The 144,179-nt window shown below is 33.0% G+C and overlaps 2 protein-coding genes across 2 annotated transcripts; one reads left to right on the forward strand and one right to left on the reverse strand.

The window, feature by feature from the left end:
• Positions 1-60,328: 60,328 nt before the first annotated feature.
• On the reverse strand, positions 60,329-112,975 carry hbn (aristaless related homeobox homeobrain). The gene is made up of 4 exons (XM_089646557.1): positions 112,843-112,975; positions 87,956-88,239; positions 74,428-74,515; positions 60,329-60,843 (listed from the first exon to the last, which is right to left on the reverse strand). Exons 1-4 carry the CDS (start codon positions 112,973-112,975, stop codon positions 60,329-60,331), a joined length of 1,020 nt encoding a protein of 339 aa, XP_089502683.1.
• Positions 74,892-75,476, forward strand: LOC149412161 (putative ATP synthase subunit f, mitochondrial). Its single transcript, XM_089646558.1, has 2 exons — positions 74,892-75,176; positions 75,329-75,476. The coding sequence occupies exons 1-2, from the start codon at positions 74,984-74,986 to the stop codon at positions 75,472-75,474; spliced, it is 339 nt and encodes a 112-aa protein (XP_089502684.1). The 5' UTR covers positions 74,892-74,983; the 3' UTR covers positions 75,475-75,476.
• Positions 112,976-144,179: the final 31,204 nt, after the last annotated feature.

The following is a 144,179-nucleotide window of genomic DNA, read 5'->3' on the forward strand; positions in this document are numbered from 1 at the left end:
TAAAAAATCAATATGTACGGTTTCACTCGAATTTCATCACTCTCTTACACAAAATTCAAACAAAAATTGTGGTAACTAGTCCTACCTCCCGATCCAGAGTTTTCACCGTGTTAGAATCTAACCAATCGGCCATATAACAGATAGTTTTTGAAGTGAAACTTCTTTACGCGCGTTATGCAATTTCGAGGACCGGAGTAAAACCAACTCATGACCGTCAACAAAAACCGTGATCATTTCGCTATAGGAGCCTAGCCAATATTATATACCTAGTTTAAGTCACTCTCCAAACTCAGCTTCGCGGTCTAGAGGCAAAGCGTCCGATTGTCGTCGTGAAAAACCGAGGTTCGATCCCCGCTTTAACTAATTTTTTTTTTCTTTTTGTGATTTTTTTAATAATATTTTTTTTTAAAGTGATAAAATGCTCTCGTGCTGCGACTTTTCGTTTTGTGATTTTTTTTAATACGAAGAAAAGTGATAAAATTAATGCTCTCGTGCTGCGACTTTTAGATATTTTGACTATGATATTTTGGTCGAATACGTAATAACCGCGGTCTAGAGGAAGAGCGTTCGACACTCGTTATGCAGGACCCGGGTTCGAATCCCATATTTTTATAACTTTTAATTTTTTTTATCAACGATTTGTAATAATGTAGTAAAAAATTACATAAATTTACCTTTACTTTACTTTACGGTACCTATATGATATTTTGGTCGAAATATAGCTTACAAATCGAGCCGGTAGAGTCGCTCGGTATTTTGATTAATTATTTTTATTTATCAACGATTTGTAATAATGTAGTAAAAAATTAAATAAATTTGTTAATTTACCTTTACTTTAATTTACGGTACCTATATGATATTTTGGTCGAAATATAGCTTACAAATCGAGCCGGTATAGTCGCTCGGTATTTTTATTAATTATTTTTATTTTGAATCATTAAAATTATTAATCAAGGCCGATAACGCCGCGTCGCGCGAAATATCTCTCCTCGCGGTCTAGAGGCAGAGCGTTCGACACTCGTTATGCAGGACCCGGGTCCGAATCCCATATTTTTATAACTTTTATTTTTTTTATCACATGCTACTTATAAATATGTCAATAGACAGAAAAAAAGAGAATGAAATGAAAAGAGAGAGAAGAATACTAAAAGTTTCACTTCCGTCGTGCGTAGGCTTGCCACACACTGTATTTTTTTATAAATGGAGAGCCAACTGGCCAGTTTCTGCAGAATACTAAATAATTGATTTTATATATATATATCAAATTAAATAAAATATGTAATACATACTCGTATATGTTTTTAATAAAAATATAAAGTTGTAACAATAATCTGCATTGTCTAGTGGTTGGAAGAACCTTAAATGGACATTAAAAAACCTTCACTAAATCGAATGCAGATAATGCTTAACTACATAAAGAAAAAATATGTTTACTAATGATTCTTACGATAGCTAAATGGCCACCTTAGTAAGGTTAATTTAAACTTACATTGACCTGGCATTAACTTTTTTTTATTAAAAGGGAAAGTATCTAGTGTTTGTAAATAGTATTATTTCAGGTTTAGGTCAATTAAATAATATTGCTGTTTTTGTTCTGTATTCACGATTAAAATATATCCCAGCTAGGAGGACTCCTGTCCTGGTAGGACCGATACACCAGGGGAAACTGATTTTGAAGGACTTGAAACATGGTCTCTGAGGATGGGAAGGAGGTTATAGATTAATCGGTCGATATACCTCGGCTTCTTGCTTACAGTTTTTTTTTGGTTTTTGCTTCCCGTTGCTTTTTCTTTCTTGTTTCCAGCTTTCCATTATTGTATGCTTTACGCTTCTAGTTCAAACATCAAATTGATTGAACTTATTATATCAAAAACGATGGGAGGAGAAATTAATAAAGAAAGTTTAGAAGCAATTTTGTGACATTGATTTTTAATTTTTTTTTGGTACAATATTTGACATTTCATAGTACAATCCAGTAATGTTGGCCTTGCTGGGTAGCTTACTCGTGCTGAGGCCTTTATTTTATAATACAAATAAATATATACATTTAAAGAAAATATATTTATAATGTCGGTGAAGAAAAAAAAAATGAGATTAAGATAAATTTAAACTAATAATAAAAGTAAAATAAAATCAGACACAATTAAAATCGATTTATTTTTATTATATGCATAAGAATAATTTACATATATTCGGAAATAATCGCTCAATTCTCAAAAATATTTTTTACTTAATCCAAGATTAAGCCCAAAACCTTCAAATACACAAGCCTTAATCGCAATGCCATAACAACATTCTTCCGATTCTGTGATTTTTTCAATTTAAAAAATTAATTATGATTATTTATTTAATAATGTGTACAGTCTCGTATCTTTCCGACCATGCCTCTAAAACTGAGCGCCCGATGTGCCAGATATAAGTCGTTGGTACGCTGAGAGTTTAACCTCTCCTAATTTGGGCATTTCTTTAAATAGCAAAACAGAAAGACTGATCTAAAAAGCAGCTTTCGTAAATATTAATTCATAATAATAATTTGGATAATCTATACTGCGCCGTTTTATGTGTAAAATAACTTCAAGAGCGCTGTACAAATATATAATATACTTTTACAATGATCTATTAACTATATTTGGAAATAATGTACAGTAACGTACTTACCTGTTCTGCATTTTTTTAAATCTGAATAGATGTATGGTAAGAATATATAATATTAGCCAATGCAGATATTAAAAGCATTGCTTAGGTTAAAAGATGATTTTAAATTTTGAAAAAACACTATGTCAATTTCAGAATGCTTTACGAATTGTGATCAGTGTTTATCTTTGATTCGGTAACTTGCAAATTTGATCCCCCCCAGACAATTTAAATATCATGATTTGATGTGATGCATCACTTCGAGTCTGCTCTTCGTGATGCCGATTGTTGATTTATATATATATTATAATCCAGCAGACCAATTATATTATATTAATTAATATACTTAGATATATTGTATATTAACTAATATACTCTCGCTGTTATATTATCTATGTCTTCCTTGGGCTTTTACCATTCAAACCTCTCTGGCATTATTAAGAATGAACTTTGATTTTTTTCATAGACATCGGTCGAGTAGTTTGTGAGTCTATGAGGCATACACAAATTACACAAAAAGTGCCTTTTATTAATGTCGAAAATCGGAGATTATAACTAGTAAGGAATATAGTTAAATAAATTAATTTCAGAACATCAGCTTCAAAAATACTTGTTTTTGCCAACTGTAGATCGTAGAATCGTTGATTTTTAACTTACTACGCATTTTGGTAAATACCAACAACAAATGGAACAATTGTTTCAATTCAAATTTGTTTGGAGGAACTTAGTTTTCTTCTTTATTCTATGTTATTTTATATTATATATATACGAGTACAATCTTTTCATGATGATAAGCCTGTAAATTGTCTGCGCATGCGCCCAGTTGCATCCCTCGGCCAATGACATGCTCCTTATAGGGAAGGGCCTATTACACACAAGCACCTGTGACGTCACACTCTTACCAGTACAGGATTAGGAACTCCTATCGTCAAATAGTCAAAAGTTATCTTTGTGTTTTTAGAAAAATATAATTAATTTTTGTGGAATAAATGGGACAGCTTTCAAAAACATGCGTCGGTTTATGTAAACACACCAAGAGTAAAAAGCAGAGATTTTCTTAAGTTCAGTATGTACTTTTCAATCTAACCATTTTTTTTTGTTTTTTTGGTATAATCCACCTCACTAGGCTGAGCCTGTTCCGAGGTGGCGGGAGTTTTTTCTTATTTTAGATAATGCGAATTTACTTATTATTAATAGAATCAAAGATATAAATAAAAAGATATATCGAAATGATAAATAAATTAAATTAAACAGGTATTTTTCCATGTTCCTCTTCCCCATCTCTTTCTTACTACCTTCAGACCCACAACATACCTCGATTGGGGATGTCATCAGTTGGGACTCTTGTGCGGTAATCACAAAAAATGTGTAATTGATATAGATTACACATCTGCCCTGGTGATGGACACAATAATGCTGTCCGAAACGTTGGCTAAAGAAGGAGTTAGCGCAACACAACATAACACCCCAAAAACAAATAACAAAAAAGTTTAAGGATTGCAAATAAAAATAAGTTTTGTTCAATATGAAAATCAAAATGTAGTGCAATGAAATAATTTTCAATGAATTATTCAAAAGAGTAGAATATTCCTATTTACATATAGATTTGTTAATATTATCAACTATTAAAAGAAAACATGCAAACGAAAAGATCATTATGATTATTGTCAATTATTTTATAAGCAATAATTATTAGCCTGAAACACTCATCCACATTGAAAAATCTCCTGATAAAAGATACATGACGCCAACGGGACGCCCTTTGTGGTATGCATAAAAAATCTTGTCTTAAACATTAGTTTACCAAAAAAATAATAATTATGATTATTGTCGTTTTCTATCGTATACAAAGGTATCCCCAAATTCTCAGTTTCGTTAATACTATTTACAAAAAAAAAACAGGTCCCAAAATTTTTAGTTTAATATTTTTGGGGAATCCCAATGCGCCCCACCCGCTCAGCATTTCGTCTTCATATAAGGTCTGGCCGCGTGCTGTTCGGGCGTCGCCGAGCAAGGCGTCGCGACGCTACCAGCCCAGTGGCCAGCCCAGAGCCCAGACGCTGCCCACTGCCACTGCCACTGCCCATATACCGCGATCTTGTTAGCAGCATGAACAGCGGTAGTCGGCGTCGGGTATTTCTGGCAGAGCTTTCATTACCGACTCGACGCCCGAACGGGCCTGACGCCGATATCCACCAAGTGGATTCCATTAGTTATCATATAAACATTTAAGGTGTTGTTTTCTTTTGCTGGGTTTATCCCTGGCACTTAAAGCTACAATCACTAAATCATAAAATCATCGTAAATACAGTAATAATTGTGCAATCGGAATCCTACATTCAATGTTTACTTGTAAACATTTAAGGTGTTGCTTGTTTTCTTAGAGATGTTAATGATAATATATGTGGAATGACGTGTACCAAAACTAGCATCTGCAAATCATAATTGTGCGATTTGATTCCTCTCTTCAAAATGCATAAGGTGTTATATTCTTTTGGTGGGTTGAGCCCTGCCACTCAAAGCTATCAGGCAACTTAATACCTTCGTAATTATAGAAATAATTGTGCAACTTGAATCCAACATTCAATATGCACTTGTAAACATGTAAGACGTCACTTGTTTTCTTATAGATGTTAATTGTTCTAGAGACGAAATGGCGTGTACCAAACTTCATAATGGACATATAAACATTTTAGTTGTGGTTTTCCTTTGCTGGATTTAATCCTGGCGTTTTAAGCAACAGTTAATCATTATCTCGTCGCAAATACAATAATACTTGTGCAATTTGAATCCCACACGTAAGTTGTTGGTGCTTTTCTTCTTTATGTTTATACCATAGTATATGTTTATAAAATAAACATATACTATGGTATAAATATAAAACTATAGCACACACGAAGATGTGAGCTAACTTAAGATTAATAAATAAATAAAAATAAAATAGTGGTGGAATGTTGGGTACAAAGCCAAAATAAAAATTTTAAAAAAACATTTGTTGTTGTGCGATTTGTGTAAATGCTAGAATGCTACAATCATAATCTAGTCATAATGGTTGTATACATCGTAAAATTTGAATAAACTAATCAAATTCAATATCTAAAAGGTATTGCCTAGTTTCAACATTTTTGGAGTCAGTCAGCAAAACATTTTCTCTTAGTAGTTATAGTAAATTTCAATAGTAATATATATTTATATCAAAGGCTGAATAAGAAAATACAGAAATGGAGAAATATTTGTAAGCACCATAAAAGTTTGATGTTGATATTAGCGTGTTTTCTTCTGCTGGATTTGTTTTAGCATTAAAACACTTGATAAGGCTTGTATCAAAGCTACAACCAAAAAGTCAGAGTCTTGTATTAATAATGATTTTGAGACTTAAATTGTTCAAAATTTACAACTCGTAAACATTTATCAAGCTGTTGCTTATTTTTCTCAACATGTAAACGTTCAAAGTGTTGCTTAAATTCTTCTATTTGGTTAATCGTAGCAATAGATGCCGTGTGTCATAGCTTGAAAAATATAATTATCATCTCGTAGTAAAGACAGTCATTGAGCAAATTGATTAATTTAATCCAAAATTCAAATTTAATGTGTAAACATTTAAGGAGTTGCTTGTTTTCTGCTGGCGAGTTGTTTATCTGTGGTGGTAGGTAGTAGAAATTGATGGAGTGCATCAAAACAGAAACAGATTATCATAAACACTTACAAAACATTACATATAGTAATATAATCATTGTGCAATGTGATTCCAATGTTCAAAATTAACAGCGTTATTAACAAAAGAAACACCAAACACATTTGATAAACCTGTGTTGATTCCAATGATCATACATTGTTATTATTGGTTATCGTGACAATGGCGATAGATTTCGTATGGCAAATATGGAAAAACATACCAAGGTTAGAATCAGATATTTTCGTTTGCTTAGTACAGAAAAAATGATAGTGCTGTTTGATTTAACCATTGTTTTATTTTAATTAACTAAATATCAAGGCGCCAACATGCATATGTATAAAAGTATATGTTTTAGGCGAATTTGTTTACATGGGTCAAAATAAAGTTGTCGGTAAGACGTTGTATATTCCTAGATTTTTATGTGTATTGAAGTAATGCCATTCACTCGTTCATCTTAACAGCTGCTAGTATAGGATATTTTATTATGAGAAACGTTTTAAACGCTGTGTTTAGATTTGTATTAAATGTGTATAATGTACAAGTTGTAAATGTAAGATATCACATCAAACAATGTTAAAGTATAATATACGTATATTTTTTTTATTAAAATATTTGGTGACATTTCAGTAAAACCAATCGAAAGATAATGTTATAGTCAAGTCCTCACTTTTTGTTGGTTTGTGTTATTCTTAGTTAATATAGCTTATCTTCGTTTGTCATATAAGTTTCTAACTAATCGTTACTCCATTTCCTCGCTGGGATAGGTAGAGAGAATGAAACACTAAACATCTTTATCTTGCGGTACCTATTCCTCGCTTAATTAACATTCATACATACTCTTCTGTAATTCCGACTCTTGAAATATGGTCTAGCGAAGAATTTGTCATGATTTTCTGGGCTTTCTCCGACTTATTCTCAAATTGACTTTACAACTTCAAGCAATCTAAGATTACGACCATCAATGAATTTTATTTTTTTCGTGTCCATTTGTCATCCTTAGTAAACAACGTGCTCTATTTAAATCTCTTGCCAAAAACACCAGTAGGATCAACAAATTATTCATCGATCTATTAAAGGAGTTGAGAAGATAGAATTGTTTTGGCAAGTCTATTCGAAGCTCTACTTGTAAACATTGATTTATTTTGGATGTGAGTCGTGTATCTAAATCAGTATGGCGTATCTTAACGTTTTTGGCTTTTATGTTATACCACACAAGAGTTCTACGTCCCCGGAGCTAGTGGAACAACGACACCTCATTTTGAGAATGTTTGTGAGGTTGAAAAAACTTGGAAGGTGAAGAAAAAAGATAGAGGAAGGTTGGATGTATTCGTGCAATTTCTTTATGGCGTCATGAAATTAGCAAAACTTATCTTCATCAAAAAAGTGTCTTGAAAAACACAAATAAAATTTATTTTTCGTAATAACTTTATTGAGTAAAACCTCAACCCTTATCTTTCCGGGACACCGCTCTACTAAAAGTCTCATCTAGGACTAGAACCCGGGACCCTTGTCTTTCCGGGATACCGCTCTACCACTGAGCTAATGGGACCCTATCCCCCTCGGTCACTTTTAACTGTATCATACTTCGAACAAGAGTCCTGGGTTCGAGTCCTAGATGTGACCGTATCCTTTTCTGATTTTTCTGTTTCAGATTTTCGTTTAGAAATCGCTAATATTGTCTTTAATAAACAAATAAAATTATCATGTTCACATTAAAATGTTGCTAATATATAAAATTGTTTAGAATGTGTTTTTACTAAAACACGAAAAAATATTTTTTGTGTATTGTTTAACCTGAATACTTAGATATGGAAGCTAGCAACCAAATAAAATCCGGCTCTAATGAGAACTTAGTGATTGGCCGGCGACCAAAAATTCGTTATTAATTTATTTACTTAGTACAAAAGACATTTCGAGTGGTTCTTGCCAAGCGTTCGGCAACATACATTTTCTGTTTGAATAGTGAAAACGTTATTTCAATAATAACGCTAAGTGACAGTAATAAAATTCGCAGATTTTTTTTTATATACTGCTTCATAATAGTTCCAACAATCCAGAGCCAGTGGGACTATGACATCTATTATTTTGTAAATATTTTGAAGTTTTTCTTTTATGTATTCAGTAATAATATTATTCAATTTATGAAAAAAAAACAGTTTTTTTATAAACAATATCAATTACAGAGTTTAATCATTTATGTTAACTAAATTCATAAAATTAGGTTTCAATGCTTTTGATTTTTTAATGTTTTTTTTTTTCTATAGAAGCTGGTGCTTGTGTTTATAAGAGTTGTGAGCATCAATATGAAGAATATTTAGTGTTTGTAGTTATGATTTAAGGAAATATGAATATTAAAAATATGTACGTTAAAAAAAAGGTTTATAATTGATTAAGAAGATAGTTTCATCATTTTGGTATTTTTACATTGAACTTCTCTTAAATCGCTTGTAGTGGGTGTTTATCGTTTTCGATTGTTATGATATTTTCGGGTAGGCTGTTGTAGTATTTTTTCCATAGATATATGTAATGATGTTGAGCAAAAAAAGTGTTACATTTTTGTGTTTGACGAGTATGATTTTCAGTTAAAAAGCTATGATTTTCTTTTATTATATTTTTTTCGGACAAGATCATAAAACTTCAATATTTGAAATTTTTCAAAAATTAGGTGTATTGGATAATCTCTTGTTTTTTTCAATATTATTTTGATAATTAGACATTGTACAACTTCAACAGGGAGTAGATTTGTTTTGTATGCAGCTCCCCAGCTGACTACAGAGTATTGGAGATTTGATTGTACTTTAGCGTGGTAGACTGATGTTAGATTTTCCAATGAGAAAAAATTTAAAATTTTCAAAAATGTATAAATTAATTTTCCTATTTTTTTGACTTTAAGGTTGATTTTGAAATAAATGAGTTACGCTGTGTAATTTTTACTATGCGCGATAGGTGTTTCGCCTTCTGAAGGCATTAAAAAACATGTATGTAGAAGTTTTATTATATAATGAGGCAAATTAAGTTCTTTAAAAAACAATGGTAAAACATTTAAATAGTTGTGCCTGAACTTCGCAAATAAATATAGCACATTTTTCGAGACGTTTTTTCTTGTATTACTCAAAACAGGCCGCAGGCAAGCGGTATTTTAAACCTTATGGCCATCTACATAAGGAGTGTTTATGTTAGCGGCCTGATTCCAAATGTGACACGACGTGGTGCACCGCCTTAATTATGTTTGATTTGTAATCAATTAGGATACGAAAAAATATATTAAAATATACTTTTATTCACAAAAACTGAACTCAATAGACTGCATTTGTAACCAATACAAATTATTACAGTTCAATTTTAAATTTCCCCACATTCAAAACACCTTTGGATAAATAGGGGATAAGTATATTTTATTATTGAAGTGGAAGGGAGTGTGGGCTAATGTCATGCAGTTGATTTGTCAATTATTCGACATAATGTCGTGGGTAAGGATATTTTACAGTGGTTTGTCCGTGAAATTGAACCGTTTGGTTACCCTAGCGGATAAACTCGTTTGGAGGGTGACCAGGACGAAAATAATATTTTCGTAGAGTCTAAATCAATTTTGTATTCTAAATGCAAACAGTTTGTGCAAAAGTTAGCGCTAAAAACGCAGTACATACATTGTGTGACGTCCATACGATAGCAAATTGCACAGTTTGTGCAAAAGTCACAATCATGTAAAGTCACCGTCTTAAGTAAGTTTGCCCAAAGTAAGGTTTGTGCAAGCCGTTTGCGCGGTATACCGTTTTGCCATCGTATTGTACATGTTTACTTGTGCAAATAAGCTTTAGCGTTAGACTGAGATTTGTAGCGTAAAAAACAAAGGAATCATTTTGTCTATATTTAGTAATTACTCTGGTGCCTTTATAGGTAGGTACATCGTATCTATGAAGCAGATATGATTTTCAAAATGTGAGCTAATGTATCTTGAAATTTGTACAGCTTTTCGAGTGTTATCAGAATCAAATCTTATTTTCATCACAAGCTACACAACGTGACTAAGAATATTAATCAAACTATAAAAATGCGAGACAATCTATTATTCCTCCATATTGTTAGATAATTATTTAATAAAAAAATAAGAAATTGATCGTTGATCTATATTAGAATAATTTTGAATGTTGTCGATAGTTTCTGATTCTTTAAATAGTACCTATGTTGATAGCCTAGCATAAAAGGGAAGAATCGAATGGCTATTATTATTATAAAGTAATTTACTGTCGGAACGCTGAAAAGCTTGAAAAACCGGGTTCAAGGCCGGCTTTACCACATCAATGTTGAACCGACGTATAAGAATCATTAGTAAGACGATTAAACTATGACAGAATAATATCGACTTACTTGGTAAGTCTTGCGTCTGGGTGAAATTACTTTGAAGAAAAAGCACAAACTTCATCGAATGAATTAGGTATGAAAAAATTACCTTTGCTTTTTGTATCAATAATAATAAGAAGATTTTACGTATAATTTGACAAGAGTTTTATTAAAATAGCAATATTTTACATCAGTAAGTTTTCTCCGTGTGTCTGTAATAAACTTAACAATTTCAGTGTATTCATTTAATTTCTATTTCAACGCCTGGTCACCCCAAATCAAACATCTCAACATCTTATCCGTAAAATTAGATAACACCTGGAGGATCTGAGTGGGTTTTCTGCAAAAAATACATGTTTTTGTAATTCGAAGACATTTTATCTCGTTCCTTTCTATTAAGCAATAGTTTTTAAAAGGGAGACAGGAAGGTGTGTTGAGACAGATCAATTGAGCAGTTAAGTGCTACGGTCTTGTTACCTGCACCGGAAATGTGTGCTAATTTACATCGAAAAAATTGTGATGAATTTTTAAGGTTAGAATTTTTGAGTAAAGAAAGACGAGGCGAATGCAAGTAATTTCATTATAAAATCACTAAGTTCCTTACTCAGAGTAAATTTTTATTTTAATACAGAATTTAAACCAGTAGTTGTGTGAACAAAATACCTCGCGTCCAAACCAGTGTGTTCCGTGTTTTCTTTTATTTTAATCAAAACCAAAATCACAAGATTTGTATTTCATTATAAACTATATATTTTAAGTAACATTTTTTGTTTTAATTTCCATTAAGAAATCATACTATTTGTTCAAGAAACGTTTCGATCCCAATGACAATAAGGTATTTTCCCTTTTTTTATTCTGGAAAACAATTACGATAGTGAAAGTATTTTTATTTTTTTATATTGTCGGCGAATATTTTTTTTATAACGGATTAAAATGTGCCGTTTTTGATTTGCCGCCAAAACGACATATTCGTTTTCATTCGTGAATTCCGCGACGTTGGTGGCAGAGTGAACCGTTTCTGAATGTGCGGTTTTATAGTTTTATTAATGTCAATAATTATGAATGAAAATATAAAAACTACATATTTTAACTACAATGATTACATAGAGAAAAATATACTTTGAATCTTCCACACATATTTAAAGGCATTAATAGTTTCTGAAAATATCCCATTATTTTTTTAAACCTACTTCAGGCAAGTAATATAGTGGATGCAGCAGGTTTAGAAAACGGAAACGGAAAGCAAAAACAAATTTACAGACAGACGAAATGCAAAACTGTTGAGATTAAACAGGATTTTGCTGTATAATAATAATAATAATTGGATAATTTGTAGAGCGCCGTTTTTGTGAAAAATCACCTCAAGGGCGCTGTACAATTTATTTCCTAGGATCTACATTTGTTATTTAGAAAAGATACCAAAACATACTTACCTGGCAAGTCACTTCCGACAAACACACTTATATTAAAAAGTTTATTCTTATAAAAGATAAAACTGCACGCAGAGGACACTATATCGAAAAACACTGGTCATCGCATGACCTTAAGTCTGCTATAGTTTTTATTTTAATTTAACTGTCTTAAAAAGCCTACAAATTGTTAGTTGTTATCATTTTTATTTATTTTATTTTATTTTTAGTATTTTTTTACATTTTGTTAATTTAAATTGCCGTCGACTGTGAAAGTGGAGGTTCCTGAAATTATGGATACGACTGTCTGAAAAGGTGCGTTTTAAGTTTAGACCTAAATTCTGTCGAGTCTGCGATCATTCTCAAATCATGTGGCAGTCCATTCCAGGCTTTAGGTCCTGACACGGCGAAAGCACGCTCACCGAACTTAGTATCTGGTGTGCGCTTTGGTTCCTTCAACCTTCCGATAGCTGATGACGTTGCTGACCTAAGGGTTGACTGTCGGGAATTGGAATCTTCTGGAATACACAATTCTGATAAGTAAGCCGGAGCCATTCCGTTAAGTGACTTAAATACCATCCAGCATACCGTATACCAATTGCTTTTTATTTCCCTACAGAAGTAATATATAATCAGTAATGTAAGTAAGTCTACAGTCATGGTGTTTGAAAGAGAGAGTGCGAAAACAGTGCGCAATATAGTTGTGAATGAGGAATACTTGGAGCAAATGAATGAGTTTGTGTATTTAAGAAGTATGTTCTAGAGAGATGGGAAGACTGACAAGAGATATTGAAAAAAGGGTAAATGCAGGTAACTCCATTAATGGTGGACTTAACGCGGTTGGCGCTCGCAAAAAATGTACAAAGAAGCGAAGCTAGCAGTCCTCAAAGCAGTGCTATGAAATGTAATGTATTGGAAAAGGAAAAACGAAAGTAGACTGAATACTGTGAAAATGAGATACCTGAGGCGTATGAGTGGTAAAACATATACGATCGTGTGAGAAATGAGATTCGCAAAAAATGCATGGCTGATGTAAGCGTAATGAGCAAGATAAAGAAAGATACGCTTAGATGGTTTGGGCATGTACAGGGAATGAACAAAGAAAGGAATGTAAGAAGAACATAAATATGACATGAATGTGAATGGTAGAAAAAGTCGGGTACGTACGAGGAATACATGACACGATCGAGTGAACCCAATAATTTAGTCGGGCCATATAAGATGTCAGAACAACAGAAAAGAATATACTAGACGATGTATTAATGTGAATGAGGCAAGTGATGTGTGCCAGACCGAGTTTTATGGCTATCTGTCCTCTCTGCCTATGCCTTTTTTTTTTTTTTTTATGTGACACCTCACAAGAGTGTCCCTGCCTGTGCAGTGCACAGACAGGGGAACTATGTCACCACCCGGTTGGGCGGCGTTGTGAGGCGGAGTAAGGTAGGGGCTGTAGGAAGGGATTTGTTAATGCGGGCCTTGAAGAGGCTCGGATTATAGGAGGAAGGAAAAACAGATGCCGGTAGCTCGTTCCACTTACGAGCCGACTTACACAAAAACGAGTCGTAAAAACGGCCCGTTCTCATGAAGCCAACGTCAACCTGAACGGGTGTTCAGTTCGTGTCCGTCGAGTTTCGCGCACGTGCACCGGTGCATCAGGAATCAATGCTGCTAGCTCCTTGGAGCAGGCTCCATTGAAATACCTGTAGAACAGACACAGCATGCCTACATTGCGTCTATGCATCAGAGAAGGCAATCGGTCTGTTAACAACGGATTGTCAATCAGACGGATCGCTCTCCTTTGCACAGACTCAAGCAGGTTTATCAAGTATTTTGGGGCACCAGCCCAAAGGTGGCTCCCAAATTCAATAGTTGGGCGGACTTGAGACTTGTACAGGGTCAGCAGCTGGTCACTGTTCCTGCGGAGAAACGACGTGATAGCTAGTTAGTTAGTTAGAAGTTCACCAATATCATATATTATAAAGTGATTGAAAAGGCCTTTTCTTGTTCAGCGTGTGTAATGCAAAGCATTCCGTAACTTTTTCAATTTTTTTCCTTCATTCTCCCTATTGCCTCGCAATATTCACCAAATAATTATACCAATACCAATTAAATGCCCTTGACGTGTTATTTCACAAAAAACGGCCTTATAAAAATGATAACCTATCATACCCAAGTTCTGAAACATAAAATGAATGATTCTTAGAAATGTGTCCTACTACTGTCGATAAAAACTATTAGAAAAATAGTTATTTACTTATGCATAAAATACACATTAGCTTCGTTCATTTGAGCACTTGTAAAAATTGTCAAATTAAGTCAAAATACAGGGATGCATTTATTACCTGAAAGATCTGCAATACAATGCATTCTCGCCACATTAGTCAATAAGCAATTTCACCATGCAGATTGCATTTTTTTGCAGTTTTAAGTAGGTAGTCTAGACCTTTCTAATACTTTGTGCCTCTATTTGCTGTTCAAAGAGACCGCCCATTGCTTCATTCAAAATATATTTTGTGGTTTTAAACTCGGCTAACTGCAACTACAGGGCTTTAGGATGAAACTCAACAATTCAACAAACGAAAAATAAATTTTAATTTAAAGGTGAGCTTAAAGTAATGTTTTATCTCATTAAAGCAAACAAATATGTAATCAAATAACATACATGAAAAAGAAACCTGTAAAAAAATGCGTACTTCATTTATTTTAAGCGGTCTTTTTGTCAAAACTAACAGCAAAAAAAATTACATTTGGATTATAGAATAAGTCAGAGTTCCTGGGAACAAGTGGCAATTAATCAATAAATCGATTAACAAAATTACATTTTAATTCGTTTTTAAGTACATTTGTAAAGTGGTATTACATAATAAGTAAGCGGTGTATAAACTATACCAGCATCATAGACATATGAATATTAGTAGACCTGCCCTAAGTGATTAAAAGCGTATTATCCCCACTCCCCATACCGGTTCCATTGAGCCGGCTGGGCTCGCATATGGCCTCAAGTGAAATTTGAAAACGTGACGTCATCATTCTTGTGCGAACTATGGTCGAGGCATCATCGGTTCATTTTACGAAATAACACGGCAAAATGTTGACTTGTACTATGAAAACTTGTAAAAATAGATTTCAAAAAGAGAATAAACCCAATTGTCGTATTACATTCCATATATAAGCATTATTTTACTTTATTTTAAGCATATTCACATCGTATAATATAGATCAGTTTTAGAAACATATACTATCACATCGAGAAACGTCTGGACGCGAAACACAAAGCTGGTTGGTTGCTGGGAAGTAAATTATGAACATTTATAAAAGTGTCTTAACTAAATACTTAAACGAAATATTCGACTCTGAAAATGCAACCGAATTTTTTTGCCGAATTTGGACTTCGCAAATTTGTTCATAACGTGGCGAGTAATTTGCGCTCCCATGTAAAAATGTCTATTCATTCTAAAGCAGATTTTACTTTTAAGAAGTAAATGCTGATATTATAATGCGAGATGCCTATTTACTGTCAGATTGATTTATTGACGAATCACAGTCAGCCTTACTCCCTTCGTTCTTCAACAGTTGATTTTACCCCTCGCCATTATCTTCTCGTCTATTAATTCCTATGTCTGTGAACAGCATCAATAGAGCTTGCCTTTTAAAGGCAGCTTCACCTTCAGCTAAATATGTCGATATCCGAATTAATTCTGTTCAACAGCAAGACTGCTCTCCCCACCGGCATGACCATTGGCAAGTTGGTCCTGCAGGCCGGGAGATAAAACAGTCTATGCTGTCGGTGACGGAGATAACCATCAGGAACATAGAGACTAATACTCTCCATGATAGTCGGATTTTCAAACCATCCACGTATCAGTTTATAAAATGCGGATTCCGGTTGTCTGTGTACGGGTGGGTAATTTCAAATTGTATTCTTGAGTAATGCCTAAAATTATTCAAGCCGTGAACTTTTCATTTTCAAAATTTGAAATTATACGTATAAATTATACTAGACAAGCGATAAAGTTTGTACATATATGTAATCCCTTTTTTATGTTTGGTAGATGCTTAGATAAATTAAGAGAGTGAGGATACGTTACTTAGACAACGCTCGTGGTTTCACTGAACTAGGTCCAGTGGACATAGTCTAGCGGGTCTTTGAATGGAAATCCGTTTTATAAACGGTGCTACGTTTTTTGTACGATTAGTATGAATATAACGTATGAAAGAAAGGGAATGATCCTGCGGCAAATATTTATTGAAAAAATACTTTTAGCTTCACAAATCCTACTATTATAATATCCCGTGATTTTTCAAGGGTCTGCTGTGGTTAATATGTACAGGAATTAAATTATTTGATCGTGTGAGGAATGTGGAGATCCGCAAAGAGTGCAAGGCTGATGTAAGCGTAATGAGTAAGATTAAGAAAGGGACGCTTAGATGGTTTGGGCATGTAGAGCGAATGAGCGAAGATAGGAGTGTAAGGAGGATATATGATGCAAATGTGAATGGTAGCAAAAGTTGGGGACGCCCGAGGAAGACATGGCACGATCAAGTGAATCAGATACTCGAGTCGGGTCATGTCAAGAGTCAGAATAATAGAAGAGTATGTATGAGACGATGTATGAATGTGAATGAGGCAAGGAGTGTGTGCCAAGACCGAGTTGTTTGGCGGTCCGTCCTCTCTGCCTACCCCTGCGGGGAAACGGCGTGATGGTTAGTTAGTTAGTTAGTTAATTAAATTATTAATGTGAATAAAGCAAGGAGTAGGTGCTTACCTACACGGAGAAATGTGAGTATTATAATAATCTAATATCTTCAAATAATCGGGAATCTATTTTGAGAAACTATCAATGTAAGTAACTATTCTATACGGGAAAAAATAGTATTGCTTATTTAAAACTCTTCAAATTATTGGTAATCCGGTTGAGAACGGGATTGCTGACCATTTCCTGAGAAACTTTTAGTATAGTACTAATACGTATGTTTGCATGCACGTGCATTTGACTTTATTATATATATAGACGAAATGCGAAAATATTAAGATTTTCGTGAACACGTGTTCGACATTGTCATTTACTAAAAGTTTAACAGGTATCCTGTTTATTCCTCAAGGCCTGCAAGTTAATATTTTTTTAATAATATAGCAATAATTAGTTGCTTATAATAATTTGTTATCCTTTGTGCTATGCATAAAAAACCTTGTCATATAAATATTAGTTTATCATTAAAAAAATAATAATATTTGACAAGTCAAAATATTTCACCAACAAATGTAGATATAATATGTCTCGACGCCATCTAGTGAGAAATTTAGCACTAACAAAGCCTTTCCTACAAAATAAAGTTGGTCCTTTACATGTGAAAAAAATATGATAAGCACTATTTGTTGATTGAAGTACTAGTACATATTGAATTATTTGGCGAGTTGGGAATCAGAAAGTCCGGGTTCAATTCTCTTCAGCGGCATTTATTTTTACTCGGGAGATATGTTGATATTGTATGGATATTTAATATATAACCAATACTAATTTTTCTCCGTGCACGCCAATGAATAAATGAACACACTTCTAAATCTTTTTCATATTTTAAACCCAAATTTATGTTAATATAAATAAATAATGTAACTATTTTTTTTTACAACATTGTAAGATGTTTTCTTGTATTCTTGTAGTTTCCCTTGTAATCTTAAGACTCGAATTACAAGTCGGAAACGTGACGCCAGAACCTTCAAGAATAAAGAAAGTATGTAATACCATTCATTTTTTTATTGTTGTGATCCGCCCACAAACGTATATTATTTATGTGTGCTATTTTCATTAAATAAGGCGTATTATTTAGTCGTGGCATCAAATGGCAGATGTTTACACTGAGGTTTCAATAAAATAATTGTTTTCTATTATTTTGTTAACAAACTGAAAACTCATTGGCGTAGATAAAGGTCCTTATGAATAAGATGAAATTAATAATAATGCACATTTTTACATCAGATATTATATAATTTTTACAATTTGGGCAAATGAATGCATTAAGTAAAAATAATTGTTTTCGAGACCTTTTCAAGACATCTTCATGTCGAGAGTCAGAATAATAGAAGATTATGTATGAGACGATGAATGAATGTGAATAAGGCAAGAAGTGTGTGCCAATACCTAGTTATTTGGCGGTCCGTCCTCTTTCCATGGTTAGTTAGTTAGAGACCTCTAATATTATGCATCATAAAATTGTATAAACTTTAGTGAGATTATGGTAAAATCACCGACATAATTCTGATACAAGTGTATTTGTTCTTATTTCGCTTATTGGCTACTTAGCTTAATTTCATAGATTTTTTACTGACTCCATTTACAGAATTAAGGTTGATCTATACCGGCACTTTCTTGAATCCTTCAAATTAAATGAGAATTGGTAATATAGTTTTAGTGATTTGTCTTATATTTAGTATTGTTCTAGTTTCTATATTATTTTATGTCACCATTACATATCTTAATATTATTGTTTCATATTCAGTTTATCAGGTTTTCATACTTTAAAAACTTTGTGTATAATTTTCGGTAGCTCACTAGGTATATTCTGTTCTTAAAATCCATGTAAAAGCCGGCTGAGCATAAAACCAAATAAGATAAAATATTTGTTTTTGTTAAGTACCACATAAAAGGCTTGTTTAAAGAAGAAATAGATGTTTTTAGAGTGCCTCTGTGTAGAAAAGGTCGGTCCTTTTGATAGATTACAATCTTAACAAACGAATTGCAATCTTTTGAGCATAGGCGTCAGTGGGAATTCTTTCATTGTTCTACCGGTATATCAATGGAATATGTTCCAAGGAACTAGCGTCATTGATCCCATCGGCACCGGTGCACAGTCTGGAAAGACGCCGAACGCGCTCGACATTTATACAAAATATACATTTGTCACACTCGTGTAAAACTCGTTCTTAAGTTCTTAAAGCTTGGTTGTGGAATAATTTTCCAGCCTCTTTGTTTCCTCCCTCATTCCGCTTCTTCAAGACCCAGGTTCACCCCTTCCTTTAATTAATTAATTAATTTATTGGACAATTTGTGTAGCGCCACTTTTGTGAGATATCACCTCAGGGGCGCATTACATTTGATGCAGGTATTAAAAAAATAAAGTGAAATTAAGTTAAATAAAATGAAGTACACGAACAGGTGACACGAAGATAGAAGATGGAGACTCTGCAGTAAGAATCCTAGATGGAGAAGAAACTGGACCAGCTGCTGCAGCGAGAGAGTCCAGTGCGTCCACCAACAGTGTCAGCACGAGGTTCGTCATCCGTCCAGGTATGTTTCTGCTGCTAATAGAGCGCTGACACAATGTCCTCTCATGGATTCCAGACCTTGGCACACCGCTGTGATGTTCAACGTAGATAGAAGATGGAGACTCTACAGTAAGAATCCTAGATGGTGAAGAAACTGGACCAGCTGCTGCAGCGAGAGAGCTCACCGCGTCCATCAACAGTGCCAGCACGAGGTTCGTCATCCGTCCAGGTATGTGCCTGCTGCTAATAAAGCGCTGACACAATATCCACACATAGATATCAGACCTTCGCACACCGCTGTGACGTTCGAGGAAGATAGAGGATGGAGACTCTGCAGCAAGAATCCTAGGTGGTGAACAAACTGGACCAGCTGCTGCAGCAAGAGAGTCCAGTGCGTCCTCAAAAATAACTTTCACAAAGCATCTCCAAGATGACATAGGCCAGGAGGGAAAACATTTTCTTCGGGATTGCCTCCTGTATATTGTGATGAAAAAAAGATTGCTGTTATTATTTTAACACGCACTCTGCACAGCCACATTGGATTTTTTTCTTTCTTTTTTATTTTAAAATCGCTTACTTACCAGTGGCGTGCATTGCTGTATGAGAAAAGGTAGGCTTTTGTAATTTAATTTATATTGTGTAATATTTAATATTTTGGATATTTTTTTGCTATCTTCTGTTGATCAGATGAGATTTTTAAAAAATAGATAAAAATTTTTTGCTGAATGTGTGAATTTAACCCACCTACGTATTTTTTTAAACCCACGAATTTCATCGTCATAAAAATAGCCAATATGTATAAAGGAAGGTAAAGCTTTTCACCCTTTATTGACTGCACACATGGGTGGGTAATATTATATCGACAGCCCCTCCTCCAAATGCAGCAATCTTGAATAGCACATTAAAAAAATAGTTGTTCTGTGTAGGCCTCGCATCGAAAAAGGTATTTTTGTAATTTTCCCGCATTTAAAAATTAAACTGAAATTCCCTCTGAAACCAGAAAAATTGTAAGTAGGTACTTAAGGGTAAACGTAACGCAAGTTATAATCTAATATATAGAAGGCGCATTAATTTAATTGTTTTATGAAAATTTACTTTGTGCAAGTTTTACTTTAAAATAGTAAGACGAATTGTTGGTTTACACCCGTACATAGGTACGTAACATGAATATTAACAAATAGTTATGAACATATAAAATCTCAATTCTTTCAAGAAAGAAAATACAAATACAATATTCTATCGGTGATTCGATCCAAGAGTATCTTCCCAAGAATAGCTTATTGTATCATGCAGATAAATTATTTTTTTGATCGTGCCCATTGGCTACGGCGCGGCAGGTTAAAACGGCAACCATTTTTAACCGGAACCGGAACGTGACAAACTATTTTACAGAAATACGAAATTCAAAATACTTGAGTAGTCTGTGTTAAGACTGTAACACTACACTACTGTAACTAAGAAAACACCACAAACTCCATGCTACCAACATATATATTCCATTGTCAAAAAAATAACAATTCTTGCACTTTTATGAATGAACCAACAATATTATAATTATTATTTCAAATAATATACAGTGTACCTTATTAAACTTCAATTTGTCAATGAAAAAAAACATAATGCAGACCACATGCGGAGCTAATTGTCCGTGTACACAAATACACCCTTCTCTTTCTAATGCATATGTTGGAAGCTTTACTGCGGGAAAGAGATAGAACGGATTTTATTACCATTCTTGAAATTGAAAGGTGCAAGATTTCAACAGCATCTGAATGGATTGTACTGAAGTGCGGTGCATTTTGATTTTATATAGAAAGGGGTAGTTATAATTGGTACAGTCCATTATATTTTTTGCAATGTAAATTTTGTTTTCATTTCCATTTTGATCTATTATGACGGTGATTTATTTTATTTTATTTATTAATTAACGGACCTCGTCCAATATATAACAAAGCGATACGAGATTTAGGACAATGTACAATGCAAGAGTAAAGGATGGTATATAAAAGCAGAGACAAACAGGGAAAACATAAGAAAATAGAAATGAAATAGAAGTGTCGAGAGAAGTCAAGACTTTGCTAAAACTAAAGTGATACAAAATATCCTCAATTGCATAGTGAGCGACAAAAAACATTCTGACTTATACCAAAAAAATCAAGGTCTTGACGTGATTTGAGTTGACCATTCTACATATTCTGGACAATGGTGAATTATAAGCATAATGAGTGTTGATTGAGGAAGAACAGTTCTTTATTTCTGAGATTACGAGAAGGTATATTGAATGAGATGAGTTCTAGTTATGTAGGTGAGTCAATCAAATTGTTGATAATTTTAAAGAAACAAATGAGATCAGATTTTTTCCGACGGTCTTCTAAAGGAGAAAGGTTAAGAATTTGTTCAATTTCACAATACGAGTAATTGCCTCTTTCTAATCCTGGCCTCCTGGCAATCCCTTTTATGAACCGATGTTGAACGGACTCAATATGACGAATATCGATATATGGCGATGCAGCACAGACAGTCTATTACATAGATTCAATTATGCGCTTTATCGTAGCGATAATATAATAGGTACGTAACAAATTATAATACGATATCAAAATATATTATAATATAATGATAACATAATATGATATCATAATATCTAACATCTCTCAACTCTATGAGTTAATTATGTTTGAGTTTAGACTGTTCAGAGTTAAAGATAGGTATTTACTCTCAGTATCATCCTGATGAGACATGTCCAATCAAAATTAAAAACGTTATTTGAAATAACTTCAGCTATGTTTGGTGACCAGAACAAAATTGCAAGGTGCTTACAAAACTTATCATTTCCCTAACCAAATACATATATCAGTTGTAAATAAAAAAAGGAGATGTTTTTTAAATGCGGTGATGAAAATGAAGCCATAGTATATGTAATATTTGGTGGAGGTTTGATAAGGTGTGATTTTCTTCAGGTTAGGTTAGGTTAGTAGCTGTGTGGACAAAGATAGGTTTCTCGTCGTTTCTCATCGAAGGTTAAATATTCTGCTATTTAAATCCTAAGGAGCAACCTTTTTCAGCATGTTATTAAAATAAGAGAAAGGTTTTTCGTAACCCGGGAATATTAACTTTGTCATTCTATTAAAGAAAGACATTTTTCCTGCCATCGGCAATTTCATATCACAATATTGTTTTTTTCTACTTTTGATTGAAATTCGTGTATAATACACCTTTAGAAGGCTCTTGAATACGAATCCGGAGGTCGCACGTTAAAATATTGGTGTGCGTAAGTAAAATTTATTTGATTAATTTGTTTTGTTCAATAATGAAATCAAAAAATAATTTATATTTGACTCTCAAAATCATCGTAGTGAAAGATCAGCAATTCATAATTCATACATAGCTTTAAATGTCATTAGCTGTGTTTGGTGACCAAATCTGAATAGCCAGGTACTTCCAACGTTCCTCTTCGCCTTCTCTTTTCCACTACATTTAGCCTCACAGCTCCAGACGGATGGAAACTGTTAGGACTCGTGTGCGTATTAAATTTTATTAATTTGCAGTTTCTAAAATTTAATATATGTGCGAATTTTTTTTACGGAAAAACCGCCAGTTACCTACCCCTGCAACCAATCCGCATAATTGAGCATCTCAACGCAGCCATGAAGAAGTGAACCGCAAAGGAAACCAAACTCTATTGTGCTTCACACACTCGCCCATAGATGGTTCTGTAATGCGATACCACAATATTGCCATTATATTCACATTCCACTGCATTCATTTGCCCAAATTGTAACAGCTTTTTGTAAGGGTGTTCCCACCTTCTCTAATAATACCGTTTAAGAGGAGGTTTTGTATGGCGAGTTGATTGTTTGAATTTATTGGTAGGATATATGATTTGTTGAGGCTAAAAGTGGAACGGATGTACGCTTTTTTCACACAATCGATAGGCGTAAATACAATATGTCCTTTCGAAATAATTAATATTTATATTTGATATTAATTACATTTTTGGAAACTAAAAGTAACCGGTAATGAAATTCAATTTTCTATTTTAAACTCCATTGTATTAAAATTTATTGAATCAGTTTTATTAAAAAATTCCATTTTTCATATTTTTTAATGTGTAATAATTGGGTGAAAACCAATAACGTAAGGTATATCTTAAATAAATATTAAGTTAATCTATAAAACCGAGATAGTTATGCCTGTTGGTAATAAACAAATCACTGGAAATTCAAGAGTGGAATACCACATAGCAACACAGAAGGGAAAAAATCATACAATTTTTATAAAATTATTGTATACCATCCCCGTGAACTTCCATCCCCTCCTCCAAATGGTGTGTATATAAGCCATAAACTAAGGAATAATTGTACCAGTCTTAGGACGGCTAATAAGCTGAAACCTATAAAAGTTTCAAAAAAAATCACTGTGTTTCTTTAAATACAAATTAGGCATTTGCCGAGAGATTTTTCTCTATTTCAAACGAGTCATATTTTATTAAATATTTTTAAAATTTTAGTCAATCTGCTCTCTCTCTAACGTTCGTATTTACATTATCTTCCTTTCATAAAATCGTCTTCTTATTTTTGAACGATTATTATGGAGCCTTAATAGTACCTTAAAATCAATTATAAAATGTTTATAAATAATTTCTCATCATATTTTTGTAAACCGTTGTCACATGTTTATTCATACAGTTATGAATAACCATTTGAAACGCCGACAATAAAGTCGGGTTGTTATTATGTGTATTTGTTATTATGTGTTTTTGTTATTATGTGTTGTGTTGAGACTTCCGTCTCCAGAAATCCAGCAAATGAATAACCATTATAACATATTATTATTTGTTATCCTAACAATAAAACACGTACGACGTTTGATGTTCGTTACAGCGGTCAAGTTTTTCAAAGGTCGTTACGTTCACAACCAAGAAAAGTTTGATAATAAATGTTGATATTTATTAAAAGGTTACATCAAAATTATCACTTAGTAATGCCAATACTAAAAGAATTAAAATACCTACCTAGGTTATAATATTAATAAATTTGACATATTTAACAGGAAACTTGGCATGTGTTAATATTCTTGCTTTTTATTTATTTCTTGAATTACCTAACTTTCTCTTTCACACAGTTTTTATTTTGATTAAGCATCTAATAAACAATCAATTTTATGCACATGTATATTTCATAAATACAATAAAAACTACTTTCCGCTCAATCGTATCACAACAAAGGGTTAAGAAGGCGTCCCCGACTTCTGCTACCATTCACATTTGCATCGTATATTCTCCTTACACTCCTTTCTTCGCTCATTCGCTCTACATGCCCAAACCATCTAAGCGTCCCTTTCTTGATCTTACTCATTACGCTTACATCAGCCTTGCACTCTTTGCGGATATCCACATTCCTCACACGATCATACATTGTTTTACCACACATACGCCTCAGGGATCTCATTTCAACAGCATTCAATCTACTTTCATCCTTTCTTTGCCAGTTCCATGCCTCACTTCCATACATCAGGGTAGGTACCAGTACTCCATTGTGGACTGCTAACTTCGCTTCTTTGGACATTTTTTTGCTAGCGCCAACTGCGTTCAGTCCTCCATCAATGGAGTTACCTGCATTTACTCTTCTTTCAATATCTCTGTCAGCCTTCCCATCTCTCGTAAACATGCTTCCTAAATACACAAATTCATCCACCTGCTCCAAGTATTCCTCATTCACAGCTATATTGCACACTGTTTTCGTACTTTCTCTTTCAAACACCATTACTTTAGACTTACTTACATTCATCATGAACTCATTCTTCACGCATACTTCGTTCATCCTAGACACGAGAGACTGCAGATCATCCATACTATTAGCAATCAAACATCATCCATACTATTAGCAATCAATTAAACAATTAAATATAAAAAATACGATAGGAACAGAATTAATCAACGCAATACAAAAAAGAGATAAAAAGGTTTTGATACCTGTCTCAATTAAATAGTAAAAATTAAAATTAATAGAAAAAACGTAAGGTATAAGGTATAAGGAAAGTTTTTTTATATTTTTGATTTAAATTTTAGTATGGCATAAATGAAAATGTCAAAGTGTCGGAACATGTATTCATAGAAATTCTGATGTGGTCACATTTAATCATTATGTTTATCAGGAAAAGCGCAGCTGCATGAACAAGTGTGCCGATATATTCTGAATGGACTAATATTTTACTAGGAAATGGCTTGTCATCACGTTTTTAACAATATTTTAAGAAATCAGCCGTACCCATTTTTCTCCGTGAAATTATTTTCGCTTTGACGCGGGACGGAGAGGCTTAGAAAATGTCGAAAAGTCGAAAAACTCTATAAATGTTTTAACAGTTCGATGTAATCATGCTAATGGTGAGTTATAGTAAATGAGGTTGTCACAGTGGAAACAATGGTGGAGTTAAATTTATGTTGATACTAACGACTGTTTAAACGGTTGTAGCATCCTTAAGTTTTTTTTAAATATAGATACATGTTTTTCAGACGATTCGCTTTCCTATTCCTGTATTGAGCTGCCAAAAACAGTGTTTTGAAAAGGCTACCTTATGGCTGTACTAAAAATTAATTTAAAAAACTTTTCTTCGCTTACACGGATAACTTCAATTGAAAATCTAGCCTCGAGGCTTAAAGACTCGCGTGTTCTCATAATATGTCTGAATTGATTCTATCATCGAAATGATATCTTTTGAATTATTTTGGTATTAAGTTTTTCACATTACAGACGGAGCACAGAGAAACATGTCATTAAAAATAATGACTCCAAACGATAAGGTAGCGCGCAGACGGGAGATTTGAGGCAACTATTTCGACTAAGTATTAGTAGAAGGAATGGAGAACAAGAAGATTTCAAAAACGAACAATGGTTTGACGGGTGCAAATTCAAGGCTTATTTCTTCATTCTCACAGGCACAAATGCAGAGCTTGGGTTCGAATTTGAAAACCGTTTTCATTTTAAAACATTTTAGAATCGGACTAAGAATCATGGTCAAGAACAAAATCTGCATGATATAGCATTTAACTATATTAAGGAATCTTTTACCAAACAAATAATAAGTTGACAGTATCTATACAGACTTTCTAAAAGCTTCAAAGTTTCCCATAAGTTATTGCTCAGTAAACTGTATGCATTGGGACTAAGAGGCAAGTTGTTTAATTGGTTCTCGAGTGACTTGTTCGACAGAATCTCATTCGTCAAAATTAAATATTCCAAATCAAACTTATTTTATGCAACTTGTGGTCTACCGCAAGGAAGCCATCTTGGCCCCATTCTATTCCTTATATTCATAAATTACAAGCACAAATTACAGCACAAATTTTTACAATTTATTAACTTCAAACTTCACATACCAACAACAGAACTTGAATAGAACTTTCACAATTCTTGAAAATTTGTTGAATTGTTCAAATTCTGTGAATAAAGAATAAAGCTGCGTATTTAAACACTATTCTTTTAAATGACGTTTTATCACAAAGTTATTAATTTCAAAATAATTTTAAAATATTAGACACAGTTGTTTCGTAAAAATTATATTATAACATTGTCATCAAATGGCTATTCGGTGCCATTCCGTTATTTTTTTTATATTTAAAACGTTGATTCAAGGTGCATTTCAGCTTTAAATTAATTTGTAATAAGCTGACAAGCTTAACAATATAATAGCTGTCCTCTTCTCCTTAGAACAAAAAAAAATTTGCTCTGAATGGCCATTTGATGACTTTGTCATCCGTGAATTTCTGTGAAACAATAAGTAAGTAAAATTCAAATAAATAACAGAATTATTATATACTACGCTAAATTAATATTTCTATTGGTAACAATTCTGTTAAATTAATTATCAGATATATTACTTTTGGTTCAAGTTTAAAAGATTTAGGCGCCAGCTTTAAAATACGATAGAGACATCTGTGAAATGTCGGATCAAGTATTACGGGTCACTACGAGCATGTTGTGTAGCTTTTTTCTTGGCAAGCGCTTTCGAGCAGTGTCTCTCAAACTCTTAAATATACTAAGTGCAATCAATTAAAAAAATATATATAATTGGGGTACTATGCCGTGTTGCGCTACCTCTTTCTTTAGCCAACGCTTTACATTTTAATGCCGTCCAAAACTTCGGCTAAAGAAGTAGGTAGCGCAACACGGCATAATACCCCTAAAATAAACTGCTTTTGTACTTTTGCCAGTGAAAATCTCAAATCATATCTGAATTAAAAATTTGATTAAAAAAACTCACAATAGTCAGTTATATCATCATATTTGATGAAAAATATTTCCGCTACTTCCTACTATTCGTTGAGTAGAAATTACATAACAGTAAAAACATTTTCCACTGTTCGGAATATTACGTAAATTATAATTACAGATCTCTTTTAATAAACTTTTTTGTATTAATAATAATGTTTGGATTATTTGTGTAGCTCCGTTTCAGCTAGGATACAAGTGAAACTACCTAGCTGACCAAATGTATAAAATCCATTTTAAAAAAAGGTTTTATTTAATGATATTTATTTTTTATTTAAGTACATAAAACAGGCATGCTGCCCAAAAATTTAAATACGTAATAATAAAAAATAGTGACAAAATGAATAAGCTAAAAATGCAGAAGTAAATAACAAATAAGAATGGGTAAAAGGTAAATACAAATATGTTCATAAACGATTTGTTATTGTCACATCTGTACTGGTGAGACACTGATTAGGTAGGTACAATGTTGCTTCTCTTTAAATAAAGGGCTTCATCACAATATCAGCTTAATATGATTAAAGGTAATACGATATATTGAAACAACTTATTTAATTATATTAGGGTTCAACACGGCCTTTGTGGACGAGTGGTAAGGCTCTCGAATAACAAGCCGAAGATCACGACATCTCATCCAGGCATACGCAAGTAAAATTTTATTTTATTAATTGTTATTTCACAATTTATTCCTTAAAAAATAGTAAACTTTCGGCACGTTCCAGAGTGGAAGATACTCTCCGTATCGCCTTGGTATAAGAGTACTATTCTAAATTTGATTTGCTTGAAATGGCTTTAGCCGTGTTTGGTGACCAATTTTGACTAGCCCGGTACTCATTGTAAACGAGTATGGAACTTATTTATTCTGTTTTCTAAACTACACAATTTTATTATTATAGAAAAGAAAAAAATCTTAATTACATAGTTTTTCAAGTTTAAAAATATTAGTCACATTGTTTTAATATTATTTATTGTTCAAATATAACTGACGTCTTTCGTGGGCAATGATCACCGCATTAGGGTTAACTTAAAACTAAATTATATATATAGACTTAAAGATTTAATGGGAGAAGGAATGGGGGGGGGGATTTGAAATGGGAACAAATTTAATTATAATTTAATATATTTTAAATACACAGAATATTTTGTAATTCTTCATCAAAGTAATAAATTAAATAAAAAATGACATTCTAAGCAATAAAGAAATGTTGCGATTTGGATTTTTTATAATTTGTTCTGGTAAATGAACTGTTATTTTAATTTATTGTTTATCTCAAATTGAATATTACAAATACGGCTGCATACATGTTTCTTTTAATATAAATGATAACTATTTGCTTCACAGTTTGACAGTCTCCGGCAGAGTCAAAAAAAGATCGCGTTGGCCTTACGGCGTTTTGTTAACCATTTGCTATCCTCAGCTACTGTCACACGCATGTTTCTCAAACAGTCTTCGGATGTAGAGTCCGTGGCGATAATAGACTCTAGACAAACAGGCTTGTGTTACACTAACCTTCAAATAATTCGCGAAAATAGTTTTATTGTAAGCTCAATTATGTGAAATACTTTTTTACTGATTTTTTTTTACCAGATTAATAGATATTTAAAAAAATAACCGAGGCAAAACTTTGTTGTACTGAATTAAGTTGGAGGAGATCCGGAAAGAATGCAAGGCTAATGTTATTTTAGTAACGAACAAGGTTAAGAAATGGACTTTTAAATGGTTGGAATACGTAAATCTGAAGAGTGTTAGGAAAATAAATGGGTTTTCAATTATTTCCATATTGAAATATTACCATACTGTAGAAATATTTTTTTAAATTTACTCTCTGTATGAATATTATATGTAAAAAAAACTCGTTCAGGGAACGTCAATTAAAAAAAATATTGAAAAATTTTCTAATAACATGGCAATTATGTTCAGAAGAATAATTAAATAAACACTGACTATGAAAACAATACACAATGTAACATTCTTCTGCAATACATACACAAACAACTATCAGACACACTCACTAATCAATATGATGCATGATCTGGGCAACGATTTTGAGGGTACTACTGATATATTTACTGACTCCATTTATATAATTAAGAGTAATCTATACCTTCACTTTGTTGAATCCTACAAATTTTAGTAGTTTTAGTGATTTCTGTTGTAAGTAGTATTGTTCTAGTTATTTTATGTTACTGTTACATGTTTTACTAATATTGTTTCATATTTAGTTTATTATTTTAACGTTATTTCATGTTATAAAATTTTTGTGTATAATTTTCGATAGCTCAGTAAGTATTGTTCGTATAATCCATTTAAAAGACCAACTGGGCGTAAAACCAAATAAAATAAAATTATGTTATATTGAATCATTGAACAAGATAATACCAGCAACTATCGGTGATAATATGAAATAGATAAAGACACAGAAAACATAAAGGTAACGCTCGCAACTAGGACTCGAACCCAGATTATCTTGTTCTACCGGGACTGGCGTCTCTTCCAATTGAACTATACCACCACATTTCATTACGTCATTTCTACAATCTCACACTTCAATTTTTGTTCTGAGACAGTCAACTCTTAGATCAACAACATCATCAGCTGTAGGCAGACTGATGGAACCTAAGCGCAAGCCAAATACTAAGTTTGGTGATCGCAGCTTTCGGAGCATCTGGGCCGAAGGCTTGGAATAAAGATCCATAACAAGTCCAACAGAATTCAGATCTAAACTAAAAACTTACCTTTTGGTTAAATTTACCATTCCTGAGAGAAAGTCCAATTATACCCAATTTTCAAATTATGTCCTAAATCCTGTATCTAAATTTCGCTAATAAACAATTGGTTAATGTTAATTAAGTGTTAATCTTAAGTGACCTAAGAGGTAAGTAAAGTACTGTATATTACCTCCATATATAGATAATTGTAGAAGTGTATTATATAATTGTACAGCGCCTTTGAGCTGATTTTGCACAAAAACGGCGCTGTACAAATCATCCAATTATTATTATTATTACAAGCCTCAGACACAACTGACTGCTATGAATAATGTTACAATTTCTGTTAATAATTATATTGAAAATTCAACTATTCAAAGGCTACATACACTTGGCAATAAGTACAGTTCAATCGATGTTATCTGCCACCACTCAGAGTCCAAACTAAAATTCAATCTATTAAAATATCCGTGAAAGATCTACAAATCATTTTCGTGTACTCGTTTTATTTTTATATTCTCAATTTGGGAGAAGGGTCACCCCAAGAGGTTCGCTACGTTTGGTGATTCAGCAGGGGTGCCCGGGTTCATCGGGTGATGTGTTTTTATGATGCGCCTGCCCAGCAGCTGTATCGAGAGAGACTCAAAAGAGTCTCATCACAGCATCCCATAATATCATATATACATACTTATCTACAGCATTGTAGTGTTGTGTGGAAAATAAGATTGACAATACGTAGAATTTAAATAAGTTGAGTTGTTTAGTATTTTTTCAAGAATTGAAAAATGAATTATAATCACGCTCTCAGACAGGTACAAATATAAATAAAATTCTCTCTAGCACAAGATCATAACAATTGTAAAAAATAATTCTAAACTGCCATAAAAATTCATGACTATAAGCGGTGTACCTCATTACCACCGCATTAGTACCACATTTAGTTCCAATACTATTATTACTGTATATTATTAAAACATTAATATCTTTACTGTATTTGATAATAATGTTGAAGTGTTGCTTTTCGCCTACGATCTAAAGCTCTTAAAATATATAAAAAACTATATATGTTTGTTTTCACATTCAAATACATTGGTGCAAACTTAACAAACTTTATCTAAATATTAGCAAATGCCATAAAAATATGTAAATAAACAAATTATTAATTATTATTTCCTTCGTTTTCATGTTTGGCAATCTAAGTACAGGGTTTTCCAATAAGAGGTTTTATTTTGAATATTCCGCTATTTCAGTAGATGTTACATTTGAAGCTGTCATTTTTTTACATTTGACAAGTAGAAACTACGCCATTAATAAAAATGAAACAATACACGCTTCAACAACGCACTGAAATTATTGAAATTCACTTGAGTGAATCAAATGCAAATCATTTTGAGTGATGAGGCCCATTTCCACCTCGGTGGCTTCGTCTACAAGCGAAATTGTCGCATCTGGGGCTCGGTAAACTCAAGAGTTATTGTTGAAAAGCCTCTCTATCTTCAACGTGTGACTGTTTGGTGCGGTTTATGGTCCGGCGGAGTCATTCGACCTTACTTTTTGAAAATGAGTCTGGAGCAACAGTTACGGTAAATGGATTGCGCTATCGAGAGATGATTAATGATTTTTTATGGCCGGAATTGGATGGTATTGATCTGAACAACGTTTATTTTCAACAAAACGGCGCTACGTGCCACACAAGCAACGAAACCATTAATATTTTACGATTGAATATAAAAATATCACCTCTTATTGGAAAACCCTGTAGTAGGTACCTACCTTTAAGCCATTACCTCTTCCCACCTTTTAAAATTTTAATTTAAAGTAGGTACCTATTTACAATAAGCTGCAATTATTGTTCGCTGTACCGAGAATGATTTAAAATAATTTGTTTGTCAATTAAAAGTAATGAAGTATGCTTCTATAAATGATTTCTTATTCACTAAACACATTCACTTAATCAAATATCCCGACTTATTCTTATCGAAAAACCATTTCTCCCATAAAATTGACCATCGATACGGATAATAATATTTTCCAAAAATATCCGCACGATTCGCCAAACTCTAAAAAGGCGAACAATGGGAGTGAACTGAAGCGTTAATTCAGCCCTCGCGTTGGAGAGGGACAGCGAAATGCAAGTTCATCCGAGCGCGAATGCAACGACAATATAAAAGGGACTAGTTCACGTACTGCGATTCTCACGGGAATCAACGAGTTTAATGAAACAGATGAATTAGTACAATATGAGACATTATTGTTAAGAAATTAAGTCTTCATTTAAAGGTTAACCAGTTTTAGATCAAAAGGTTGGCTTGCCAATTACATCGCTTTGTATTCATGTGCAGAATATATGGCGCACGAAAATTTATTTTAAATGATTTAATCAATGATATTCTATATTGAATTGGGCGAAGTTTTGAAAAAAAATTGTAATACCAACATTTCTCAATGAACACAAATTTTCTTTAAGCAATTTTTTTTAGCTATCGCAAACATGTTTTTTTTAATATGTAAAAACTCTTAGCTTATTTTACTGAGGTTACATTAAGATTTTATTTCAATTGTATGATAGATTAATGTTCTGTAGTTAGAATGTTAGAGAGAGCGCGCTAATAATGAACTTGAATTGATTATACTTAAATAATGTATTGAAAAAACAATGCGATTAACAGGTGTTAGCAAAATATTTAATACAGCTTGACTTTTTTTAAAAAATTGCAAACTCTAGCAAAAATATCTCAAGTAGCAATTAAAAAATCGATGTGAATTTTTCCATAATTAAGACACGTAAAAAAATTTAAATAACAGAACCAGTTTTGTTAATATACCGATATATAATTGTGTTATAATATATCGGTGCTTATTAGGAATGCGGGGTCTTAAGAATCGAAAGGTCGATTGAAATGGGTTTAGTCGTTTTTGATGATCCTAACCTAACCCAACCTTTCTCTTCCCCAACTCCTTTCCCTCCACACTCCCTAAAGACTAAAAAAATTACCCCCTACACGCAGAGCACTTACTGATAAAAATATTGCAAATTTATTAAGAATCTCTTAAAATTATTCGTAATCCGGTTAAGACCGGGATTGCAGGACCTTAACAAACGAATTGATTTGTTTCTTGTTAAACTTTTAGTAAGATATAAATGTATTATTGCGATGTATGAACACGTATTTCGACATATTACGAATGTACTAAAAGCTTAACAGGAAACGGTCTGTAATCCCGTTTTTAACTGTAGTACGTACTCTGTGTAATTAACCGGCACTTAATTAATTTACAGTTTGTGTGTTATTCACATAAAATTTATTTAATAATTTGACATTCCAACTACACATACAGACTTCGTGGTCGATATAATATTGTAATTTTCTCACCCTTGTCAATTAAATTTTGCAGAATAGTTTGTCTATAATAAACAAATCGATCAGAAAGAGGGTGGATTGAGGATATTACCAATCAGGTATAAACCTGCTATTGGTTGATAAGTCCAATTGATCTGACATGTGACATATTTAGGAACTTGTATGTTATATTATTTAGTGCGCCTAACATAGATTTATGAGCATCTTCTAATAAATAGCGTGAGAAATTGTAGTGAATCTATTTACCGGATTTAAATAATTTGATAATAACTCCATGACAAATAATAACTTGAACTCTGTTTCAAAATCGTTTCCGACTTGACTTTCATTTTTAAAATTGTTAATGGAATTATAGACAGTCCTGATTTATTGAGCTTAATCACCTTCAACATACCAACTAGAATTACTCGATCGAAAATTATTGTTTATTGCAATCTCATTAAGATACTTGTACCTAGATTATATGCAGTTAGCAATACTTTCTTAGAAATAATAGACGTGTTTCACTGCACGTAATATGGTTACAAGAAGATAAAAATAATATACCTCAATAATTTTAACAATTAAGGACAACATATATTATTCCTCTGCATTGAATTTCTTTATATAATGAATAATAATAATAATATTGGACAATTTTTATAACGCCGCTTTTGTGAGATATTCATTTATATTAAATGTTTGTAAAAGCCCATATGGTGAAGGTATAATATATAAATAAATAATGACAGATTAAATTTACTGTCATTTATTTAAATTTTAGACAAATTAATCATCCATTAATGCTCTATGCCACTCTCTATTGGAATATGGAATAATAGGATGGGGCTCAGCATCATCAAACCATCTTAAACAACTAAAGAAAACTCAAAATTGGATCATAAAGACCATATTAAAGCTCCCCGTAAGGACGCCAACTACTTATATTTTTAATCTGTTTGATGTTCCAAGTTTACAAAAAATCTATTCTAAAAATATTCTAGTTCATCACCTAAAAAATAAACCAGAGGCAAACCCCTCTCACGATCATAAAACCAGAGCCAAGCAAACAGACATACTAAATATTCCTAAATGTAATTCTACCATTGGACAGAGAAGCTCTGATTTTTTAGCAATAAAATTATATAATAAACTCCCTCTCAACATCAAACAAAGGAAAACGAAAAATAACTACATTAAGGACATCAAATCTTGGCTTAAGGAAATATCGAAAGAAGAACTAGCTAATATATTAAAAATATCATCTTAGTCGCTGAAAACGTATTCTAACATAATATATGGTCCCCCTTAGCACAGGATCTCCTAGTGAGGAGGACTTCAATGATCTGATGAATTTAATTTTTTATATATATTTTTTTTCATGTGCCATACAAAAATGTACCTAATTATTTTAAAAAGAAAGTAAATAAAAAAATAAAAAATTAATAGTAGATTTCCATTTAATTTTTGGCTTCGGGTTTCATGAGAACTCAACACAGTGACAAATAATACATTTTTGAAACGTGTTATAAATTCATTAAAAGTTATGAAAAAAGCCCTAAAACCTAACCTATTTAATATAGGTTTTTTTTGGTTAGATATGATGTGAAATTTTCATGGCCAAAAGTCAACGTTTTGTACAGTGTTACAGTGTCCATCTTTAGGGCAGCTATGTATTATAACGTCTTGCGCTACCGCACTTCCTTATAATAGATGTTCCTCAGATATGATTTGAGATTTTCACGCCCAAAGTTTTTTAGTTATTTCATCACTTTTCATGACTTTATATCACTTTCCATGACTTTATTTCTCTTTCCATGACTTTATATCACTTTCCATGACTTAATATCACTTTTCAGAAATGTGTTGATTTGTCGCTGTGTTGAGATGTCCGGTTACTACCTCAAGTAAGTCTATAAAGATTAGAATTTGATATACCTAAGATTTTTTTTCTGGATTTGTTCCAACCATAGACTAAATACAACTAGACTAGGTGTAACCAGTGAAAAATAACACCAACTCAATTTTGTTTTGGTTCACGTGCACATTTATGAAAAGGCGCACGCATTGTGTCGCAATGCGAAATGGGCACTGTGCATTGCGTTTTACCTTTTGTTGGTCTAGAGTTAAGCTATTTTGCTTGTCAGCTATGCTGGGCAAGTTCATTTTTTCAATCACAAAAATAACCCAGTTCCAAATATTTTAGATTGTACCTATCACGGACTTTATTTTAGAAAATGTAATCAGCTATCTGAATACAAAAATATATCAGTACCTTACAGATCGATTGAGGGCAGCGTATTAACAAATGTGAAAAATTCAACGAGATTAGATTTATTTCCGGCAAATTTGTGACGTCACATGCATAACACACCTCCAAGTGATTCGACCAATAGGGTGATTCAAGTTAATTATTATCACGTGGTGAACATACGAAAATCACGCAACCAACGCGTGATACTTATGGATGTATTAGTCGTCTAGCGTTGACACGCATTGAGAGGCGCGACAACTCATGTGTATGTGTGATTTATTTGGTCCGTGCATTTTGCTAATCAGGGTTGTATTAAGTCGTCATTGCCTTTCGGGCTTCGCCTTTTCGATTTTTTGCAGAAGAATTGATAGAAATAAAATTGCGTCATTTAATAACTTCATTTATTTTTTGTGTATTTTCGCTTAGGTTTCCACATAAACCGGAAAAAAATGGAGAAATGGTTAGAAGCAATCCGCATTCAATTATGTGACAATAACTGGGTACCATCAGCAGGAAACCGCGTTTGCTCTAATAATTTTCACGCCAAACATATTTATTCAACTGCAAGCGGCTTCCGACGTGTAGACTGAAAAGCTTTGCCTGTTATTCCGGTAATTATTTGGTTTGATTTTCGTGTGAAAACTTAAGCAAGTTTATTATGTATTGATTGGTTTTAATTTTTAAGATTTTTTTTAAAACAGGTTTTAATTGATAATGTCGTTGTTTATTGGACAGTTGCTGTCCACCATGGCCACAGGTCCTGCGAAAAGAGATACTGTCATTGTTTCTTCTCGAACAGGACTGGTTCTGGATCCTGCTGAAACTTCTTCTGTAATCGACAAGCCGGTTGTTCCTCTACCAGAATTGCAACAACCGATGTGCGTGAATGCCGTAAATAACACGTAAAATTCTATTTAACGGGCGTAAATAAATAAATAAGTATGTATTGTAATCATGTAACCTCCACCCCCTCCCCCCTTACCACTCTCCCATACGATCCCTAAAGCTCTGTCCTCATCATTGCTGCTTATTCATTTGCGAACCGGGAAAGGAACGAAGCAATCTTATATTTCTTAATAAGTCGTGGTTCAGCTCGCTTGTGAACACGCAACATTACTCTCTCTTTATGTTAATCTTACATTATGTTTAATGAAAAGTCGTTTAGTACTTAGGTTAGTTTTCAATAATGCTATCTTGAAGAAGGTTGATAAACTAGTTGACACAATGTCTCAATTCTAACAAAGTGGTTGAAGACAAAATAACTTTTAATTGAATGATAGTAGTATGATTATTTAATGTTACATAGTGTTGTTCTAGTCTCTATAATTTTTATGTTACTGTTAAACGTTTTACTAATATTATTTTATATTCATCAGCTTTAATTATTTTGTATAATTTTCGATAGCTTACTAGATATATTCTGTATTAAAATGCATGCAAAAGCCCGACTGGGAATAAAACCAAAGAAAATAAAATGATGTCAAGTCACAAAGTGATTGCTTTCTTCAATATTTATATACCATTCTATATAAATACTATGGTAAATTAAAAAAAAAACTATGCACAGTAATAAAAATATAAACGTTTTTGGTTCTATAGGACCTGTATAAAATTCAAAAACACAAATAAAATAAATTAAAATCATTTTGTGTTTTTTATCAATTCTTTTCCTGATTCAGCCCTTATTCAGCACATAAAATTTGCTGTAAGTGTTAGTTTCTTTTTGGTTTTATGTCAATATTACAACACCTCTGACAACAAATTCTCCGTGCTTTCGCTTACGAGTTTGAACGGTTGTACAAAGAGTTTAAACAGAGTTGGGTTGTTAAGTTCATCTCCATATTTGTGACGTACGCGCTATGTGGGGTCATTTTTAAAATGAATTTAATATAGACAGGGCCAATCTAGTATAATACATCAATGGTTCCAACATATTTGTATATTAGTAAAGTTCGGAGTCAACACACTTCTTATATTGCCATTGAATATAACTAGTGCTTTGCCTCTAGGCCAAATTGAATACACCTACAAGAAATGTATGAAGTAAACTTATAAACAAAACAATTCATTATACAAAAGTGTTAAAATACACTGTTATTTATTTATTATTAAGTTGTTAGATGTTATAAGAGTGATACGTTTTTTGTACGAACATAGTATTTTGTAGGAAAATACCCATTAGGTAAAAAAAAATGTAAGGTTTCGGGTGCAAAGGTACTTAGGATAATGATGTTTGCCATCAAACTGACCACGAGGTAATAAGTTATGTAAACGTCAGAGGGAGGATAAGCCTAAAAGGCTTTCGCCATTGTTCCGGCATCGACCAGCTCAGTTGAATGCCAGGATTAAAAGTTTTGCAGAGTGTTTAGCAAAAAAAAGTTGAAATTTTTTAATCTGATAAGGTTAAGAAAGTTAGTTACGTCATTATCATCACCATCGTCATCATTAGTAATTTTGTCGTTGAATAGTTCTGATCGTCTCCAGGAAACGTATCCACTCTGGATAGCATTTCTCCAGTTCCTTGTAACTTTCCTCTCAACTTTTCTTCGTCCTGCAGACGAATGATTGTGAATACACGAGTATTATTTTGTTTTACTGGCGGGCCACGAAAGCTAGGTGGCTTGCTAAAACGATGTGGTCACACAGTGGCAGCCGTGGCCTCGCAGGCTTAGCTCGGCCGGCAAAACTCTAGCAACCCACGCGTGTGAATCTGACATCACACACCCACGCAGTTGTGCGTAACACGTGGCTAACGAACAAAACTAAAGCCACGCGTGAAACGTACAGCTCTCTGTGGCCCAGGTTGCATAAATGGCGATAGTATCTAACTTGTTAGGCCTTTATCCCACAGGGATACGCAAGTATCAGATTCTGATGATGTGTATCCACGTCGCAAAAAACAACTTGTCGTGCACAGTCTGAATACATCGCCATTGAAATCACGAGAAATCACTCGTTGTTAAACTCTCGAATCATCAAGACTGGGTTCCACAACCTGAACACTTACTCACAACGTCACAAACAAACAGTTGCTGTAGCTATCATACGACCGACTGCTAGTCGAGCGTCTTATCAACTGGGCTAAAGAACACCTCTAATAATAATATTATAATAGACCCGATATAGTTTTACATGACAAAATTTAAAAAAAAAACTTATATCATTGATGTAGCTATTCCAAATTCCTGGAATATTCAAAAATCTATTCAAAATAAGAAAATACACAGATTGAGGAAATTAGATAAAAAGAAATTTGGCATTCTCAGACTATAAAAATATTACCATTTGTTATTTCGGCTACTGGTATTATACCTAGCTCTCTCATTAAAAATTTAGGCGTATTAGATCTATCAAAAAAATTATTTATATCTAAAAATGCAAATATCATTCATTTTAAATACATGTTAGATAACGAAAGATTTTTGTTGAGGGATCAGTAGGATTTACAGGTCCTGTTAGAAGTTCTACCGAGCCGAACCCTCTGATATGAAAATATCTGGAGTCGGTGAATTATTTTCCCATTTGATCTTTGGTGAGTTGACGTGTTGTTGTTGTATTGTTTTGTATTTATTTTACTTATATAATGCACTTGCATAATGTTGATTGACTAGATGATCATTTGTGGAAAAGTGTGTGGAAGGGTTTAGTTTTTCCTAGGGGAAAGACTTGACAATAACTTGAACTTGTAACTTGACTTGTAAAGTAACTACAAATGACTTATCTTTAATTTTTTTCTTATTAATAATCGCCACGTGTCGTAAGCAAACACGAGTCCAAGTGGAGAAGTATTGGGTCTCGAGATCGAACCCCAAACTGAGCAATTATCAATCTAGTTATATAAGCCACTCGACCACCGCGCAAGCCAAATCGCCACTTCACAACGACCGAATGAATTTCTCTAATTGATTGGGACAATGGATTCCCGATTTAACACTTTGAGGAACTGAAACAGAAAAAAATTATTGCACGGAGAAATATTACTAATTTTTAAAATTGCTTATATATTAAGAATCTCTACAAATTTATCGTAATCCGGTTAAAAATGGGTTTGCAGGCCCTTAATGAATGAATTGAGAGGTTTTCTAATGAACTTTTAGTAAAATACGAACTTATTATCACGATGTCGGAACGCACGTTCATAAAAATCATAATACGTTCGCATTTCGTAATTGTATATTATCAATAACACGTTATCGGAACACGTGTTCCGATATGTTAGGAATTTTTCAATCTTATTTTTAACCGGATAACCAATAATTTGAAGGGATTTTTTTATAATTTACCCATTTTTCTGTCTGTGGGTAAAAGACTAGAAAACACTATTTTCGGTTGTGAGTCTGTCTGCGTACCTCTGGTTTAGTTAATTCAAATTGTCTTTAAATTTAAATTTCATTTTCGAAATTGGAACTATTTGCGAGAAGTTTGAATTCAGAAAAGCGATATTAGAGGTAATAAAAACATGCTTGAAAACAAACCGTCCTAATAAATATCAAGAAAGTTTTTGTACATTGCCCTGTAATTACTTTCATGATACCTTTTACACATGTGTATAGCACAATTATTGAACACCTTTGTAGAACAGAATTGTCCATGCATGATAACTTGTATTGTATCTGCTTATATCGTTCAAACTCAATTTATTGTGTTATGTACTATGCACTTATTATTGTACTCCTGAACAACTAACATATAACAATGTGCATGTGAACGCCTTCGAGACGAGAATAGATGAAATATATATATTTTTATTTTCGAAAGTATCCATAATACCGTTCGTATTAGATGTGTTTAAACATTTAGTTTGTAGATTTTTATGTTATGTGTTATTGTACCATTTTATTCATTGATAATTGTTGGGTAATTTTTCACACAAGTGATGAAATGATTGCTCTAAAAGTATGCTTTTATAATATTTATTTATATCAATATGAACAGACTTAGCCTCGATCCTGAATGAGTTAAAAGCCAAATCCCCCCGATAAAGCTTTTTGAATCGTTTCTTCAAAGGAAACTCCTCGCCTATTAGCGGTGCACAATTCATTGTCAATTGGGTATCGGATCACGGCTTTAATTCGCATTTCTTTTTTACACCCACTTAAAAGCTCATTTCTCGTGGAAATTGGCGTAATGGAAAAAAGTCATTAAAGTTTCAAAAAATAAAATTCAATCGTCTGGAGACAGTAAGACTTGGCATCTCCAATTGGAGTATGTTGGCTGGCTATTCAGATCTGGTCACCAAACACAGCCAAAGCCATATCAAGCAACGTTTCAATTCCGAATGTCTTACATCAGGGAGATTCTGAGAATAACGTTAAAAAATAAACTATATATTATTTTACATTAGTAATTTGTGAAATAACATAAAAATAATCAAATAAAATTTACTTGCGCATGCCGGGATTTGAACCCGCGGCTTCTAGCTTGCTAGTCGAGAGCTTTACTCTCGACCGCGTGGCCCGAGTGGTAGATTATGAATGAAGTTAAGAAAGTGGATATCAAAAATATATTTAATTGGTGACATTCCGTATGCATGGTAGAACACAGATATTGTACTTATTAAAATTAGTGGTCAGTTTTAAAGACATATTGTATTTGAATTTCACGTTTGTTTTCGGAAGTGATTGAATGCAAATCTCGGAAACGGAAATTAACCCAGTTCCCGAAATCAGATCGAGTTGAAACTCGACAGATATACTCATTTTCGATGACATCAACTGTTGGTGGCAATCTTGTACACACACGCGGAGATATCCGCATTTCTCTGAACTCGGATGACATGGCAGCAGTTAAAATACGAAATAAATCACGGTCCTACCCGATCGGCATTTGGCGAGGTAGGTAGAGTTTTCAACTCCAGTTCCTGGAAAGGAACGGTTTACTTTTAAGACAAACCAAAAAATAAATACATTTTTACGGGTCGATTTTTAAGCATTTATAATGGACAGAGAAAGGAGTGTCAAGAGAATGAAGTATCTACTTGAATAAGTTTGTTTTTTATTATTACACCTGTCCTAATACATTTCACTATTTTCTGACGTTCTACTCATTTTCATTACGCGTTATAACGAAGGTTACAGCATTATTATGGGGTTTCGTAAAAATGGGGTGACTATGCGATATTGAGATCTGTAGAGGTCTATTGTTCTCGCTTTGTTGTTCGGTGTTGGCGAAAGGGCTTTCTAATACGTTCCGCAGTCTTTTCCGGGGCGGTGACCATGAAGTTTATAAAAATGGTACTGATAACTATTTATTTATTTATTTAATATTTATATACATATACGCCTAAAAAGGCTTTTACATAGAAGTGATATATTATGCAGTGTACATAGGAGAATATGTATTATACAGGAGATATTGACAGTAAATAGATGAAACCCATTTTAAAGAAGGTACAAAATACACACTTGTAAAATTGTGATTGCAAGTATAATGAGAAAATATTAAAAAATATGAAGCAATATTAGTAAAACGTAAGAGTAACATAAAGTAGAAACTACAACAACACTACATATAAGACAAATCATTAAAACTAATTTACTTTCAATTTGACAAGGTGAAAGAAACATATGTACATACCATAGTTAACTTTATCTCTAATTATGATTGGTATTTTGCAGTCCATTGTACGTCATATTATTCATAAAAACCTTTTTAAACCACGCCGATTTTATCTTAATGGGGATCAATAGACTGGAACTTTTAAATATGAAACATTTTAGTTTATTTTTGTAACTTACTGTGACATCATCAGAGCAAAATATATATTTTTTGAGGGATGTATTTTTTCTTGATTTCCAGTTGATTTTTCTACTGTGGCATACCTAGCGCTTACATTTTAATCGAACATACAAAATAAAAAAAATTAACAGCCCTAACTGACGAATGCACACTGATTTTTATATGCTTTTAGTTGAATAAACAAAGTAAGTCACTTGAGAACAAAATTCCGTCTAAATTTATCACTACTTAAGTACATTAAAAATTACGGGTTATAAATCATGTACGGATCATAACACCCTGTATATACTCGGTGTCCCAAAACGTAAAGCAAACGGAAAACTGGTGAACTTGGTAAGCTTGAAACTCTATGAATATCACATTTGCAGTTGATTTCATGACAAAACTTTTCTTTCACTTTCGAGAAAATCGAGTACGAAGTTTTTATTTTTTAAATCAAATAAAAAAGGTCGCTGTAGGGTTAATTTGAGCAATTTCATGTATTTTTATAAGCGTCAAATCGCAGACCAGGCTCCAAAATTTTATTTAACCCATTTATTTGCCGAAAAAATTGTAAAGTTTAAAAAAAATCGAAATAAGTTATACCTATATGTGATATAGTTTTTAGGCCAGTTTCCCGCTTGTACTACATTTTTTCGGACGCCATAAATATGTTAATGTTTATATTACAATTTAATGGTAAAATAAATAAAATTAAGTTCAATACTTTTTTTATAGAATATTTTATAGTCACTCGATGACTAGTTTACTGGACACCTACGCCAGTGAAATCGACTGTTAAATGCTGGTTTCCTCTCGGGGGTACCTTGGAGAAGGATTTGCAATGAAACACAACTTTGCGAATTTCGTCGGACAACTGACTGGTTGGGCCAGTTGTTTGCGTATATATTGGGTTCGAATTCAACAATTTCTATACGTGTTAATGTGGAGCAATTATTCTTATCTAAACAGAAATATTATATAAGGCGTCATAGCGTCGAGAATTAATTACTAAGGTCCCACAGTTTTGTCGTGCAAGTGATTCATCTTTGAACAGGCGATATGACACGTGTGCGTTGATTTAAAATCTTATCATCGTGCCAGATTAGCCTAAAAGGAGTCGGCATCGTAAAATGTGTGATATAAGACAAGTATTAATTTTCTTGATTATTTAATAATTATTTAGGTACATCCATCTGCTGTGTGGTACAACTAGGTGAAATTCAAGAAGCTGTTCCGGGCTGCAGCTTAAATAATGGTTGCCCCGATGATAGTAAACCACCAATAAAAGAGATCGATATTTTATTTTTATCCCTCATTTTTATTCTAATTGTGGTCCCCCTATTACAAAACTTAAAATTGAGCGCAGTACGAATGTGAAGGATTATTTGATTTTCAACTTACGCCCTTAATGGAGGGGAGATAATGTTCAATTTGCTAAACGCTTCCACTTAAAGTCACCCCATTTCAAAAGGTAAGGGGACCGGGCCACTCGGTACAGAAAATTAAATGGGAAATTATATTTCAAGACCTGCACAAATACTGGAATCAAATAAAGAAGTTATTAATCTCGGATTATTGGATGTTGAGATTGGTATTGAGGCATTCATGTTGTAATCTTGATGTGGTGTGCGATTGAATGTTGGAAGATTAATGATTTTGGAAATAAATAGGTACCAGCTTAACTAGCGTGTGAAGGATCATATTGTGTGGTTGAATTTTGTCAGATTTTTCTTTTGGGGTTGAAATAGGTTTCATCGATTGTCGTCTTTGGTTTGGACCAAGAATCAGAGGTCAATCACAGAAAGGATGGGATAACTGTTTGTTGAGAACGGCAGGCTTTGTTTAAATCGACCATATCTGAAGAAAATTGAGTCCTATGTTCAAAGAAGAAAATAAAGTTCAAATGTTTGTTCATTTTTTACAAAACTATTTTTTTGTGTTCCTTTCGTTTTATGGTGTCTAGAAACTGGTTGCACAAGCGGGAAATTGGTGAATGTACATAATATTTTATGTCGATTTTGTGTCAAAATCTATATAAAGTAAATATATATATACATGATTTGAGCTTCAGTTTTCAGGTAAATCGATTTTGAAAAATTTGTAGGATAATTTTGTAAAAGTCTTCAGCTAGAGACTTAATATCAGCTGTTAAATGTATTTTAAGAGCTTCGAAGCGTAGAAGGGGCTCATAAAAAAAATTAACTCTGTAGTTGCCGAAAACTAAAGAAAAGGGTGTTCAAAAAATGTAAAGATCGAAGAAAATAAGTTTTTTGTGTTCTCTACGTGATGTAAATTCACCGATTTCCGGCATTTACTACAAGTTTCCGAACACCGTGTATAAACCATGTTGGCTTTGCAAGTAGATTTATCTGTTACCTAATCTAAAAGACACAAAAAATTATATTTGGACCTTTTTTGTCATTACAAATTTGTATTCTAATTTTTATAGAAAATAATTTCCAAAGTTGCCTTCAAAATTGTGAAAAAAAGATTTTTTAATCGCCTATATTTTATAATTTCTAACATAAATAAACAAAGTGTCACACATCCGTGCTAAATTTACTACACTTTTTGTGTTCGGGTATTTTGGTCTAAAATCAAAAAAGTCGTTTTATCAATTGATGTATTCTGACCAAAATAAAAAAAAATCACTTTTTTACATTAGACTCAGGAGGCCCTAATTTCCCTCAGAGCCTTTGTCATCTTTGGGGATGCTGTGTGGAGTGTTTTTTAAAGGAAAGGAAATAGACATAGTTCTGGAAAGTAAATGTTTGTACGTACGTATGAGTCCATCCCTCCCTCTGTGATGCAAAGCGATGGCTCGAGAAGTCCTGCTGGAAATGTCAAAAGGTCTCCCTCAACCAGTCTCTTCAGATCCCGTCCGTCACGCAGTGGTTGAGCAGACAAACCTCACCCCATGAATCTGGGCACCCCTACTAAGTCAACAAACGTAGCGCACCACTTAGGGTGACTTATGGAAGTGGCGTTGGTTATCCAATAAATGCACCAATGAAATAAAATGAAAAAAACAAATGTACAATCAAAAATAGCAATATCAAAGTAGCAATTTTAAGACCGGTAAGTAGCTGAGTTGGCATCACGTTTGGGTCCCACCAATACGTCGCACGTTCAATTCCTCGGCTGGCTAAGTCCTCCATCACAACACAAGTAATATTCTCCGCTTACTGTGGTGGTAGTAGGAGATTTTCAAATATTGTCAGGTTATTTGTAACCCGGGAATGTTAGTTACGATATTTCTTTTCGGCCTGCCCTCGTGTAAACTCCCTTTAACGGTATCAACAAATGCAGGTAATCATATATAATAACAAGTAATAAATCGTCAAAACCCATAAACAAATTGCTAAAATTCTCATCATTATTAGTGTCGGTTTATCCCTAATATAGTTTTTAATAAAGTCCTTTGTGGGCGCGCGATTAGGTTAGGGTATGCCTATAGTATGGTTATAGGTATTAAGGTAATTTATAGAAGTATGTATGTTAAATTAATGTGAAAAACAACATAATTAATGTGTTGGTGCATTATTGCCTGTATACCAGCAGGTGGCACACATTGCTCACTCGATAAGCTGATACGTACATTGACTGTAATGAAAATTCTCACTCACCATTTGGAATAGAGTTCTCAAACTTTGGCAAACTGTCTCATTTTTAAATACATGTATATTAAATTTAATTATTTATTTATTATTACACGCCCTAATGGGCTTTTACACACTACAAAGTTTAATAGTAGAGTATCGCAGTTATTATAAATTCTACCAAATTAAAACAATAAAGGAAACATAATACAACGAAAAAAGAAAAAATATTAAATGTTACAACAAAAGCATATAATAAAATAAGATACATTAGTAAAAATGATAAGAAGTCTCACAGAAATACTCAAAATAAAAATAAAAATATATATATTGCGGAAATTATAGATGTCTATTTGTGTCTCGATATATAAAAGAATTGAAATAAACAATATTTATATTGATTATTTTTAAGATGAAATATATCTCCCAGATCAGAGTATTTATTTCCAAGACTGTGAAGTCTTGGAATCGGGTAATTTTGATAAGACAGTGTCCTGGTGTTGTAAAAATAAAAGGGTAGTAAATTTCGGCAAGATCTTTTGGGTATGTGGATGCTGATTAATTGGAGTAACTCAGGACAGTCAATTTTGTAATGAAGTATTTTATGTAGTACTATTAAATCTGTGTTTATTCTTCTTTACGAAAGTTTTAATATGGACAATTTATCTAGTAATTATGTTTTTGCGGTTGAATGGGTGCAATTCTTGAATGTGAAAATTAACACACTTCCTGTTATTCGATCAAGCTGAAACTCGGCTGTTGTCCAGACATATAATGAAGATATAATATGTCTCGACGCCATCTAGTGAGAAATTTAGCACTAACAAAGCCTTTCCTACAAAAATAAAGTTGGTTGTTTTCAGGTGAAAAAATATAATAAGCAGTAATGGTTGATTGAGGTACTAGTACATATTGAATCATTTGGCGGGTTCAGCCGACATAGCTCAGTGGTTTCAGAGCACCTGACCGCACATCAGAAGGCACGGGTTCTGTTCCCGTTGGCGACATTTATTTTTATATTTTCAATTTGTATTGATGTTTCGGACGACTTATTATTGCTCATAATTATTTGTTATCTTTTATGATATGCATAAAACCTTGTCTTATAAACATTAGTTTATTATTAAAAAATAATAAATTTTTAGTACATTCATAAAATATAGGAACACGTATTCCTGTACATGCACTTCTCCTGTATTTTGATTCTTATGAATACATATTCCGACATCGTGATAATAGGTTCGTATTTTACTAAAAGTTAATCAGGAAACCTATCAATACATTCGTTAAGGGCCTGCAATCCCGTTTTTAACCGGATTATCAATAATTTGAAGAGATTCTTAATAAATTAGCAATTTTTTTTTCTCCGGTTGGCTATTAAAAAGCAGGGAAGAACATTTGAGAACCGCTTTTGGTTTGTATTGAATTTACGTATTATTGCTTTATAATATTGTCCACTTGATGGAGACTCAATAATCCCGCAGTACCCAGTACCTACCTGGAGAGGTGGTAAACCATTTGATAAGGCAATACTGTAATACATCTCGCAGATACGAAAATTAATCTATTTTCTGCCGTAATGGTGTATATCAAATGTTAATTACACATTATTAAACCGGCAAACCGATGATAAACTAACTGATTATGATTACGCACACGTCTGTAAACAGGGCCTATCACTCACACATTCACAAATAATGATCGATCATTCAATTATCACAATAATCAAAAAATAATTTTCCTCGAAACGTGGAAGAATTGCTTCCATCTGTATTTTTTTAATAAAAATCCTAACCAGTTTTTTTTAATTATATAAAAATGGTACACTGAGAAAACTTCCTGATAAAATTTATTGCTAATTTATTAAAAAAACTGATGAAATTATTCATTTTCCTGTTAATAACGGGATTGTATGCCAATTACAAATGTATTGATAGGTAGCCTGATAAACTTTAAAAAAAATTCCAATGTTTTGTGACGACGTTCGAACACGTATTCATGAAAGTCCTAATAGTTTTGCATTTCGTCTTGATATATTATTAAAACAAGCGCAGGTGGATGAACACGTGTTCCGACGTTATTGCGAATTTATCAACACTTTATCAGGAAGCGGCTTACAGTCCCGTTCTTTACAGGATGACTAATAATTTGAAGATATTTTCAATAAATCAGCATTACTCATTTTCTCCGTGTACAAATTTATAATAAGGGGTCACATAACGTTCTTAAATAAATAATTTAATTGTCCAACTAGTAGAGAAATATTATCGGGTTTAACTAGAGATCTAGTCTATTAATTATACTTATAAAAATTAAAAGTTTATGTGCTAAATAGTAGATATATCTCGCTACAAAAAATATGGCAAATATCGGATATTAAGTGAATCGGTGAAAATACTCACAAAATGCACATGAAATACTCACAAAATATACACAAAATACACACAAAATACTCACAAAATACACACAAAATACACACAAAATACTCACAAAATACACAGAAAATACTCACAAAATACGCACAAAATACTCACAAAATACACACAAAATACTCACAAACTACACACAAACTAAACACAAAATACACACAAAATAGCAACAGAATTGCAAAAGAAATAGCAAAAGAGTATACCTGAAAATTATCGGTAAATATCAATTGGTCTGTTGATTTTGATATAAAAACCTAACATTAGTTTTTTTTTCGAATAGTTTTTCTCACGTTTTATTACATCAGATAATCCTTATTTTTTTTTTTTTTAATTTTTATTCCAGATCTCGGGGAGGGTGGTGCAATCCCACGAGCTCCATATTATACATAGAATATATATAAAGAAATATTGTAAGATAATACATACACAATAAACGAAAACAAAAGACCATAATAATAATGCAAAAAAAAACATAATGAGAATAAAGTTTTTTTTTTTTTTTTAAAAGAAAAAATCTTTTAAAAATATATATATTTTTTTTTTTTATCTATGACATCAGGGTTTGGCTCCATCGCTTGTAAATAGGTCCCTGCCAGAAGTGCAGTGCTGCCATCACAAGACCGTTTTCGCTCGCGGCTAGTCGTGTTCGAAAGCTGGTGATCCGTTTTTTCATTAGTGCTCGGAATCCGGGAGCACTCCCTTCTACAAACATCTCAGTGGCACTGCAGTACCAGGACAGTCCAAAAAGTATTCGGTAGGAATTGTTGTACTGTACTTCCATTCTTTTTAGAGATGCTTTGTTGAAGTTGGTCCACAGCTCCGAGGTATATAGGCTCGTGCAGTATGTGTTAAAAAGTTGCCTTTTTGCTTTCGGGCCACACTTGTTAAATCGTCGAGAAATCATATTTGCTCTGATGCACAGTGATCTTCTCTGTCGCTCAATATCCATATCATCATTGAGCTCCGCTGTTACGATGTGTCCTAAGTATTTGACCTCCGGTTTTTCAGTTATTTTTGTGCCGTTTAGGCTGACGGGTAGTACTTTTGTAGGGCCTGCGCCCGTTTTAAATACTAGTAACACAGATTTAGTTGGGTTGTAGACCATGTTATGTTCAGCGGCATATTCTTCGCATATCTTTAATAGCTTTCTCAATGCTTTAATGCTTGGAGACAAAATAACCATGTCATCTGCGTACGCAATGTTATTTACGCAAATGTTTCCCAGGTAACAACCTACATTCGCCGAGGTGAGTTTATTGCTTAAATCATTCATATAGACGTTAAATAGGATTGGTGATAAGCTTCCCCCTTGTCTGTCGCCGCATTTCGTATTTACTGGTACTGACATTTTATTTTTCCAGATAACTTGGTTCTCTTGTTGATAATGCCAGATCGCCAGAATGTTAATTATTGAACTGGGTACATTCCTTTCTTTTAGTTTTTTCCAAAGCAGTGCATAAGATACTCGGTCGAAAGCTTTACTTAGGTCTAGAAAGCAAGCATACACTGTTGTTTTTCTTGCCTTATAATATTCGATACTTTGTTTCAAACTGAATATTGCCATATCTGTTGACAATTTAGGTTTAAAACCAAATTGGTTGTCGGACGTAAATAGTTTGGCTTCTATGTAAGTTTGTAAAACCCTTTCAAATATTCTGGATATTATTGTGGCTAGAGATATCGGCCTATAGTTGGAAGCACTGGATATGTCTTCTTGTCTGGATTTAACTAACGGTACTATAATTGTACGTGAGAAGTTTCTTGCCATATGCATATGTTGAAGTATCTGTGTGAATAGCGTTGCTAGAAGCGTGTATATTTTTTCACCTGCATTTCTAACATGTCCAATGCTCAGGCTATCATAACCGGGCGATTTTCCAGCTTTCATTCGTTTTACAGCTGTTTTGACCATATCTTTCGTAACGATTATGTTTTCGTCCTTATCTTCGCATGGTTTTTCTAAGATGGTGGATTCGTTTCTTTCCGATATTTTTGAAAAGTTGGTTATGAAAATATTAGCAATCTTTTCTGCGTCCGATTCTCCTTCAATATGAGTGGATATCTGTGCTTTCGTTTTTAAAACGTTGCCTGTTTTTTTGCCAAAATTCTTTAAAGTCTTTGTTCTCAATTGCATCTGATATTTTGTCCATTTTTATTTGTTCCGCTGTTTTTTGACATTTTCTTAATTCATATTTAAATTTTCTTCTCAGTATTTTTCTATTTTCTGCCAAGGGACCCGACCGGGGTTTTCCATTTTCAATCCATTTCATAAGTGCATTTCATGATGCTTCATAATGAATCGATACATTGTCGTTCCATCCAGGAATATGTTTGGATGTGGTTCTATTATGTTTGCGCCCACTTTCAAAGACGTTTTTAGCGGCAGTACTTAGTGACTCTACAATCCTCCCATATAGTTCGTCTATGGCATCTTTATGAAACTTATTTTTGCATCCTGACTTTTTACAGAGTTTGACCCCGCTGCTGCATTTAATTCGGTTTGTTAAAAATGATGCAGTTGCAGAATAGGACATGATCTGCGAAGTATTATGTGCTCTCCATTTTACTGGATCTAAAGCCATCGGGGAAATTTCCTCCGTTGCGGTTATACCTGTTGTTTCTAAACAAATTGACATGGGCCGGTGATCTGTCCAGTCAACATCGTACTTTACCGAAATATTTTTTGTCATCTTTTAAATTGTGGCCGTCCCTATACAGTGATCTAACCAGCTTGTTGTGTTATGTGCATCACTAACGTGTAAGAATTTTCAGGCATTTTTTCAATATCGATGCAGTGATATTTGTTTTCTTTGCAGAATGATAATAAATCTTTCCCAAATAATGTTCTTGGATCGGCATTAAAATCACCCATAATAAGGCAGTTCGTATATTGTTTATCTTCAATAAGTGAATGCAGGTTTGCCAGGCATCTTGAAAATTCGCATATGTTATCATTACAGAAAGTTGGCATGTAAACTGTGAGAATGCACAACAATCCTTTATCCAGCTTTATTTCTATTCCCGATAACCTATTGTCATTGCAGTCGATAGCCTTGGCCCTTATTGCGCTCCGCCACAATACGCCCGTTCCGCCGTAAGGACGCCCTCTAAGCATGCCGGTAGATGTATCTATGGCAGATGTGCCCAAGCTTGAAAATTTTGGGTGTATTTCTAAAAGATAATTTATGTCAGTGGGTAATAGCCATGTTTCTTGTAATAGAATGACATCATATTCTTCACATATTTCGTGAATAAATTTCACTGTCTTTCTCACTGATCTGCAATTGATACTAATAATTTTAAGAGGATCCATTGTTAAGGTATTGTTTGAACTTTTGTCTGAGCTGTGATTTCTTTCTTTGTAGATTCGATACACTATTCCTTCGGGCCAAAAATCTTTTTTCCATAAAAACACTGATTTTCTGCGCGAGGATTGTTATTTTAAATGTTTTGAACGGGGTCGGTTTGAATGGTTTGAGCCATTCCACGTCAATAAAAGATTGGTTCTTAGAAGTAACATAGTTTTTGAGGTCATCAGCACTCGTTTCTTTTGCAAATCTTGAGGCATAGATTGCCGTTCTTAGAGGAGCTGCCTTGATCATAGATATGGGCCCTGTTCCCTTGTGATTTTTATTAATTTTTCGTTTTTTCACCATTGTAAAACCTGTATTATCGTTGTTTTGATAATTCCGAAATATCTTTGTATCGGACCGCGGGCCGTTGTCTAACGGTTTCTGGGTTCCTACGTTTGATTTATTAGCTAGTACATTAGAGTACGTCTTTTGTTTGGTGTGCGTACTAATACTGTCCTGCTCCGTGACCTTGACATTGACCAAGGGCATTTCTTCGATACATTTAGGATTATCATTTTGATTATTGACATTTATTGATTTCAACTCGGTCCTCAAAAGGGTCATCTGCTCTCGTAGCTCATCTACATCATTTTGTTTGCACATTTGTGCCTTTATGGTAAAGAGCTCAGTTTTTAAAGACACAATATATTTTAAAAGTGAGGTTATGTCAACTGAATCAAAACAAACTGGAGGTAATTTGTGCAGGTTTTTAGCCACAAAAGTTGGCATATCTGTTGGCTCGGTTTCTTTTATAATTTTGATCATATCATAAAGGTTCTTTACCTTTTTTCCATCGCCCTTCCTGGTAATTATTCTGTCGTCAACCTCTGAGTACAGGAGATCTTTCGATAGTTCCACCTCGTCTTCACTGAAGTGCGTGGAACAGATTTGTGCGATTGACATTTCATCTAGCACATCTACTTTATTGAATAAAAACGTAAGAAGTTCATTAATAACGATTTTTCACATTTTTTCACTTTTTCCGTCATCGTGACGTTAAAACTGAACCGTCCGTGATTGTTGTTAACAAATAAACGATTACTGATACATCTTTGGACTTAGGTATTCGTAGTGATATAGTATTAGATATTCGTAGCTACCTATATTATTATTGGCGCTTCAGTCGTTTGGTTCGCTCTAATGCCGCCAGAGGTACATTCTTCTGCCAACAGGGGAACTACTCCAGCTGCCGTGCGTTTCGGTCGGTAAAGTAGGGATTGACCTGACCTGCTCGATACCCGGCAACGGCCAATAGCCAACGGCTGGGATTTTAACTGCATAATGCGCAATATAACCTTATTGAATGTTATTATTGTCATAGACCGTAAAGACAATATAATATTTCATCATAACCATTTGCTTAGTGTTTAATTATTGCTAACAATGCAGACGATATGTAAGAATGCTGACTATGTTTACATCAATGTAACCTGCTATACCAACTTTGACTCTAAATTTTTTGTATTGATTATATCAAAAACATCGGTAATGGTTTAGTTATATCGATTTGAATAATGGTCAAAATCAAGCGGATTGTAATTCTTAACAAAGGAAGATTTGCATGACAAAAGACGCCATAAGCAAATGCAAAAGATATGGAGTGACAGAGGCATAATGAAGACCACCAAGATGAGACTTTTCCAGACTGTCTCGAAACATGGTGCTGGAGAAAAATGTTCCGGATTCCATACATAGCCAGATACATAAATGTGTCCATTGTGGAAGAACTAGACAGCTCAGCCTGCCCATGATTTGGACACAAGTTGATCGCTAAATTAAGGACTCCAACTTAAAGAAACTCATGGCCACTGGCAAATTTAAGGCAAGAGAAGCAGAAAAACATCACCACAAGGAGGGGAGGGGCCATTTCCACCATAAAAGTTACCATGGGGTCACGATTCACGATCCTCGGCAATTAGAAACCGAATTAAAAAAATATTTTCATAAAATTAGGTAAAAACTGAAAAAACTATTATTTCTTACAAATTTTCAAATTATATTGTGGTCTGATGTTTTTAGTTATAATAATTTTTTTAATGAAGTTATGAATAACATTAATTTCTACTTAAGACACCTTTTTTATAAAAACTCCGTAGGCCTTATGTCATCTTTGGGGATGCTTTGTGAAGGGTATTTTTGATAAGAGGAAGGAGTGAACACGGGTCTTGAAGATACCCATGTTGTAGGAGGGAGGAAACAGAACCCAAGAACGAGTCGAGATCTCGTGTTGAAAATGTCAACCGTATACTAAAGTACCTACTAGGGAATTTATAATAAATGCGAAAAACGGAATTCGAAATAATATATTTTATATTCTTTTAAAATTTATTTAAAGGATAACCTTGAAATGACGAACTATCCATATCGGTCAACTAACAACCATGTTTGCATAAAAATTATCAACAAATATTGAAAAATTACAATCCTTTCGGTAAACAATAAATAATCAGCAACAACAACAAAAATACAATATCGTATAAATTTCCACGTATTACTAGAAACAAATCGTACTATAAGCAGGTGTCCGCGGTCGAGTGGTAATGCTCCCCTCACGAACCAAAGGCACCTGTTTGGTTCCCGACCAATGCAAATCGGCCCGAACAATACTCGCCGTTGTTTGTTGGGTGTAATTATCGAATAGGTGATGTATGATAGCTCAAATGAAATGATTTATCAGATTATTCTTTGGTAGAGATAAGGGACTGAATAACGAACGTCAAATTACTAAAACATCCCCTTATGTTGCTCATGTGACAAGTGACAACAATGTTCAGCAAGTTATTATAGAATCGTTTTTGCCATCACGACAAAATAAAAGGTAACCTGATAAACATCACAATGATAATTCATCACATCTTTAAAAAGTTATATAAAGTCATGTAAAGTGATGAAACAAAAACTTTATTGACTGGGTTATGTAGGTTAGGTTAGGTTAAAAAAAAATTTTCATCGCTTCTAAAGACTTTATATCACTTTTTAAAAGTGTGTTGAATTGTCACTGTGTTGAGTTATCATGGAACCCAAATTAACAGGCCTTATTAATAAAACACCAATTTAGATACAAACAATTTTCTAAAAGTTTTTTAGGAAAATTGGGGTGTAATTTATTCGCCTGCAATCCCGTTTTTAACTGGAATTGCCAATAATTTGAAGAGATTCTTAATAATTTTATATAAATACAGGTATATATATACAAAAATAAATGTTTCTTTGTTTGTTCTGTATTTTTACCTATACCGTTCATCCGATTATGCTGAAAATTTCAAAATTTATTCTTACTGGCATGAATGTTCAAATTCTAGAATGCTCTAGAAATTCTTTATAAGTGCATTATATCTGCACTGAATTGAGACATGGAGTCGAATTAATTTAGTTTTTAACAGTGTGGATAATGTGGATTTCATGATACTACATGAAGTGGTAGAAAAGTCGGGGATTCCAGAGAAAGACAAGAATTAAATGATTATTTATGGGAAAATTAGACGTAAGTGATGAACTAAGAAATCGGTGTAAGGATATGTTATGACTTGGAAGTAAATGGTTGAAGAGATTGAAGTCGCCCGAGGAAGGCATGGCACGATCAAGCGAAACCAATACTTATTACAATACAATATTTTTTCAAAAATAAAATAGGAATACTAGAATTCATAACCTCAAAACTTTACCCCAAACATTTACAAGTCTAAGTAACTTAATTTATTTTCTGCAAATGATTTCTCAAACCGAGTGATCAAGTACCTACCCAGATGTATGGCAGTGAAGCATGGAACTGGCAGAGGAAGAACCATAGTAGAATGAATGCTGTGGAAATGGGATCCCTAAGGCGTATGGGGGGCGTAACAAAAATGTAGAGATTTGCAAAGAATGCAAGGCTGATGCAAGCGTAATGAGTAAGATTAAGAACGAGACGCTTAGATTATTTGGACATGTGAAGCAAATGAACGAAGAAAGGAGTGTAAGGAAAACATGTGACCCGAATGTGAATTATGGAAGAAGTCGGGGATACCCGAGGATGACATGACACGATCAAGTGAACTAGTTACTTGAGTCGGATCATGTCATGAGTCAGAATAACACAAGAGTACGAGACGATGTATGAATATGAATGAAGCAAGGAGTGTGCGCCCTGACCGGTCTGCCTTCTCTGCCTACCCCGCGGGGATACAGTGAGATGGTCAATTAGTTAGTTATTTAGAGTAATTAAATAATTTGATACGACAAGAACAGGTTTTTTAGCACATAGTATCTAAGTAACTTCTCATAAATTATTTTAAGATACAAAGTTTTTTCGGAAACAGCATTTTTATAATGATATTATTTAATAATTTCAACATATAGGCTTATAAAATAAACGTAATTTCTGCCTTCTCAAAAACATAATATAAATATTATTAGTAACTGTGTACGTACTAATAAACACACTTTTTAAAAGTGATATAAAGTCATTAAAAGTGAAGAAAAAACTGTCCTTCAAGCTTAAATCTAACGCCGGGATCGTACGAGGACAATACAGAAGACAAAACAATAGTGTCCTGTCCCTTGCGCCGGGAACAGTCCCCACCGAGCAGAGCATACCAATGGGACCAGAAATTCTACGATAGTTACACGACGACGCGCGGTATGAGCGAGTTATATTATAGCCCAAAAATATTATCTTTCCAGTCCTCTATACCAAGATGTATTGTAGTGTTCCATTTACGCGACGTTTTAAAGCCGAAATACGATATCCGAGTGTCGAGAACCAAGATACGTACGCGCGGAACGACCGGCTATTGTCCTACTGTCTTTTCAAAAAGAGTATGATACTATTCTGCGAAGATAGCTTGCCAGTCTATCTTCGGGAGGGTGCTTGGTTCATTGTCCTTACTTCCAAATAACTGTTCAAACCAGGACAGTGGGTCAGGAGCTGGGACAAAACAGTATTATACTGTCCTCGTGTGATCCCGGCATTACTGTTGAAAGTGCCACTGTTCTGAGTTGGCTGGCTATCGTAATTTTGACTTATGTGTTTTGTCATACTTATTACTTATGTCATATTTCTAATATTTACCAATTTGCTTATGTTATACAAGGTTTTTCAATAAGAGGTATTATTTTTAATAGACCGTTATTTCGGTAGATGTTACTTTTGAAGCTATTATTTTTTGACATTTGACAAGTAAAAACTACGCCATTAATAAAAATGGAACGATACACGCTTCAACAACGCATTGAAATTATTAAAATTCACTTGAGTGAATCAAACGCAAATCATCTTGAGTGATGAGGCCCATTTCCACCTCGGTGGCTTCGTCAACAAGCAAAATTGTCGCATCTGGTGCTCGGAAAACCCAAGAGTTATTGTTGAAAAGCCTCTTTATCTTCAACGTGTGACTGTGCGGTTTATGGTCCGGCGGAGTCATTGGACCTTACTTTTTCGAAAATGAGGCTGGAGCAACAGTTACGGTGAATGTATTGCGCTATCGAGAGATGATTAATGATTTTTTATGGCTGGAACTGGATGGTATTGATCTGGACAACGTTTACTTTCAACAAGACGGCGCTACGTGCCACACAAGCAAAGAAACCATTGATTTTTTACGATTGAATATCAAAATAACACCTCTTATTGGAAAACCCTATATTATATATTTCTTCATTAAAATCCAGTATCACGTCTAAATCACGTAAACTATGTAACCCACGTGGCTCACCATCGACATGAATTCTCAAAAGCGCACTTAAGATAAAATAACCCACACTAAAAATGTGTTATAGAATAAGATCAATATCATTTTCAGTTTATTCGTTATCTGTGATATTTGTGATCAATATCATCTCCCATCCTTGATAAACGCTACAATATGCCTCACCCAGTAAAATCTGCACTGGAATCCGTAACAATCAGTTAAACAGTGTTTTTTGTTGCGTTTCAAGCACTTGTGTAAAAAAATCTCAGAGATTAAAAAAATCAAAATAGATTTAATCATTTTAAGCACCTTTTTGATTGTTCAAAAGTATCATTAAAAAATTTTCGTTGATTCAGGTTTTAGTAGGTAAAAAAAATAGAAATTATAAAATTAGCACGGAAAAAAACACAGTTTTTCAATCGAATCATTTGTCTATATTTAATGATTATAATATTTAATTATAACATTGTATTTTATAACGTTTACTATTCAATCAAAATTCATTACACATGTTTAAGTTTTATAAATTTTCTACACACAATCAATAATATTATAATAAGACGTACATAATAAGATAAATAAATAAACAAATCGTGCAAAACTATGTACAAAAAATGTATATTTTTGGAATGAGATAAATCTGTAATCTCATAAAATTGCTAAATATTTATTAAACAAAGAAAATATTTTATTAATTATTTGTGACATTTTTATTATTCACAATCACAATGAATAAATTTTTAAATTTAAGATTTTTTTCATTCAAAAGTTTTGTTTTAAGTTTTTTTGCATATTTGCATGTCCTTCCTAAAGTAACATTTTTTAAAACCAGCAAAAATACTCACATTTCTAACTTCTAATTGATTACGACTTATTTTTTCAATTCTTATAAGTCCTTTATTGTCAAATAACTTTACATGTAAACTAATTTATTTTAAAATTGAAACCAAATTCAAAATGAAGGCTTATTAAAATACAAGACATGAAAATCTACATACAGTTAAAATTGCCTGTACATATTCGTATTGAATTTTTTTAAGAGGCTATACAAAATGTATACACGTATTTTTTAACACTTTGCAATATCCAAAATTTTGATTGATATGTTGTTAAACGAAAGTATACCTAATACAATTGAAATAACTTATTTTTAATATCTTATCTCATCAATATAATATATCATTGAAGAAGAAGATAATACCAATAAATCTTAACGAAACATGAAACAGAACAAAACAAAGAAAAATATAAATCAGATATGTTTTTTCGAGACACTATCAATGTTGAAAAACAATTTATTTAAACTTTAAAAAAGTTTTAAATGACAACTGCAAAAATTGTGGGAAACAATAGTTGCAAGGTAATATTGTTAATTCCGAATTTAAAATATGAGATTGAAAAAAACATCGTATCACAATTAGGTTCCAATGATCGTGTGGTTAAAGACGTTGTCCCGTTATCTTTTTATTTTTACTGGCTATTGTTCTGTTTCCTGTATTATTTAGATTTATTAGTATTATCTTCTTCTGGAAGAAAATATTCATTTTTACATATTTAGATAATGTGTATAGGTATAACAGAAAATTACTTTATTGACAAAAACAAGTATACGTTTTTATTTAGTTCAGCATTTTTGATGTCACGACTTTGCTTTAGGCTTTTTTCGGAACAGAATTGACTAGCGAGAATTCCGAGGTAGCAAAGAATATTATAGTCATTGATCATTCTTATTTTTTTAACTTTAATCTGATAAATTTCTTCATCATTATTCTGATGAAAACTAAAAATCTCTCTACATAATTAGCATTACATACTAAATTTCTTACGCTATTTCATAAAATACATTTTTATACAAATTGAAAACTTAAAAATAAATAAACATATAATACAACTAAATTAACATCACGCTGAGCACAGCCAATCAAGGATAGAAGAAAAATAAAATAATCTTAATAAATTATTTAAATTGTAATAAATAATAAAATTTTAAAAAACATTTTCTATTCGGAATTCAAAATGGTCAAAGTAATACTGGTTTGGAACTGTTTATTAAATATAATTTTAATCGTGATAATTCAGTGAAAATATTACAACTTGCTCAAAATTTGTAATGAAACCTCAAATAAACACGGTTCCATAAGTGATATTGATACAAACTACATTCTACATTTAGTGATAAAGGAATCCATTTACAAAACTGTGTCTATTTTTTTATAAACATTCGGTCTTGCAGAAGTGATTTTTGAAATCATTTAATCTATTACCTACAGATTGTATATTAATTTATACGAAGAGTAGGTACACACGAAGTTAAAACTTCACAGAGATGTAATAATAAATCATTTACAGCCACGAACATACAATGTTATTTATTGGATTGTATGCCATCTAAATTGTCCGAAACCAGTAAGGGATGTTAAGTACAAAGGAGTATGGCACGGAGAAAAATAAGTATTGCTATTTAATTTAGAATCTCTTGAATCAAATTATTGATAATCCTAATAGTGAGATTTTTAATATCTATATTAGAAATACTCATTTTTCTCCGTGTGGCTCCACGCGATTACACTTTCACAGCGCGTATTTAACGCTGTACTGTAATACTATAGAATTTTACATAAATTGAATACATATATATTATAAATGTTTTGTTAATTTTCTTATGTCTGAACTTTGGATTTTAAAATGAGATGTTGACCACCACTCATCAGCAAGTGTTCTTGCGCTCTAATCCTCAACGCATCTATACTATTCTTCCTTGTTTCTTCTCCAGAATCCTGAAGAGTGGGGGATCGACTCCCGTCGTCGCTTCGAGCTGGAGACTTAGGGGATCTCGAGCTTCCTCTCGCGTCGTCAGGACTTATGGATCTCGAAGGTGCAGAGTTAGGAATCTGGTCTTGAACGTGTTGGAATCCTGGGAAACCAGGTATCTGAGGGAATCCTGGTGGCATTGGGATGCTGCCACCTCCGGCCATCATGTATTGGGAGAGCAGGGCGTGGAAGGACGGTACGGAGAATTGAGGAGGTGCTTTGTTCTCTTGGTGTGACCATGGGAGTCCCAGGGCTGCTGGGTTTGGATGGAGACCAGCGAACATGTGGGGGAAACCAAGTCCTGGCCAAAAGGGATCTGAAGGCGGCATGGATAGCTGTGCGTGTAGAGCGAAGTCGGGTACTCCTGTGGACAAGCAAAAAAAAAAACAAATTAGATTTTTTTTTAAATTACCTTTCGTAAACCATTTGCCATTCAACGGTGTGAACCATTTTGGTGGCCTATCTTCTAATTAAATTACATTGCATCTTACGGGGAAACTTTGCGAAGAACTTTGAAAAGAAGGAATAATAATGACTCTTAGACGTGTCTTAAATATTTTTATTGCATTAGCAAAAACATTATTTCATAATTAATTAACAAAAAGATCTTGTTTATAGCTAATATCATCTTGCCATTATCCAAATAATTCGACCTACTCACAGAGTTAAAAAAAACTGTTTTATTAAAAAATTAAATTAAAGTGATAAACTTTTTTTTACTTGAAAAATACCCCGGCTTACGGTAAATAACCCATTTTTCAAAAACATTTGTAAAAGTTAAAAATAGGTTCAGGTAAAATTATCTATTACAAAAAAAAAGTTTAAAAAAATTTAGTTTATAAATTCTATCAAATATTAAGAACAAAGGTATGTTGGTACATACAAGGTCTTAAATTCTTACGAGTTTCAAATAATTTAATCTTTTTTAGCCTAATCTTTACTATACAACAGAAATCTTTTAACTTTACCGGATTAAAGACTTAGTTATAATATGTTCACAGGAATTTCTTATTCGAAGTGTTATAAGTTAGCAACTACATTACCATCATGAACTATCGAGCTTGAAACACAATTTTTACCGCATAAAATAAGAAATCACCCCGTTGTCTGCACATTTTCTTTCTTTGATAAGAAAAAAGGTTTTGAGAAATCCTTAACATCTAGGGGTAAAATTGACCTAATATACTTGAAATGCAAAATATGTAGGAACTTCGAGACGCCTGCATTTTTTGCTATTGTAATAAACAAGTATTAATATTTCCAATTATTTAACAGTGAAAACACTGTTAATTAAGCTAAAAACTAAACATCACCATTAAAACTGTCTAATCACCCCAATCTATCGATCTAAAATACAAACGAAATCAATTAATCCCTTCTGACACCGAATGTGCAACTATCTAACGCGAGTTTATTTCTCTATTAATGGCAAATGTGTTTCCATATTATCATTGGCGGTTCGTGACTCATTAAAAGAATGTTTCAGAATGATCGCATTAGCTCCTTCGTGTCCTGACCACGGACCGCCACTGTCTGCGCTGATCACGACCTATGTTTTCCCAGTAATTATTCATAAAATTGACTTAATGTGCAGAGGGATTAAAGGTGAAATAAAAGTTTGCCATTTAAAAAAAAACTATTTATTACCAAAAATTATAATATTATCATTTATGAAGAATTGAGTTCGAACGACTGTCTCTTTCTCACAGTAAACCTATGAATTGATTAAAAAAAATAAAACCTAGAAATAGAACACAAAGTAAATTATTAACCCAAATTAAAGAGTTATATTGACTTTATTATGGCATAAATCTGCTGTCTGAAATAGTAAAATCAATCAAATAGTGAGTTGTGGTGTCGTGATTAGCAAAGCTTTTTCTAAATTAACGAAAATACGTAAAGATAACAGCAAATAAAAATAGTGGAATGTTCTCAGTCTGAAATGAAACACAAAATGACGTGAGTTGATATGGTAAAATAACATCAGTTGTCAAAGCACTTCCCCGACAAGGAAGCTGTCCTGGGTTCAATTAGTTCAGTGGTCAAAGCACTTCCCCTGTAAGGAAGATGCCCTTGGTTCTATTACATCAGTGTTTAAAGCACTTCCCCGGCAAGGTAGATGTCCTGGGTTCAATTAGTTCAGTGTTCAAAGCACTTCCCCGGCAAGGAAGATGTCCTGGGTTCAGTTAAATCAGTGGTCAAAGCACTTACCTAGCAAAGAAGGTGTTCTGGGCTCAATTAGTTTAGTGTTCAAAGCACTTCCCCGGCAAGGAAGATGTCCTGGGTTCAGTTAAATCAGTGGTCAAAGCACTTCCCTAGCAAGGAAGATGTTCTGGGCTCAATAAATTCCTGGATGCGACTAAATCTTTTTCTGTATTTTATGTTTCATTTTTTCGTTTCAGAGTCGCTTTAATGATTAAATATCAATATATTATCCTTAACATTTTGTCCTGCATGTTTTAAATCTAAAAGATCCCAAATTCATTGAGAGACGTAATAAAAGGAATACCTATTTTATTATTCAGATTTTCTTAAAAATGCATACAAACAGTATAATATTAATAATGATAATAATAATACCATCGCATTTATATACCGCAGTTTAGTGTCATTCCGTATCATATTGTCAAAGTGCGCTTTACTATAACAAACTTAAAAACGGTAATTTTGTATAAGTCGTCACGTACTTAAAATTATTTCGTATTAATAAAAAAATACTTAAAGGATATAGAACAAGTAAAACAAAAAGGCTAAACAAAATAATTGAATTAGTTACTGGGTACAATCTGGGTATATCCTACAACTTTTATATTATTTTCGCACGGAAAGCTTTTTGAACGACCCTCAATTAAGTACCTATTTATATTGAAACATTTTGATCTATCAGGTTATAAATAAAGCTTTTGCCGATAGTTAATCAGATACCGGAGCAATTAGGAGACACATTCCCTACATGCATTTCATGCCATTATTCTTTGTAATACTTGATTTATTTTTTACAGTACCTACCCTGTCATGTTCTGTTGCATTAACGTAATTATTTCATTTTTATGCGCACTGATCGAAAGTTTAAAATCACTGGTTAATACAGAAATCGGTGGATATTGATTGTTAAAAATTCAAATGTAATAAAGTTAGTTTTTATCATTTTAATAATATATACACGATTTGTTTGTCGTTCTCTTAGCAGTATTTAAATTATTTTTAATTCTCTCGCTTTGGGGGTGATCTTGGTGATTAATCAAATTTTTCGGATTGGTTCAACTTTGAGATACCATTTTTCATAAGTTTACTGGCTGACATGTACCCGGCATTGCTAGGGGATTTGTGGATTGTTAGGGTGAATTTTAAAAAATGTGTATTTGTATATATATTTATGTACACTTAGTTAATAAATAATAGTAAAGTTAATTAAAAAAAACACTAATATTTATATTTTTACAGTAAAAATGACGCGAAATAATGATAATCTTTGAGAAATAAAGGCTTTCAGGGAGGTGAGGCTGTGAAGCACCACATCTTGACACAGGAATTCCCTTGTAAGATGAACGGCTAATGCTTTTGTTGTAATATACTATTTTTGAATACATGTAATACATTTATAAAATACATTTACGTTTTTTTCTGTCTAAAATATCTGAAAAAAATATCTCCACAATTATTCATCTGACAATATGTTTAAATATAACTAGGAACCAACTAATTTGACAATTATTTTCGTAGCGACATTGTATCCACGTTAAAAATAATCCGTTAATTTCTGAGTGGTAGCGATTTCTGCAATCAAAAAGTCGCGCAATATTAGGTACCTACTTATCTACACTTTTTATAACTTTAGGTATGTTTAATGTCTTAATAGTACTTCATTTTGCCAGTCTTCTGCTCTCCCTTCATCTTTCACCAGCCTCACAACATTTTTTTTAACTGTTTTGTGCAATATCTTTCATTTTAAACCCAAGGTACAAGTACCTCAGGTAATTAAGTGCAGAAATAAAGATATACCTCCGTCTCTATTTCCAATATGAACATGTAAAGTCCAGTGGCGTCGCTAATGACGTGTAAGCCATCATACCCCCAACAGATCGAGCCTGATAATTTAATTGCAAAATCAATACTGAAATGATGCTTCACTGTTTTGTTTATTGGGGAAAGGAAGAGATATATTGAAGCAACCTGCATACAGGACGACAAAATATTTAAACAGTAATTTGTTAAAATTTTACACACAGTCACAGCTTTAAGAATAATTAAATGCATAACTTTGGTTCTCATCCCGCTCATCTTATATACCCGGGAAAACTGAGTAAAATTAGTATTGCTAGAATCTCTTCAAATTATTTGAAATTCAGTTAAAAACGAGATTGCAGACCGTTTTCTGAAAATCTTGAGTAAATTCTTAATATGTCAGAACCCGTGTCATGCAATTACATTGCCTTGATATGATATAATGACAAAATGCGATAATATTAAGATTTTTATGAACATGTGTTCCGACATCGTCATAATATATTCGTGGTTCACTAAAAGTTTATTAGGAAACCTTTTAATTCGTTTGTTAGGGGTTTGCGATCCCGTTTTTAACCGGACTTACTGATATAAATATTGCTTTAAATTAATAAGAATCTTTTCACAGTATTCATTAAAAAACCTATAAATTCATTCGTTAAGGGCCTGTAAACCGTTTTAAACCTAATTACAATAAATTTTAAGAGATTCTTAATAAATTAGCAATATTTAAAATTAGTAATTTTTCGCCGTGCAAAATATTTTTTTCTAATTCAGTTCCTGAATGTGTTAATTCGTGCATTATTAGGCCTTTTAATTTGTTTGATAGGGGTCTGTAATCCCATATTTAACCGGATTACCAATTATATGAAGAGATTCGTAATAACTTAGCTATAAATACTAATTTATCACGATGGAATTTGATTGTGGCCAAGAGGGAAGATTCTAGATAGATATTTATAATTTTGAAAAGAAATGTGGTGTCATTTTTGTAACTAATTTCAAACAAACGTACATTGATGTTCTTCTGACATCACTTGTTAAATACCTACCTACCAAGCTGGAATACAACTATGAGGGGCACAGTTGTACTAGAAACCTGGCTTTACACTCGTAAGTGGTATCAATGTTACATGTTTAATTATTAATTCATTTTTAATTTGTCTGTCATATATTTTTAATCGCACCCTGTTTGGTGTTGTTTTGAGCATGATTCAATAAGCATTATACCGGCTGTTTAATATAAACAGCTCATGTTTAAGTTTGGAAAAAACACGTGTAACTAAAAACATGTCAGCGATCTGTATCTTTTAAAATGGTAATGCGATTGTAATGGCAGTGGGTTCGGTACCTCACAACCCTCTACCCACTACGGACACTACCCTTAGTAGTAGAAAGACAGGGGGTGGTTAGGTTGTTAAATGAGGGGGTGGTAATCACTCTAAATGCACTGAGGGCAAATAAATGACGAAAAACACCCCTTATATCCGGTGTATTTATGAAATTTAAGGTGCGATTATTGAGTATGATTTGAGGTTTAAATATTTAATCTTTGTTTTCACTTATTTTCTAGTTGAAACGTGTGTTGAAGTGTAATGTACAATATGTATAATTATATATGAGACGTGTATTACAGCATATGCTTTATATTAATTTTTAGCGTTGGAAAAACCTGCCTCACTAGACGAATATATCATTGAATGCATTTTGTTGCAGTTTTCTATTTAAAAATTCATTACTTTAATTTATCAACATTTCTTACACACATAACAAAAATGCTATATTATTTATCACCATAAGATTTATTATTATGTTTTGGTAAACTAAGATTTTTTTATGCATAGCACAAAGGGTAACAATTATTTTACAAGCAATAAAGTCCCGTTGGCGTCATGTATCTTTTATCAGGAGATTTTTCAATGTGGATGAGAGTGTTTCAGGCGAACAATTATTGCTTGTAAAATAAGATTTATTGCAATTAAAACGATAGTGTGTCAGTACCCGTTATGCGAGAATCAAACACTGCCCGTCCGAGTTCTAGCCGAATATTAGGTTATTGACAACCTCATATAAATACTTGTATGATATCATGGTTATAAATCTGTGAAAAATTAAAAAAATTACCTTTCACAAAATTCAAAATATAACTTCAACAACTTTTCAACAACCTTCGACAATTGACAGCCGGCATAGTCCAGTGGTAACGCATTGAACTGCCATTCCGAAGGTCGCGGGTTCGAACCCGGCGTGCGCAAATAAATTTTATTTGATTAATTTGTGTTATTTCACAATTAATTAATTAAAATAATATATAGTATATTTGCGGCACGTTCCAGAGTGGAAGATACTACCAGTATCGCCCTGGTGTAAGACCACCATTTAGCCGTGTTTAGTGACTAGATCTGAATAGCCAGGTACTTCCCCATCTTCCTCTTTCCCTTACCCACTTACCTTCAGCCTCACAACATCCCCCAATTGGGGATGCCATAGTCTCACTGGCTCCAGACGGGAGCAGTTGTGACTCTTGTGAGGTATTCACTATAAAAAAAAAAAATTCAATAAATATACATTTATTGAATTGTCAAAATTGTAAAATTTTCACCGGTGGTGCTTTTTTTGTACGGGCTGTGGTTGTTGGGGGACGGCAGTGAAGAATATACATTTTAAAAGTAGGCAATGGTTCAAAAAGCTTAGGAACCTCTTAAAACTACAAAGGCAAATGATGAAAATGCTTCTATGTGATCTACAATGATAGTATTTATGCTAAAGGTGTTGCCATTTTTTGACGATTAGTAAGCAATACGTAAATGTGTATTGTAAAACACATATATGTTTGTAAAACAGTCTTTAGGTACTAGGTAAAACTAATTCCTTATTTAATTATACTCATTTGAAAGTCGTTTGGTGCCATTACCTGCCTTGTCCTATTTCAAATATATTTATATCTTATTATTATTTAAGGAATTATTTCAGTGTTCATGCTAACCTTATCGGGCTGGTGGTGTGTTTTTTATGTAAAAACGAGACATTTTTAAATCGTTAGTTCTGTTTAATGCCGCTAATGTCTTTTAACTGTGTAAAATATCAGAATAACACATTTAAAATTTAAAACCACAACGAATTTAACGACTTCAAGTTGTATGTAAATTACATTTACATATAGATCGTTAGAATAATTGATTTCAACTCAATTTGATTTTAATTACACAGTAAAAATATGTACAATGTAAATAGTATAAAAGTAGTCTAGACCGGTCAGTGGCTGAGTTGGTATAGCGTTTTGGTCCCACTCTGGCGTAGTGTGTTCGATTTCTCAGCTGGTTAAGTCCTCCATCACAAAACAAGCAACATATTTTGCTTACTGTGGCGGTAGTAGGAGATGTTCATATATTGTCAGGTTATCCGAATCCGGGAATGTTTGTCTTTCTTTAAAACAAAAAAATTATATTGACCTTAAGATTATCTCTCAATCCAAAAGACAGGTTGAGTGGAAATGACTCCACTGACAGCCTGGATTCTAACTGCCTCGTAAATTATGGTCCACCATCAATAGGATTAGATCCTCTCACAGCCGCTGTGCCCACATGATGGGGCATTAGTGGGGCCTTAAGAAGTCAGCGATGTGTGAATGCGATGCAGTGCAGACCAAACAGTGGTCAAATAATGCCCGCCGCGTTCATTCCCCGGCGGGATCGATGACGTACACAGGGCGACGTCTGAGGCCGTAAGCTGGCTCACTGAACTAGATGACTCCCCATCATACGAAAGAAGAAGAAGAAAATTTTTGTTGTTTGTTTTTGGGGTGTTATGCCGTGTTGCGCTAACTCCTTCTTTAGCCGACGTTTCGGACAGCGTTGCAGTGTCCATCATCAGGGCAGATCCGGTAGATCCGAAGATGTTTGAAAAAAATGAAGAAAATTGCCAAAACAATGTTGGCAGACGTAAATCTAATTAAATAGAGGGAGTTATTATATTATATTTGTCCTTACGAAGGTAATGTACTGAAACCGGTAAGTAGGTGGAAATAAATTAAATCATAGCACAAAGTTACACCGTTTCATATTAAATTATTTATTTTCGAACAATTTAAGTACGTTATACTCTTGAGTTATCAATAACGTTAATTCCTTCATTAATTACACTGAAATCAAACCAATCGTGAATATTAAACCGTAGCAAATATTTCAATAAAAGGCGTAATTGGAAATTTTGAATAATTTTCTTCGAATATTTACAACTGGTTGAAAATAAATTTCAACTATTCCCGTTATTTCGGTAAGTAGTTTTAAAATAATTTATACGTCGTTCTATTTCAGTTTGATTAATTCTGTTGAAGACGGAATATCTGTCACATAAACCATAACTCTTAACCATATGGGGAAATACTACTATAACCAATCTGAAACAGGTCCAAGTTGTACAAAACGCAATTGTAAAAGTACTAGTCGTCCCTAATATTTTTAAACAGAGACATAATACACCGTTGCTTTTTCAGAGTGCCAAAATTTTACCTGTTAAGGCTATTCTATGGCAAAAGATCATAATTTAGAATATATTTACCCCGCAGCATAAAGAAAAATTAGAACATAAATACAGTACTAGATTCACGCGCAATGACGGGTTAATAGTTCCGAAATTTAATAATAAATACGGACAGAGAACGTTTGAATACAACATACCGAAGATATTTAAATTATTACCTGACACTATAAAGCAATGTAAGTCTATGAATAAGGTTAAATATATGGTGAAAAATTGGCTATCGGAAAAAAAAAACTTTAATGTTTGAAAAATTGTATGAAAAAATTTGTTGATTCTGTAGATATAAGATGTAAATTATAACTTATAAAAATGTATATGTAACTAAACTTTAAGCACCTGTTGACAAGCCAATTCAGTTGGCTTAGCAGGACTTGTTTGTTGATATGTATTAACTATTTATTCAATAAAAAATAAAAAAAATTAAAAAAATAAAATCTTCGCCACCATGTTTTGACCGAGACTTTTGTACTTTATATGTTTTTGTGTCCAAATGTGACAAATTGTTCCGGAACACAAAGTTCAAGAGTGTTAGTACATAGTATTGTTTGTTAAAAGATGACAACAACATGTAATACATTGAGACTACCAAAAAAGACATTTTTTAAAAATATATTCAATATGCTTCAAATTCCTATTAAATGTAATTTAAATCATATTCCATTTTTTGTTTAAATATATTTTAAATCATTTTCAATATATTTTTAATCATATTCAATTAAAAATAGATATTAAGTTCTCGGAGAGAGAAATCCAATCAAAGCCGTAAATACCGACATACATGCTCTTCAAACGCGTTCCCATTTCGGCGTTTCAATTATTGTACCTTTTCCAAGTACCAGTGTAGCCTTTTGTAAATAAAAATTGTTCGCCAATATCAAATTTCAGGATAATATTGTTTGGGATTACAATCCTGGTGGGGGAAGGGTTTATATTCAAACTAAGGTGTTCGAAAATCCGTGTCGTAAATATTATTTTTTGTTGGTTGTTATAGGAATAACCCAATTAATTAATCTGATTAAAATTATCTTGCTCCATACTATTCCTTCTGGAATAAAGTTAGTTTGACTACGTAACACTTTGTGATTGCGTTATTTACTGTATTAAAACGAGAAATAACCTAGTTCACATCACTACATTTTTAAACACACAATTTACACGTTCACCTCTACAGGAGTATATTTTTTATATTTATTTAGTTTATACTAATTATACTGTATTCAATTATCAAATAATACAATTTGAGGATTTACTCATTAAGTTAATCGAAAAATAAAAATACTAAACATTTTGCAAAATGAAGAGGAGCATACAAAAACTACCGCTTTATATTAATATAATATAGAATATTTCGAAAAATATGTAACATAAAAAAGATACAACAAAAAAACGAATAAAATTGATATGCAAGACACGAGTTTCCGTACACTCTGTATTCAATACTCGTAGATGATTCTCCGGCAATTTTTCTATCGAACTTCATAGAGCGCAATTATAATTGAATTTTCGGACATCGTTGTATAGATGTTGTGTGTATGTGTGTGAGTGCGTTAAAGGCTGTATGGGTGAATAGCTTTTGGTAACATTTCGAAGCAGAGAAATACAATTTTTTCGATGTTTGATCAATGTCATAAAATGGCTGATTCTGGTAGTTTGCAAATGATGGAACGGGAAAAATCATTTGAAAACGAAACATGATAATAATTATTGGAATAAAAAATAATCAATTCTCTTTCTACGAACTTCGAAAAAGAAAGATTTAACGTACCACCGTAGACAGTTTTCACGCCATTAGATTTAACTGCGCTAGGACGTTTTGTAATAATATTTGGATAATGAGGTGATTCCCAACCCTTTTCATTCCATTTCCCTTAATTATTATTGCACTATTGAACTATGAGCTCTCTCGTCATTAAATTTTCACAGTGTTCCATATTTTTAATTTCTATGTCTGTGAAGTTCTTTTAAATACATTTCTAATTTTGAAACAGTTCATTTTAATGGATTTTTTTTAAATTAATTTTTTGATCAAAACTTTTTACCTTACAACGAGCACCTTCGCACTGAAGATGCCCGTTGGCATCATAGACGAAACCAGTATGGTAAAAAATAAACAAGTGGGAATAAGTAATAAAAGTTTTCAAAGTTTGACATCTCAAAATCATCACTTCAGCCAACGGAATTACCTTCCGGTAATTTAGTGTTTACGTGAAGTATTTTTCCACTCTGAACGTTTGCTATAAAGCTTCAAAATATCTATTTCATCTTGTGAAGATATGATAATGCGTCATCATTTTTTGTTTTTTTTTGTCCAAGGTAGTAAACAAAACTAATTAAAATTTGTAATGTGCGTATGAGGAATGATATTAATTATAAAAAACTGCTAAAAGGATGTATTTCTTCAAACCAATTATGAGGCTTCGATTAAAAAACTACTTACACCAAAAAAACAAACACATTAGTGCCGGACCAATTGTTTATTTATTAATGGGTTTAATATCATGGCGGATACAATTATTATTATCGCCTTTATCAGGAAATCATTCGATAATCACCCCAAATTCCTAATAACGGCGCCCTTAACGGAATAATGCTAACGGATTCGTTAACGCTTGGGCGGGGCGTTAGAACAAGTGACCGACCATAGAATACAGGGTGTCCGAGGGTAAATTGCACTAGCTTCATGAGGTAATTCTACGTGATAGTAAAAGTAAAAAAGAAAAAAATTGTCAAACTGTTTCGTCAACCGAACCCATTTTTTAAGTTATACTGAAACACAATTACTCGAACAACAATTTTTAAAAATATATTTTTTTTTTTTTTAACATTAAAAAATCTTGTAAACAAACGTAAACATTTGTTCTCAGTAGATACTAGCATACTAAAAAGATCTTGTCTAAAAATTTAGGAATTATTGAAGATGGTGTTAGTTATTTAAATTATACAATGAAATCGATACAAATGGCCGAATAATAAGGTATCAATGGCTCAATTGGTTGGACCAGAGGATTTGGGTTCGAGTCCTAGTTTTTATCGTTACCTTTAATTTTCAGTGTCTTTATCTGTTTTCGTTGAGAGTTGTTGATAATAATTTGATTTTCTTCAATGAAATATTTCACTGTGGTTTATAAGCTAACCAAGTTATATATTTCTATTTTTTTGTCTCGTACGTGTTCCTGTACTGATCATCCGATTTCGCTGATAAAATAAAAGTTTGTTCTTATTAGCAACAGGGGTGGTTTGAATAGCAGAATAAGTCGGGAACGCTCGAGAAAAATTTAACGCATTATCATTTCTGCACTGGATTGAGATACGAAGTCAAATTAAAGTCCACATAATGTAGTTTTTAACAGTAACTGTGTTGATTTCATGATACTACATGAAGTGAATGGTGGAAAAAGTTGGGATGCCAGAGAAAGAGAAGGATCATATAATCATTTGTGGTTAAATGATACATAAGTTATGAACGAAGAAATAGGAGTGAGGGGAATGTTTGACGTAGAAGTTAAAAATTGAATATATCTAGAACGCCCAAGGAAGACACGGCACGATCAAGTGAAACAAACACTTATTGCAATACAATATTATTTAAATATTGAAGACAATATTAGTGATTTCTAAACGAAAATCTGAAACAGAAAAATCAGAAGAGGAAACGGTCACATCTGGGACACGAACCCAGGACCCTTGTCTTTCCGGGACAGTGCTCTACCAACTGAGCTAATGGGACCCTATTCCCCTCGGTCACTTTTAACTGTATCATACTTCGAATAAGAACTACTAATATTGTCTTCATTTTTTCACCGCACATTTTTATTGGCAACTATCTTTATGTATGATCGCAAGATTCAACCCGAACTAAATGCAATCCAGACAGCGTCTTTTTATATAAACCTATCTTATTTTTTATTTTTAATGTGCGACATCTGTTGACTTTTCTGCAAGTCTAGAATGAATATTTATTTTTCGAAATAACTTTATTGAGAAAAACCTCAAATTGTAATATTTAAATATTGAAGACAATATTAATGATTAATAGTATTATTTGCACGTTAACAATGCGCCTAGTTTTCCGGTACATTAGAATTCCCAGCGTCAAAACCTTACAGCTAGTCCTTAATAAATTGGAAATCCTAGACAGAAAAAGCTTTACAAATGATTTCATCACGCAAACAATTTTTCGTATAGATGGTTACGAGTACATGCGTGGTTACATATTTACCAGCGGGTGCCACTGGACATAAAAAAGGCGTTAATTTTTCTATAAATGACCTCCTTTACGAAATATGAAATCATTAAGACATTTCACATACTTCTTAACACAATTCAAAAATCGGTGAATTCAAAATTCAAAAAAATTGTTGATTTGTATTTGAAATTCAAACTGCCACTTAACTCGACTAAATCTCTTTTTAATTATGCGGGCTTACGTGGTGTTTGACTAGCAAAGCAGGGACGTGCAATAGAAAACACAAAACCATCGGATATGTCCCAGGGGCGCGAGGGGAGGCCACCCTTAGTTAGGCTTAGTTTAAGTGCTAGAACTGGTACACTCGTATGACTGGAGCGTTGAAAGGGGATTATTATAATATAACTGGTGTAAAAAATTTGATTAACTTCTTGATTGACTGATCAACATCAATATTCTTAGGATGAATTTTTTCACAGAATTTGAACAATTTATCAAATTTAAACGTTCATTTTCGGACTCTGTGAAAGTCTTATTCAAGTTCTGTTATTATATCATTGTAGGTTAGTTGCTTGATAGAACTAGAAATAATCTTTCACAGAACACAAAAATTAACATTGAAATTTGAAGAATTGTTTAAATTATCTAAAACAACCCGTTCTTATACAACTTCCTAACCTAACATAACTCTGTAAAAGAAGATATTGTGCAAAGAAAAAACTTAGTGGCAGAAATATTTCTAATTTATTAAATATCTATTCAAGTTATTCGTAATCCTGTTAAAAACGGGACTGCGGGCCCTAAAAGAATGAATTTATAGGTTCTATGTTGAACTTTTACTAAAAAAGGAGTGTATTAACGCGACATCGGAACACGTGTTCATTAAAATCATTATATTTCGTCATTACATATTAACAGGTTAAACGCAGGTGCGTGAACATGTGTTCCGGTAAATTCAAAATAAAATATTAGGAAACGGCCTGTTGACCCGTTTTTAACAGGATTTTAATAAATCGGCAATACCTACTCATTTTTCTAAACTATGAATATTTTGCGATTATTAAAAAAAAATAAGTGACCGACTGTTTGAATCGTGATTTTCTATGAAAATAATTCTTGACCACAGCTACCGCCGCCTGTTCAGTACCTCCATCAATAACGCATTTGAATTTAAAATAATAATTTTTTCGAAATTATAAATATCTTTTTCTTTACCTTGATCAGGATGCATGAATGCAGCGGTGTCTCTGCCCATCGCCTTTTCTCGCTTCCTCCACTTAGCACGCCTGTTTTGGAACCACACCTAGAAAGAGATAGATATTTTTTTATACGGTACAACATCATCAAATAACTGTACATTATTATACTGTTGTGGAAATCTGAATTCTTCAACGTATCTTACTGAATAGAAGTAAACTAATAAATCATCCCTTCCAAATTATTTGAAATTTGGAATAACTTGTAGTTCTCATTCCCAACGCTATTGTGTACTGAGATCTGTTTTATCGACAATGATAGCTTTACTATAAAAAATCCGTTGTGAGTAAGTACCTACCACATAATTTTAAATCAGTAATAACTATCCACGTTTCTTCGGCAATTCTTATTCCGATTTCAAAATAACGTACTAAATAAGATCACACTCTTTTGTTTCATATTAGAAAATTTATCACGTCAAACACAAAGAACATTCACTGCGCTTTTGTCACTTATTTACCAATAAAACCGGCGTTTTTTTGTTAGTTTCTTGATATAATTTCATCGTTTCGAGATGGGAAGTCAGTTTTCCAACTTTGGAGGGTACCCCAAGGAGTATAACCCAAACGTTCACGGCATTTATGACCCGGCAAGGTATTATGGAAAACCGGACATACCATTTGGCGATGTGAAGTTGGGAGAACTTGGCGCTTGGTTCAAAAGAAGAAACAAATCTCCTAGGGCGATTATGGGGTCTTGTAGCAGAGGTATATATATTTTTGGTAATTATTTACCTACAACTACGAAAGTTTCATCATTCTTTTTACAATGCTTTGGTTTGACACTGTTTTTTTTCTCTAAATCCTTGGACGTCCCCGATTTTTTACACCATTCTTCTAAAAATATACTTTTCCTGTAGGTTACTGGCGTTGGCAGCACAAATACTCTCAACCAAGGAGAGCTCCAGCGACTGGCGTATACCATATATTAGTTTGTGCTTTTATCTACTTTTACGTGATCAACTATGATAGAATGACTCAACATAGGAATTACAAGTACCACTAAACACCGATATATATTTTTATTCTTTAAACTTTTTTTGTTTTGGTTTGTGTTCTGACCTTAACCTAACAATAAAACAATCCTAACACTGACGGATCTATTATTTTTATTGTTTAGTAAATAAAATAAAATATTTAAAAAAATCATAACATTGTTTAATTATCAATTTTTCCATCTTTTGTTAAGATAATAATAAAAACTGTTTGTTGCTGATGCAGAGTTAACTATCGAACGGTGAGATATCATGAACTTTTCATTTGCTTCGTCTGTATGGAATTTCCATTAGAATGTTTTTTTTTTGTATTTTATAATTTCCATCATGAGCACAGAGCTATTAAATAAAATACAAAATACCAACCATGTTTTTCAAATATTTAATTAGACGAAGCCTAGTGGATTTTTTACTTTAATTTAAAAATCAAAGGCTTTTTTCCAAAAAAAATAAATTGTATTGTATGTTCAGAAATTAAAAAATCACATAAATATAATGAAATTTCCTTTCAAACAACCTAAAACCCCTGGACGTAAAAAGCCCTGGACAGCATTAGTGCGATTTTTGTACGAATGGCATTGAAGCCAAATCTAGGATGAGTGTAAATTGCCTGGCAGCCATCTTGTATGACAATCTTTTGAAGTGATTCGAATGCAAAGTGGTGGATGATAAAATATTGTCATTTTATTTTTGTGTTGTCATTGCAGTTATAACGGCTTGTAATTTTTTGGGGGTATTTGCTGAGACTACGAATGAGAGGTGTCATTATTATAGTAAAAAATTAAGTAGTTTTGGAATTTTTCATACATTTTTTCCCTCTTCCCGCAGCTTAGAAGCTTTTCATGAAAAATAAACGATTTTCTTTACATAAATATATTATCAAAATCTCTAACAAAAATTTTATTCCAGTCTCAAAAATAATTTGTATCTTGGTTCCAATTTGAACTAAACTTGACACTTCGCTTTCTAGAAAGCTAGGATTTTCTTCTATTTAAGACTAATTATAATTCAAAACATCGTTATATTAATAAAATAGTTTTCTGTTTATAAAATAATGAATCGCAGAAACTGATTTATACTAAAAGGTACAGGAAAACGTTTTGAAATCAATGCTAATATCAATAATTTCTCTCTGGTATAAACCATAATATATTATGTCATGAAATGATATGAAATTGAATCATTTTTTGACTGCAGCATTTCCGTTTCGGTAACAGGAGGGCATGAGTGCACGGAGTATGGTGATATCGGATGGCGATGGAGTTCAATGCTTCCGGAGAATTTGCATATGAATGAGGATATAATTCAGCTCCGACCATTAAATGTTATTTGCCTGCGCGAACGGGGTGGAATTTCTCCCCTAAATCCAATAGAAATATATCAAAAATGATAATATGTGTTTAATGATTACCGTAATTTTTTAATGTTAAACTGATGCTAATATAGCGATAATATTATATTACTAGTTCTGTGAACAGTATACCAGTAGCGTAACGTTGATTATTCCGATTTGACAGCTCGTAATGCTCATGCGAACTCTATAGGAATAAAAAGGTGCTCTCCAAAAGGGCCACCATCTTGACAGGATTATCCACATATGGAATATAGAAACAAATATTAAATATAATTACAGACAGACAAACTTCGCTACGCTCGCGCTCAGTCAATTATAAGTGACAGAAAAAAACATGACGGATTTGTAAAAATAAAATCTGCAGTACGAAGAAGGTTAAAAAAAAAAAAAGGCACCACTAGCTAAAAAGATTATTAACAGGGACCAAAACATTAAGAGATAAATAAGACAAATAAGCAGCTATTGGGGTTGAACAATATAATTTCTTAGTAGTACAGGGTTTTCCAATAAGAGGTGTTATTTTGATATTCAATCGTAAAAGATCAATGGTTTCGTTGCTTGTGTGGCACCTAGCACCGTCTTGTTGAAAGTAAACGTTTTACAGATCAATACCATCCAATTCCGGCCATAAAAAATCATTAATCATCTTTTAAACCGCACCAAACAGTCACACGTTGAGGATAGAGAGTCTTTTCAACAATAACTCTTGGGTTTTCCGAGCCCCAGATGCGACAATTTTGCTTGTTGACGAAGCCATCGAGGTGGAAATAGGCCTCATCACTCAAGATGATTTGCATTTGATTCACTCAAGTGAATTTTTATAATTTCAATGCGTTGTTGAAGCGTTTATCGTTCCATTTTTATCAATGGCGTAGTTTCTACTTGTCAAATGTCAAAAAATTAGAGCTTCAAAAGTAACATCTACCAAAATAGCGGGCTATTCAAAATGACACCTCTTATTGGAAAACCCTGTAGTTGAAAATGTTTAGATAATTAAAAGTGCTGGTAAAATCAACGTACATAGTTATGGCTTTTAATGGAAGATTTAAAGGATCGTAGCTTAAAACACGTGTGACAAACTTATGGAGTATTTGTAGGTACTTTCTGATGCATTATGCAAGTGCCAACTGCACAATGAGTCCCGATTAGCCGGCCAGTTAGAGCGAAGTTACACTGCGGCTAAACGGCCCGTTAAACGCCCGGTTAAACGCCCGGTTAGCTGCGATTACGGAAATTCAATTAAACAGCCCATTGTGGGGCAGAAAATGGCAACAATTCAGTTTAAATTAGAACGATTACGTCACATTAGCGAGGAGCGTGCGGAAAGTGCACAGACTGAACCGGCTGGAACGGCGGAAAGTGGTAATTAAGCAAATTAGTGCAATTTGTGTGAATTCAATTATGAAAATTGCAGCCACTTATTCCTTTTGTAATATAGTTGCAAAATGAGCCATTTTGTAAAATGCGCTATCCAATTAAATTTTCATTAATTTTCAAATTTTTAAGCTCACATTATTTTATTGTATGAATATTACTCATTTTCAACATGGCGAAGAAATTTTCTTTTGTTTATGTACTTCCATACTATTATTATATTTATTCTTCAAAACATTAAATTTGCTAAAAAAAATTGTTCTTTAAAACGGAAAATTGTGTGTCCAGGCCTTCAAAAAACCTTCTTGAACATAGACGGGTTGTTTCGGAGAATTTGAACAATTCATCAAATTTCAACGTTAATTTGCGAGTTCTGTGAAAGTTATATTCAAGTTCTGATATTATATCATTATAGGCTAGTTCCTTGACAGAACTGAAATAATAACAGAACTAGAAAATATCTTTCACAGAACTGGCAAATTAACATTGAAATTCGATGAATTGTTCAAATTCCCCGAAAGAACCGGTCCTAAGATCAGGCGACATGAATTTATTAGGTTATCTCTTATTTAAGAACGCATCGTTTCTGGCATTTCCATCAAGGCTATGGAGATTTAAAATATAATTTTATCTTGTAAATCCGATTCCAGGTATGGCGGACCAAGTCACTAGATGTTTATTACGATTTAAGCCTAGGCTTAACCTTTTTGTAAATCAAACAGCTTAACGTATTTATTCAACTAAAAATTAAATATTATTTTATACAGAAAAGAGACACAAAAAGGAGACCAATTAAATTAAGATTCGCAAAGAGAACAACAAAACAAGAATTTACTAATCTTCCGTTCATCTCCCAGCCATTATTTAGTTCAATCAGTGAGAAATAAAATCTCAAAGACACCATTAACTGTCGAACAAAAAATGATTTTGTCAAATTGTCCCATAAAAAAGCACAATCACGACTAAACGAAATAAAATCACAAAGGAATTTAAATTGTATTAAAATGAGCAACAAAAATAATAATGATTAAATTGACAAAGGACTTTACAGATATATGGGAATTTTCCTTTGGTTCAGTTTCTCAAAAGAATCGGAAGCAAAGTAATTGTGCTGCGGGACTTTTAGATCGCTCCTCCCGCTTTTAGAAGGAGCACATTGCGGACTTTTGCCGACAATAATTATGTCTCACTTCTGCTCGCTAACTCGGTAACAATACACACAATTAGCTGGCGAGGGGCGTACGAACAGTTTGAAGATCAAAAATAATTATATTTAAAAGCTGATAATGTACGAGTTATCTAACCGAATTTATATATTTTTGATAAAAATATGACCATTTATAGTAATTATTACAGATAGGTGTGGAAAAATAAAATAGCTCGTGTGTGTTTGTGAACATTGATAATTGCGAGTTTAAAAATAGTAGTTGGTTTGATCCGAAAAATCCAGTCATATTTTCTTACTACAGAAAGTCAGTATGGAGGATTTAGCCATACGAGGAAATGAACTCACGACGCCTAGGTGGGAACCAGACGCGATGCCAACTCAGTCACTGACCTGTTGAATATAAACAAATGAGTTTTATAACTCATTGACATGTAGCAAAAAACAAATAAAATAATAACTAAACAAGATAAACCTTCCCGTACTGTCAACGATATGTTCAATGACATTATTTCATCTAAATGGCCCAACTTTTTCCTTTTTTGGCTCTAAATCTCCAGACTCTTCTAGCTGTGGTATAAGGATTAACATTTACCACAATAATCAAAGTTTAATTAAATTTCAAACCAATTTTCAATATTTTCAGCAAAGTACATTGCAATAATTGAGTCTCTCAAATGTAAATAATAACCAAAAGTTTTAAACATTTCTACGTTCTCTCAGACTCTTTCAGCTCCCTAAAAAAACTTAAATCATTCCTTCTTCGTTCTGATGATCACTTTGTATGCTTTATTCGAGTGCTGATAGCCTCCATTCAAAGCTCTGGAAAAACCGTATCACTTATTTGGATTCCTGGACATGTTGGTATCATGGGTAACGATATTGCGGATTCCTTGACAAAACAAGGAGCATCATCCAACTCGATTATTTTTCCATTCTCAAATATAGATCCTGCAATGTTTTGGCAGAAGATTGGCACATTAATAGTCAATACAAGGGTGCCCTCTTTACCTCAATATCAAAACCGTGGTACAACTATTTCCTCATTCTTGAAATTTCGTCATTTTTTCAAATGAGATTTTGATATTGTTCTATTCCTTCTCACCTTTATAAAATTCACGTCTAGAAATGGGAACTTTAGATCACATATTTTTCGTTCTTTTTTCCCTAAACAAATATCTTATTATCAAGCCTTATCTAAAATTGCCTCCCCCATTCAATAGCTCATATCTAAGTCTGAACTCGACTACAATTTTCCATATAATTTTGAAATTTGCCCACTTAAACAAAATTAGTATATGAATTCACCTTCCGTCCTACATAATTTGAAATGATAACCTAGAAATCCCTTGAAAAGTGAAAGTCAAACATATTTAAAAAAAAACGATAAAGCTTCCTATTTTTTCGATATATTTTTTTAAATGCAATGCATTACTATTTGTCTGTGCTGTAAAAAGATTAGTAATCGATTCCATTAATTTTATTTTTCGTTTCAATTTAAAGTCAGGATGATATAAAAAGTGATTTCAATAAAAAAAAACTTGAATCTTTTACGCCTCTGAACAAATCAAAGCTCTCGTGATCGCAAATGAAATTAACTGCCCCAATTACACCCCTTCAATACAGACATCAAAAGCGCCCTCCTCAATCCGAAATCACAGTTTCAAACGAAACCCGCTCTTCGCTCCTCGGCAATAGGAACCGGTTCCGTTTGGCCCGCTTCGCGTTGTGTCATCCCTGTCTTTTGTCAGAGCGAGCGAGATGGGAATGGGATTTTAATAGACGCGCGGATAAGTGCGAAAGAGACGGGGATAGGGGATTGTAATTAGGGGTGTGTAGGTTCCAACAATGGGGTCCAATCGGAAGTGGATCCGGCGACGCAGCTCAAGTGACGTAGGGATGAATTTTGTATAGCGGATTATTATTTGGACTGTTGTTTCTCAACATTTTAAAGTATGATCCAACTGCAATTTTTTTTTAATATTTCAACCTTTTTTTAAATGGAAGCCATTATTTTTTTATTGTGTAATATTCAAATCAATGTTTACATTGAATTCGCTTTTATACTAAAAAAAAATTATGGGACATCTACAGCACTAGATTTCTACTGGTAACTGTAACTAAAGGCAGTGGGGAAAAAATTAGAAGATAAGACGAAGGAAGCAAAGTTGATAGCAATTGGTCTCGCTCGGAGAAATCGATAACTTTACAATGTCGGATCGATAGGCATAAATACCAATGATTTCATACCAATTTTCCAGTAGGTCTCGATTTTTTTGCGATTGATATCCAGACTGATATTGATAATGCAAAAAATCAAAATCGATGTATGCTGGCAACACTGGTGCATTTCTCTATGAAATGACATTCCTTAATGTCAGACGTTTTAAATTAAAAAAAATACTAATAAACTGACAATGTCAACAACTTTAATATATATATGGGTAGTCCGCATGTACTTTTCGACACTAAAAAAGAAGTAAATTAGTTATTGAGGTCTTTATTCGCAACTTGTTATTTGAATAAATTTACATTCCATAATAATATTTATGAACTGTTCAAATTTTGTCAAACAAGCCGCCCTTAATCGACGTTTTGACATTTCTCTACACCTAGGAAAGGCTGACTTAGCAGTCGTATATATTAAAGATCACGCATAATTTTTCAGCTAAGTACAACCATATCTGACTCCCTAACTTAAAAGAAAAACATAATTGGTTTACTGTCGTAACACGGAAAAATCTTCCTAACTGCACAGTCCAAATATTTTTTAGACGTCTAATATATTTTCTATGCTAAATTAACACACAACAAAAAAAGTTAGTCACCTGCCTAAATGGAAACAGTTGAATATAAAATAATAACTTTATATAAAATAATTCGAAACAAATTCACAAAAATTATTAAAGACACGAAAGAAAAATATTATAAAGAAAAAATAATCCTTACAAAAAAAAACCCCTAAAAAACATGTAACACTAATTACGAAATTATAAATAAAAATAAATCAATTACAAATGTTATAAACAACAGTAGAACCATATTAAATGCTATCCGAGAATCAAAAAAGTGTGCATATATTTTCAACAATTTTTTCGTAAACGTCGGACAAAAACTTGCATACAAAATCGATCAAAATTATCAACCAGATGATATTCATGAAGATAAACTCAGTAATAACAAACTATCAGATTTTAAATCGACTACGTAAAAAACAATTGAAAACATAATAAAATCACTAAAAAATGGTGTTGCACCTGGATATGACGGTGTAACTACAGAAATCTTAAAAAAATATTCTAACTCATTAAATAAACCAATTACTAAACCAATTAACTAATACAATTACAATTATAATTAATGTATGCATTGTGTGATGATCTGGCTTGTAAGCCACACAAACCATCAGGGAGTAATTAATTCCCTTTGAAAAAATGGGTTGATTACATAATTCACTCTGCAGGAAAAGTAACAAATTATAATCCAGCCATCAAACACATAAAAACAGAAGACCATATATATCACTCGCATTGAGTTTTGCAGCGATTCTTTAATCTCGAAATTCGGCAGCGGACGGCAATCAGCACAATAACACTTGCATTCGCACCATGAAATTATCTGTCACGACAAGCTCTCAAGAGAGAAGAATTTAGATAAAAAAAATAAAACATTTTAATTCTGAAGTACTGTCACTTTATTGTGAGAAAAATATTTTAATATATTAGTCTTAAATCGACCAAACAGGAATAGTGGTGCCCTCTTTTGTCCAACAATATAATTCGGATGAATCCAGCTGATTAATGCATAGATGACTGTATTTAACTATCACTTCACCTGCAGAGAGGTCTATCCTGTCCACTATTTTTAATTTTAATTTTCAAATTTGATTTCAAACTAATTTTAAGGCTACTGCTTATCCACATTGAAAGTGGAATATTCCCATCAAACTACAAAAAATCCACTATAACACCTGTGTATAAATCCGGAGATTCGAAAAATATAAACAATTACCGCCCAATAATATCGTTAATATCCAATGTAGCTAAAATATATGAAAGAGTAATAAAGAAAAAAATTGTAGATTGCATGGAAAACCAAAAATGTACTAACCCCAGTCAATACGGTTTCAGAGAAAAATTGAGCACGCAAGATCATATTTTTGTAGTACCACCATATAATTTTAACTTCCTCTTAGATATATTCTTGACTGTTTTATTATTCTTAAAGTTTTATGTACATCCCATATACATTTCTTGTTTTAATTACGAGTACCTTTATAATCTTAAAAAATATTATATCTAAATGTCTAAGATCTATGTTAAATTCCTAAGTTATTCTTATGTTGTCCGCTCCTAACCACAAGCGTCAGCTTTTGTAGTAGAGTATATTAAATATGTTTTGATATGTTATATTTTGTAAAAAAAATAATAAAAAGTTTGAGAACCCAAGTCCCAGATATAAAAAGCTGCATCTATCTGTCAGATAACAGTAGGTAAGGTACAGTAGCGACTCATACAGCCTTATAACATGCATGAAAACTGAAGAATGGATGATTAAATGTAACGCTAGGAAGTAATCTTCTCCCGTACAAAAGAATGCGCGATGTAACAACGCGAAAGAAATGGGCGGAGAGGACAAAATGGCTATTGTTACATACTAAATTATAGCAGTCGGAAGACAATGAAACATGCATGGAAGAAATGTGGAAAAATATAAGTCGATTGTATAATAGAATGTCGATTGTTCACAACCATCTAAAGTCAGTGAGACTAAGGCATCTACCCTCAAAACAGGTAACACTTAGTCAGGTAGGTAACGTAAGGCATACAAATAAATTATGTAACAAATTAATTCATGTGTTTTGCGTGAATCTGTAAAAATAATATTTCAATAAATGCCGATTTATCGGCAGTAAAAATTAATCGTGTTTTTTCAAAAATGCTCCTACACAGAAAACGTCAGATACAAAATTGCGGCTTCGATTGGAAAAGATTTAAAACAATTATTTTTTTATGTGATTACCGAACTAGGAGCCAGTGAGACTATGGCATCCTCAATTGGGGTATTTTGTGATGTTGATTATAGTGGGAAAGGGAATGAGTTGACGGGGAGAAAGGCGGTGGTGTACCAGGATATTCAGATGTGGTAAAAAAACACGGCTAAAGTCATTTCAATCAATGTTTCGATTCCGAATGATGATCTTTATCCAACATCACATTATCAGATTCCATACACTAATCGAAAATCATATTTTTTTGCAAATTCGTCATACATCGGAACACGTGTTCATGCATCTGCATTTGACTTGATAATATATAGTGACAAACACAAAAATATTAGGATTTTTATGAATTTCCTGATTTCGTGACAATGGATTTGCATTTTACTAAAAGTTTATCAGAAAACCTATCAATGCAATCGTAAAGGGTCTGCAATACCGTTTTTAACCGGATTACGAATATCTTGAAGATATACTTAATAAACTAGCAATTTAAGTTTTTTTCCTACTCTGTTTTCCTTAAAATCCACTTTCAAAGAAAATCATGAAAAAGGCGTTATTCTTATGTAAAATCTAATTTAGAATTTACTAGCGAAAATTTTGTGATACGATTTTAAGTTGTCGAAATGCTTTTGATACGGTGTGGAATTAGTTGTTTCGAAATTCCATAGCCACCCCCAAAAATATAGTGGGGAATTAGTTATTTCGAAACCTCAAACCAACTCCGAAAATATTGTGGAGAATTAGTTGTTTCGAAATTCCCAAGCCACCCCCAAAAATATAGTGGGGAATTAGTTGTTTCGAAATTCCCTAGCCACCCCTAAAAATATAGTAGGGAATCAGTTATTTCGAAACCCCAAACCAACTCCGAAAATATTGTGGAGAATTAGTTGTTTCGAAATTCCCAAGCCACCCCCTAAAATATTGTGGGGAATTAGTTGTTTCGAAATACCCTAACCACCCCCGAAAATATTGTGGGGAATCCAGTACTGATCAATCGAGAATACCTCATGCATACAAATCCTTTCTGAAATCTGGGGAAATTACGGACAGAAAAAGCAATATTAGAATAGCAGGGGGACTACCCAAAACCAAAAAAACTTCATGTGGTCTACGGGACAAAAAAATTTAAGGACATCTGGTTTAAACCAATGTATTGATACTTACCAATTATATTGTTCGTTAATTATTGAAAATTGTCACGATTCGCAGTTATCGCTTGATGTTATCAGTCAATTTACATATTTATAATTTTCCATCAAAAACCGGTCTAACGATCCATAATTCACTAAAAACCATTTTATGAAGCTCCAGGCCGATGGGTTTCAAATGAAATAATTCTAATTAATTGTGTGCTACCTACCTGAAATATATTTAATTCAGAGTGATTATTAACAATCTAATACGGCGCGTCGGAAAATAACAATTATCAATTAAATAAAATCTGATCACATCAAAATTATAATTAGTCTATTCCAGAAGCAATAATAACACTACAAATATACGTAAAGTTGCTACCGAAGATATTTTAATACAACATATTATAACCATTATTATAATTTTATTATAATAATGGTTATAATTATAGAATAATTATTGTTATATTAAAAAATCTTTTTCTGAATAAATAACAAAATACACAGATTTAAGAAATGAGATTAAAAGAATTTGGCATTCTAATGATATAAACATATTACCATTTGTTATTTCGGCGACTGGCATTATACCCAGCTCTCTCATTCAAAATTTAGGCGTATTAGATCTGTCAAAGAATTTATATATAAAAATGCAAAAATCGGTCATTTTAAATACATGTAGGATTACGAAAGATTTTTAAATATTTATATGGAGGGATCAGTATGATTTATAGGTCCAGTTAGAAGTTCTACCAAGCCGAACACTCTGATATGAAAATATCTGGAGTCGGAGAATTATTTTCCCATTCGATCTCTGGTGAGTTATTCTTGTATTGTTTTGAATTTATTATGCTTATATACTTGCATAATGTGGATTGACTAGATGATCATTTGTGGAAAAGTGTGTTTACTGAGTGTGAAAAGTGGGAAGATTTAACCCGGACATAAACTCGGAAAAAATAAGTATTATAATCTTTGGTTCCAACAATGCAGATAGGTGTAAATAATCATGGTTTGAATATCATAATTAACATATCACCTGATTAAAATAAAATATGATAATAGTTCCATTGATGAAAATGTTTAGGTTCATATTGCTAAATCTCTTGAATGTTGAGCTCTGCTGTCTTTTTCTGTAATTTCTTGGTCAGCGTCAAGTATTTTCAGCCCGCAACATCATTTATGTCAGGAACTATGAAATTTTGACATATCTATTTAACCATTTAAAAAAACAGACACGACGCAATATCGTTAGTTCCATGTTGTTCAATGACTCTTGGGTAAAAAGGTTTCAAATACAATAGAAACCGAGTAGTACGACGTGTAGTGAAAGATCTGTAGGCTCTTTGGATGTAGAACCCCTGATCACAAGTTGGTATTATTTTTGGTCTGTTTCACTTCTTCTTCTACTTCTTCCACTTTACCACTTCCATCAGCCTCGCAACATACTCCAAAGGGTATTCTATAATTCCAATTTCAATATCTCTAAGCAGAACTTCAGTTAAATACCACACAAAATTGATAATTTTCTGAAAGTTAACGGACCCAAAACCCATTGGTGCTCTAATAACTGGCAAGGCATCCCTAAAATTGTCTGATTTGCAATAATAAGACAAAATGTAACATTCTCCTGCAATACATACGCAACCGATGATCAAACACATTCACTAACCAATAGGATGCAAGATCTGAGCAACAAGTTTGGGGGCTATATTAATATATTTACTGACTCCATTTACAGAACTAAGTTTAATATGCACGAGCACTTTGTTGAATCCTACAAATTATAGTAGCGTTGGTAACGAAGCTTTAGTGATTTGTCTTCTATGCAGAATTGTTCTTGTTTCTATTTTATTTTATGTTACTGCTACATGTTTTAATAATATCGTTTATCATTTATTTCATGCTTTAAAAACTCACTAAGTTATATTCTGTTCTAATAATCCTTATAAAAGCCAAACTGGGAGTAATCAAATAAAATAAAATATATATAATTCAAGCAGTAAATAAAACATGAGAGCAGAAGTCGTAAAATAGTGATTGTGTTTTGTCGAATCTTTTCCAACGTTTGTTTACTGACATTGACATGTTTAATGTTAACTAGGTCAGTTTTGTGGATCTTATTAAAAACTTAGCGTAACCCTTTCCTTAGACCTTCAATTGTCAATTTGTAAATCTATCTGATCAGTGTTATTTTAATTATTTTGTTTCTTACAAAATTTATTTTTATAGAATGTTATATTATTTTTATTATTTCTTTCGCATGGTAAAAATTCTTTCGCATAAAATAAATGGCTTTGCCAGTTCACAAAATACTTTAATAATAATGTGATAATTTTTTTTCATACCATTCACAACAAGTGGAAGTTCACCGTCTATATTAGATTTCTAAAAACTATTTGTAAAACCCGGGCAATGGTGGGGACTTAAAATATAGCTAGTATTAAATAATATTCAATCTTACCTGAACTCTCGCCTCACTAAGATCCAGCCTCATAGCCAGCTCCTCTCTCGTAAACACATCAGGGTATTGCGTCTTCTCGAAGGCCCTCTCCAACTGATGCAGCTGGTAGGTGGTGAAGGTGGTCCTTGACCTCCTGACCTTGCGGGGCCTGTCGCCGTGGTCCGTGAGGTCGGAAAGCAAGGGCAGGTCGTCCGCGCAATTGAGACCCTCGTCTCCGGGGTCCATTTCGGCGTCAGAAGCTGTGGCGGTGGAACCTGATTCGGCTTTGGAGATATGGTTGGAATCTGAAAAAAAAGGGTTTTTTTAAAATATTTACGCCTATTCAACACTATCGTTTTTTTTATATTAGAGCGTTCCCTCTATCATAGGTGTCCACGTTTTTTTCCTTCCTTTAGTCCTTTTACTAATAAAAACATCAAAAATATCATTAATATAATCGTAATGCGCGATTACTACTAAATACCTCAAGCACCCTTATTTAATTCAAATAAAACACTCACTTAAAATAGGATCCGATTTGAACCCGTATCACAAATTTAAATAGAGGATTACACGAGCTTATCAAAACATGAACTGCTGTTTTTTGTCTCCATTATTGTAATATAACTGTTAAGGTAATCGTTCAAACGGAAATGTACGAATAACAAAGCTGTTAAGTCTCAAATTCTTCAAACGCCAATCGAACAAAGCCATGACATGTGATGTTAGTATAAGGAAGACCCGCTAGCACTGGGGGTCGGTTGACAATACAAATGAAATTAAAAGCTAGTTTATTTATTCAAAACGACCGGCCCTCTACAAACGTTATTCGTTTATACGATGGGAATGAATCACCTTTCAATAGCAGTGCTTTGTAAACAGATTTTTAATTGAACTAAAAAAATAGATGTATTTTTTTTTTGGAGGAAAAAAATGTGTCTACAGAATGGAACGCTCAAACAAAAAATATCAAATAATTAAAATTACAAATTGTCGTCAAATATTGTTTGAGTGCAAGAACTGGATAAATTTTTTTACACACCAATAAAGTCACTATTATATTTATTTTTTAACGGATACGTTTTAACACTGTCAACAACTTACGGTAAATGCTCTTATAGCTGTTGACTGCTACTATAAAATATTTTTGAAACACATATCTTTGGAAAAGTATAGGGTCGAGGCGCTTTTTGGCGCCTGTGTTTCCTGTTCGAAAACGCACCCCTAAAATGTGATGGCAAATTAATTCCAAACAACAAAATTTTGAGAACGTGCAAAATTGCTGTAATCCTTATTGATTGATATTATTTTTTTGATGAATTAAATGTTTTCATACCTGGTGTCCGATACCAGTAGTAGCTGAAACTGGTAAACCTACATCACATTTAGAGTTGATTTTGTGCCATAACTTTTTTAATTTTGATTTCGCTTTCAATTTTTTTTTCAAAACAACTCAATTACTGTGCAACTTGTTGTGAAATCAGATATGATCGCATTAGCAGAATGCTGCCTGCTCATTACATAATAATAATAATAAAATAAATCGAGTCCAAGGTTGGAATTATTTAGGTCTAATTTTAAAAAAAAACAATCGCTACGGGGTTACTGAAATCTTTTTATTATTTTTTTAATGCGTCAAAGCGTAGACCTGGCCCCAAAAGCATTTTAACATTTTAGCTGCCAAAAAAAGATTTCTTTCAAAAAAGTTCTTTGGTTTCTGGCTGTGACGTCTTTTCATCAGTTTTCCACTTGTATCACTAGTTTCGGGACATCGTGCATTTAAAAAAAATTATACATGTATAAACTATGAAATAATTAAAATATTTTTTGTCAGTTTCCCGAAGCTACGAAGCATATTATTAAGCTAAGGCCAAACTTAATTCTAAATCACTGTTTTCAATTAAGGTTTACTAAGAATCCGTTTACATTATAAATTCCGAAAATGTGCTTTGAAGCTTTTCCTAACGTTTTTCTTGAACAGAAATGAAAACAAAATTGTCAATTATTTAATAAAAACATAAGCTTAAACCACAAAAAAATGTATTTCTTAATTAGAATTTTAGAATTTTTGCAAGGACCAGCAAAGATGTGGACACTGCGCAGGCGAAGGTCACGCCCGGATAAACTGCCCAAAAGCCGCCGCCGAGCCTGTCTGCGCCACCTGTACAAGATTTGGGAAGCCCGCTGCACATCCGACTGGAGACAAGGACTCCTGCCCGGCCTACAAGGCTGCCCTTGCCAAGGACTTTGCAACTATTGATTATGGCGTCTAATTACATTGAAGAAGATGACGAGGTAGATTACGAAAATACTCACAATTTCTGTGATTGGCTAAAGTTTCATAGCAACTACAATATGGAAAATATTAATATTGTTCAGTTGAATGTTAGATCGATTTATAAATACTGGGATACTTTGAATGTCTACTTAAATACTTGTTGGAAGCATATTCATGTGTTAATGTTATGTGAAACGGCTATAACACCGAATCTTGTCTGTCTGTATAATATTCCTGGATTTAATTGTTACAACTATTGCCGAACTAAAAAATCTGGAGGAGGTATATTGCTATATGTTCGAAATGAATTCACATTTCAACAGAAAACAATAGAAACAAATCATTTTGAATGTGTGCTTGGCTCTATGACACTTCCAAACAAGAGTATTTTAAACATCATAGCAATATACCGCCCCCCCAACTCTAGCCAACCACAATTTCTTAATGAAATATCTGCCATTCTGCATACTATAAGCCCCAAAGAAAATGTTTTACTTATAGGAGATATTAATCTAGACTTGTTAAATTGTCAAAACCCTATTATTATGGCATATGAAAATATAATGTCGGATAATTATTTAATCAAATGTATTTGTGACGTAACTAGAGAAGCAGTTTTAGCAGGAAAAGTTACTCGTACTTGTTTAGACCACATATTTGTCCGATTTAACAGTGGATGTAAACAAAGCGATTCTCTTTCCTCATGTGTATGTAATAATATTACTATAGCGGATCACTTTTTAACTGCAGTTAATATTAAATATAGTGCAAGGAAAGAAGCCCCAGAACACGGGGAAAGAATTTCGTTTTTATCGCAAAACAAAATCGACAAAAACATTCATAATTTTAAGTGGCACTCCTTGCTTGAGGAACAAGATTGCAATATACTATATAGTAAAATTAAAAACAACTTTAAGAATTTGTATGAACAGAGTAAAATCGTTATGAATTATAAACCCAAAAAAAGACCTCTGTCAATAAAACCTTGGATAACTTCTAATATCTTAGAAAACATAAAAAAAAAAGATTCATTGTACAGAAGGTGGAAGAATTTTCCTAGCAATCAATTCTTTGAATTGGAATATAAAACTTTCAGAAATAAGGTGACAAAAGAAATTATTAAATGTAAGTCTACCTTTTTTAACAATAAATTCAAAAATTATTTTGGAAATACAAAAAAAACTTGGGATGAAATAAATAAATTATTAGGACGCAAGTCCAAAAGTAGTTGTGACGAAATAATCTCGAAATATATGTTAAATACGAATAATGAAGAAACCGTAGCAGATAAGTTTGTTGAATATTTTACAAATAGTGTTAGCTCTATGATACATAAATGTGATTATTTAGCATCGACCGTCAGGCCAAATGAAGTGCAACATAGTATGTACCTACCCAGAGCTACCTGCCAAGAAATCAATATTATTGTTAGCAAATTAAACAATTCAAAGTCACCAGGGATTGACAACATTCGAATGTTTGACATTAAGACACATATTAATATTTTAGGGCCTGTTATAACACACTTTATCAATTTAATTTTATCGCAAGCAGTAATACCAGATGAACTAAAAAGTAGCATCATTAGGCCAATTTACAAAGGGGGCAAACATACAGATATTCAAAATTATAGGCCAATAAGCATATTGCCAGCCCTAGAAAAAATACTTGAAAAATACATTTCCATAAAACTTAATAAATATCTAGAATCTTTCTCTTTGTTGGATCCCAACCAATATGGATTTCAAAAGAAAAAAAGTACGGAAATGCTGCTTCAGGAATTTTCAAATCACATAAATTATGAATTAAATCTAAAAAAACAAGTTTTGGTTTTATTCATAGATAACTCTAAGGCATTTGATACCATTGATACAAATAAACTATTAGAAACACTGGAGGCAATAGGAATTAGAGGAAAGCTGCTAGTTTTATTAAAAAATTTACTAACTGATCGACAAATAAGAGTAAAAATTCTTAAAAAATTTAGCAAAAGAAAATATATCTCAACAGGTGTTGCACAGGGGTCAATTCTAGGGCCAACCCTTTATATTATTTATGTCTCAATTATGAGAAAATTGTTTTCATTTGTTAAACATTTTGTATATGCAGACGATACGGCGCTCGTAATATCGCACGAAGATCTGGTTACTGCAATGAACCTTATGCAACATGATTTTATTGCCCTACTGAAATGGTCGCATGATGCAGGCCTCTTTATAAACGCCAAAAAAACTAAAATTATGCACATCAGATCTCCACACGCCAGATGTAATGTAATTCCTTCATTATATACACACACATTTGACTGCATACATAAAAATGTTGCACAGCCCTGTTCATGTGAAACCATTGATTTTGTCAAAAGTTATGTATATTTGGGTGTTACTATTGACTGCTACATGAAATGGGATGTACAAATTGCTAATGTTTGTAAACGTCTACGAGCTATTGTGGGTAGGATTTATAAAATAAAATATTTCGTGCCTATAAGTACTTTAAAGTTAATCTACTTATCTCTGGCTGAATCCACTATACGTTATGGAATTACTTCTTGGGGACATTCTTGTAAAACTAATGTAAGCTATATACAAACATTACAAAACTCCATTATAAAATTGTTAATCCATAAATATGACAATCAACACAGAAGTAACATTAAATTAATATACAAGTCTCTGAATATTTTACCTGTCAGAGGATTATTGTTTTATAATATTGTAAGTCAACATGTTATATTGTCTGATTCATTGTATAGGGAAAGAGTTTGCCATAAACATAACACAAGATTCACTCAAAATGAAGGACTGGTAGTTCCGAAATGTACTAATAAATATGGTGAAAGAACTTTAAACTATATAGTACCCAAAATGTTTAACTTATTACCAATGACAATTAAAAATAATAACATGTATACTGCTAATGTTAAATATAATTTAAGGAAATGGTTATTGGATAATAATGATCTATACTGATGCCCCTGAAATGGAATTCATATTCTTAGAAAATGGAAAAACAATTATTTTGTAATACCTGACTACCTACCTCTATTTATGAAACTATTGATGTACTTGTTGATAATACTAATTTGTTCATACATTTATTTTTACTTGCTTATTATATAAGGCTTTTATGCTGCTATTTAAACTTTTCTGCAATGTAACCAATTTATGTAATTATGTACCGTTCAAATTGTATCTTATGAATGTATAAATGTTGTCTCTATGTCCCTGCTGACAAACTACATAAGTAGTTTAGCGGGTTTAAATGTGAATAAAAAAAAAAAAAAAAAAAGAAATGTCTGAACGCATATAAAAAAAACATTTTTTTTAAATACAATTTTATGGCTAAGGTTGTCTGCGACTATTTTAATTAACTTGATTTATCATTCTAACAAAATTATTCACAAAATAAATAAAAATCACTTTTGCGCTTGAAATCGAGTGTTTCCAAACTTATTTGCCAAGCGATTTTTATGCCTATTAGCTATATTCGTAGTTATGCAAGGCACACTGAGAATATACACATATTTAGCATGTAGTTTTCTCTTAATTATAGCGAAACTGGTTGGTTGTATACAGGGTGTATCGGCAAGTACCCGACAAAATTTAACCAGCTATTCCTCAGCACATTGGAGTAAAAAATGTTATGGGCTCTTTGCTGTCTGGTAATATTTTTTTTCCATTAAAAACAAAAAAATAAATAAAAAATCCACACTCCGTCACTGTCATTTGCATTGTTTCTCGTGTTCAACAGCTGTTATTAGCAAGTGTGTCAAAAAGTGTTCTCGCTCTTTCGTACACACTAAATAATAATAGTTAAAAATGAGACGAATGGTGCCGTGCCATTTCGTTGTGATTGTAAAAGCGCGCCAACGTAGGCACGTACGTACATTATTCAACGAAACTCGAACAAAATATTGCCAGACGGGTTTTCAAACTTTGACAAAGGATAAAACATTGGTGACATGTGGTGAAAATATAAATAATACATTTTTTATTTAAAAAAATGTTACCGGACAGCAAAATGCGCATAACATTTTTTACTCCAAATGTGCTAAGGAATAGCTGGTTAAAGTTTGTCGGGTACGTGCCGATACACCCTATATAGTGCATCATACAAATAACCTAATCGCGTTATTACTAATAATATAATGTCAAATCAAAAAGTTGGGTTGGGTGGATACTTATATTACATAAAAATCATGGTCGATGTATTGTGTGTGCAAGGTGAAAAATAATGTTGGCTAATTTATTGAGAATCTCTTCAAATTATTGGTAATCCGGCTCAATGCGTGATGGCAGACCGTGAACTAATGAATTAATCGGTTTCCTTCGTTCAGGGCATGCTATTCCGATTTTAACCGGATTACCAATAATTTGAAGAGATTCTTAATAGATAAGCAATGTTTATTTTTTCCGGATGCAATGATATCAGCGAAGTTCTATTTGAAATGAAAACTAAACTCTTATATCCACTGGAGTGATTTTCGGCAAATTATGCCAAGACTGCAAAACGTTCTGAGCAATCGCTTCTCATAATGTGCCATATGCATGTATCCTAAAACTTTGTCATAATCCATGTTATTATTTAAAAGAATTATATTAATCAAATAATTTGGTAAAGGTACATAAAAACAGCAAATTGCTCGAGTGGATTTATTAATGAACCATTTTGTACCTTTCTGCAAAAAAGTTCTCCTGAAATATAAATCTTGGCTCTGAATTTTAAACGATTTTTTTTATATTCTCCCACCTTTAAAAAGATATATACCAACGCGCAAACGAATGGCAAACAGAATACATCGCTTAATTCCACTTTAGACAAGTACCACCCCATTTTACGTCGGATTATCATTTGCCAGACATTGTTTTGATTGTGCCGGTCACGAATCACCCCACTCCACCCTTGCAGAACGAAAAAACAGGGAATTGTAAAATGGGGGAGAGTCGATAGTGTGGTGCAAGCGCACGCATATGCAGTTTTTGAATAATGATGATTAAAGATAGTGCATATTTTTACCTGGAGACAGTATACATCAGTTCAAATTTTGTTTAATTCAACCATTATAAATAAAAAGGTTTGAATTGCTGCCCGGCTTTTGATTTTTTTTAAAATACATCTATTTAAATTTTACTTTTGTTTTCGGTAATGAATTTATGCAAATCTTGGATATCTAGAATAAATGCAAAGTGGAAAATAAGGCGACGTAAGACTTTAGTAAGGGGGGTTAGCTCGGCGTTCACATTTTAATTATTCCTGATGAAACCGCGCGTCACATACTCGTATTTTAGTGCAAGGATGCTTCACTTACGTTGTTAAAATTCTGGCTTTATTTTAGGGTATTGTCTCGTTTTAACCCACTTCCCGGTATCCGATTGAGCTGAAACTTAGCTGATAGACTCGTTGTCAAAGACTATGCATTTTTCTAGCTAATGAATAATATTTTTATCTAATAACAGAACTCGAATCGTACTTTCACGGAAGCCTTTATTACCTCCCTACTCGAAATCATAGAGTTACTGCAAAAATAATGTTTTATAAGCTTTATTTTCACGTTTTAAATTGAGACAAACTCGTATTTTTAATATACGTAAAAAATATACACGTCTGCACTATATTTGTAATGTTTTCTGCAACTTATGTTGTCATCGTACACTCGTAAAATTCAGTTCTCCCTTCAACTCCGCATAATATTGCATTTATATCTCTCTATTACGTAATAGTGCCGACTACAATATGTCATTCAAACAAATCGCAGCCAATTAAGCATTATAACAATTTGTAACGACTCCGATTTCCCCTCAAAGCCACGCCACTGGAAGATTAAAGAAATAACAGGGTGGTGGGAAAAAAATACATTAACAATCTTTTTTATTTTTGGAATGACTTAATGAGTAAAATCTCAAATTGTAATATTTAATCAGTGAAGACTTTTTTCTGTTTTTTTTTTGTTTCAAATTTTCGTTTGAGAATCGTTATTATTGTCTTCAATGATTTACTATTAAAATTTGAGGTTTTATTCATTCAATTCCTTCATAAACGCCTCATCTACTACCAGAACGTCAGGGGCATCAGAACAAAATTAAAGGAGTTCAGAGTAAATGCTCCATCTTTCTCAAATGATGTCATCATACTCACTGAAACATGGCTAACATCATCAATCTTCTCAGCGGAGCTAGGACTACATAGGCACCATGTCCACCGAGCAGACCGGAGTCAGAATACCAGCTCCAATACAAGAGGAGGTGGTGTCCTGATAGCGGTCCGCAAAAATATTACTTCGAAAGCACTCAAAATCAAAAATACTGATGTGGAACAATTGTTCGTATTGTTAAGTGGTGATTTCAAGAAAACTATTATTGGAACTGTTTATATTCCTCCTAATGCCAACATATCAATCTATAAAAAACACTGTGAAGATGTTGAGTTAGTAAAAACAAAATATCCAAATCATCAAATAATTATTTGCGGTGATTATAATTTACCTAATTGCAATTTCAACGTTTTAGACAGTAATTTTAATTCAATACCAGCAACCGCCTGCGAACGAGTAATTCTAGATATGTCTTTACTTTTTAATTTAACCCAATATAACCATGTACGTAATATTAATAATCGTGTTCTAGATCTAGTTTTGTCAAATGAAAGCAACGTTATTATAAATGAATCATTAGAGTCTATTCTTCCGATAGACAACCACCATCCCCCACTAGCAATACTTATCTCTTGTACTAAAGAAGGCAATCAAAATAATTCAATTCCTACGTATAACTTTAAAAATGCGAATTATCGGGACATAAATGATCGTCTCCACAAGGAAGATTGGTCATTTCTTAAGGAAGGCGATATTAATCAAAATATTGAATCTTTTTATTACTTGCTGGATAAAATTATTACAGATCTCATCCCACTCATTCATTTTAAAGAATCAAAATATCCGAGATGGTTCAACAAAGAACTTTTTCAATTAACTGCCCTTAAAAAAGTTTTACATAAGAAATATAAAGAAGACAGGTCTTTATCAAATTATATTGAATTTAAAAACGTTAGAAAAGATTGTAAAATCTTATCAAAAATGTGCTACAATTCTTTTATTAATAATGTTGAAACTTCAATAAATCATAATGTAAAGTATTTTTGGAACTATGCAAAATCAATGAAAAATAACAACTTTGGTATACCCGCCAACTTGGAATATGCAGGTAAAAAGGCCAAAGACACTAAAAGTATCGCTGACCTTTTTGCTGATTTTTTTAAAAGCGTTTATGAATGTGAGACACCAGTTTCTGCTAGTACAGTATCAAATTTTACTACTGATCATAATCTTAATTTATCTTTTATCCACATAGAATATAATGATATATTGACTGAACTAAAATTACTAGATCAAAGCAAAAGTGGTGGACCAGATAAAATACCTCCTGTATTTTTGAATAATTGTGCTACCAATCTGGCGTATCCTTTATATTTGCTGTTTAATCAGTCTTTACGAACAGGATGTTTTCCTACTAAATGGAAATTCAGCTTTCTTACGCCTATTTTTAAAAAAGGCGATAAACACGAGGTGATTAATTACAGACCGGTGTGCCTTTTATCAACAATTCCTAAAGTTTTTGAAAAAATTCTTCTTAAAAAAGTTATTTTCCGATTAAACCACGTCATTTCTCCTAAGCAACATGGTTTCTCTACTGGAAAATCTACCCTTACTAACTTGTTAACCTATCAAAACTATATATCTGATTCCATGTCTAGTAAATGTCAAGTTGACTCTATTTATACCGATTTTAGCAAGGCGTTCGATAAAGTCAATCATGAGTTATTGCTGAATAAACTCCATAAATTCGGTATAGGTGGTTCACTATATAAGTGGTTTAATAGTTACTTGACCGACAGATTACTGGCTGTTAAAATTGATGGCACATTTTCATACAAATTCACTGCTACGAGTGGTGTTCCCCAGGGATCACACTTAGGACCAATCCTGTTTTTATTATTTGTCAATGATGTATTGTATATTTTCAATGATGTTCAAGTGTTAATGTTTGCAGACGACCTGAAATTATTCAAAGCAATCAGAAACATTAACGATTGCCATATATTGTCAAATAACTTGTCAAGATTAATTATATGGTGTCGTGATAACCGCTTGAAACTTAACATAAGCAAATGTCAAATTATGAGGTTTCATCGAATAAAGTATCCAATATTTTTTGATTATTCCATTAACAACATGTCGTTAGTATCTGTCTCGGAAATTAATGACTTAGGTATTTGGTTTGACACGAAACTTAACTTTATCAAGCATATTGAAATAATAACCAATAAAGCTTTGAAAATGTTGGGATTTATTTTAAGGGTATCTAGTGATTTCAATAATGTAAATACTGTAAAAACATTATATATGTCACTAGTAAGGAGTCATGTAGAATACAATTCCACGGTTTGGTCCCCAAATTATGAGGTTCATTCACATGCGATTGAAAGAATCCAAAATAAATTTTTAAGATATGTAAATTTCAAAATGGGCATTCCTAGAGAAAACCTAAATTACGATAACTTACTTTGTTCATTAAATTTAATAAAATTATCTGATCGCAGAATTATTTCCGATTTAACCTGTTTGTATAAAATCATTAATTCAATGTTTGATACCCCTGATTTATTATATGTAATCTCTTTTCATACTCCAAGCAGGTCGGTTTCAAGACAGTACCTACCATATTATTGTAGCAATTCTATGTCAACGTCCCAATATCATACTCCTATGCGACGGATTCAACAGCTAGGAAACAAATACTCAGATGTTGTTGATATATTTAGTACATCAATTTCAATATATAAGCATACCCTATTGAAGTTTTTTTTTTCATCGAGTAGTGGAATATTTGAATAAAGGTATTTAATTTGATTTGACTAACATATAATAATTTTGTCAACTGAAATAGAAAAAAATATTTTGGATTTTTTATATGTTGTGCCTGCATTCTGTGTAGATCAAATCAAGTTGAGTGATATTTCGACTTTATATTTATTTTTCTGCAATTGTTTTAATAGTCGTTTCCTGCACTATTTTCATGTATAAATTCGTAAATATTTTTTATATATATGTATGTAAAAGCCTTAATAGGCGTGAAATAAATAAATAAATAAATAAATAAAAAATAAAAATATTCATCCTTGTCTTGCAGAAAAGTCAACAGATGTCGCACATTCAAATAAAAAATGATATCTTTATCGAAGACACTATCTAGATTACATTTAGTTCGGGAAGAATCTTAGGATAATACATAAATATAGAAAATGAACATAAAATTGGTAGTTCTAAGCATAATACAGTTCAGTCCAGGCCAAGGTCCTGAGTTCAGTTCCTAAATGCGACGGTATTTTTTATAGTTTTTCGTTTCAAATATTCGTTTATATCGTTCATTCATATTGTTTTCAATGATTTAAAAGTAATTACATTAATTTTCTTATATATTATAACGACCTCTTCAACGTATCCTTATGACTGATTCCTTCGTGAGGAACTTTCTAAAGCTGGGTCCAGACATGTTCTTTTCTCCGTACCGTACCTCCGTTTCGTATCAGCGCGGCGTCCCGATCAAGAACGCTACGAGTAGTTTGGACGCCCGTTCGGTACGGTACGGTGGTACGGCGTCTCGATACGGATAGAGGTACGCTCCGATCCATCGCGAGTCGGTTTTTCGACCCGTTCAAAGGCGATACGGTACGGGTCTGCGCCAGTCTGGACGTGTTCGCGGCGTGCATTGGTCGTGTTCTCTGTCACTACCCGAATCAGCGTGAAAAATGCAGTGGGATAACTATAATATTGTGAAGCTTATCGATGGATATAGGGCCAGGGAAGTTCTGTGGGATTCCGGAAACAGGAATTATTACAATAAAAATATAAAGCAAGATGCATGGGAGGAACTGTCTTTCGAAATGGAGTGCGGTGTCGACGATATGAAGAAGAAGATGGATGCTCTTGATCGCGACGCGGATACGAAACGGAGGTACGGTACGGACAAAAGATGATGCGTCCAGAGTTTTTGGATCGCGACGCTGGTACGAAACGGAGGTACGGTACGGACAAAAGAACATGTCTGGACCCAGCTTAACGCAGAGGAAATTCAACTCCGATGGGCCACGTCTGAAGCGTCAAACAGACTGATCGTATTTGTATAAATGTTGCGATGTTTAGGGACAGATTCAAAGCACCGCGTCAATAATCTTGGAATGATCTGCTATTTTAGTCTGAGGTCAGAAACTGACTTGATTGGTTTAAAAGTCAATTATAAACACAAATTTTAAAAAAAGCTGTTTTACACAACACCAAATTTAAATCTCTCTTGAGGTGATTGAATCCCTAAAAGGCGCTCTACAAATATCATATTTTCATCGGTGCCTAAGTCTATGACACATTACAAAGAATGACTAAATATTGAGAAATTAAATCAGTTTACAAATTCATAAAAAAACCCAGTGAGTCACAATAAAAACCCATTATGTCATTAATGACTTGGTTTCAAATTAATTTTACCTATTTCAGTTTTGTGTGATGATCACCAATATTTTTTTATGTAACAATACATCGCTTACAGATCCAATGAATTGTGTATTGTGTATAGAATACCTTGCCGGCCTGTCCGCTTGCCAAAAGTAAGCTCACTTTTTCCTCACTTAATACTTCTGGGGAAATGAAACAAACTTTTTCAAAAAATAAACATTGACGGCCCTGTGGTTGAATGGTTAAGATCCTTGGTTGCGTATCCGGAGGTCACGGATTCAAATCACGGCGTGCGCAAGTAAATTTTATTTGGTAAATTTTCGTTTCACAAACGATTCATGAAAAATAACAAGTTTGTGATAGTATTCTTTCATTTACGATACGTCATTGTGATAGATACTCTTAATATCGCCATGGTGAAAGACTACCATTCTGAAATGAAACGTTTCTTGAAATGGCTTTAACCGTGTTTGATGACTAGATCTGAATAGTTAGGTACCTCCAACACCTTCGTTTTACCCATTTCCTTTCTATCCCCACTACCTACACCCTCACAACATATCTCAATTTATTATGCTTAGTCTGACTTGCTCCAGACGGTTGAGAGCCGTTGGAACTCTTGTGCGTACTCACATAAGTTGGTTAGGCATCTGCAATATGAATCAAACCCGTAGCATTCTGATGCAAAGTTAGACGTTTAGACCATTACGCTTCTGCGAACACAAGAAAAGAGGTAATCTACAATAAAGCTATTCTGTTCACCGTGTACTTATGGCTAAGTCGATTTACTGGGATATTTACTAAAGAAAATTCTAAAGATCCAGGGTTGGACTCCATCTAATTCCTTGGCAGTGAAATAAGTAGTCAACCATTTATTACTTCAAATTCACTTTGACATATAAAAAGCGTTAAAAAATTATAAATTGCTTTTCAGTGAATTTTCTAGGTCTATACTCAAACAAATTAATAAATGCAATGTATTAAAAAATATATCGCCCATGTATCGCGAAAGAACCAAACGTCTAAAAATTGCCATTTTGATTTAAAAATCCAGAAATACCTGTGAATTCACCACCTTTTTATGTAAAGATTTCACGTCTGCTATTTATCTTATTTCATCGTTTTTTATGTAAAGATACCACGTCTGCTATTTATCTAATTTTATCGTTTTTATGTAAAGATAACACTTCTGCTATTTATCTGATTTCGTCATTTTTATGTAAAGATACCACATCTGCTATTTATCTTATTTCATCGTTTTAATGTAAACATACCGCTTCTGCTATTTATCTAATTTCGTCGGTTTTATGTAAAGATACCACGTCTGCTATTTATCTAATTTCGTCGTTTTTATGTAAAGATACCACGTCTGCTATTTATCTAATTTCGTCGTTTTTAGCTAAAAATATTTCATCGCAATTATTTGAATTTCACATTTGTGTTTGGTTATGAATGAATGCAAATTTTTAAAGCGGAAATTTCTGACATCCGATCGAACTGAAACTCGGCAGTCGGACTCGTTAACGATGACAATGCATTTTATTATATTTTGATGAAAACCAAGTACACATACGCGAATGAATATGCATTTCTCTTAGTTTTCGACTCCAGTACCTGGGTAGGAAGGTTCAATCCCCAGTCAATCCAAAACAACATTTTTATTTAAGTTTTAAAACACATTTCAAATAGATTTATTATAATTTTTTTTTATTTATATGTAGTTCAGACTCCGTTTTCTCAAATCATAAGATATACAGATACGTTTCTTACAAGCATAGTAAAATCCGGCACTGTATGAACGCATTATAACATTTCATAACAATAATATCAAGCAGTATTATAAATTATAATGATGCAATTATATTCACGTCGGGTATTAGAACCAATAAAATAGTTGATGGATGCATCGGGCGAATGTGATAATCCTTTTTATTCAATGACGAGGGTTCAACTCCCCACCAGGTAGCAATATAATATGTATTAGGTTGTGCCAATTATGACTGGGAATAAGGAATATTAAAAGTAACGTTCAAGACGAATTATTGAGAGATTAACTTGGCCTTTTTCATGGGAAACTATTACTAACGTTTTAGTGAGTTGATATTGTATAACTTCGTGCATGAGGAATAATGAGTATTACTAATTAATAAAGAATCTATTCAAATTATTGGTAATCCGGTTAAAAACGGGACTGCAGGCCATTTCCTGATAAACTTTTAGTAAATTCATAATATATCGGAACACATATTCATGTACCTGCATTTGCCTTTATATAATGAAGAAATGCGAAAATATTACGATTTTTAGGAACACGTGTTACAACGTCGTGATAATACATTCGCATTTTACTAAAAGTTTATCAGGAAACCTGTCAATTCATTCGATAGGACCTGCGATTCCTAATAAATTAGTTATACTAATTTTCTCTTTGTATTATATAACTTCGTAGCGTTTTGTATTTCTTTTCGTATGATGTTGTGTAAAACGTTGACTTTAAAAGAAGCTATTATTTTTTTTGTTTTAATTGTTCTCTGCAGATGTTGTACATCTGAGAATTGAATATTTGGATGCAAATGTCTTCATAAATGATTTTATGAAAATAATGAGTAGGTACATATCACAATCATTATTGTTTTCAAAGTAATGTACGATATTTGATCATACTGTTACGTCAAGCCTAAACACTTTCAGATAGATATAGATGTATAAACGTTAAGGCGATGCACTACGACGTGTAATATTTTAAATTGAGCCGCTATCAATAACAACCCTTACGTAGATGGCGATAAGGTTTAAATTCCCGCATAACACCATCCGCCTGTTTTGATTTAAGCAAGAAAAAAACATGGCCAAAAAGTGCCTTTTATTTTATTTTGTGGATGTTCAGGAATAATTATTTAATTATATATCGATCATTTTATAAATAACTTAATTTGCAACATTATACAATAAAATCATAACCGAAAATAGGTTCGTTAGTAGGAGATTTTGAACTTTAAAGCAATTTTCATAGGCCTTTTACATTATTTTTTTCTGGGCTTGTAAAAAGAAAAGAAGAAGAAGATAAAAAGACTTATCTAAAAAATACTCGATTATTTCAAAGGTCAAGATGTATTCTACTAGCAGTATTTAATTAAAGCATCTGAAAAATGTCTAGGTGACCAAATTTCCAAACCAAAAACACATGATTTTTCATTACTACGTATGGCATCGCCTTAACTGTATTTCACTTAAAAATATGATGCCATTTTTAGCCCTTTTTACTCAAATGTGTCGAGAATATAAAAAGATAGAGTGTGCTTAAGCAGACATTTTGTCAATAATTAATACGGAGAAATAAATTAATTACTAAGCAATTCATATTATGTATCACTTATGTCTCTCGTGTGTCTTAACTCTCTATTGATTATTAAATTTGTCAAATTTGTCAATTCAATTTAGATATTGTGTATCCTTTGAGTGAGTAGTTTTTTTGTAATTGTATGTACCTATTTGTAAAATAACTAAGTTTTTATAACTGGAAAACTTTTTACGATGCAGACCTCATCATTTGGGAGAGTTCAATATTTATTAATAGATATGTATCTCTCTGGCAAATAAAATTGGCATGTCTATATTGGCTATCCACATTTCAAAAGAAGCTTTCGATAAAAATAACTAAATAGGTATATATAGTAGAAAACTATTAGGGCGGTTTCTTTTAGCAGTAACCCATCAAATGTAAAACCTATTCAACCAGAACTCTCTTAGCATAAAGAATTATAGGTAGGTACATTAAAAAATGGATAGATTTCTTAAAAAGCGTACTGCTATTAAAAATAAAAGCCTTATTGATGAAAACCGCACCCTCAGAATGCAATCAAGCCTATAAATGCACAATCGATCAGTACATTACTACCTCAATGATCTTTCTTCCACCCTAAGTGCGTCTCAAGCACGTAATAACCCATGAATTCCATTGCGAAGGGTTGCAACCCCTAACCCCTGAAGACTTTTAAAACCTGTCAATAACTCAACCCTTTTGTACTTCAAGTGTTGCATTTTGTTGCGGAACATTGTAGGTACAATATCCCTTTGTAATACCCCACTTAAATTACCAAACTAGCGTTACAAATTGGGAGATAGATGATTCAAAACAACTAACCCCAATTTTTTTCATTATTTCCGTGTCCGTGATTTTGTATTACTTAGGTAATATTATTTTTATAATACTCTGCGGTGCGAAAAGATGTATTATTATTTATATTTGTTTAAACAAACGAGTGCCAGTAATATAATGGGGCTTATTTTGTTATTAAAGTTTTGGTTTGGACGCCCGCTGAGCTTTTCAAAGTTCTAACAATAATGCAATGTGTTTGGATGAACTTTTGTTCGCGGACATCTGTTGCCGAAATATTGAAACAGTGCAGAGAGGCATTTCTTATTGTGTTCACTACTTGAGTCAGTACATAGTAAAACCATGCATAACTAATTATCACACAGCAATGGTTTTCCAATATGTACTGCAAAGTACAAACGTTTTTACGCGCTTCAATTTACTGAAAAATTAAAAATATTCGGCACTTATATTAATCACGTTCGAAAAACTGAGATTAGTGCCCAAATAATAATGTTTTAGCGTTCGTATAAGCATGTTTTCTTTCTATATATAACTGTTCTATTAATGTGAAATAATTAACATATTTTTTGTAAGCGATAGTTGGAACAAGTTTCCAAATGAATAACTGCTGTTACTAAGCAAAAAATTATAATTGCTTTGTTTATAAAACATTATATTATTTTTTTCTTAAATTTCAAGAAAAAGTTCCTCAAATTTTCGCGGTATGAGCGTGGAACACAGTGTGTACGGATCTTTACAAGTTATCGAAATAATTTTATTATTATTTGGGAAGGAAATAAGGTTTATTTTCCGGGTGATTCACCAAAATAAAATAAATTAAATAAAAACTGGTTACATTTGTCTCACAAAAAGCTCTCAAACACAGACCTCTGGCGTCATGAAAATGTTTCAACTTTTTTGGTCGCAAATTTTTTAGCTATTGCAAATGTTAACGATTTTATTTCCGTTGAGATCTACAAAGCTTTTAAACATTATTTTAACGGTCAAACTAAAATCTTAAAAATTCAAGAAATCAATAAATCAATAAGGATATTTATCACTGTTTTGGTATAATTCTATTTAATTTCTACTATATTAGAACAGGGTCAGCTTGGTGAGGTGATTTATATGAAAATGTATTTTCTTTTTCTGTTAAATATTTTTAAAATTTCCATATATAAATATAAATATTGTTTTCGAGTAAATTTTTCCAAAACTGTATTTAATTACGTGTGTTTGGTTACTAAAAATAATAAATATCAAAATAAAAACAAAAAAAATATTTTGTTAAATAGGAAGGGTTTGGATTCAATTGTACACAAATTTAGAGACAGAACATACATAGAAATATCTTGAAAATCTGAAATACAAAACATCTATCACTGCACGGAGAAAAATGAGTACTGCTAATGTATTAAGAATCGTCAAAATAATTAGTAATCCGGTTAAAATTGGAATTGCAGGACCTTAACCAATGAATTGATAGATTTTCTGATAAACTGTTAGTAAAATTCGAATTTATTATCACGATGTAGTAACACGTGTTCATAGGAATACTAATATTTTCACATTTCGTAATTATACATTATCAAAACTAATGCAGGTCCACGAATACGTATTTTTATATAATAGGAATGTACTAAAAGTTTATCAGGAAATGGCCTGCAATCCCTTTCTCAACCAGATTACCAATAATTTGAAGAGTTTTTTTAATTAGCAATTCTCATTTTTTGCGTGTAGAATGCATTGATAATTTTTTTAAATAGATTTCGCTATTATTTATTCTAAACCCTACTTCATAGGATTTAAAAAAGCCTTGAAAGACAGTTAAACATTTCCAGTTTAATATCATAATGACATAACCGAGCAACTTTGAATGGGAAGATTATAAAGCAATTTGAAAATGGCTTTTTGCAGACTAATTTACTGCGCATCCCGCATTCCACGAGTAGGTTCCATGATATACACCAATATCATGATACAAATTAATTCGCGCTTTATACATTGACTCAAAGAGGAAAAGATTTTTCATACACAAAGATATTATTTGAACTTCTTTACTGCAGTGAAAAGGGGCATCAGGGATGTTCCAAAAGATAATCTGTTTTGTAAAACGGTTTTTACGTTAATTTTACACAAGATGCCCGAAGGTAAATAATTTATTTTTGGAGAGTCTTTTCAGGAAGAGAAAGGAGTGAACATAGGTTTTGAAGATTCATGTTTCAGGAGGGAGAAAAAACAAAGACTACAGTTTTATGTACATTTGGCAAAATGTTCGATTTATAGAAATTTACCTTAGCTACATATTAGAAAATTGTTTTCTAAAACTGCGAAAACTATCGAGCGGTAAGCTCTGGCATTGAAAAAGTTTCACTCCTCCTTATTAAAATTTACTTACAATCTAAGTACATTTTCTCACAAACAGACATTCACTCGCCGTGAAATTGACTGCGAACCATTGAAAAAATCTAGTACACATTTTTGTATAAAACTACAGATAAGTTCATTGTTTTGAACAACATATTCTTAGTTACGCAAAATATTTTGTAGTTTTGGCATAAAAAAGTAAATTATTGTCCTTATCATTTCGGTTTGCTCAATAAAAGTATTTCATACACATTGGACCAAAGATATTAGAAGAACGAGATATGCTATGTTGGCCGCCGGACCGTAGCCGGAGTACTATCTAATCAGGGTACTTTGAACGGTATCGGGACGTGTACGCACAGAAATCTGTTCTATGTATTAGTGCGGATACCTTAGCGCAAGCGAAGGTGTGCAGTAGTATTGGTGAACAAAACCGGCGACACTCGGCAAAACAATTCCACTCAGTACGAACTGCGCATAGCACATCTCGTTCTTCTAATATCTTTGCATTGGACACTTACCCTTTTTTCATGTTATTATTAAAAATTTTAAAAAAACTAAGGACGGGTTGTTTCGGAGAATTTGAACAATTCATCAAATTTCGACGTTCATTTTCGGGTTCTGTGAAAGACGTATTCAAGTTCTGTTATTATATAATTGTAGGCTAGTTGCTTGTCAAAACTGAAATAAAAACAGAACTTGAAAAAATCTTTCACAGAACTGGAAAATGAACGTTGAAATTTGATGAATTGTTCAAATTCTCCGAAACAACCCGTCCTAAGAAACACTTGTTTTATTATTTGCAGAAAGCTATAAAAACACCTGGTATTTTCGTATTTTTAAGAAATTGTGTTATAAAGGGTTAAAACCTCAAGACATAATATTATACCTATTATAGTGTGACTGTACCTACTTTCAAAAGTTTCTAATTTTGAAATCGATTTTTTTGAATCACGAGTTTTTTTGGCGAGAATTAAAAATATATTAAAGATACGTAGGTATCTACATATTTCTATAATTTTAAAAAGTCAATTCGTTAACATTATCTAAGTATTGTTACTTTAAAAATAATTGTTTTACTATGGAATCACGGACAACTTTTGCGCCAACCCTGTTACCACCACGTATGAATTTCATGCCTTTGAAAAGATGCAAATGAATTTCTATTTAGCATCGTCCGGTCGTAAGCGAATTGCCTCGCTTCAAAGCTTTTACAAAACTAAATACCGTATTTATACGGCGACACTTTACCCCTGGCTCTTGTTATATGGCCTAATGCGACCATCATTTTCGTAATTGAGTTTTTAAGGAGGATAACATATGCTAAATGTTTGAGAGCTTTAAGCTTTGTTCCACGGCTTTAAACGGGATTAAAGTAAAATACCTACGGTCCATTTATTAGGCGTTATTTTTACATAGAGTCAAGCGTGGTAACCGTGCGCGGTTGATAAGAGTACGCGGCGATATTTGCGATAAATTCGTGCATGCCTTGTTTTTTGTTTGTAAGGCTTCTAAGGCAATGCACTACATCGTGTAATATTTTAAATTAAGCCGCTATCGATATCAACCCTTACGGAGATGGCGATAAGGTTTAAATTCCCGTTTAACACCATCCGCCTGTTTTGATTTATGCAAGAAAAAAACATGGCAAAAAAGTGCCTTTTATTTTATTTTGTGGATGTTTAGGCATAAATATTTAAAAAAATTTCCTTAATTGTATAAATAACTTAATTTGTCACATTATACAAAAAAAATCATAACCTAAAATGGGTTCGTAAGTAGGAGATTTTGAACTTTAAAGCAGTTTTCATAGGCTTTTACATTATTTTTTCCTGTGCTTATAAAAAGACTTGTCTAAAAACTACTCGATTATTTCAAAGGCCAGGATGTATTCTACTCGCAGTATTTAATTAAATCATCTGAAACATTTCTAGGCGACCAAATTTTCAAACCAAAAACACATGATTTTGCATTACTACGTATGGCATCGCTTTAACAGGTTTAAAGTAAAATAACTACGGTCCATTTATTAGGCGTTATATAAAGTCAAGCGGGGTAACCGTACGCGGTGGATAAGTGAACGCGGCGATCTTTGCGATAAATTCGTGCATGTTTCACCTGTTCCTTGAAAACAAAAAAAGTGACAACTAAATAACTTTTTCATTGTTTTCTTATTTTTTCGCCTCTATTACCGATGAGGGCTATTGTGTAACCAATTTTGTCAGAACGGTGTGGTCCATAACGGTTTTTACTAAAATAATGTTAGTTTCACAGACGCAAAGAGGCAATTATTGTACAGATAACTATTTTATTTACTTATTTAAGTTTATTTTATTTTTGTATGATAGAGTTAGTGCGCGGGTGTGCATACTCTTGTCCTCTTATGTAGCATAATAATAATTTTGGTACATGCGTATATGTCAACTTCTGTTTTATTTTTACATTGAAATCCATGTGTATCTAATGTTTCTTCTAAAAGCATATTGAAATTAGAGTGCGAACACTTATACTTCAGTATGCGTACGCTTATCCCGCATATGGATCAAGTGTACGCAATCGACCCGTTTGTGAATTTTCGACAAGTAAACATAAAAAGTTTTTGCGTTTGTTTTAGATACCAATAAGTCATACGAATTAGTAAAGGATAAATACATCTTGAGCGTTTTAACTGAACTTTACCGAGTCGCACCTACGTGACTCTTTTTCTTGTGTTTACAGATTAGGTAGGTACTGTTAGAATTAGTGTATCTTCTGATGACATCCTAGATTGTGAACGGAATCAAAGGTTTTTAAGAGAGGCGACGGGCTGACGACCTAATCAATTCTTCTGGCTTCAGAAGGGTTAAAGGTGCCAGGAAAGCGCAGAAGTTGAGATATTTACTGACGTCCAAAATTTGATGCCGGAAGCCGGAAGGCATATTTAAAGAAGAGTATGAAAAGGTGTTAAGTGATTATATAATACTGACGAAGGAGTAAACCAACTATGTACATTTAGTTGAGACAATAATATAAATAACGCTAGAAGTTTGTTGAGATTAAACATGTTTAACAACGACGAGCGGCCACATTAAAATCAAAGTATTAAGACGAAACTCTACAAACCCAATTTGAATATACCAGTGCAGCGGTTCCCAATTTTGGCTTTAAAATTTTTTTTGAAAATTTTTTTAAAAATTTTAAAAATTTAAAATTTAAAAATTTAAAAATTTTTTTTACAATTTTACCTTTTTCAAAGGTAGACCTTATTTTGGCAGAACCCCAACTCCTCTAAATAAAGTTAATTGGTAATTGTGAACATAAAATTTTTTTTTTTTTACCATTATCAATCTAATTGTTTGCTTATGTGTCACGTTTGATTTTAAAATAAAGACTTTAATTATTTTTTAAATATTTGTTATTTGGTATTTTTCATTAATTTATAAATAAAAAGTTTTAAATTAGGTTTGATGTCCGACAGTTCAATTCGCTGTTGCGTGTTTCAGGCTTGTGTCACGGGTTGGTACCGCCTGGTTTCTGCAACACGCCCACGCCCTAACTTTCGGAACCCCCGTTGAACAACTTTTAGAAACGCTGTACTAGTGCGCCCCACTGTTGAATTTCGCAGCCACCTCATTTCAGAAACGGACGTACCAGTATTTCAATGGAAAATGCTCCGAGGAACTGGCGTCATTGATCCATTCGGCACTGGTGTACAGTCGGGAAACACGCCAAACCCACGCCCAACATTTGTACACCGTTATCATTTTTGCATGAGAAACATTCACGGGTAGTTTCGACGACTTGTTTTCGATTGCAACATCTTGGTTCTTGTTTTGTTCTTTGTGTTTCCTCCCTCCTTCAAGATTGGTATCTTTAAGACCCGTGTTCACTTTATCCTCTCCTCAACAGCACCCTCGTAGTTAAAAGCAAATAGGAGAATTGGAGGCCAAGTTAGATTTAGGTAGGTATTTAAAAATCTGTAAGTTTACTGCCGGACTTCGCCAGAGATGACTGAAAAATATGCCACAAACAATGAGCTTTTATCAGTTGCATTGACTTAGTTGTATCCAACATAAAAATCTGTACAATTCCACCATGCTAGAGATCTTCGTTTAAGAGCTTGTGTTGCCTCCTACACACATCTAAATATAATCACACATATTGTATGCACATACTTTGATTAATAAGTGTTTTATTAAAAATATATCAACAATTCCAATTATTTTCTGTGATATTTCTGTATCTAAATTTCTCTAATACACAATAAAAATAGTTAATCTCAGGTCATCTCCCAGATAAGTATAGTCCTGTATATTATCTACCAGTACATCATATAAATAAATAATAGTATCTTTATGTAATGCAGCATCACATTCATTGGTCAAATGCATTGCACACGGAGAATTGCTGAGCATTGCTGATTTATTGAAATTGGGTTATAAACGAGATTGTAGGCCGCTTCCTGTCAAATTTTTAGTCCGTTCTTAATATATCGAAACACGTGTTCATGTTCCTGCATAAAATGAAGAAAATGCGAAAATATAATGATTTTTCTGAACACGTGTTTCGACATATTCCGTTAATGGCCTACAGTCCCGTTTTTAACAGGATTTCGAAGAGTTTGCAGAGATTCTTAATAAATAGCAATATTTTATATCAGTATGTGTTTTCTGTGTACATGTATGAAGTTTTGTAATAGTGATCCACGAATCGGTGGATGCAATCTCTTAGCAATAGTTGATAATAGTTTACTTAGTTTATAGATAGAGCATTAGAGCATGTAGATATATTATTACATTTTTGTAGAGTGACATTGAGGTAATTTTGCGTTGATGAATTCGATTTGATTTGTTGCGCAAAAACGGCGCTATACAAATCATTCAAATATTAATAAGTAATCGAATGAACTCGCTTGTGCAAATTCAGATTCTTTGTAAATTCTTGCATTAGGTATCTACCTTTATGCATACATAAATACCTATGAAGATTTCAAAATAAACAATTCCATAATTGACATGGTGAAAATTTGTGAGTAATTATTATTGCCTTCCATCATTTATTAACTGATCTTCCATTGATTAATAAAAATGCAGTAGGTATTTCAAATCTAAGAAGGTACCTACTCACTCATCTCAGTTTTTGTACGTAATTTGCCATTTATACGAAAGATATATGTTCTCAAGTTTCCGTTTATTAGCTATTTAAACACATGTTTACACAGGAAAGGTTTACACAAGGTATGATTCATCAAACATACCAATTTCGGTGCAAGCGTGAAACGACGTGAAAATCTTAACGCGTGTAATTATTTGCATTCACTAAACTTTTGAATTTTAAAATTGGAATCAATTGTACCTAATTCAGACAATCTATCAAGTCGGTACGATTTTTTTTAATAATTCTATATTTGGAATGTGTACTTCTCTTGTATAAATTTTTGACAGATGATTTTGCAAAAGTTTACCTCTTTTTACATAATTCGTCAACAACAAAAATATCATTATATTGTTATTTCGCAATAATATTTTTAAAAAGAATGTGATCATAAGACAAATATTTTATGAATAATTTTAGCTTCGCAAATCCTACAATTGCAATATAGTTTAACTATGTTAGATCAAAGTATAAAAAGTTATTGCTTTCTATAAAATGTAATAATTGAAATAAGTTATACATACCTTCGTGTTTCTTGAAATTGTCATCAGGATGTTGTTGTGGATTGTTGCCCAGGATTTGATCGATGCTGTACATGGCTCTAGGTCTCATCCCCGATGATGGAGAGGGTCTTCCGTTTCCTTGTCTGGAGATCATGGTGCCTACAAAGCCTCCTCACTTTTGTTTACAGATCAGCGAAAAACACTTGTAGAATTCACTATATTTTTGCGAGTGATATTCATATAACGGAATATTGTCTTGTAGAGTTCTTTTTTCATCCAAATTTTAACTCTCCGTAAATTATTTTTTAGCACTGTTGAAATTAATGTATACTTTGGTAACACCGAACCATAGATTTATTTACATCAATGTTTTGAGTAAAACTTTGAAAAATTTGATTGGAATTGAACGCTCGTGGAATCTTCGTATGTTTTCAAATCAGTATTAAATTATTAATGTTCACTTTAATTAATGACGTGTAGTAAATTAAGAACTACTCTCAATAGATCTCTATCAAAACTAGTTTAATGTCAACTTCTGAGACAAATCAATTAAAACCATTAATTGATTCAAATCACATCAATGTCAGTTTTATGATATCAGAACAACACAATTAAAACATTCACGTGCTCACTTAAAATTTCAATAATAATTATTGTTCATATTTATCACTTGTAATTGTCACTTGTTAGTCAAATAATCACTTAGAATCAAATAAACAGTCTCAAAAACGAAGTTTTTTATAACAAAATCTACACTTTTCAAATTCATAAAAAAATCACTTTGTATCACAATAATTATAGTCCCAAAAACGATATTTTATTAAATAAAGTTCACAATATATAAACGAATATAAATCGTTTTTTATTAATTCAGAAGTTTACTAGATGTCTGATGAATACGTATCAATCCTTCCCTATCTGTTATGGGGGTAGTTCTAGGTGGTGGCTTGCTAGGGGTGCGACCGCCCTGTTCAGAGGCTAGAGAGAGAATGAAGGCTGCGCCGCTTGCGCCCCTGGGCCTGCTACGCTGTGCCCTCGTTGCCGTGGGTAAGTCGGTAGATAGGGGCAGCACTGTACTATAGCTATATATTTCTACAGACCGAATAATAACTTTCAGTATGTACTGCCAGACAAGTGTTGAGGTTAGATTTTTTCAAATATGTACTGTTGAGTATTGATAGTTTTTAATTGGCTGATCGTAGCAAAGATTTGTTTTAACTCGACCGTTTTGCATTTGTAATTGCAATCCATTTACAAATAAAATATCAGTTTATTCAGAATATATCAGAACATGTGTTCATGCAGGTATCCTTTTCCTGATGAATATATTTGCGAAATGTTACAATATCGGAATTTTTATAAACACTTTTATAAACATCCTGTTTTATGACAGTTTGTTATGAAACCTGTCAATTATTTCGTTTGAGGCCTGCAGTCCTGTTTTTAACATGAATATAAATAATTTGACCAGATTTTCAATAAATTAGCAAAATTTTATTTCAGTGAGTTTTCTCAGTGTAGATGGAGTTAACAGCAGATTCTTACCCACCACTCACACCTCTTTCTTTTCCTGCACTTCATCTCCTTCCTTTCCTAAAAAAATCCCTTCACTCAGCATCTCCAATGATAAAATAATTTCAAAAAGTATATAAGATTTTAAGATTCTCTAAGTGAACCGCTTAGTTTCCTGACACCATGTGTAAATTTATTTTTTCGAGTGGAATTAAAATAAAATAAACATAACATTGAAAAACCAACCTTAACACCTTTTCAGAAAATTACCCAAATGATATTACCTATTAAGTATCCGGTAATCATTAGTATTTTTAATTCCTTCCGAAACTTTTATGAGTCATACAGGTCCCTTTATTAAAATACTAATTTAACGGCGGCCTACCCAGTGTAAGGTAGTGCTGATTATATTACAACTGAGAAGCACTAATGGGTAGGTTTTATCGGAATACCTGCTTGAAGGGTACCTACCTTATATACCTTACCTTATATTTACCTAGCACTTAATTCAATTAAGTCAGATAATGCGGGGTTTGTTGTCCCCTTGACACCTGCGAAATATCAACAGTTCAAATTAAGAATATCTACTAAATAAGTACCTGTGCCTGTCTGTTACATCTGGAATTGGGCCACTAACAATAACACTCCTTATGTAGATGGCGATACGGTTTAAATTTCCTCTTAACACCACGTGGAGAAAAATGAGTATTGCTATTTTATTAAAATACTCTTCAAATTGTTGATAATCCGTTTAAAAACGGGATTGCAGGCCTTTAACGAATGAAGTAACAGGTTTCCTGATAAACTTTTTGTAAATTACGAATTAATTGTCATGATAGTATATTGGTGATTTGCCAAAAGTTTATCAGGAAGCCTTTTGTTAAAGGAAGAATCTTCGTTAAAGGCCTGCAATCCCGTTTTTAATCGGGTTACCAATAGTTTGAAAAGAACCTTTTTTATTTATTTAAGAAAAAAACATGGCCAAAAAGTGTGTTAAAAAGCACAAATATTTTAAATTTTTACTAAAGAACTTAATTTGTAACATAAAAATTTTCAACATGGGCCTGATACATTTTTTTCTGGGCTTATAAAAAGACTAATCAAAAAAGTTCTTGGTTGTTTCAAAGATTTTTTCTACTCGTGGTATTAATTTAAGCATCTACAATATGTCTAAGCGGTCAAATTTTCTTACCAATAACACATTATTTTCATTACTGTTTATTAAAAAAATATTGTGGTAAGTACCTGCAGGCCCAGGTTAATAAAATACATTCTGAATGTGAATATGTAGGTACCGAATTTAAAACAAAATATTCAAATAAATAATATTTTATAAAAGAACCATACCAAACTAGTAATTACAAATTATTTTAAAAGTGGATAAGAACGATTCTTCAAATTAAGAGTAATAAAATGAATTTAGGTGGTACCTACCCAGTTTAATACAATCTATTTAAACGGTTATCTATCGATACTTAAGGTTAATATAATTAATATATTGTAGTACCTACCTATCTAGACAGTTCCGTGACATATTTTTAAATGTGATTGCAAACGATAATATCAATGTGTGAATGGTAGTGTAAAATATTCCATTAAACAAATGTATAATTTTAAAGATTGATACCGTTCAACACAGTGACAATTCAACACACTTTAAAAAAGTGATATAAAGTCATTAGAAACAATAAAAATATATATCTTTTTAACCTTACCTAACCTACTTAACCCAGTAAATAAAATTTTTGTTTCATCACTTTCCGTGACTTTATATAACTTTTTAAAGATGTGATGAATTATCCGGTCACCGAATATAATATATAACATTCTTCATTAGGTGTTTAGGTACCTAGTACTTTATTTTAATATAAGTAATTCCGATTGTATTCCGATGTGTGTACCTATTTGGGGTCCCCTTTTTTTGTCATTTTTGATGGTAGATGTAGGATGGTAGGAAGACATGGCACGACCAAGTGAATCAGATACTTGAGTCGGGCCATTTCAAGAGTCAGAACAATAGAAGAGTATGTATGAGACGATGTATGAATGTGAATGAGGCAAGGAGTGTGTGCCAAGACCGAGTTGTTTGGCGGTCCGTCCTCTCTGCCTACCCCTGCGGAGAAACGGCGTGATGGTTAGTTAGTTAGTTTAGTTTAGGTTTTATCAGAAAGAAGACATCTTCGTAAACGACATTATTATTAATTTATTCATTAAAATACACTTTTGAATACCTTTATTTGTTTCTTAATTTATGCTTTGCTAATTGACCTGAAATATTTATGGTGGTAATAAAACGTATGTTTACGATTTAATTACATTTACGCAAAAATTTGATAATTTCGTTATCTGTGAATGACAATGCTTATTTATACGTTACATAAATAATTCAAACGATATCTTCCCTTTGAGTATAGAGCAGTAGATAACTTTAATAAAAATGCACAAAATATTATTAGGTAATTACATAATTACCGTGACTTGTGAATTTAGTTTGGATTCTAAGATACGCGTATTTCTGTGACTTTTACTTCGCTTCAACTGTATTTCTTCTAGAATTGAAAATGATATTGAATTAATTAAATTCATTCATTAAATTCTAGAATTGAAATTGAAACAATTAGTAATTACAAATCGGTTCATACCTAAATTTCGGCTCTATTAGCAATCAAATTTTTGGTATTTAATACATTTTTTCTATCAGTGTATTTCACTCCTTTACACATTAAAAGCTAAAATTTTCCACCCATGTCATTTTTGATCGGTTTATTTAACGCCCGTCTTTTGCAGATATAGTAAAAATCTAAATTTTAACTAATGCAGAAATATTACTACTTTTCATCTTACTTTGTAGTAAAATTATCGTACAACAAGTTTATAAGTTTATTTATTTATAGTTTTAATCCTGTTAAATATACATTTATTTTATAAAATATATTCACAAACAAGAATGAGAAAAGGCGAAGAATTTTTTTATATTTTATCAGACATCAACCAACTTCGTTTTGCACATCCAGAGTTATACAATTTCACAATATTAATCAGTTCTTTTTGAAGTCAAAACATGTATCAAAGTCAACTTATAATGCAACATTGTTGAACTAAATATATCTACAACATCGGAGTATATACACGTTTCTAAAATTTTGTCTCATAGGCGCATAATACTGCGGCGTTGAAGATTATTTGCAATAATTATTTGGTAGGTACTGTCTTGCAACTGTTCTGCCAGGATCATAAAATGAAATTAAATATTTAGAAAGAAACTCCCTCCCTAAACACGAGTTATTCTCAATTAGGGAGGTATTAATTAACATCTTGGAACATATACTATTATCCTTATGCAGATAATTTGTAATAACATACTATTGTAAACTGTCATTGGTCGGTTGGTGTATATACTTTGTTATTACTTTGTAGTTTTCTTTGTATTAACCCTCTGTCTGCTATACACTTACTGTTGTTCTTACTAACTTAAATAAATAAAATAAAAACTCACTGTAGTTCATGATGGCGTAACATACATGCTCACATCACATTTTTGTGTTGTTTTTTCCAAACTGAAAACAGTTGCAATCGGAATTTGTGCAATTTTACGGACACAGGGATGATTCTGACAAACATATGTTCCGTTTTCTTGTCAAGATTTATAGTTTATATAGATAGGTACAAATTTCTATAAAATATTTATTTTAAGGCGATGCACTACGTTGTGTAATATTTTAAATCGAGCCGCTATCAATAACAGCCCTTACGTAGATGGCGATAAGTTTTAAATTCCCGCTTAACACCATCCGCCTGTTTCGATTTATGCAAGAAAAAAACAAAGCCAAAAAGAGCTTTTTATTTTATTTTGTGGATGTTCAGGCATAAGTATTTAATTTTTTTCCGATCGTTTTATAAATAACTTAATTTTCCACACTATACAATAAAATCATAACCGAAAATGGGTTTGTAAGTAGGAGATTTTGAACTTTAAAGCAGTTTTCATAGGCCTTATACATTATTTTTTTCTGGGCTTAGAAAAAGACTAATCTAAAAAATACTCAACTATTTTAAAGGCCAAGATGTATTCTACTCGCAGTATTTAATTAAAGCATCTGAAACATTTCTAGGCGATCAAATTTTCAAACCAAAAACACATGATTTTGCATCAATACGTAGTGCATCGCCTTAAATCTCCTTTACTATAAAAATGAATAAACCTATATTGCAAGCCAGTAAAAATAATATAGTGCTGAATCAATTAACTACACAATAATCAGGCCTGTTGAAAACCGGGCACCCTCTATTTGCCGAGGGGGATATTAGCCTCTAATCCCCCCGCCCCCACCCCCTCGCCCATAGCGATAATGGTCCCCCAATTCATTAGACGACAAATAATGTATTCAGCTGGGCTAATGAGGGAAAAAATACTATTGCACCGGAAAAGGGGTGGCGATGAGATTTTATTTTTATTATTTTGTCAGGTAGGTACCTACTATTTATATTATTAGTAACCGTGAAATAATCGATAGCTTAAAATGCCGCTCCGGTACATACCTACCTACATTGCAAGACAAAATATCGATAACTTAATGCAAGATTTTGAAATCGGCTGAAATTTAATGCGAAGAATCTGTTTGTTTATTCCATGCATTAAGAAATGTAAACCAATTAGCTTCGCTGTCATGAAATCTGCTCATAGTTTCTGTGAAATTAGTCATTTACAGATATCTTGGTCTTATAAGAACTAGCTCTGGCATCAGTACCTACCTAACTTAATTTATTCACAATAATATGTACGTAACTAAAGAGTAAATCAGTAAATACTGATTTTCAATAGATCGACTCATTGAAGTTTTTACAATTTGACAATGCCCTAAAAGGCGAAACAGTCGTCACTCGTAAAATAACGAAATATTTTAAGTAGAATTTTTAGCTTAAGAATTGATTTCATCATAATTAACGCGAGGCCATTATACGAATATATACATTTTTTAAACGAAAGACAAACATTCCTTCAATCTCCTACTACCGCCATAGAAAGCCGAAAATATTAATTGTATCGTGATGGAAGACTTAGCCAGCCGAAGAATTGAACTCACTACGCCTGGGTAGAACCAAACACGATGCTGCGATATTTTGGAACGTGAGGTTGTAGATCGTTTTAGAAATCAATAATTATAAACGAAAATATTAAAATTACACATTTTTAGTACCAAAATCGTAATCAAAGAAATAAATTTTAAATATTCTACACATTTTTTTACGGAATATACCTACCCCAATTGGCCAAGAGTATAGACGTGTGAACACCGTTAGCGGGTTTGTGCCAACGTGTACTAGAGGCATCGCGTTCAAAATTAGATATTTTGCACTTTTGAGACAGACTTCTTTCGTTTGGATAAGCGAGTACCTACAAACGTTTGTCAAGAAAAAAAGGTTACATAATAAAAATTGAAAAATTTTGATATCATGCAAATATTGTTACTAAGGTATTGTTTCTTCAAGGAAAATATGTATTATCTTTTCTGTTGTTTAATTCGTGTCTTCTCGGTTTTACGCCAAAGGTAGGTACATGTTTTCGGCTTAGGAAATGATACAACATTTACAAGAAAACAATTATTTTCTATTTCCCAACGATTTACTCATCTGCCTTAATCTTTTCATTAGTACACAGCAGTCATTTCTAATGCTGAACAAATACATTAACACCCCTAACAATGGACAATGGTTCTATTATTATTCCTCAAAGATTATAGTCAACATACCATAAAAGCAGGGTACAGAATAATAGCGGTTTCAGTAAAATAATATATTTTTATATTGGAATAACTTAACGAGTAAAAATCCTCAAATTTTAATTTTTAATCAATGAAGGCAATATTAATCAATTTGGAAGGCGGGTATGGATATCATTGAATAATCAACATTTCTGCCATAGGTCACCCCAAATTTTTCGCTACGTTTTTTGACTTAGCAGGGGTGGCCGGGTTCGTGAGGTGAGGTTTGTCTAGGACTTGGCGGCGGATGCGTTTGCCTACCTACTGCCTGGCGGGTAGTATCGAGAAAGACTGGTTGAGGGAGACCTTTTGTCCTCTACAGCCGGACTCTCTCTCTCGATCACCGCAATGGGAGGGATGGATTTATGCGTCACTCCTGAACACATTGACCCACAGATTCCTGCCCACTCCTACTACTTATTCCTTAAAAAAAACACTCAACACAGCATCCCCAAAGATGACATAAGCCCTGAAGGATATTATTTTTCTCGGGACCTTCCGTTTTTTCTTATGTCTTCCTAATTTCTAATAATACCCTCCACACAGCATCCAAAAGATAGCACAGGCCCTGGGAGGAATTATTTCCCTCTGGGCCTTTGTGGAGCTAATGTTAAAAATATATTAACTCCTCTGAAAAATTAAAAATGTGGAATGGAAAAGACAAAAATGAACCTTTTTTTCTGTTTTACATTTTTCGTTTGAGAATGATAGTATTTTTTTGACGTTTAAATAACTAAGTTTTTTCGCTATAAAAATATTAAATACTTAATTTCTTCCATCATTATGACCATGAACCCTCAAAAACTACAATGATATTCGGATATCCTTCCTCTTTACCACTAATTTATTTTTAAGGGCTTTCTGATTCGTGGGATTAACCGATGACACTACATTGGCAAAGGTGCACAGTAAATTAAAGGTACTAACTACCCTAACCCCAATGAGTATCTGGGATATCCCGTTCAAACAGTTGTAAGGTAAATTTCCTTGAATTTACAATTCTTTTGAGGAAACGAGAAAGCATTTCTTAGGTACTTTAATTAATTTAATACAAGTAGATAGGAACGGAGCAACTGTACTTGTTGTATGAATTCGTCATGTGTTTTTCCCGTAAAGGTCAAACATGTATAGAATCGTTAAGATATTAGGGAATAGAAATGTATTCATTCAAGTAATTCCAAGAAAGATAAATTGCACTTACCATAGTAACAATATTTTGATGATTTGTGTAGCACTGTTTTTGTGAAAAATCACCCCATTGGCGTTGAACTTCCCGTTGCCGCACTTCCAGTTCTAAATATAGCTGATAGTATCCGAGTGGACAAATGCGTCATGTTCCCACAGAGGCGTTGCGACTGCTTATGCAAAGAATTGTGAGACAAATTAATATAGCTATTTTGTTAAAAATCTCTTCAATTATTGGTAATCCGATTAAAAACGGGATAGCAGGCCTTTAAGGAATGCATTAAGAGGTTTCCAGATTTCAGTAAAACGCGAATATATTATCACGATGTCGGAACACGTGTTCAAAGAAATCAGGAAACATGTTAAGTCATTCGTTAAAGACCTGCCATTATTTATAATTTGAAGAGGTTCACATCATCAGGATCACATACATGTCGATGGCGTACACTTGACCCATAAGCGGGGTAAGCATACGCATACCGTGTGCGCACTCTGCTTTCATTCTTTCTTGGGTGCAAAATAACCTATCCAAATTGTTCCTGACTCGGGAAAATATTTCACAATAAGAATCAAACATGAGATGAAATACGTGTATATTTAAAATCGTTTTGTCGTATAGGGGTAAGGAGTACACTTACACATACCCCCGCACACTTACCCCATCACACAAAAATAAAATTAAGAATGGATCTTTTGTCCTCGTGAAACTAACACTATTTTATCAAAAATTGTCGTTGACCACACCGTTCTGACATAATTGGTTACCCAATAGCAACAATCCCGGGCTGCCCGGGAACCATTTATTGCATAAACAACACCCCTGCCATAGGACAACCCAAGTGGTTCGCTACGTTTGGTAACTTAGTAGGGGTGCCCGGGTTCATCGGTTGAGGTTTGTCTTGGTCTCGGTGGCTGGTGGGTTTGCCCACCTAAAGCGTGTCAGGTCGGATCGGAGACTGGTGGAGGGAGACCTTGACTTGCACCGTCGAGGGAGGGATGTATTCATACAAGCTAATTAAAAAATTGAGACAAATAAGAAAACCACGATAAAAGAGAAATTTACCAGTCACTTTTTTACAATGGGCTCACAGTACACATGGAGTCAAGGCGACCTACAGAATCAAAGAATGTTCACAGCTGAATCTTGCACCAATTGCGTATGGTTATCCCAAGTGACTCTACAATATTTTATTAAATACCTCGATGTTTTTTCGGGTAGAAATATAAGATAAAATTGTACTTAAAGGACCTTTAAAATGAACACAAATTTATAGTTTTTTTTTTTTAATTGCCGGCAACCCGAGCGTTTATTGTAATACCATGATCAATATTACAAACATGAAAGTAACCTGCCTCACTAGAAGATTTCTGTTCTGAGGCGGGTATATATATTTGCTTACACATACACATACATTTATACAAATATATATATATATCAATATATGCATGGAGCATTCCATATATATATATATATATATAGTTACATACATATACATATAGTTACATAAAAACAGGAATTTCGTAGGAACTTTAAATTTAAAAAATGGTAGCGTCTAAATCTCACAATAATAACATAGCAAAAAATAGTTTCAACAACAGTATTGGGTGTTGATAAACTAGGCATGCGTAAAACATGAGCAGTTTTAATAAGAAAGAGTAAATTCCTATAAATGTAAATAACACAAGTATGTAAATAAGGAATGAGAATTAGACTAAGAAGGGATTGATAGAAACTTGCTGATGCATGCCCTTTTTGTGTAGTAATCATGTGTTGAAATGTTTAAGTAAACTGTTTGGGTGTTTATGAATGTTGCAGTAAGTGGTTTCTTTTAGGAAGGTGTTGAAGATGTAAGATGCTAGGAAGGATTCGAGCTTTTTGGCAAAGGTTGAATTAATTTTTGGCACTAGAAGTTGATTTTAAATATCTACATTTCCACAGGGAGGTGGGAATGGAAGATGAAACCCCGCAAACTCTACTTTTACACATTGACCTTTCTTCGTTAATTTTTTTATGGATTTTGACATGATGTAGCTATTTGATTCACTCGATCTCATAAATTCTCCTTTGCCTCCTTTCTCCGACCATCCAGCCTACATGCCGATATCATCTGAGGCAACCTTTCTTAAACCATTTCAACAAATCAACTGCGACCGTACCCATTTTATTTACCGATATCCTAATTCCGTTAGGTATATCTACTTTCGTACGAGATATTTTTACAAAACAATCAACTAGAATTTTTAATGTTTTGTTACATATTTTCTCTTTTACATATGTCACTTCATTTTCGTCTTTTAAGCAACTATGATGGAAAATTATTTATAAGTTTTCTATGAATAAATTCGTTTGAAAGGCTTCACCCCAGCTTGAGGTGTTAAAATACAGGTACTCAGATGGATGATTGTTACTTCTGAGACGGAATTTCATGAATGGGCGTATGAAAGAGATATATATAAACATAGTTTGAGCACAATGCTATCATAAATTTTGATGAAATACCCACCTACATGATAAAATACATATTTAGAGTTAAAATATATTTATTATGAAAGTATTTGAGTAATTTAATAAGAGAACGAGGTGGGAAATAAACTATTTGAGGTATAATTAGAGGACGCGACTCCTCACAACACATACGTTTCTAGAATCTAGAACATACGATCTTTGCTCTTCTGGTACAGGACTCTTGACATTTTCATTTGCCAATTATCTTTATCCCGGTACACGAAGAAAAATTATCCTCTTAAAAAGGTGAATCATGTCAATTTACTGTTAAAATATTAGTCATTCAGAATATATGGAGAACACGTAGGTATTCTTTTCTTAAGACATATAATGAAGAAATGCGACAATTTCGATATCAATATATGTATGAACACATGTTCCGCCTTCCCATAAGAGATTCACTTTTAACTGATAATTTGTTAGGAACTCTGTCCATACAGTCGTCAAAGGCCAGCAGTCTCGTTTTTAACAGTCAAAAGAATAATTTGACCAGATTTTTAATAAATGAACGGTATTTCATATCGGTATGTTTTCTCCGTATATCTCTTCAACGTATTCCTTTGTCCACTTTCACGTCGTATAGGGTAAACTGAGGTAACTTGATTAGATAATAAATTTTTTGAAAAAAAAAAATCTTTCTGGAAAGGATACGTGAAAGCCGTGGTAGAATTTATACATTTTATGACGTCTGTGAGCTATTGTTCCAATAACAATAAGAGGAACATGAGACATTAAAAGAAAAAAAAAATAACTTTGACGTTACAACCACCCCCCCCCCACCCCACCTCCCTCCTACAATAGATAATCAGGGAGCTGCCGTGGTCACGCGCTGTCAGCTGTAAAATAAATAATATACCATGCTCTCTCTTTCTCTTTCACACTTCCCTTAAATAACGCTTTAGAGTATTTATAGCGCTCGTCTTGACTAGCAAAAAAGTCATATAATGTAAAGATTATGGGCATATAATTGATATTTTCCAAGAGTTTAACACAAGAATTCTATGGTATTACATAAATTATTTCATTCACTTACATTCATTTCCAACATCTTATCATTCTTACTATTCTCTTTTGTCGACTGTTTTCACTTTCCCAGAAGCGTCCCCGACAGCTGCTTCCATCCACTTGCGCGTAAAATACATATTCTCATAAACCCGTGTACCCCTGCTAAGTCACCACACGTAACGAAACAATTAAGGTCACCTATGGAAGAGATGTTGGTTATCCAATTGTTCCCGGGGCGGCGGTACCCATCTCAAGGTCCTTTTTATTTTATTTATTTGGGAAAATCAACAGATTGTTTACATATATAAGAATAAACTAAATAATAAAGATAAAATCCAATTACAGATTTTCACTTAATATTATAATAATAATAAAGAATATTAAAAAAACTAAGGGTTCTGTACCCGTGGCCTGAGAGATTTACAAAAAATACAATATTGTAAATATTAAATAAAAAATAATAGAAGATGTAAGAAATAAATTAAAAATTAAAGTTAACTGATATACAAATAACCAGCTAAATTTCAAAAATTTAAAGTTAACTGATATACTAATAACTAATAATTTCAAAAATTCAAAGTTAACTGATATACTAATAACTAATAATTACAAAAATTTAAATACTGATATACTAATAACCAGCTAAAATTCAAAACATAATGTACTGTAAAATTTCAACACAGCTGCAATCAATAAAAGCACTACACAATAGCAATAATAACAATATGATAAATGTATACCTACAACTAAATTAAACACATGAGTATAAATTGGAAGGTAAGTAACTGGAAAGGATTCAAAGAATCCTTTCTTCGACTTATACCACTGTTCATATTCCTACATTGATCTATCATTATATTCGAATCTTCTCATGGACTTTTCTTTCACGAATCAAAAAAAATAATTCCTGTTTATTTTTGTCCTGTGTAACTCTGATTCATTGAACTCTGGAACTGGGATTTGCTTTGAATGTAAGTGTAATTTTCAAACCTACCTGCTAAGTAGTTGAGATTTTCACCGCCAAATATATTATTATGGCGTGTCGTGCTACCTCCTAGTTTAGCAAACGTTTTGGACAGCATTACAGCGTCCATCAACAGCCCACTCATCTGCCCTGATGACGGACACTGTAATGATGTCCGAAACGTTGGCTAGAGAAGGAGGTATAATACCCCAAAAATAAATCACTTTCGTAGACATATTCGTGATTATTTTTTCTTGATCATTCTGCAGCCAATGTTCATGTGTTCTTTCATAAACTTTCAGTTTCGCAAATCCCACAATAATAATAGTAACTAACTAACTAACCATCACGCCGTTTCCTCGCAGGGGTAGGCAGAGAGGACGGACCGCCAAACAACTCGGTATCCCCACACACTCCTTGCCTCATTCACATTAATGCAACGTCTCATATTCTTCTATTATTCTGACTCTTCACATGGCCCGAATCAAGTATCTGGTTCACTTGGTTGTGTCACCATGTCTTTCTCATTCAAACCATCTAAGCGTCCCTTTCTAAATCATACTCATTACACTTACATCAGCCTTGTATTCTTTGCGGATCTCCACATTTCTCACACGATCATACATGGTTTTACAACACGTACGCCTCAGGTGATATCATTTCAACAGCATTCAATCTACTCTCATCCTTCCTCTGCCAGTTCCATGCCTCCCTGCCATGCATTAGGGTAGGTACCAGCACTCCATTGTGGACTGCTAGCTTCGCTTTTTTGAATGATTTTTTTTAGCGTCAACTGCGTTCAGTCCTCCATTAGTAGTGGAGTTACCTGCATTTACCCTTCTTTCAATACCTCTCTCAGCCTTCCCATCTCTCGTACACATCCTTCCTAAATTATGATTATGATCATTACCTATATCCCGTGATTTTTCACTGGTCTCCGGTAGTAATAATACAATATTTATACATATTTATATCATTATTAACACACTTTAGTAGGTCATCCTACAATTTGTATTAAGTACCTACCTATCTTTTCAACTCGAATACTTTACTTTTTAAATTATTACCTAAATTATTTAAAATCAACCAATAAATTCAAATTCCGAACTTGGAACCTTATTTGAAACGCGCCAATAAGAAAGCTCCTCTCGGGATACTCCGGAAGGCTGCGTGTAATTCAATTAGGAGGCTCTATACTAAAGTAGGTACCCCCGCTAATTCACTTAGCTCCGAGAATCGGGTCGGGGGCGTCGCGCAGGTCTGTGATTGGTCGGCGCGGTCACGTGGTCTTTGACGGATACGCCCCCTCAGATATTAGGAATTCTGACGATCAAAGAGAATGTTGCTTTTTTTCTGTTGAAATTTGACTGATTGCTCGAGGCTTGCTTGTAGTTAAATATTTTGTATAAATTTAAAATATAATTTATTGGAAAAGCTTGAGTGAAATGGCGTTCCACCAATAAAGTTATTTTAAATATATTGGTTTTTAATATAAAAATGTTCCTACCGACTTCGCTTTGATTTGGATTATTGACATTATTGTATCTAATTATCTAGGTACCTAGGAAAGTATTTTAAATTCAAATTCATTCATTTTGCAAATAAAAAACGAAGAAAAAAAATTGTTAAACAATTTAAAAAAAACGCGATAAATTGAATCATCGTGGTCAAAGCACACCTACTAAATTTCAGAAATACACTTTAATGTTTCATAGCTCCATAGCTCACAGGAAATGCTATGTAAATAATAAGTCAGCTATGTAAATTATGAAGTAATATTGTCAATTTGACAGTTCTAAAATTGAAATTTCGAAGTTGGACAGTTAATGATAATATTGTAAATTAAATATGGATGAATTATTATTCGTAAGTATTACACAATATATATATGATAACTTCAAGCGATGATGTTACGATTATGTTGTACCGGTGTTCACACGTTCGAAATTATATTTTCGTATCAACAAGAAACAAATCACTATTGCTCCACTCTAAATAACATTTAATAATACAGGGCTTTCCAATAATAGGTGTTATTTTGATATTCAACAGTAAAAGATCAATGGTTTCGTTGTTTGTGTGGCACGTAGCGACGTTTTGTTGAAAGTAAACGTTGTCCAGATCAATAACATCCAATTCTTGTCATAAAATCATTAATAATTTCTCGATAGCGCAATCCATTCACCGTAACTATTGCTCCAGCCTCATTTTCGAAAAAGTAAGGTCCAATGACTCCGCCGGACCATAAACCGCAACAAACAGTCACACGTTGAGGATAGAGAGGCTTTTTAACAATAATTCTTGGGTTTTCCGAGCCCCAGATGCGACAATTTTGCTTTATGACGAAGCCACCGAAGTGGAAATGGGCCTCATCACTCAAGATGATTTGCATTTGATTCACTCAAGTGAATTTTAATAATTTCAATGCGTTTTTGAAGCGTGTATCATTCCATTTTTAATAATGACGTAATTTTTACTTGTCAAATATTAAAAAATGACAGCTTCAAAAGTAACATCTACCGAAATAGCGGGCTATTCAAAATAACACCTCTTATTGGAAAACCCTATATAAACACTGTCATAGTCTGACACACAGTGTAATAATTACATAAATCGATAATCTACTAATTATAAATATTTACCTAATTATATTCAGAAATTAGTGTAATTTAGAAAGTGTCATTCAAGGAAATTTACTACAAGCTGACGAAATTACTACTTTTCATTCATGTAATGAATTCTCAAATATTTAGTAGGTACCTGTTATGTTATTGCAAATTTATGTTCTAATCACTTCCAATAACTTCCTAGTAATTATTAGAGAATAATGGGATGCTATAATTAAGGTGATAATCGTCGATTATTACTCGGGTATTTACAAAAGGTTTGCACTAACAAGTAAATGTGAAATTTTGAAACCCTTTAGTCATAGTGGAGATTTTCAGAGTAGATTGTTGAAATTGTAAATTACTGAAAACTTTAGGACAAAGTAACTTCAAGTAAAACCGCCATGGCGTGTGCTGTAAGATGTCTCGAAATATATTCATGTGGTCGTAATATTGGTGGACTGTAATTAATATTTTTAATTTTTCAAATTGGTACAACTGCTTGGAATGGCGGATTAACTAGAGCCAATGAGACTATGACATCCCTAATTGGGCTATGTTGTGAGGCTGAATGAAGCGAGGATGGGAAGGAGACGGGGTAGAGGAAGGTGGAGAAGCATCTGGAGGTTCAGATCTGGTCACCAAAAACGGCCGAAGCCATTTCAAGCAACGTGAAATAGCACAAATTAATAAAAAAAAATATTATTAAAACGGATTTGAATACGCGACCTCCAGCTTGCTAGTCGAGAGCCTTACCCATCGACCACGGAGGCCGTCGACTTGCAACTACTTGTAACTTTTGACTTTTATGTTTGCTAGTCAACATCGTCATCTACAGCCCTTGAAGAATCCTGGCTGCCTACAGAAAACACATTAACTCTGTGGATCTCCTGTTGTGTTCCTCAAATTCTCAATGTCCAAGGATACGTGTTTCGCTTGTAGCCCTTCCAGCCACATGAAATCAGGTCTCCGAACACAAACTCGCCCTGTGGGCTCATTAAAAAGAAGGTCCTGTACGTAGGATAACATTTTGTACTTCACAAAAAAGCCTTCTCGACGTTTAAGAGTTTTAATATCCACTCAGCAATACATCCTGCTTACCATCGGATAATTATCACAATCTCTACTAAACATATCTCTGTTTAAGTTTAAGTTATCTCAAATACCTTAACGCCATAATTACTCCATTGTCATTCAAAGTAATATCCGTTGTCAGCGGACAATGGGGTAACCATCTAAGAATGGGGAATTTAAAAACCATACTTGCGTAAAACATGTCTACCTACATAGATTAATTCTAATTCTAAGAGGCTGTCTCAAGATGACTGCACTTAACATTTACTTATTTTATGATGAATGAAAATTACCTTGGCCTTGGACGGAGTTAGCCATAATGTAAGGAATTAGTATCTACAGGTAAAAAGGGTTTGATGATATACATACAAGTTGATAGATTTACCCTAACATGAAATCTGGGTATCATTCTGACGAGCTGGAGGCAAACCACGTGACCATATTTTTGGAACCAAGAGGATGGTTTGTATAATCTACGATATCAATCATACGTTGAACGCCGAAGAGCACACATCGAAATAACCAGACCCTGCACAGAAAAGTAAAGCAATGGTTTGTAGCGCAGTCCGTAGCGATGCAAAAAATGAGTGAGGTGGGTAAATTATAACACATTTGTAAATGTGTCTAACTAAATATTCAGTTTTGGAAACTTTTGGATATAGTAAAAATGCGGAAGATTGTCTTTGCTTCGCAACCTCTTCCTGTCAAGCACTTGTTAAACGATTGTCAATATGAATGGTTTATTTATTAAACTCGACACAATTATAATCGTGTTTTTATTTCACCACAATATAACATGGTAGCAGGAGTGTCTATTTAAGATTGTATTGTGTGTGAAATAAACTGTATGGTCAACAAGCTGTCAGTATTTATATATTTTATAGTGACAAGCAAAGTGTTACCATAATAATGTCGAGTCAAATTCTACAAATGCAGAATACTACGGATATATGGGCCAAATGTGGACAAATTCACCGCACAAACTGTCAAGCCGTATTTGCTAAATGTTTTCTATGTAGATTGGTCACTAAGCAAAGTTTTGTTGGGTAAATTTGAAGGGTAAAAAAAATAATGTTAACACATTGTCACAAAATAATTTTATAAGCCTGAACTTTTTTTCACTCAATTTTGTTCATCTCGAGTTATATTTTTTACGCAGCTAGAAATTTGCACGCCATTGTAAAAAGGACGTGTAATTTGTAAGCAGATTTTATTTTCGCGGATTAAATAGTGATATTACAATGCGAGTTGCCTGCATACTGTCAAATTAAATTTATTTACTGATTAAATTAAATTTAATAACAAAATTTCAGAAAGAGGGACGGTCACGCCCCATCCGTCATCCACGAACTTGGTTTGTTCCGTTTTCCCTGATGGGCTAGTCTATCAATTATGTCTATGGATTTGATAAATAACTAAATTCGGCATTCATGAAACTTAGGTTATACATTCATATTAATAATAATATTTGGCTTATTTATATCGCGCAGTTTTCTTTAAAAATACCCTCAAGGGCGCTGTGCAAATGAATCTATTAAATAATGAATAGTAGAACTACTGACTTAAAACTAGTGATTTACATCTAAGACTTATATCTATCGACTTACGACTAAGGCCTATAACTACTATCTTAATGACATATATATTTACATATGTAGAAACATATTGGCAGTATAAATTATAAACTGTAGAGATCGCACAAAATATAATGGTGGAACTACCCTCTAGACTCTAAAGGGAGGCAGGGGGGATTTAAAAAATATATATATTTACAAATTAGGTCGAGTAAGGTATCGTTTACTATATTTTAATTAGTGCTGAATCGAAACCCACTTACACAGTATCAAGGCACGTGTACGAACACAGTTCCGATATATTAGGAATTTACTAAAAGTATATCAGGAAACGGCCTTCAATCACGTTTTTAACTGGATTGCCAATAACTATTTTTTCTCCGTGTAGTCCACAGACATATGAATATTAATAGACGAGAAGTTAAGGACGAGGGTTTAAAATAAGAGTTGCGGGACGCAGAGAGGAAAGCTGACTGTGATTCGTCAATAAATCAATCTGACAGTAAATAGGCATCTCGCATTATAATATCACCATTTACTTCTTAAAAGTAAAATCTGCTTTTGAATGAATAGACATTTTTACATGGGAGCGCAAATTACTCGCCACGTTATGAACAAATTTGCGAAGTCCAAATTCGGCAAAATAAATTTATTCTATTTTCAGAGTCGAATATTTCGTTTACGTATTTAGTTAAGACACTTTTATAAATGTTCATAATTTACTTCCCAGCAACCAAAAAGCTTTGTGTTTCGCGTCCAGACGTATCTCCACGTGATAGTAAATGTTTCTACAACTGATCCATATTATACGATGTGAATATGCTTAAAATAATGCTTATATATGGAATGTAATACGACAATTGGGTTTATTCTCTTTTTCACAACCTTTTTTACAAGTTTTCATAGCACAAGTCACCATTTTGCCGTGTTATTTCGTAAAATGAACCGATGATGCCTCGACCATAGTTCGCACAAGAATATTACGTCACGTTTTCTAAATTCACTTGATGCCATACGCGAGCACAGCCGGCTCCAATGGAACCGGTATGGGGAGTGGGGAATAATACGCTTTTAATCACTTAGGGCAGGTCTACTAATATTCATATGTCTATGGTGTAGTCACATCTCTAAGAGGAATTTACTCATCTTGTAGTAAGTACTTCTTCATGCACCTGTATTTTTAGTACCTAAATCAAAAATCATTTAAAAACTTTCGTATTTTATTTTCGGTACCCCTCTGCCTAAATAATGGTATTATCGTCCAGTAGCAAAGTATAGGAAGTGTGCCTCATTGTTTTAAAGTGATAAAAGTTTTACAAAAATACATCTTTTTTATAAAACCTTTTTAAAATTACTGAATAGCAGTATTATGGCTCTTTAGCATTGTGTGCTAATGATTTTCGAAATCATCCCTTTGTTCTCCGGCAGAGCGTAAGTGGCGAAAGGCCTGGCACCCCTAAAAACTGATCTGGGCAAATGTATTTAGGATTAAAAAAGAACTATAGAAGTAGCTACCTATAGAAATTTTACTTTAACCAATTCTCTCTTATAATAAACCTGCTTCTAAAGACAAAATCATGATTGAAAATTTTAAAATAGGTTCTTTCCACACGATTAAATGATCTTCTGATCTTGTTACAAATAAAGTTTTTAATATTATTAACTGTAAATAAATACCACGATTATGAATTGTGATGAACTCTACAAAGTAATACTGAAATTGTCTTCAACACTGGAACAAGATAATAATAAGAAAATAAATCGATACGTATTAATAACAACTCAACACTGGAACAAGGTAATAATATTAAAATAAATCGAGAGGTATTAATAACAACTTAACACTGGAACAAGCTGGCAATAAGAAAATAAATCGACAGGTATTAATAGCAACTCAACACTGGAACAAGGTAATGATAAGAAAATAAATCGATAGGTATTAGTAACAACTCATCACTATAACAAGGTAATTATAAGAAAATAAATCGATAGGTATTAGTAACAACTAATCACTGGAACAAGGTAATAATAAGAAAATAAATCTATTAAGGTATTAACTATAGCAAAGTCAGCATTAGAAACTTTCTTTTGTATGTGCTTTGTCTCTTTATACATCCTCCTCATGGGGCATGTCTAAGATACCCTCAGTATCGCCCTGGTGTAAGACCACCATTGAGAATTGAAACGTTGCATGAAATGACTTTGGCCGTGTTTGGTGACCAGATCTTAATAGCCAGGTACTTCCCCATTTCTATATCCCCACCCTTCCTCATCTCTTTCCCATTCTCACAACTTTCAGTCTCACAACATACCCCAATTGGAGATGCCATAGTCTCACCGACTCCAGACGGTTGGGAGCAGTTAAGACTCTTGTGCGATTTCACATAAAAATAAATTAAAAATATTTGTTAACTGGGAATCTTCGCCAAATTTTGAACAGTGCGTTTTTGAAATATCTCACGATTTTTATTGGAACTTTCATAGTTATGTATTACAGTATATTAGAAAGACAAATATTTTTAAGACGCACCTCATTTAATTTACTGTATTTAGTCAGTTACGTACGACTGTCAAACCTGTATTTTATTTAAGTACAACTGGCAAACCTCTATTATATTTAAATAAAACACTGTTAAACCTGTATTACATATAAGTACAGCTGTCAAACCTGTATTTTATTTAAGTACAACTGGCAAACCTCTATTATATTTAAATAAAACACTGTTAAACCTGTATTACATATAAGTACAACTGTCAAATCTGTTTTATATTTTAGTATAACTGTCAAAACTGTATTATATTTTTAATTATTTTTTAAGTTAATAATTAGTACGTTTTTACCGTGTCTCATTGCTATATTCAACGATATAATTAATTTTAGATGTATAATATTATTTTTGTGGTGTCTTAAATTGCTTACTCAATATATTTATAAAAAATATACAGTTTTTACGTAAATGTGGACCAACATTTAAAAAATCACGTTTCATTTTTCTAGTTTGGGATCCGTTAGTACCATTCCGTGACCCTGAATTAGGGTATTTTACATAGAAATAGCTTATAAAATTAAAGACGATTATATTACTAGTATTCATTTTTTAATATTATTTTTTGTACATAACTGAACTGCCCCAGCAACAAATTTTTAAAGAGATCGATTGAAGATGTCCACTGAAGAATCCCCATAATTTCCTCCATCAGTTTTCTGGGTAATAAAAAGTACATATTAGTAGTTAGTCCCAGAAATGCTCGACCTAAAAAAATCACAAATTTTTCCCTGTGTTTTAATACTCCCTTTTCTTCACATACGATTAAATAAATTCACCAACACACGCAACACATTTGTCCCCCTTTCTAACAGAGTTGCTTGTTTGCCAACAATGTCCCTTTTTATTCGGTGGGACAATTTTGTCACTTTATTTTTGCTAAGCGAAATTGAAACGAAAGCGCCAGCAAACCAAAGTAAAGTCAAATTAATTCCTTCACTATTTACCTAAGCTTTTGCACAGGGTGTTCATGGTGTAAAAATTAATGTCTTATCTGATTTTTTGTACGCATAATAATATACTAGCATCTTCCACAAAATATCGCTAAAATCTTTTGCTCTGTGGTCACGGATAAAGTTGTCATATTTTAACCACAGATGGAGTGGGGAAACGGAAATATCTAATTGTCAAATAATAATCGTTGACAAATTAAAATTAAAGTTATTGCTATGAGTAAATTATGGTGATTTTTAATTGGGGTATTATGCCATGTTGCATCACATCGTCCATCATAAAGATGGATGTTTAATCACATGTCTTACAATTACACATCCGCCCCGATGATGAACATTGTAATGCTGTACGAACGTTGGCCAGAAAAGGAGATCGCGAAAGATGGCACAGTACCAATATAAAAAAGAATCAATATAATATTGATCGGTCGGTGGCTGAGTTGACATAGCGTTTGGGTTCCACCCAGGCGTAGTGAGTTCTTCGGATGGCTAAGTTTTCCATTACAACACAAGCAAAAAAATTATGCGAAATTCAGTCATTTTAAATACATGTAGGATTACAAGAGATTTTTTAAATATTTATATTGAGGGATCAGTAGGATTTATAGGTCCAATTAGAAGTTCTACCGAGCCAAACCCTCCGATATGAAAATATCTGGAGGCGGTGAATTATTTTCCCATTTGACTTGTTGTTTTTGTTTATTATGCTTATATAATGCACTTGCATAATGTGGATTGACTAGGTAATGATTTGTGGAAAAGTGTGTGGAAGGTTTTAGTTTTTCTTGTGGGGAGATTTAACCCGGACATAAAGTCAGAAGAAATTATTTCTGTAGCTCCCTTTTTTGTGAAAATTTATGTGGTCTTTTAATCCAAGCTTAAGGTACCTACATAGAACCTGATCTCCACATTTTTTTACGTATCTGGTAAGTACCTACTCCAAAATTTAGATTATTTTATCTGTAACGATAGTTCATTACGTTATTGATACCTAATACCTTCGGACTGTGTTCTCTCGAACTCTCGTTTATTTATTTATAATAATTAACGGCACAAGTCGCATTTACATACATGATAGTTACTAACAGTCATAGTAATAAATAGATATAAAAAACATAAAAATTATAAGATTATTACAAGTAAAGAAGAAAAAGAAAATTAATATATGTTAGTAAAAAGTTAATGAAAGAAAATGAAGAAAAAACGAAAAAACCTGTTAACCTTTTTTACTTCAATAGAGGCATATTAAAAAAATCAGTGAACATAGCATAAGAGTTACCATTGGTGTGTAATCTATGAATAACAGTGGTATAATTATACTTGCCTAGGAACATTGATCTAAGGGTAGGAACATAAAAATTGAATCATAATTTTTAATCTATTAGGGCTATTTAAATTGAAATTTTTTAAAAATTAAAATATAAGTTAAAATAATACATGCGCAGACCTGTGATATAAATCGTGGAATATTTTGAATTCTTGATAAAACAGTTCCAATTTTAAAAATGGCAGTTAAAATAATTCAGTGTTAAAATATTATTTTATTTTTATTTTTTGGAATAACTTAATGAATTAAACCTTAAATTGTAATATTTAACTATTGAAGACAATATTAGCAATTCTAAAACAAAAATTTGACACGGATAAATCAGGGAAAGATACGGTCACATCTAGGACTTGAATCCAGAACCCTAGTCTTGCCGGGGTACCGCTCTACCAACTGAGCTAATGGCACCCTATCTCCTTCGGTCATATTTAAGTGTATCATACTTCGAATAAGAACTACCAACATTAACTTCATTTTTATTGGCTGCTATCTTTATGTATGAAGGCAAGATTTAAATTGAACTAAATGCAATCTAGACAGTGTCTTGGATAAATACATCATATTTTTATTTAAGGTAAATTTTAAATAAATAGATGTGGCACATAAAAATAAAAATAGGATATATTTATCATATTGTGAATTAACTACAAAAACTATCTTTCAAACCACCCTATACTAGACTACTGCGCCACGTTATATATTCTTTCCCAAATAAGTTGAGGGTAATTTCGCCTGTTTTCTGTTTAGCCGTTTATTTGATTCTACCTCAGGGCCCCACCACTCTCCTCCGCACTGTTCTGTGCTCCCGCTCGTGGCACGTGCGCCGATGTCGTTAGTTTTATATGCCTTTTAATCAGTGTGCTATGTAGCCATTGAAAAGATTTATTATGTGTCGACAGTAAAATACTTTCTACTTGTGAACCGGCGGCATAAGAGGAAATGATGTGCGGTCTTTCTCATACAAAACTTACTTTTGGATTTATGGCCAAAATACCCAACGAAACAGAATGAAATAAACAAAAACAAAAAAACTAGGTAGAGTAAAGAATTAATAGCAATGTGAGTTAAAGAAAGCAAGGCTGATAGATTAAGAAAGGGACTGATAGAAGAAGTTGGAGACGCCCGAGGAAGACATGGCACGATCAAGTGAACCAGATACTTGAGTCGCACCATGTCAAGAGTCGGAATAACAGTAGAGTATGTATGAGGCGATGATAGAATGTGAATGAGGCAAGGAGTGTGTGCAATCTGAGTTGTTGGCAGTCCGTCCTCTTTGCCTACTTCTGCAGAGAAAGGCGTGATGGTTAGTTAGTTAATCATGAATAAAAATAATCTTATAGTAATCGTAAAAAATGCATTTTTTGGGCCGAAATTATAATTTTTAGGTACACAATAAATTTTACTTTCAATGTTAATCGGTCGTTTGAAATTTAAATAACCCTTTAAAGTAAAAATTTAATTTATTTTATGTAACATCATATTTACAAAGTAAGTAATGAAATATGTATTTTTTGGTAACTCGCAAATACTTGCAAAAAAACCGCCTCGGAACATTTTTTATTAAACTATATATTTCATAATTTGTGTTTGGTGTTTGGGTCCCAACCTGGCGTAATGTGTTCATTTCCTCGACTGGCTAACTCCTCCATCACAACATGAGCAACATGTTCCGCTTACTGTGGTGGTAGTAGAAGATTTTCAAATATTGTCAGGTTATTTGTAATCCGGGAATGTTAGTCTTAATTTTTAAAAATAATAATATTTTAAAACACAAATAAATAAAATAGCTGGACATTTGCTACATTTGGTTAAACATTCAATCAGTTTGGTTGTAATCCCAAATTAAAGGTTGTACGAAAAAGCAAAAACTCTTAAATGGAGAAGGCTTCATTGGAAATTTCTTGATAAACAAACATCGCAAATGAATTTAAAAATTATATTTTTTTATACAAAGGATAAAGAAAATTATTCAACATCGACGCACAAGCCTTTCAGACTTTTTCCGAGTTTTCGTGAAAATACCCAGAGGTTTTAAACATTGCTTAAATAGAGGTTCAGTGCAAATACAAATAATATAACATTAAAGCTACTTCTTCTATTTACAGAAATACCTTCCATGCAAAAGATTCAGATTATCGTAATAGACTAACAAATGCCAACATTTGCAATAAAAGAAACGTTTTGCGACTGCTACACGGAGAAAAATGAGTGTTACTAATTTATTAAGAATCTCTTCAAATTATTAATTGTTACAAATGAATTAACATGCTTTGTGATATAATATCCTACTACCATCACAGTAAGCTGAAAATGTTGTTTGTGTCGTGATGGAGGACTTAGTCAGACCAGGAATTGAACATCCTTTGACTGGGTGGGACCCAGGCGTGATGCCAACTCAGACACTAACCGGTCAATTAACGCATTAACGGGTGTTCCGAATATTTTTGCATTACGACGAAAATTATTTGTATCGTCATCATAATCTGATCATCATCTTGAATTTTTTTTATTGATAAGGACTGTTTTTTACCGTCAAGTCAAAATCGATCTCTCTCGGTGTATCATCCAAAATTATTCATTTTTAGGTGTAGAGGTAAGTAAAAAAAAAATCGCGTTTTTTATTCATTTTGAATTTTTGTTGATGTTTTTCATAAATCAATTTTAAAGGTCACTTTAAAATGGTTTTGTCAATCCAGTAATTCAGTAGGAAAAATATGAAATAAGTGAAATTAATAAAACACTGAAAAAAAAGTTTGACAGTCTCTGGTTACCCACCCGGTAGGAATTTGCTTCCTCGTTTTATATGGACCACCAAGTAAATATTTTGTTTCAGTCTAGGTAGTTAGGATAATGGTTGGACAAAGAAAACAAAACATTCATGTCTTATTTTAAATACATATTTATAATTTATATAACCAACACTATTTTCACTATCTCATTTAAATTGATTCAGTTCACTAGGATTCATAGATTAAAGATCTAAAACATGTATTTTAAATTCCATCTCTTCCCCATCTCCTGCCCTTCCCCACTACCTTTAGCCTTACAATATACCCCAAATGGGGTTGCCATAGTCTAACTGGCTCCAGACGGTTGGGAGCAGTTGGCAATCTTGTGCAGTATTCACATTAAAAAAGTAAGCGGCCTGCAGTCCCGTTTTTAACCGGATTATCCTAATTTGAAAAGATTTTTTATATATCATTGAAGAAGAAGGTAATACTAATAAGTCTAAATGAAACGTGACACAAAACAAGACTCAGAAAAATAAAATAAAAAACAAGAATTAAAAATAAGGCTACTATAATTTCTATTGTTTTATATCTTGTTTATATCCTGTATACTTATCTATGCAAAAAAAAAAAAAAATTAAAATATTTAATAAAAAATAAAAAATAAAATAAATAAAAGAAACTAAGAATCGAACTCAGGATCTCTTGTCTTGCAAGTAGTTTGTCGAGTGGTAAAGACGCCTGTCCCGGTAAGACAAGAGACTCTGGGTTCGATTTCTGATCGTGACCATAATCTTTTTTTTTCTGTGTCCTGTTGTGTTCCATATTTCGTTTAGAATTATTAGTAATATCTTCTCATTCAATGATATTACATTGATTGGTCATCATCATCACTTTTGGCTCTACAACCCCTGGTGGGTCTTGGCCTCCTCAAGAGTCTTCCTCCACTCATCTCGGTCCCGCGCCAGCTCTCTCCAGTTTCGAAGCTCCAAGGCAGACAAATCTTTGAAGACGTTGTCGCTCCATCTTAACCTTGGCCTTCCCAGGCTCCTTCTCCCTATCGGTCTTGAGCTCAGCAGGGACTTTGGTTCTTGATGCTCGGTCATTCTCTCCACATGACCTAGCCACCGAAGTCTTCCCAGTTTAATGAATTTTGTGACGTTTAGCTCCTTAAACAGAGTATAGAGCTCATTGTTATAACGTCTGCGCCAAAATCCATTTTCTAGAACCGGTCCGAAGATGCGCCTCAAAATTTTCCTTTCAAAAACATCCAGTGCTCGCTCATTCTTCTTAGTTAGAACCCAAGTCTCGGCTGCGTACGTAAGCACTGGTCTAATTAGTGTTTTGTACACTAATACCATGGTGATTCTGGAAAGCAGTCTTGATTTTATTTGTTTTTGTAGGCGGAAATAGCAGCGGTTTGCATTCACGATGCGCTTCTGGATCTCCTCTGTAGTGTTATTATTGTTTGTTATCAGGGAGCCCAGGTATGTAAATCTTGGTACCGTTTCAAAATTTTGGCTTCCACATACGAGAGATGGGGTTTGTTGGGTACATCCTACGGCCATGTATTTGGTCTTCTGCTGGTTTACTACAAGACCCATATTTTTGGCAGAACTTTCAAGATTTATGAAGGCGTCACACTGATTGGTATAATAAGTTAAAGAAAAAGTTGTTCCCAGAATTTTAATAAATCAGCAATACCCATTTCTCTCCGCGTGAACGGAACATCGCCAATGAGGTGACAAATTGTACTGATTGTATTTCAATTGATTATTTTCGGTTTTTGGTAAGATTCAGCAATTCTAAAGTTACATATAATCAAAAAGAGGAAGAGAAGTAGATTAGGAAGACGATTGATAAATTCTTGCCACATATTAAATCACAACATCTTTCTTTTTATGAAAGAAAAGGTATTTTAATTTTTGATATTTATAATGTCGGACCACAATACCAGATGTATTACATATTTAAAGGTACAAATTATTATGAATATTTAAATCTTTGACCTATATTTTTCGGCTCACCTGGTACTTCATTGCAGTAACGAATAAACGTCTTGTTTTATTATACCGATGGGGATACTAGAACTCCCGAGCGGAATAAAGTTAAGTTAACTTTTAACGTTTATTTTACCTAAATCTCTCCAATGAAACTTTATTAAAACGGTTTCGACTTCTATTTACCTGCTTAAGCAAATTACTTTTTTATTAAAATACAGAAAGTAGGTAGATATTATAAAGCTATGATCAGTCATTGTATAGCATATCCAGGACTGGCTGGATGGATAGATGCATACGTAAGCTGCTCCAGCTGACCCACTCGTTTCAATTCGTTGCTTTTCTTGCGGCTTATTTTTACCTTTTTTACATTAATCCCACACAGGATGTTCTGAAAAAATAAATTCCCTAATTAATAAAGCCTCTGTCATCTTTAGGGATGCTGTGTTTTGGGTATTTTTTTAACAAAAGGAAGGAGAGGAAGTTCTGGAAAGTTAAAATATATGAGGGTTGGGTAGGAATCTAGGGATCAGTTTGTCCAGGAGTGACGAACGTATGAATATGTCCATCTCACTGAGGCGCAAGGCGACGGGTCGAGAGGCCAGTTGGAGAGGTAACTCCAAACCAGCCTCTCCCGATCTGGCACGCCACGCACTTGGTGGACAGACGCATCCTGAACACACCTCACCCGATGAACCTGGGCACCCCAGCTATTTGACCAAACGTGTCAAACCACTTTGGGTGACCTATGGCAGAGGTGGCAATAAATAGTTCCTGAGACGACGGTACTAAAACCCGCTTTCCAAATAGATTATTAATGTGTTTATTCCGTCGATCCTTAAGTAAAATGACAGGTTTGAAACGGAAAAAATTAGTATTACCGATTTATTAAGAATCTCTTCAAATTATTGGTAATCCAGTTTAACATGAGATTGCAAGCCGTTTCCTGATAAACTTTTAGTAAATTCCTCAAATATCGGAACACGTGTTCGTGTACCTGCATTTGCCTTGATAATATATAATGAAGACATGCGAAAATATAGACTTTCATGAACACGTATTTCGACGTCATGAAAATACCTTTCTCTTCCACTAAAAGTTTAACATGAAACCTAACAATTAATTCATTAAGTGCCTGAAATCCCGTTTTTAACCAGAATAGAATATTTTGAAGAGATTCTTAATATATTAGTAATACTCAATTTTAGTACTTATATGTGGTTTTAATTATCGGGTAATTATGATTGTTTAAATTTGTTGCCTGAAACCTTAAAATTTTTAAAAACTTGTACATTCGGCGCTGTAACTATTAAAGAGTTACCCTGAGGTAGAAAATATATGTAAAACATGCTGTATTTTTACATTTTATTTAAAGAAACGCATAAAAAATCTGGCATTATTAGCGAAAATTTTTGTTTGTGTAATGATGGAGAACTTACCCTAACAATGGATTAAACCCGCAACGCTTGAATAGAAATCCAATACTTTTCTCAAATTTGTTTCTAAATCTTCTTTGTCTGATAGTATTTAGAGGTTTCAGTAAACACAAATAGTAAATTTAGAAATTGATTTAACAATTTTTGATCATTAATTATTCATATATAATACTACAATAAACGAATAATGCGCTCAAAACTATAATTTATATAAATAAAAATATAAATGTAGTGATTTTTTTTGGGGTATTATGCCGTGTTTCGCTACCTCCGTTTTTAGCCGACGTTTCGGACAGAATTGCAGCCCTGATGATGGACACTCAATGCTATCCGAAACGTTGGCTAAATAAGCAGGTAACGAAATACGGCATAATACCCTAAAAACAAATCACTACGGCCTTGAAAATATCAAATCATACAAAAATGTAAATGTTCGTTTGTTCAAAATCTTAAATATCCGAAAGTTCTTCAAAGATTGTTTTGAAATTTTGACACCCCATTGCATTCGAATACGCGTCTGTTTTTGTATACCTATATAATATAGATGTCACCTGTGACAGGTAAAAACATCTAGCCATTCTGTTGGGCTAATATTGTTTTTTTCATACAGCGCCATCTATTGGACGTGAAAGCAACACGCGCTGTTGGTTATCTATCAGACAGACTGAGCCGTAGCAACGTGTTGCGGGGTACAGCTAGTTATTAAATAAATGACTCCGGAACCCCTAAATTTCACTTAATAAAGTGTCACTTGTCGCTAAAAGGCAGATGGGTAGGGAACACGCCCCTATTTGATTAAGAATATTACAATATTAGTTATGCCGTGAATGCCTGAATGAAGTGAAGTCTCCTTTCAATGGTTCTTAATAAAGCCCTATTAGCACGCGTCATTTCCTCCAGTAAAATGGCCTGTAAATTGGAAAATCCGCCATGGAAACGCTGGCTATTATCTCATTTCGGAACACAGAACGTTGTCATGTAAAGAAGTGTTTTTTCTTAATTTTTCTACTAAGATGTTATAGAATTTCTAAATATGTTTTCCACAAGATTTGTACTCAAAATACGTGAGGATCATTGTAAGGAAAAATGACATTAAAAGCATGAGATTCCCGGACTGTTAACCCTCTGACAGTTGTTCCCTCAAAATCTGATCCCCGGACAATTGATCTTCAGGACAGTTGATCCCTCTGCCAGATTATCCCTCAGATTCTACCTGATGTTCCTTTTTTTCTACTTCATCATCGCTAAAGTAAGTATGTAGAAAGGATATACGGCCATAAAATTAAAATTGATATACTTTATATCTGCAAGCGGCTTGAGTTCAAATTCGATAAACAAATATTTTTGCCAACTAATATGCCATATGCCGAAAGAGTATCCAGAGTGGATATACCGCCGAATAAAAGAAAACAACTGCAAATTTGCGTAACCAATAAAGAAGTGTAATACATATAATGCTTGAAGGGATCAAATGTACGTGAAATCATCTATTGGGGGGTCAACTGTCGAAGGATCAAGAGTCGGGTCACCATATTTTCGGCAAAAACGTCGTAAAAAATAGTTCTACTTTGGCCTCCAGTCCTTATTGCATCGTATAGGTAAGCATTATTTGCAGAATTTGTTTGATAGAAGATCACAATCATAGACATAGGTGCCTAACTACTATGATCAAATTCGTTTCAAGCAAACTTTGGTATCACTAACAGGACTCAATTTCCTCTCAGCGATAATCTCCACTAAGTTTAAAACCATAAAAGTGTTGTTCACATATTTTTTGGCGGATGACGCGACTCTGATGCTGAAACGAAAATCTAAATATTTATGTTAACAAATGAATGTAATCACAATAATATAATGTGAAAATAATATTGTTTTATATTATGTCAAACTTTAATGGGAAACTTTAAACTTTCGGATTTTTATTATTTCCATTGCTTGAACAATCAGTTAATCAGTAAATCAGTATGTAATAGAAAATTATAAAAAATGCAGTGGATGGTACATCCGTTACTATTCCTTTTTTTGCCAGAAAACTTTTTTTGTTCGTCACTAGGTATAATTTTTGTTCTGCTCGGCTTTCTTTTTAGAACATTTAAAGATCTACACGACGACGCACGAATAACCCTTTCCGTTACGGAGTTATGTCTGATTTTTTGGCAGCACATTGTGAATTTCGATG

This window comes from Hesperophylax consimilis, chromosome 24 (genome assembly GCF_061612785.1).
Source record: "Hesperophylax consimilis isolate HC1 chromosome 24, BYU_Hcon_1.0, whole genome shotgun sequence".
Classification (NCBI taxonomy): Eukaryota; Metazoa; Arthropoda; class Insecta; order Trichoptera; family Limnephilidae; genus Hesperophylax; species Hesperophylax consimilis.

Coding starts and splice junctions, on each gene's coding strand:
- LOC149412161 (XM_089646558.1), top strand. CDS start 74,984: ATGGGAAGTCAGTTTTCCAACTTTGGAGGGTACCCCAAGGAGTATAAC. Junction 75,177..75,328: donor TATGGGGTCTTGTAGCAGAG/GTATATATATTT, acceptor CTTTTCCTGTAG/GTTACTGGCGTTGGCAGCAC.
- hbn (XM_089646557.1), bottom strand. CDS start 112,975: ATGATCTCCAGACAAGGAAACGGAAGACCCTCTCCATCATCGGGGATG. Junction 74,516..87,955: donor TTAGTGAGGCGAGAGTTCAG/GTAAGATTGAAT, acceptor ATCTCTTTCTAG/GTGTGGTTCCAAAACAGGCG. Junction 60,844..74,427: donor ATTCATGCATCCTGATCAAG/GTAAAGAAAAAG, acceptor GCTTGTCCACAG/GAGTACCCGACTTCGCTCTA.